Source organism: Typha latifolia, chromosome 7 (assembly GCF_019914945.1).
Source record: "Typha latifolia isolate L0001 chromosome 7, TyphaL0001v2, whole genome shotgun sequence".
In the NCBI taxonomy this organism is placed as follows: domain Eukaryota; kingdom Viridiplantae; phylum Streptophyta; class Magnoliopsida; order Poales; family Typhaceae; genus Typha; species Typha latifolia.
The window spans coordinates 1,474,262-1,575,699 of NC_133092.1; the positions used below are offsets into that span (position 1 = coordinate 1,474,262).

A 101,438-nucleotide genomic window follows, 5' to 3' on the forward strand; every position below is an offset into this window, starting at 1 on the left:
AGCTGACAAATAATATATATATATATATATATATATATATATACTTGTACCATTGGTGAGTGGACCACGGAGCTAGCATTAATATGAGTGTATAGATCTATCATCTATTCATCTCTCCTCCTGAGAGTGGGATCGACTCTTTTTTAGGACCATCTTTGGTGGGTCAATGGAATTGACTGCTTGCATAGTTTCAGGGGAGTAATACTCTTATATCATAGGGTGTCAAATGAATAATTTCCTTTACCCTGCAATGTGATAGGCTGCTTGGGTAGGCATGCTACAATTATAGGGGGATTTATCAATGATTTTTAAATAACCATGATTAGTTATATGCAACTAACATAATATTTTCATGGAAATTATGATATTTTAAAAATAGTGATAAATTATGATATTTTGAAAGTTTTTTTGGTAGTTATGTAATTATTTTTCTTCTTTCTAATATAAGAGCCCACCTGCTAATAATGTTATTTTTGCTGTGTTGTAATTTTTCCCCAGGTAGAATAGCTATTTAATTAAAAGAAAAAAATATCTCTCACCTACAAGCTTTTGCTAAAATAAATAAAATAAAATAAAAATCTGCAATTCCATAGTGACAAATTGAATATTTATCTAGTAAAGTCAACTGCTTCGTCCACAATAAATAATATAATTACACATAAAAATTGCATGGCCAATGATGTAATTTTCCTCCCTCTCTCTAAAAAAAAGAAAAAAAAAACCAAATATCCTGCATAGACGCTTATAATAATAAGTTAATAATAACTTAAAACTTTTATATGAAATTCGTCATGGTGCACGTCTAAGGCAATAAATGTGGCACTTTGCCTACTATAACATCAAGTCATAGAGCAGTAGTAGTTGGAGAAATTTATTCGTACTCAACTTAGATAATAATCACAAAAAAATTTTAGCCCTCACCCACCCTCCAAAATTCCTCCACTTTGCGATCTCTTTCTGTAGAACAATTAATAATTAAACCCCACCCATTAACTCCGGCCAATCAGTGTATTTGGTCACCATTTTCTGAGTTATGACCCTAAATTTTGTCTTTATTAAAAGAAACGCCCTTATTAGTGTCTTTTCCGGTTTCTTTTGCAAATAAATAACTAAAGTATAGCCGTGTTTATAAAAGCTAATTTTTTCGACATAGATAACTTGGCTGCCTCCTTTTCCAAGTATAGGGATTTTTTTAATATAAAAAATCACTTATATTATGAACTAGGGATAATTTTATTTTGATCCCCGAACTGTCTTTAAATTATTATTATTTTTCGCATATACTCTTTGAATTATTTTATTAATTATATACACTTTCTAAATTAAAAAAATATTTATATATACGTTCTTAAATTAAGAAGAAATATAATTATACTGACATTGAAATAAACTATTTATAATTCGAATTCTATCTTAGTGGCCTTTCTAGAAAAAGTCCATGTCTTTATAAAAAATTAAATAACAACTTATTGTTACCATGATAACACATTGCTATTGCGTTGCAAAAATTAGATAACCGGTGAGATGGTATTTCATAATAAGGCTAAATGTAGGAGGTCATTTGAAAAACTAGGGTAGGCTAAGGATTAAGAGATCTATAATTAATGTGAGGGCATTTTAGTCATATTGTAATTTTCCCAGCAGCGGGGCAAACACCGTTACCGTTATCTTTCTTATGTGATGTGATGATGCTTTCTCGGAGGAAACTGGCGATGCCTTGTGAACACGGCAAGGTGTGACGCACGCCGAGCCGAAAGCCAGGAGAGTGTGGTGCCATCGACTTCGAGCTCGGAGGTTGCGAAGTCGGCGTCGTTTTACTGCGGTACGGTCGCCTCCGCCGAATCCTTATAGAGAGGCGCCTCCGCCATGAGCGCTCGAAACCGAGCTCCCGTCATCTTCGGATCTTGAGTGGAGTCCGGTACTTGGCTGTGCGCCAGAAGAAGGGGAGAGGTGCTGAGTGAAGAACAGGACGATGCCTCTGGTTCGGTTCGAGGTGAGGAACGAGTACGGATTGGGAGATCCGGAGTTGTACAGAGGAGCGGCGAAGAGGGAGGACTCGAAGGCGGTTCTCGATGGGGTCGCGGTCGCGGGGCTCGTGGGGATCTTGCGGCAATTGGGGGATCTCGCCGAGTACTGTCTCTTGGCTTTTCTCGTTTCTTTTTTGGTGACGCGATGGGGTTTTGGTGTCTGGATTGATGGTTACGATTTCCGGTGCTTGAAATTTGAGTTTAATTTGAGCTCTAGATGAGATTTAGTGTTTGGCTCTTTTAGATGGTAGGATTCTTTGCATTCTTAAGCCTACTCTTACTGTATTTAGTACCAGATTGACTTCTTCTTGGGATGGGTAGGAGTTGCCTCTGTGACTTCTTTGCACTCAATTGCGTGTGGTACTGCAACTGGGATTAGGTTCTAAGTTTTTCCTCAAGGTTGCTCTTTTAAAAAAAAAAAAAAAAATTCTTTATGGTAGATTCGAGTTCTTAATAAGATTTTACCTTTTGATTCTTTTAGGTGGTAACTTTTAACTTGCATTACATATAAGGTATATGATACTTAATGAAGAACACAACTAATTTTTACAAGTTGAAAGTATTCTCGGCAAAGTTTGGAGGCTTCATGTTAAAATTCCGATTGCATTGCATACAAATTTAAGTTTACTCGACCACTCATATTAAAATTCAATTTGCTTGCTGTTGATGGTCTGTTGATCTGTCTGATCTTGTGAATTGTGTAGTTGATCATGTCTGTACTGAGACAAACTTTTGCAATGCCACAGGTTTGCTGCAGATATCTTTCATGACCTGCATGAACAAGTGACAGAAACAGCTGCAAGGGGCTGTAAAGTGCTGAATCGAGTGCAAAACATTGAAACAGCACTTCCATCTTTGGAGAAGGCCGTTCAGGGACAGACAGCCCACATACATTTTGCATATGTAGCAGGTATTAAGATACCTATAGAAATTTTGTCATGTATGATGGCAAAATGGGTATTAACTAATATGCACCTTTGGTTTGTTCTTCCAATGATCCTTCTGGCTGAACTTGTCATCCATATCCTTGTTCCATCTTGGTAGGAAATGGTTAAAATCTGTCTTGTAAAATAATTGGAGATACATTGGCTCGAGGAATTCTACAACTATGACTATTTCCTGCATCATGTAACATTTGATGCATCACTAAAAAAATATAGATTATGAAATAGGGTGTCTAGATGAAGACAGGAATGGTAATCTTATGACACATATAAGCCAAAGAAACAAAATAGACAGATTCATATGTCGTCGTGCTATTTCACTGACATAGGGATGTTAAATAAGACAAACCGTGGTTTATGGCTGCTAGGTTCTTTCATTTGTTAGTGCAGAACATTGGTGAGGTTTGTTTAATTTCTTGATATACAATCTCAAATTCAGGTTGTGACTGGCATACCCATATTCGGATGAAGCAAAGCCACCTATTATCGAGTGATTTGCCACGCTTTATGATGGACTCATATGAAGAATGCCGTGATCCGCCGCGTCTGTACTTGCTTGACAAGTAAGCTTTGCATGATTGCATATACATATTACAGACCTCCATATGCATATCTGTGTACTAAATCTGGTCTCACTTTCCAGATTTGACAGTGCTGGTGCTGGAGCTTGTTTGAAGAGATATTCAGATCCATCGTACTTCAAGACTGCGTGGAATATGGAAAAAAAGGAAAAAGCTGAGAATATACACAGAGAATATAAAGCTCCGAAAATCAAGGTACTCAGTGCTTTTGTTTTCATATATCAAATAAAAGTCCTTCTCTAATTTTCATTTTTATTGTACCCTTGGAATTGCTTATATAATATAAAATATGGCAACCCCTAGTCCCAGATATTCTAATATTTTCCTATAATATTTTAGTAAGTACGCCAGTATAACATTATTAATTAAGAGTAACATTTGTTCCTGGAATTAAAATTCCAGTTCTTCCGGGTTATAAAACCAATCAAATATCTTAAATAGTACTCAATAAATTCAATCCTTTTATGGTGGTGTGCAATTGCCTGTGAGATGACATGCTACAGTGACAGCGCACAAGTTTGATGATGCTCAACTGATGGAAGTGGCAGTTTACAAGTACCAATCTGTGCATAGTCATTTTGTTGCTCTCTTTAACTGCCACATCATATTCTTTTTATGTGGCTCTCCAACTTGCAAGAAAGTGAAAATCCCTTTGAACTTGTGGCTGTGCCCATGTTTGGGCATATTTCATATTTGTTCACTAGTAAATTAGTCAACAAACTAAGGCAGTTTTTGCTTAGCGTATAAGCCTCCATTATTTGCGAATTAACTTCCCCTTATTTATAAATAGCATCCAATCACCACTCTCTCTTTAGAAATGTGCTTAAGTATGATTAACGTGCATAACATGAAGTTGTGCACATTTTTCTATCTCAAGTGAGGGAGTGATAAAATTATCACACTTCTTTCCTTATCAAAATGTGTATAAACTCCTTATTTGCATTTTTAGCTTATACACTAATGAAACACTGCCTCAATTTTGTATACTTCCTTTCAATGCTCTTAAAGAATCTTTCCGTCCTCAATTATCTTAATTGAAGTGGTGTTAGCCACTTAGAACAAAGTTTTTCCTATGGGAAAAAACTGTTCAATATTTGATGCTTCTGTTATATGTAGTCCGGAACTTCAAGTATGAACTTTTGATTTCTTAGACACGTCATTTCCTGATGCTTAAGAGTCTGCATTCACAATAGAACCTGACTATCTTTCTTAATATATAACTTACACAGAGAAAAGTATCACGGTTTAGGAATGGTGAATTTCAACGTGGACTAAGTCCATCCCAGCAGGATAGCAGGTACATCTAATTTTTTACTAAAGGAATTTGATTTATTCAATATGTTTTTCTTATCTTAGACTGTAGGTAGAATCTCAAATCTATGTCAAACAACTTTGCTAGCAGAACACGGTTTGCATCTCCAAGCACAAATGGACAGACCTCAGATAACAGATCTACACCTGATATGAAATACAATCCTGACCTTTCTAGTAGATCCACTTCTTTTGGTTCGAAGACCAGGTTGAGCTTTGTTGGAAATGTTTTAGAATCAAACCCTTCAGTGATGCCTGATGAGATAGATTATGATAAAATATCTGATGCTAACCTAAATAATAAACATAGCGATGCCTCTACATCCATTCTACATGACGAAGTAAATGGTAATGGTTCAACAGATGATTCTCAACATGATTCCTTGGTCGAACAAAGTGTTCCCAGATCACCTTCTTCTACCTGGGATGAAAAAACTGAGATAGTTAGGCCTACAAGTCCCATCTCTTGTGATGACATAATTATGGACAGGGTTAGGGAGTCGGAGTCTCTGCATATGAGCTTTGAACAGCCGTGCAGAGACCATGTCAAAATTGAAAACTTGGGAGAACAAGGGATCATATGTGATATTGCTAAAGTGCCAGTATCATCATCTGTTCCAACTAACTTTGATGAAGTCACCAGTGGGGCAGAGAACTATATGGATGCACTGAATACACTGGAATCCGAAACAGAAACAGAGGCTGAGTGCCAAACAAAAAGGGAGGTGAATGCACCTCCTAATTGCGATTCTCAGGTATTTAAATCTGGAGATAGAACACAGTCCCTTGCTGCTCAAAATGGTGAAATATCTTCTGCTGAGGCTCTTAGTACATCTCATGGTTCCATGGACCAACATGAGTCCCAAAATTTATCAAATATGGTCACTTCAGATAGTTCAGTACATATGCTCTTGCCTCAGGTTAGTGACTTATCTCCAAACCTAGGGTGTTCTGTTGTCAATGATACTCCTACAAATAATGGCCATGATGCTGGTAGACAGACTGTCTGTGAAATAAGTGGTTGTGATTTGTCTTCTGAGTCTAGCATTTCTAGTGAGCAGACAAGTTTTGCCAATGAAACAGTGTCAAAGACATGGATAGCTCAGTGTTCTCCTACTTCTGTTACTTCTGGTGCATCTTCCACCAAACTTTGGACAAATGCTTGTCTTTTTGGACTTGAACCTTCGAAACCTCCGGAAGGTGCCCTGAATGTTGTGAGGGAGGAAACTGTATCTGCTTCTAAAGATCCTGTCTGTGATATTTCAAGCAACAAGTTGTGTGTTAGATTGCACAATAGTGCTGTTGCAGTCAAATCAGATGCAATGAATACACTAGATGGGAGTGTGTCCAATAATTCCGACTTTGTGGGGAGAATGGATGGAGAACATATTAATTCCACAAATGAGAGCAGTTTAATTTGTGATCAATTGTTTGTCAGAACATCTATTGCAGTTCAACCAAATGATCCTTCCAACTGCATTCCAAGTTTTGAGGACAATCAACATGGTGATAAGTCTGATAAGCTGAATTCCCCTAGTGAACTTCATGAAATTCAAGACAACCCCACAAATGGCATTCATGCTTACTCTAGTGGAACTGACCTGGCAAGAAAATGCAATGTATCTGCAGTGGCTGATTCACCAGTGGCTTATAGTATTGAGCCAAAATATTATGATCCATTCAACAGCACAATGAACATCTCATCCAGCTTTTCCGGTCTTGCTCATAGATTGCTTGCTAATACTATTCAAAGAAAAGGTTCTCTTACTTATCCTGATGACTCCGCAGCATCTGGAGCAGTGAATTCTGATCCTAGAAAACCTGAGGGATCTTCCCTTCTAAGTAATAACAATATAATGCCAAATGGAGTTGTCCCTCAAGCATCTTCTCTTCTAGATAAAATGCCAAATGGAGTTGTCCCTCAGGCATCTCATCAAGCCAAAGAAAAGGTTGCACATGGATCAACCAAAATGTCAAGCTCCTCTGGTCCTCATCATTCTGGGCAATCTTCCCCGCCACTTGAACATATGAAAATCTCCTTCCATCCTATGAATGGTTCTGGGATCTCCAAACTAAAGTTGGAATTTTCTAATAGCAATCTCCATGAAAATGTTGATGATTTGATGTTTCCGACATTTCAGTTGCTTCCAGGATCTGATTTTCATTTGGCAGATAGTGGATCTGAATCAGATGATGACACTTTCTGTAGATCGTGTCCATACTCTTCAGAGGATCTTCTCAGTCCTCATTCGTATTCAAATTCTGAGCTGTGGGAGCAAGAAGATGTAATTGGATATAAGGAGCATGAGTTATATGATGATTCACACAAGATTCCATCTTTACCATCCATTTCTTGTTATGCGGGGCTTGAGCAGATGAATCTCACCAGCATAGGTAGAACCTGTGCATTAACAACAATGAATGCTGAGAATGGGAGAGTATCTCTTGAATCTCTTCCTGCTATGGACCTTCCTGGTCTTGACTCCATCACATCTTTGAACAGTCAACAAAGTGAATTTTCTGATTCCCTGATACAAAATCAAGTAAGTTTGACATCGGAAAATCAAAACGAGATGCCGCCCCCACCCCCTCTCCCTCCAATGCAATGGAGGATGACAAAGTCATCAGTTGGTGAGAAAAAGAATGCTAAAGTTGATGACATGTGTAACCAGTTGGATGGTCTACAACCAAATTTTACTTCTACGCAGCAGCAAGTTGCAGCAACGGCAACACCTTTCTCTGGGTCATTGCCACTACAACAGCTCAGAAAGATGGTATAGTACAATTTTCTGTTCAACACTTTGCTAAAAGTTTTCAATTAAGAGAATGTGAAATTTAGTAGATTAGCTCTTCTAATACACATTTATACCTTTTTTGTGTAGCTCGATTCAGAGAAGCCAAATGATAAGATAAAACCAGATCATTCACCGAAGATGAAAATAATGCAGGAAATGCTTTGTCAAATCAGGAATAAGGTAGTCTTCATTTTAAAGATAGTAGTGCTTTCCTTCTGTCCTGTTTTATTTATTAGCTTCCATGAGTTTCTTGTTGTAAGTTTTCCAAGAAGAATACCATTATTTTGACATAAAAACAAGAAAATGGGCAAGCAGTTGCACATTGAGTATCATCATCTGCATCTTGGATGAGGTTAAAGCTTCAAAAATAATGTCATGGAAGAAGTAAGCATCTTTCAATCTTGTCTTTTAGTGTCATATAATTACTGAAAGAATGTAGTGGCATATAAATGGAAAGGTTTGAGAGGGATATTTGTAAAATAACACTTAGAAGATAATGGTTCTTTAAAAGCTAATGATGTGAGATATCTTCTTTAGTTATTGGAGAACTTAGACAACGAATAATATAGGATGATCTCTATCTAGGGCTAATAACTTGATCTGATTTATTTATTTTAATGGTAACTATAATAGAGAAAAATTATGCATGTTATTGTGTTACACCACAGCCATTGATCAGGACTGCCAATCATGTTGATGGTTTATCTTATCCTACTATTTTGGTTATATGTGATGTTTAAAAAATATTGATGTTTCTAATTATTATATTTGATCAATGCCTGCAGCAGGATAAACAGAAGATTAATGGGCACGAGAAGAATGATACATTGATTCCTAAGGAATTAGATGAAAGGGAGGAGTTGCTCCATCAAATCAGAAATAAGGTATCTCAATTAAATAATTGGAGTAGCTTCTTTATAAAGAGGCAAGAAATGAACGTGAACTGCAATTCCCTTTTTCTTTTTTTCCAAATATCATTTGTATTGTATGTGATTCTTCTGCTAAGTTGTGGGATAGGAGTTGAAATAGGCGAGGTCTGGCAATTTACTGCCCTTTAGGTCAGATTAACATTCAGCATGCAACTCTGGTTAGAAAAATTATTTGGCAAAACTGCTTTTGGATTTTGTAGCTTTTCCTTTCCTTTTATGAGAAAAGTGTAGTAGACCCAGCTATTTATTATTAGGAGCATGACAAAGTGTTTTTGGATTTCATCATAGCTACTTTTGTCTTATTAAAAGAGTTGTTCTATTTAGTTACTATACAAAAAGGTTGTTATTCAACATGTTGCTATCCTGTAGACATTCAACCTGAGACGTACCACCACATCGAAGCCAAGTTTGACAACTGAGAATGCCACCAATGGTAGTGTTGTTGCAATCCTGGAGAAAGCAAATGCAATCCGCCAGGTCACAGTCATCTCAATTTTTCCTTTTCTTTTCTCATTTTTCTTTCTTTTTGATAAAGCAATGTTTTCATTCTTTTCATAATCTCTTTCATCTTTTCTTTTTCAGGCGTTTGTGGGTAGTGATGAGGGCGGCGATGATGATAGTTGGAGCGATATGTGACATCTCAACAAACAGAGATGCATATATATTTCTTCTATATATTCAGCTTAGTGCAAGCTGAAATGTAAAATAGCATCCGTTCCTTTAATGTAATTATATTTTGATGGCCTTTCTTAGTTCTTTTTGTTTATTTCTATAATTATTCTTATGTTAGATACATATGGTTGTGAAGACATAGGGTTCATCTTTGTGTATAAATCTGTTTTCATCATTAAATAGTGACAATGGCAGATGAAATAGGTTCGGTAAGTTGCTTTTCTGATGAGTTATAAAGAGAAGAAAATCATTTTCAATCTTTTGGATGATAACAGATGTTTTAACCCTTCCCCTACACTTCTTTTTTTTCCCTTCTGAAACCGCCCTCTACACTGGCATTTAGAGATTGCCATTGTCTAGATGTAAAAGATCTATTAAGCCAACTATTCGATAGAGTGGTTTTTATGTTTACTTTGTAAGTTTGTGGTGATTAATTCTTAAATCCTCCCTGCTTTTTGGACATCTTGGAAAATATTAATTTTTAAATTGATTATGCTAAACGATCCAGGGAGCATTATTATCTCATCTATTTTATTGCAGAAAGCATTAATGAATTACCATCTAGTACCTATTTTATTCTCAAATGGGTGTCTATTGGGGGTGAATGGCATAACAAATTTTCTAATTGGGTGAGTGCAGCATCATTTGCTATATCTGATCCTGGAAAATTCTATTTAATCAAAGAAGTGGACTTCAAATAAAAATAATCTACTTTCTCATGTTGCAGCAGAATTTCTCAGTGACCTCTTCAATAGATCACACAGCTTCACACTACCACTTACACTTATCTAAAGGCAGCGAGCTCCTAATTTCAAAGGGGGGGTCTCACTTAGTAATTTCCCATAGTTTTCAGAGGAGGAGGGGGCCTTATATCAAAATTAGCACTAAATTTTTAATATCCACTGTCTATAGAAGAGTGTTGGAATATGCATCAATAAAATATCCTCCCCTCTCTTCATCTTGTTTCTCCTAGTGCAGACTTGGACCTTCTCGCCCTAAGTTGGCCAAATTTATCAAGCTCGATCCACTAGTGTGCATGACAAGGGCCTGAGAGAAGTGCTAACTTCCACTCTATTGTTCTGTTTTTGGCTTTTAACCATCTGTTTTGAAGCATTAATTAAGTTTTTAAAATCTTCTCTCCGGTTCTGTTCAATATACTTGCAGTGTTGAAGTACAACTACTAATAATTCGATCAATTGGATTTGCGATGGTAAGTTACAAAGAATGCTATGAGCTATCTTGAGCACAAGAAGGATCTCCTTTTACACAGTCAACCTGGTAAACTTGGCCCAGGAGGTGCAAGTTGCTACCTTAGGAGTAACAACAAGCCTACAAGAGGACATCTTTCATCTTTCCTTTTCGTTTATAGTTTTTGGATTATTACACGTAGTAGCACGTTTGATATTATTGGATTTTATTATGTATGGAGTTCCTATACATTAACTTTATAGATGGGTCATATTCTATCTTTTTTCTCATGAAAGAATTTTCCTATATATATATATATATATATTAAAGAAAATTCGTAGATGCAAAAAATTGTTAAGGTTTAAAGGTACAATTTGAACCCAGAAGTGAATTAGTTCATTGTTCATGGATATGATTTTGAATAACTAAACTGGCTATCAAATTATAGTGTTATTATATCTAGTTGTAAACAAACTCTGATCAAGAGGTTCAAAAGACATCATTCTAGACAACCAATATTAGGCATACGTAGATAGATAAGTCAACATTATACTTTGCCTCTCAAACAAGCTTAAAGGCATTCCAAATTCACCATATATCACGTGCATAGCGCGTGGAAAGAGTAAAAGAAGCCCCCATTGCATCAAAAGCGAGCGATCTCGAGCGAGAGAGAGAGAGAGAGAGAGAGATCAATAGAAATAGGTTATGGCTCTCTCGGTGGCTCGCCATCGCCGTCCGGCTACGTCGGAGACGGATCGGGACTCGTCTCCGGATCCGTACTCGAAGGAGCGCAAAGAGGGGAGGAGGGAGGGGGAAGGGGAAGGCGAAGGGCGAAGGATGGGGTGGGTGCTTCCGATGATATTTCTTGGGATGCTTCGGCACATGAGCGCCACCTCGAACATCCTCCACGACTGCGACGAGGTCTTCAACTACTGGGAGCCCCTTCACTACCTCCTCTACAAGTCTGGGTTCCAGACCTGGGAGTACAGGTTAGCTCTCAACCCTTAATTTCTCAGAATTGTAGATTTTCCTTTTATCACTCTGGCATAGCGTTTGAATTGGTTATAGTTCGGTTGTGTTGTTGAAGTTGTGATCTTGGCTTCTTGTGATTTTAGTGGTGGTAGTAGCAAATTTGCCAAAGGTGGGTTTGCTGCGAATTTTATTTTGAGTGATGGATTTAGTGTATTTTATTTGAAAGGAGATGAAAAAAAAACTAGCAAGCTTGTAATATGGAATTACATCCTGCATTGGACCTGCATTTGGAGCAACAGTTGTTTCAAATGACTCTACATTTTGTTCTCGTAAGAAGAACGATACAAATCCAACTTCGACTTGGACTTCATCATAGCTAGTGCAATAAAAGAGGATGCTCTAAATTAAAGCGGCTAGCAATGAGGAATGGTAGCTCAAACTGACCTGCCACTTTGTTTGCCCTTTGTCTTGCTGGATATGTACAATGAAATTATTCAAAGGTGCAAATTACATATATATATACACTCCGGTAAGATTTGTGTAAAAGATATTTTTTTCTTTTTGAAAAGAAACCATTCTGCAAAAGATATCGGACATGACATGATCTAGAGGTGATCAATGAACAATGAAAGGTATTTCACAACATAATTTAGAAATTGATTCAAAGACAGATTTTGATGGCCATGCAAGATAAAAGTTGACTGCAGATGATAATGCTTTGATTTACAGTACGTCGGCAGATGCTTGACATTCCATATTTAAGTATGAGTTATCCTAGTCACTTATGTTGTTGTTTTCAAGCAATGTGATGTCATGCATATCATTGTTTCAAAAAAAATTCACCTTAATGCCTAAGCTCCCATCTTAGTTAGAATATAAGTAGGCTCCACTTAAGTGCCACCTAGGTGACCGCCTTAGCATCTCATATCATAATTTAGTATATAGATAGACTATGAAATTCAAAATCATTATACATGTTGAATGAATTAATGGATTTTAATAGTTTACTATTGTTCTTAACAAGACTGCATTAATATATTATTTAGATTGTATAAATTAATTTTAGCTTCTTTTCTAATTATTATATCTTTTGTTTGTTTACTTTTAAACAGTCTTGAACTCTGGGCGCTACATGGTCCCTTGTCTGACCGTCTACAACTTGCACAGCTTTTTAAAAACTTGATACATGTTCAGCACCATGCTTACACTATTTACTTATGCTGCCTTGGCTTTTTATGATGTGTTTCCTTCAACACAGTTCTGAAATCTAAAGCATTGCATATTACTTTACTGGTTAAGTGGTGCAATATAAGCATGGCATTCACTACTTTATTTAAGGAAAAGTTGAATTTGACTCTATCTGCTTATAATTCGTCAAATGGTACTTATGTTTTGTACTTCTTTGCAGCTCTGAGTTTGCTCTCAGATCATATTTATACATTTTCATTCATGCGCTGGCAGCTGGACCTGCTTCTTTAATCTTCAGTGAGGAAAAGGTTTGCTATTTTTCTCCTTGCTTAATTTTTGACTCTTACAGGATAATTCCCATTTTCTTTTCTATCAATTATTAATCTGTCTTGTGATTTTGTATCTAAGGTTCAAGTGTTCTACTCAGTGAGACTCTTTCTTGGTCTTATCTCAACTATTACGGAGACAATTCTGGTGATTGCCCTCTCGAGGAGATATGGGAAGAGGCTTGGTTATTATAGTCTTGCAATGTTGTGCTTAACAAGTGGTTGTTTCTTCGCAAGTACAAGTAAATTTCTTGTCCTTTAATTCAACTTAGTACTTCATTATTATGTTTTGAGTCTTTCGACGACATCATTTTGGTGCTTAACCAATAGGGCTGTGGTGCAGCAACAGTTATCTCCATTCTTTTATTAAGGCTTCAATGATCTGAACTTCTTTGTTCTTATCAGGTTTCCTGCCAAGTACCTTTTCCATGTATGCTGTCACTCTTTCCTCAGCATTATTCCTTCTCGAGAAATATGCTTTTGCAGTTGCTATTGCAGCTGCTGGGGTTATCCTTGGTTGGCCTTTCTCTATTTTGGTGGTTCTTCCAGTCACAGTTTACTCGTTAATTAGGGGGCCATTTAAAAAAGTATTTTTATCTGGGCTCCTTACATCTTTGAGCCTTCTTGTAAGTCATGCTTGTAAACATCATGTTATTATTTTGTGTAGTGATTTATTCCTTTCTCACACAATTAATGATTACAATCATTTTTTTGTGCAGGCTTTCTCTGTACTTGCTGATTATCACTGCTATGGCAGATGGACTTCCTCAGTGTTCAATCTGCTAAAGTACAATGTACTTGGAGGTGGTGAGAGTCACTTATATGGAACTGAAGGACTCCTCTTTTATTTGAGGAACGGATTCAACAACTTCAACTTTTGCTTCATTCTTGCTTTACTCTTTGTGGGAATACTACCAATTGCGAGGAAGAAATATGCACCTGATCTGCTAATTGTTATCTCGCCAGTTTATATATGGTTGGCTTTCATGTCTTTACAGGCCCACAAAGAAGAAAGGTTACTTTTTCCTTAACCTGAACATCAAACATAATTATTGTAGATAATTCTTATCTTCACAGGCTTTCTTACATTTATTTCTGATTTTCACTAATTTGAAGCTCTGCTTCTCTATCAATTATTGGAAATGGTATATATTGCATGGGTCCAAGAAGCTTAACAATCTGGAACCTGCGGTTGGGTTGAACTGTTCTCTCCTTAAATGCTCAATTTATTTATGAACAAAAAGGAGATAACAAAGATAGAACGTCAATTTAATAGTAGTTTTCCAAATAGGCTTATCTTTGCTTGATGCAACTTTAGATATTAGATAAGTAAGAAGATACAAATAAGGTAGCCACCGAGGTGATGATATACTCATCATGCAGCTTCTCAAAAGATTCCTTCAATGTGCTTCTATATGCATCAGGAGGTATAGAACTATAGATACTTAGAGGAACCTCACTACAGGTCCTCAAGCTTGCCACCCCCTACCACTCTGCATAGCATCAAACAACTTGAAAGATGCAGAAGTTACTCACCGTGCACTGTTCTCTTCTTTGTCTTGTATTTATGTAGCCGCCTCAGCATAATTTTTCTTTTCTGTGTGTGAACAAAGAGGGGATAGTGGAATTTCACATGTCAATCAAACATGATATCGCTTGAGATCATTTAGGATATTAGATTTTGTGCCAAGAGAGAATAAAGTAACTTGTGAGGTGCTTATCATTGTTGCTAAGATGAGTTAAAGTTGCTTCAGGGCATATCGCTGGTTCCATTTCGCTTGTTATTTGTTAAACTGCGCCTATCCTAGGTGTTATATAGGCTGGAGATGCATACTTGTTCTTCCTGTTCACTTTGTATGTGAAACTGAACATATGGGAGCTGCGGCGAGTAATTCTTTTATGCGCTTGCTTATCAATAGTATTTTTATGTTTAGTATGAGGAGTGTCTTGTGTTGAAATGTATCAACTTTCATTCTCTCATCTTGCAATTTTTGTTAGCCTGCTTATGTAAAACTACTGTAAGGTATGAATTCAGTTTGCACGTATTTCAATGATCTCTTTTGCTATTGCAGGTTTCTCTATCCAATTTACCCACTTATATGTGTTGCAGCTACAGCTGTCATAGATAGTTTTCCAGACTTTTTCCGTGACAAGTATGCCGTTGAAGATGGAATACTTGTAAAGGTAAAGTTAAGGTGCTGACATCCTTCCCTTTTATTTTTCTAAAATAAGTACGGCATAATATCATTTGTCTTATGTTTTGTTGTGAAAACAGATCGCAAAAGGACTTAGACCTTTGTTTCTTGGCCTTATATTATGTGCCTCGCACAGCCGGACATTCTCCATTATAAATGGATACTCTGCTCCAATGCAGATCTATAAGCATTTAGAACATCATGAAGATGCTGGAACTGGTAAGAATTTTGTCAACATTTTAGGTAACAAAAATATTTGAACATGTACCAGAGATTATTATGTGTGGCTCCTATACATCAAATTTCCATTAAAATAGCCATGAACTTTTACTCAAATTATAAATCAGTGCAAAAATGTCTAACCATTTTCTCCTAAATCATGTATTGCTCTGAAAATGGATTAAATCTAAGATAGTTTTGTTCTAAACTTTTCCTTGGCAAATGTCAGAAGAAATTGATACTCATCTTCAAATACTTGGAATTATTGATAGCCTTTTCTTTTATTATAGGATCTATTCTATGTGTTGGAAGTGAGTGGCATCGCTACCCTTCATCTTTCTTCATACCCTCCTATGTTAGTGAAGTTCGATGGGTGGATGATGGATTTCGAGGGCTTCTTCCATTTCCTTTTAATGCAACACTGGGAGGCACCACAGCTGCCCCACCTTATTTCAACAATAAGAACAAGGCATCTGAGGAGCAATTTGTAATCTCTTTAACCATCTGCTAACCGTGATATTTTCTCTCTCTGCATTCTTTGATTTAAGAAGTCATTTATCAACTGTTTTTGCAGCTTAGAGACATCAAAGCCTGTACCTTGTTTGTAGAACTCAATCTGAAACGGCCGCATCCTGCTCGTGGGACTGATTTAACAAAGTGGGAGGTACACTTATTTTTATTCTCCATGGATTATTCATGTCATTTCTATTAGCTTTTTTTTTTTTTTTTCATTACAGCAGCTTCCCTAATGTATAACACTATCCATGTTCTCATGCCCTGACTGAATAAATATTTTCAGACCCTGGCAGCTCTTCCTTTCCTGGATCGAGAACTATCACCCGCAACTTACCGTTCTTTCTTCATCCCTTACAAATGGCAAGAAAAGAATGTCTTTGGCTTATACAAATTGTTGAGGCAGTTGCCGAGTAGTGATTGAGAACCCTAGGAGTCATGCAGATCTTCGATGACAACAGCTTATATATCTAACTGCATAGATCGCTGATCTTTTGTACTTGAGAGTTTCACTGGAGTTCCTTCTATTTAAGGTTGTAGTTGTTCAGGTTGTAGCTCATGCCTGAACCTGTTTTTGATCTCTAGAACTGGAAAAGGAAACAACTGTATGTTTTCTTTCTAAGAGTTGCGACAAATGCATTGCAAAGAAGTGGAACTTTAAAATGAGTGAATCTTGACTTAATTAGACACACTCAATTGATGTGCTGTGAGCAGTATCCTGTATCAAACACGCAATCTATGACCCATCTTAATTCTATATACATTATACAAGCCTAAATAATATACTATCTTGACTGGACAGTGTGGTTATCTTTCAACTTAACCACTTCTAATCAACGCTTATGCGATAAGAATCACCTATTAATCTATTCTATTGCCCATCTCATCTATCGTGATGCATGCCGATGTAACTCTCCAACAGCTCTATTGGCTTACCAAATGTCCACGTCACTCTCCCTTCCAAGTGGAAGGCTTCCTTCGTAGTTGGGCAAAGACGGGGTTAGTGTGTTACGACCACATGGACTTCTCTCACAATACCAATAATTTCTTACCAGGTATTATTGTTGCTCATTTTGTCGCTGTCTCATTGGCTCTATCCAGCGTTTTGGAGATGTATACCTTCTGCGTTTTCGTCTTAATTGTTTTTTTTTGGAAGAAATAGGCAGCAAAAATCAAGGAGCCTGAACGACGTGGCACTATCCCGTTGGTTCGAACATCGCTTTTTCTGGAAAAATGGCTGAAAGCTACTAAAAAGGTCGGTCTACTTGACTACGTTTTAATATTCAAAACTGACTTATATTACGTACCCTACCGCGAATACCTACTCCATTTTATATCCCACAAAATCTTATATAAAACCTGTGCAGTGCTAGCAAACGCTTTTAGACATCAACAGGGGAGTTAAAGACCAAAACCAAGCAAAAGCCAAGATGCCGGTTAGCCTCTTTTATTCTCTAGCCCTTTGCTTTCTTCTATCTCTTAAGATTGGCTTTGTCACTAGTTAACCCGTTTCGATCGACATAGTTATCCAGATTTTTACGAAAAATTTATTTAACTTGGCGTACAGATTGTGGAGATGCTGGTGAGCATCGACTGCTCTGGATGTGAGAGCAAAGTAAGAAAAGCCCTTCTCAAGCTTGAAGGTAGAAAGTTTATTCTTAACTAGCACTATATAACACGTTCCCTCATAGAGTAAGATGAAAGTACTTTTGCATGAGATCTCTATCTTTAAAAGATAATATAAAACAGAGCATAGAGTTGGTGAGAGTCTAGTATGGTGCACTGTAGGTGTGCAGGACGTGGACATAGACATGGCGAAGCAGAAGGTGACGGTCACCGGATGGATGAGCCAGGAGAAGGCTCTGAAGACGGTGAGGAAGACGAATAAGAGGGCAGTGTACTGGCCGTGGCCGTTCAACCCGGAGTACCACACATACACCCAGGAGTACTACCAGCAACACCAGCCCACTCCGGCCCATCGCTTCATCTTCAACGCCAAAGCCGCCAACTCCTACAACTATCGCAAGCATGGCTACGACGACCCTAACTTGCATGGATACTACCACGGGCCGGCTTACAACCACATCGTCGACGACAAAGCCCGCGCTATATTTAGCGACGACAACCCGAATGCTTGTTCGATTATGTGAAGATACACTTATGTGTGTACGTATGTATATATATATAGTTTCCCTTTTACTGGCAAAAGGATTCTAGCTGTAGAAATGCTTTCTCCTCCTCCATATTGTAAATGTAAAATAAGTAAAAGGACTTCTTCTGTAGTTTGTGTTGCATGTACCTCCACTCTTTCAAGTTTAGGATCTTTTGACGAAGTCAATCGCTCAGTGGCTGAGTCAAACGCCATAGTGGATTCGTAAATATCTGATTCAACCAATCCGGGATGGCCACCTACCCCGAAGGCCCGAAACGTTGAGACGCACTCACGTGCCGCTTCACTCAAAGTTAAAAAGTTAAAACCCGAAGCGATGCGACCTCTCCGGCTCTCCCACTACGTTTTCTAATCCACTCCCTCTGCGCACCAATACTTCTCTCTCTTACAGCCTCTCTTCACTTTTCTTCTCTGTTTGAGATTGAGATGAGTCTTCCCTCCATGGAGAACTCCGGGTACCCCACGCGCAGCCGCAGGCACCATCGGCGCCGACTTCCCCCTTCCCCCTCCCCTTCCCAATCCGAAGACGCTGCCGACAACGGCCAAAGGTACCAAGAACTCACCTCGCTCTCCTCCAACGCGGAGCCCAATTACGGCGACGCATCCCTCCCCTCCCAATCCTTCTCCCCCTCTTTCTACCCTTCCAACTCATCCCACCTCTCCTCCACCCCGCCCCTCATCCCTCCCACCTATGTCAACGTGGCACCTCTCCCCGTTTTCCGCGGCGACGCCGGCGAGTGCCCGGTCGCCCACCTCGCCCGCTTCGACCGTGTGTGCCGTGCCAACAATGCGGCGGACCCCGGCGTCGCCGCTCGCATCTTTCCCGCGTCTCTAGACGATGATGCCGCGCTATGGTACTTTTAACACTCTTCCTAAGACCCAAAACTTTAATTAATTCTGTTTGATTTGTATCTATATCTCCTATGAGTAAATAATGTTTAACTGAAACAATTTCATACATATGTAAATGCATATATTAATTTCATGTTAAATAATACCGTATTAATACTTATTCTAACAGGTATGACCTCACCGTCGAGCCCCTTGGCCCCTCCCTCGCTTGGCCCGACGTCCGCTTCTCCTTCCTCTGTGCATTCCGCCGCCCCGACTTCGCTGATCGCGCCCGGTCCGAGCTCATGTCCCTCTCCCAGGGCGACGCCGAGACAGTAAACCGCTACCACCTCCGCATGCAGTGGGTCTTGAAGAGGTGGCCGGAGCACGGGATACCCGACGGCCTACTAAAAGGGATATTTATCGACGGATTGAGAGAAGACTTCCAGGACTGGGTCATACCGCAGCAGCCGCAGACGTTGGCGGACGCGGTGAGACTGGCGACGAGCTGGGAGCAGGCGGAGGGCGCGCGCGACGCGAGGAGGAGAGGGAAGGAAGCGAGGTGTGCGTTTTGCGGCGCAGGAGGGCACGTGGAAGGTGCGTGCGATGTGAGGAGGAGGATGAAGGATTTGTGGGCGAGGAGTAGTAGGGAGGGAGTAGGAGGAGGGAGGGCGGCGGCGGTGTTGACGCCGTCGGGGAGTTTGGTTAGGAGGGAGGAGGATCAGGAGGAGAAGGATCAGGGAAGTGCGGGGAGAATTTTGGGGAGTTTTAGGAGAAAGGGGCAGTGCCAGTGTTGGAAGCACCAGTGCTGGAAGAAGCTGGAGAGGAGTACTAGCAGTGCCACCGGGGTTTTGGATGGTAATCAAGGGGATTGCTGCAATTAAGAGAGATAGAGAAATCTCCTACTTTGTGTTGTTTTATGATGTGATCCAAATCCAACAGTTATATTCTCTTCTTATATTCAATTCTTGATTTTCTTTTTCAAAGTAAGATATTATTTTTCTGTTGAAAAATTAATCAGACAATAACTACATTAGATTCTCAGTTTAAACACTATTATCTCAATAAATACAGTATTTTCAGGGGGAAAATACATCCTTCTCTTATAATTTTAAACTTTATGTAATTTTCTGACTAACATTAATTTTAATGTAAAAATATTAATTCTTTTGTTTTTCAACAGAAAATTAGAAATAATTTATTTGTAAAATTATATATATATATATATATTTCTTTTCTTATTTTGTCTAAAGTTGCAAAAAGGAACACACTATGGAAATCAACATCTCACCTATGATTGCTCCACCACACCCACCAAAATTTATTTGGGTCCACGGCTCTATGCCCACCTCATTTCCAACTCGGCTATAATTGTATACGTGATCCTCCTAGTCTAACATCCAACGGTTCAAACTCCCCTCCACCGACTCGTCTCAAATCTGACCGTAGCTGTCATATCATACAAATAGTAGAGTCTGCCACTGCCGGCCCCTTTTTTTCTATTTTCCCCGTTCTTCCCCTTTCTTATCACTCCTGCTGCAAAAGCTGACCCAAGCCAAATCGATCGAGAGGAAGAAATAAAGAAGAAGGCGATCGGATCCGATCTTTCATGGCGTCGGAGTCGCGCGAGAGCTTCGTCTACATCGCCAAGCTCGCCGAGCAGGCCGAACGCTACGACGGTAGGGTTTCGATCCCCAGATCTCCTTGGATTAGGGCTAGAGTTAGGGTTTTGAGCTCGATTCTTTCGATCCGCAGAGATGGTGGAGGCCATGAAGAAGGTGGCAAAGCTCGACGTGGAACTTACGGTGGAGGAGAGGAATCTGCTCTCGGTGGGGTACAAGAACGTTATCGGGGCGAGGAGGGCGTCGTGGAGGATCCTCTCCTCGATCGAGCAGAAGGAGGAGTCGAAGGGGAACGAGCAGCACGTGAAGCGGCTCCGGGAGTACCGGCACAAGGTGGAGACGGAGCTCTCTAACATCTGCAACGATATCATGCAAGTGATTGATGAGCACCTCATCCCCTCTGCCGCGGCCGGGGAGTCTTCGGTGTTCTATTACAAGATGTGAGCTGGATCTGACGTCTTTTGTTGTAAATTTGGTGGATCTTTGGGGTTTTTAATGATTTTGAGTTCTGTTCCTTGATTTTGTTCAGGAAGGGAGATTATTATCGTTACCTGGCGGAGTTCAAGACTGGGAATGAGAGGAAAGAGGTCGCAGAGCAGTCGCTTAAAGCGTATGAGGTATGTGCTGTGATTTTTCATAGGATATCTGTTTGGGTGGCTAGTGCTCATGCTGATTGTAGTTTTCCCTGTTCAAGACTTTGTTATAGTACTTCTCGACTGCATTTCTTGTTAAGCCTATATTCAAAATTGCTGGCTTGTACGGTATCGGATTGATGCTTTTATGAAACTGTCGCGATATTTTTTGCTGAGAAAATTACAGTTTCGTCCACTTTAATTATTGTTATTATTATTATTTGATCTAGGAATGCTGAAATGGTTTTATTGAAGTACTAATTCTGAGATATAACGCTTCCAATTTAATAAGATTATGTAAGCCATTTGCTTGTAATAGTCTCTAACTTTGTGGTAGTTGAAGAACTTTTTCTACAGACGACATTGTATCCTTTAATGAAATAGAGAAATTGTCTAATAGTTTTATGACGGACCTTACACACTACTTTAATTGTTAATGGCTTAATGCTTCCAATATTCCCACCCGCTCATGGTCTTTTTCCAGTATTAAATATTAAATGGTTTCTTTAATCATCTGAAACATGTTTTCTAAAGTCCTCATCTAGTCTCAATTTTCTAATATACTGCATCACTGAAATGCCATTCCATCAAGATCTTGGAACAATTTGGATAATAATAGTCTGATTGAGTGATCTCTGTTTCGGAGCTTCTTATTAGGTTCCCTTTGGTTGCGTCAGTAGCAATGTGAGTCCCAGCATTTATTCAGCTATCTCATGTTGTTGGTTCTAAGAGAACCTAACACATTTCCGTTTTTATTTCAATTATTCCATTGTGTTTTCTTGAAGAAATGCACTTCCTAGTTGTCATTTGGTAATTGCATTTCTGTCCTCGAACATTGAATTGATTTACTTTCCTATATAGCAAATACGCTCTACAGCTAACACTTAGAGAATAGCTTTTACATTTAACCATTCCTGTTCCTTTTATTTTAATGTGTTGACCTGTTTGCAGACTGCTTCCAGCACCGCAGAGGCAGATCTCTCTCCCACACACCCAATAAGGCTGGGTTTGGCATTGAATTTCTCTGTCTTCTACTACGAAATTATGAATTCGCCTGAAAGGTATAGTATATCAACCATAATGAATGACATGTTCTTTATCTCAATGTTACTAATCTAACTTGAATCGCAGAGCCTGTCACCTTGCCAAGCAAGCTTTTGATGAAGCGATTTCTGAGCTTGATACACTGAGTGAAGAATCTTACAAAGATAGTACATTGATCATGCAACTCTTGAGGGATAACCTCACCTTATGGACCTCTGACATCCCTGAGGATGGAGGTAATAGTAATTTTAATGTGGGGTTGGGTGTTCATGTCTTAATGAGTGGTGGCCCAACATTAAGCAAAAAAACGTTATCATACTTCTGTATTTTATAAGATGTGTAACAGTTCTTTTTTCATTTAAGCTGCATGCGGATAACTTCACTTTTGCTATGCTTATGATATGTTCTCTGATGAACCTTTTTTTTGGTTATATTGCCTGGATTGTTTTTGATACAGATTGTTGACCTTCTTCCATTTCAATATTAAATGGACTGTTCTGACCTAGTAAGCAAATAGGTTCAACAATTTATCTTGGTACATGTCAGATGCTAAATTTTCTAGTAATCTACTATCTACTCAAAAAATATCCAATTTTGGCTGATCTCTAATCAGAGGAACTTCTCTATGGATCTATATTATAGTATTAATATCTCCTCCATTTTCACATAACACTAATGTCTCAATTTTTACATATTTGTGTTTCCTTTTATGTAGCTTATCAGTAAAGCATTGGAGATAAAGTTTGATCACCTTTTTTACTTGTAGACTCCTTGAATAAGCTGTTTCACATATGTAGTAGTAAGCTTAGTTAGGATTTAAGTACAAACGAAACAAAATGCAAGCAGCAATCTGTTGTCCTGTGATATGGTGTTAATGACTAGTGAGGCCACATCAGCTAACTATTGGCATTCCATTGTGATTGATTTCTTTATCCCTTTATTTCTTTCGGCTTTTAGCTCCTTAGTTACTCAATTCAGTTATGAAAGATTAAATTTCTTCTAAATCTAACAATCTTACTATCCGAGAGTAATACTTATTTAGTGGTTTTGTATTCTTTATCCAGATAATAGATCTTTATTGCATACAGCTAATTATTTTGAGAAGTCTTTAATATTTTTTATACTCTACTGTTTTATCTGCCAATAAGGAATTTTCATTTATTGATGTCCATGCAGCAATTGCTTTTTCTTTTGTTGTTTTGTCTTGTACTATTTTCTATCTTTGGAAAACTCTTCCCACTATTGAGGTCTGTATGTTTAAAGAATTTAAAAGGATGTCGTTATATTTAGCTCTTTATATATCTGGAGCGGTCAGTTTGAAGTTGTTTCATTGAATTTGCTGAAATCATTATATTTTGTGGATTTACAGTTTTATTGTTTGTATTCATTGGCTCCGCTTATCTAGTGCATAGGCAGTTCGGCGAGATTTGTCACAGCAAGTTAACTTTCCTATTATACATAATGCTTTATTCATCAGTACCACATGAGGTTCTGTATTATAGATTGTCATGATTTACTCATTATTGTGATATTCTCCTGAAATGTTGTTTCTTTTCTTAACATTGCAGAGGATATTCGTGAGAGCACCGGAAAGACTGGCGCAGGTGAAGATGCAGAGGTGATCTGCTATTCTGCTTCAACTTTTTTGCATGTTTTTCAATGCCACCTTGTTTTTTTTCTACTCTCTCTTGTTTAGCTGGTGCCTGATATGTCCTTTTATTTTATTTTTTGCAGTGATTGAAGCTGCTGTGAAGCCTGCATGGAAGGTTGAGGAAGCTGGGGTGGTTCAAGTTGGCCTTTATCTTCGGGTTGCTTCAATTTTTTTTCTTTTCCTTTTTCTGTTTTCTAGCGTTTGTTCAAATGGTTCTAGTACTCAGTTTTACAGCGAACTTGTAATCCCTTTTCAGGTTAGTTCGAAATCATCTGCTGCATTTGCACTTCAGCTCTTTCCATCCCATGTTGTCATTGTCTTAGTTATAGTATTGACGTCATAGCTTGGAAGCTTTTGTAAGTGTTTTAAAATTTATCATGAATTGGTGAAGCCACTACGGTTCCCTCTTGTTTTGTGGATCGTTAATTATACTTTAGCTGGCCATCGTTTTGTCTGCTTGGTTGAAATTATGGAATTTTTAATTATGTATGCGTTGGTCTTCCTTTTCCTTTTGTGGTTAATTGTCTCAAGAAGACTTGCTCGGATTTGAATGAATTTTGTGATTCTGGTGTTATAGCATCCATGCTTCTGATTTAATCGGCCTCTGGTCGAAATCCTGTTTTCTTGGTTTGTTTTAAGAGAAGAATTGGTTTGCCTGTACGCCATCTGTAGGTATATATTAAAATTGTCTGACAGAGTATGTGCAGCTTGTTCCAAATTCAGGCATCTAAGATTATTAGTTGCAAAATTTTCATCTTGCTCATTAATTGTCATTCCCAAAAAAGGATTAGCTGAGATTACTAAAAAAAGAGTAGGTTTACTACTCTTGAAATATCAAATATGGATAACATAGAAAAGTGGCAAATAGATGTCATATACCCAAGGACAAAAGACAACCGAGGGGCCAAGTTGCAATTGGCCCACAAAATCTGGTAAGATTAGGCCGGATCATGTCAAATTATCAACTGCTCTCCGACTAATAGTTAATTAATAAAAATTATTCCTTAATAAATAAACACAACTCCGAAGTAAAAAAGAAATGGTCATGTCTCTGCCTCTCTGCCGAAGTACTCACGAAGACAGAGTCGCTTCATCTGCCCTGCTCTCATCCTGTGCAGGGGAAGAAAAGTATGAGAGCGTTGTGATCTTCTCGGCATCGGCTAAGAAGTAATTGCTGATGTTGGTTTCTCTTCCTCTTGCGGGTACTCCTTGCATTGGAACTCTTTCCACAATTTGCTTCCGAAGTATGTCATGAAGCCTCCCAAAGAGCTTCTGCTTCACTGTCTCAAATGCCCTGTCGAGGTTCTCAATCTGTGGACAAACAAATTATCTTTGCCATCAGCATGAAGATTGAAGACAAGTGTCAATGAGGCAAAGAATATATCAAGCAAAATGAAAGAAAAAAAAGAAGAAAAAGGGATCTTGTCAATAATTGTTTTAAGTCCAGATTTGATATTTTCCTAATCAAGGTGTCAACCGAGGAAACCCAGAGAAAGGAATAATTCCATGTGCAGAGTCTATTAAGTATTAACCATGTGAAGCATAATCTTCCTGAAATATGGACAGCTCTGCCACCAATTATTTTAGTCAGAGTGAGTTTTCCGACGAGCTATGGTACTTGGAAAGGCACAGTAAATAAAGCTTTAAAACTATCACACCTCCTCACACGCGATGGATACCAACAAATAAACGTTAATGTATGTGAACTTGCCTGTTCTGAGGCGTTCACGTTGTACATGAAGAGTCCATAGTATAGATCAAAGCTATCGCTTATGGTATTCTCTGTCTGTAGACCAGATATCGAATGAAATGAAGTCAGAAGTGCTAATATATATAATGTCTAAGTAAAACTTCATGCCATTAAGTTGTCAATCCCATTACCAGCTTTAGAAGGGTCTCGTATCCTCTGGTGTTAATTGGAGTAGACTCCAACTCTAAATGAGATAAAATCCTGCACAATTAAGCGTAATAGTTAAGCATTATTACAGAAGCATCGCATTTGGTAGCACTTGCCTTTAATTTCCATCTAATTACCTCCCAATGGTGTGGGTAATAAATTGGCTACCAGCAGCATGGCGATCATGCTCCTCGCAGCTCATCTCCACCATTCTGCAACCCTGGAAAATTAAAATTATTTAATTAGAGGGTGGAGATAAATTAAAGCCACTCTTTCTTTTACCAAGTTGCATTCTTGCAAGATATAAACTAACAAACCTCACGCTCAAAAATGCTCAAGAACTGGGCACATCTCCTGGCTTGCATGCCATCATTAGAGACTCGAACTTTGTCGTAAACAAATGGCAGCTCGTTCCAGCCATGCTTCCCACTCTCGGGTCCGAACATTGGGTGCGTGCAAACTACCCCAAATCCTGATGGAAGAACCTGAACATCCGATTACAAGCTTAGAACATTGATGACATAAAAAAGAAGAAGAAGAAGAAGAAGAAGAAGAAGAAGGAGCTCACTAAATGAGGTTATCACCTCAAGGAGAAGATTTCTCGGGAACTGCTTCACGGACAAAACGTCAGCAAAAATAGTGTCAGGTTTCAGCTTGTGGAGAGGGACTGCACGAAGGACGCTTTCAGTCGACAAAATTGAACTGCACACTAAGACAACATCCGGTTGCTCTTCGCACATAGCATCCATACTCCTACACCCAAATGGACAACCAAAGTTAGCATATATATTAATTAGATACTATCAAAACTGTAGCTAGCTACTTATCATTGTCGACTCACTGGAAGAACTGGATGCCATGTTGGTTGCAGTACTCGGAGTAGTCCGATCTAGACGTTGCTAGAACAATGTGGCCTTGCCTTTTGATCCCGCGGGCTATGAACTGCCCGAAGTTGCCGAACCCGATGATCGCGATCTTTATCGGAGATTCTTCGAGCTCATTTGGCGGCTCGCGGGCCGCATTAGGGCGACCGGCGGCCACGGCGCGCAATGGCGGCCGCGTGGGAGAGCTATGACTTAGTTTGGTAGATCTTGTGTGTCTCATGGGCACGGAATTGAATAGGTTTTTAGTGGGGAGAGCAGTAATCTTCGGCCTAGTAGCTATGTGCATGGTATCCTTAGAATGGACGAGATTATGGATTGAAGAAGAGGCCATTTCCTAATTGGTTTAGGTTTGTTAAGTGCCAAGTTAGCTTGCACAAAGTTTGGGTTGTGATATGGAGTTGCCTCAATTTGTGGCAAAAGATTTATAGGAAGGAAACGGAAGGTACGTGGTGATTAATTATGCAACTCGTGTTTCATATGCTTACCTTTCCGAGGACGTGGAAATCATCTCCATGAACATGCATGAATAATATTGAACTTTAGGTAAATTGATTGATATTTAACGAACGAATAATAGATTATATTCTGAGTAAATTGCTCCACAAGATTTATTAACATACGTTAACAAGTAACATATACTTTATTATTATTTTTATATCTATTCTACTAGAGTTTAGAGAGTAAGCAAACTAGGCAAAACAAAACTAATCACTCGAGATTCAACTGGGTCGGATCATCTGCGTCGCATTACAATTCAGCACACTTTACCATTGAGATAAAACCTCTGGTAGTTGTTGGCCATTTTAATTGGCCCAGACTTAAAGGAGTACTATTTATTTTTCTTTTGCGTCGATGGTACAACTCCATTATTGGTGGGCATTTTGCACGTTGTCGATTTTCTACGATTTTTACTATTCTTCGTTGGTTTTGCAAGTGAGGGCCGGAGACGAAGCTTACTGCAAAGATCTGCTCCTCTTTTCATGATTCACGAGGGCCGCATGTTCTATTCTTTTTATAGGAACCAAATAACTTTTTAAAGAAATTTGCAAATAACACCCTTGTGGGCTGTTTTTTTTTTTGCTGTCGGGATTAAAAATGTATGAAATATAAGTCTTCTCTTATTTGACTTCACCCACAGAGAGAAGTAAGCACATGAATAAACCTGTGATTCGTCGGTGCTGACGTGCTGGACCACATTATTGGGTGGCATCTTTGCGGAATATTCTAACGTAGTAAGTCAAAAATAAAATCCAAATTTTGTGTTTACGTGAACTTACTACTATAAAATGTGAGTGTGGATGTTATAAAATTTTTTTTTTTTACAGGAAGAAATTCTTACTTAAATTTATTATGTAGTCTTAATATAAATATTGAATTGATGTATTTTTATCTGGTTCTAAAATACTGAATTGATCAGTGTTTTATGTATATAAATCTCTTTAACTTAGTCTTTCTGCAGTTAAAAAATAAAAACGGTAATCGATTCATCATTTTTATTAGGGCGATAGTGAATTAGATTTTCTTTACTAATAAATTTAAGTTCCAGTCTCTTTCGACTAAAAAAAAGATATATAAAATTATTCTAGTTTGGTCATCTCTATCTCCACGTCCTTTCATTTTAATCAATTTTGTCTCAATATGTTTTTCCCTTCTCCCAAAGAACACAAAATATTGATTTTTCTCCTCTGGCAATTGGCAACCCCATCTCATATGGTGTATCAAAATGCCCTAATGCCTAAAGATTAAGATTCCTGTCTGCCAAATTACGGGGTGTCATACTAAATATAAATATTTTTAAGAACTAACTACGTTCTATCTTATTTCACCTGAGAATATGCCCACAATCTGTAGATGAGCCTTTTCGTGAAACACAACGCCATCTAAGTTGTCAGATCGATAGCTTTTAGCTTGATGCACATCTCTCATTTAATTCTAATCGTCCAAGACGTGTCCACCTGCACCGAACCCACCTAATTATTTGGAGTCTTTTGACCAAACTAATACTGTTCGAATTATTTTTTTACCCAAATAAATTATCCTTTAAATTTATTACTAAGTGAAGTCTAATTCACCGTAGTCATAATAAAAACACTGAACTTATTAGTATTTTATGTATACAAATATTTTTAACTTAATCTTTTAACAGTTAAAAAAAAATAATAAAGACGTTAAACTGATCAGCATTTTAGCTAAGGTTATAGTGAATTAAACTCTGTTTGATAATAAGTTTAAATAACCATCTATTTTAATAAAAATAAAATAAAATAGATATTATTTGGTCAAAAACTCTAAAAACTAATGGCGTGTCTCTAAGTTGGTGGTCAAATGGCCTGTGTAAACTCTAGAGCGTAATCATTGTATAAGAAAGGTATTCCATCTTATAGCAAAGTTTTTTTTCCCAGGAATAATGGGCAACGGGTGGTTATGAGGTCAAAAAGAGAGAAATTACAAAGTTAAAGATTACTGAGAGAAAAAAGAAAGAAAAAGAAATAAAAATAAAAGGAGGGATAATAGGACTCTCACTTGTCGAGATGAGAGCTTTAATTTGAGCTTTAATTTTTTTTTTTTTCCTAACCTTCTGATACGTCTTGACTTCTATGCAGAGTTAAAGACTTCATTATATAATGATCGTTAATTAAAAAAGTTGGCAATTTTGTTGTTGTTGAAGTCTATTATATTGCAGACTAACCATGAACTACAACATTAAAGAGATTTAAACGGTAGATCGTATACAGAGAGAAACAAATACAATCATGTGTTGAGACACCAAGTCAGTTTGCTTAGTCGTCCAATCAAAAGTTCAGTTAAAGGTAATGACATAAACTGTCAGATAAATAAGAAAAGCCACAGAGTGTTACTGTTGGCTACCAAGGTTGTTTCATAGTTCCGTCTCCATCCAAAGGGAAGAAATAAAAAACAACGAGAAGGGTTCTCATTTAAAGATTAAAGCCTGCTGAAATGTGTCAAGTTGGGTTTTAGAAAATTCTCTCTGCTGGTAAAGAAGTCATGCAAAATGCATAATGATTTACCAGCCATCTGGAAGATGTCTCGGATGCACTTTTACCATAAGGGCAGTTTAGTTGAACCAGAGTCAGTGAGATGTTGCTCGAGGAAACCGTGGTCTCACCGGAGTCTTTGAAGGACTCACCCTGAACAAGCCACAAAGGCATTATTAGCATTATAAGCATTATAGAGATTGTCACGATTTCACATGCATTGAGGAACAAAAGATAGAGGGCATGCCTGACAGGAAGACCAGCCAAAAACATGCCGCTACAATTCAGAGCAACGATAGCACTTTCTGCCTGTCATTTTTCATAGATAAAAAGAAAAAGGAAAGTGAAAATCTGCAAATGATGCATGACACAAAGTAAGATACAAGTAGAATCTTAAAAATGAACCTTCCAGTTCAGTCCATGAGTATCAACTTTGATGAAGTTGCAAGAGTGGAAGGGAATTAAATGTTATGGACCAAGGTTTCCAATATAGTTCATGAATATAATCACGATGATCAACTTTAATGAAGTTGCAACAGTGGCAAGAAATTGAATGTCAAAGATGACTAAAGACACAAGCCATATGCATATATATATATATATATATATATATATATATATATATATATATATATATATATATAATTGTAGGAGCATCTTGTTGCCCCTATGCCAAATTCTAGGAGCTACTTAATTGTGTAGGTGGATTGATCAAATATCTTCATAGTTAAGCTCAAACTACAGCAACTGGGTTTCAACTCTTATGCACTTCTAGTACTCGAGAAAAGATGAATTGCTAGCAAAAGAGCTTAAATATATCAAGGGAAACAATGATAGCTGGAACTGCAAAGGACCTCCCCAATATGGTACAGACATCGCAAAGAGAATTTAGATGAGAACTCATGAACTATAATGGTCCTGTTGGAAGGACATGCACAATTCAGAAGGTGGACCTTTGAGGATTCATAATGAAGAAAAACATTCTGCATAACAATGACAAATATGAGGAGACAAGCTTTGGATATGCCAAAAGTATAAAATGTCTTATGAACATGACAGAGGCAAAGTGGTCCCTAGTAGGACACAAACTGGCCTTTTGCTGGGCATCAAGGACTACGGCTAGAAATACCCTGTACAAAACCTGTTATATTAGATGACTAAGGAGTTTTCGAATGTAGCACCACAAAAAAATATGGCAATATATTCAAACCCAAGGTGACAAGAAAGAGATGACCTTTGAGGATTCATAATGAAGAAAAATATTCTGCATAACAATGACAAATATGAGGACGCAAGCTTTGGATATGCCAAAAGTATAAAATGTCTTATGAACATGACAGAGGCAAAGTGATCCCTAGTAGGACACAAACTAGCCTTTTGCCGGGCATCAAGGACTACAGCTAGAAATACTCTGTACAAGCCTGTTATATTAGATGACTAAGGAACTTTCGAATGTAGCACCACAAAAAAGTACGGCAATATATTCAAACCCAAGGTGACAAGAAAGAGATGACTATTTTACACTTGTAGGTTACATGCAGATTATCTCATAGCAGTATTCTAGTAAGGATGCAGTAGCTGTCTACCAATCTGCGAACAACTTTTCATGCTTACAGAAATTTACCTTTAGATTTCTAAAGGACTTCAAATCTGAATGCAGGGAGAAAGAAAGGAAATCTTCACAATGCAAGTGCAATGATACTATTAACTGAAACTCTTGCCATGGAATGCAGGCAGCTGTTGATATGCATGATGATTTTTTATTGCTTGCGGCTTGTGCATGTAGAAAGGTTAACATGGTGGCAGATCAGCACTGCCACTGTGATGGCTACTGTCTGTCATGGTTCTTATTGACTTGAGAGCTGCTCCTTATGTACATACATCTCTTAGGTACCTTTTCAGAGTGAACATTGTAGTATATAATACTGTGCAAGATGTAGGATGAAATTACTTATAATTGCTTGACCTAGTGAAAAACTGACCATCTCTGTTAGATCATAAATGAATGGAGTAAGCGGGAAATTTCGGGTACCTACTAAATATGCTAAAAGGTATGAACTTGCTCTGGAAGTTCCTATTTAATGGTATCAAGCAATGGAACATGATAAAATAGATATCCAAGAATTCTGCAGCATCTCCTTTTGACCCAATGAAATGATTGAAATAATTTAGCAAATGCACAAGGGAAAAACCTTCATACAAATTACATCAAAAAATACATACAACTGGAGAGACATTGAAGAAGCTTAAAGACAATCACTAACTGAAAAAAGGAAATTTAAAAAAAATGGCAGAAAGTATAAGCAAAGAGATCTGCAGAGCTAGGAGGAGATAAAGAAATGAATGTTGGGATTATGATGCAGAGAAAAATAAAATTCTCTAATAAAACAACCATAAGCTATTAACTACCAATAAACAGCTGAAAAATTAAGATCATAGTTTAATCTCTGAAATTTAACCATGGAAACAGCAAGTCATTAATGCTCACTTGAACAAACTCAACGAAGGCAATGCGTGTGGAGTGCACACTATCACCTAGAAGCCTCAAACGAGACACCTGAAATAGAAATTTTACTTGATATTGAAGAAACCAAAGAAGAGTAATATATCTTACACAATATGTTGAAAAGTAATCGAATGAAGTAGTTGTCTGACCTCACCACAGAGTGTTTCAAAGAAATTCTTCACATCTGTTTGAGTAACCTAGACAAGCAGGTAAAGGATGTCAGAGTATCACCAACCACTTAATCACCAGGTAATGAAACATCACCTGATCTATTCAAGTTTATTAGAAATGAAACTATAATTGCAGGAAATAGAACTTGCCCAGGTAAAGTAAAAATATAAGCTAGTTACATGCGAAAAATAAATATTATGTGCAATTTTCAGATTACAGACAGTAAAATAGTGCAGAATATAGCTACCTTCTTATCTATGTTTGTACAATAAACCGTCCTTACAACCATTTCCTTTTCGTTCTCTGACTGTATCAAGTTGCAACAGTTAGAAATATAGAAATCAAAATGTATTAGTTGAATAAAAAAGCAGCAATAGCACAAACAATAAGATGTAAACTAAAAAAAGGATAAGTATGGTTGTGTTATTCCAACTGACCCGTGGAAGGAACTTAGGATTCACAGGCAAGATTGCAGTCTTTGAGGGCAAGACTCTAACAGGATAGAAGCCAAGCATGGTGCCACCAAGATTTAGTGCTGCCCTTGCGCCATCTATTAGGAAAATAAACCACAAATTTATGGTTTAGAAGATACATGAAAACCCCAAATTCTGCATATCTATTAATACGGCTACAAAACTTACCTTCATCAGAAAACTCAATAAATGCAAACCGTAGAACTGAGTGAGGATCACCACAAACCCGACAATCTACAACCTTTAGGGGGAAAAAAGAGGGAAATAATGTCAAACAAGAATGGTTAATTAGCTCTTTAAAATTAAATTGATTAAAGTTGGTAGGTCAATCAACATTTTCATCTCTAACAATAACACGAATTATGTCAACACAAGCTTCAACTAACAACAGTAACTAATATACTCGGAAACACTAGGCCCCTCTAACCAATATTGGACGTCACTCTTGCATTGACAGATGTCTAAAACTCCAAAAGTATCGCTTTGCTTATAGAGTTCAATGAACCCAAAAAAGTCAAGTTTGGTGATTTTTGTTTCAATAGTTCCACTTAAATGCTCTTGTATATTTTGGACATAGTCTAATTTTAAATATCTAGGCTTACTCTGTAAAATGCTGGATAGAAGTCTAATCTGCGTATGAACAAGAACCAAACAGAGGCAAAGCTCCAAAAAGCTCTAATTCAATAAGCAAATACGACAAAAACCTAAAAGTACAGAACAATTACTATCCTCTGCATTCGGATTCACTGTCTCATCCTCAACATAAGAGGTGTGGCACGTTCCAACAAAAGATAGGAACAAGGGGAATCCCCAATAAACATTGATTAAATTATGCGCTATACCTGAAATTTGGCGAACGTTTACGGAGACACTTGTCAGTGACGATCCAAGAGAAGATTACATCTAGAAAGTAAAAAAGGTGAATGATCTTTTACATAATGAATGCTTTTTTATTCATGGCAAGCTTATAAAAACAATTTAGATCTTACAAGAATGAACTATACCAACTGAAACTAAACTAATAACCATATAAATTATATTGCTAAGAAAGGCAAAAACAGTCAGACCATTAGTCCATCCTATTATCATTAATTCAAGATAGATGCATTATATAGAATATACCAAATATAATATCTGAGTTGCAATGTAAGAAACTTACTTGCCCACAGGTAGCAAATATCTCAGCAAGCTTCTCTTCAGTCACCTGATATTTATTGATCAATGGATTAGAGAAGCACACTTTGTGAACAAATAATCTGAACAGCGTAGAGCAAACTTTGTAAACTCATGTAGGAAAGTATAGATTCAAGACAGCAACAGAAAGATAAGCAGACAATTGAAAAGAAATTTTCTTATCAGTAGAGTAGGCTCACATGCTGATCAATGTCAGAAACATATACAGTCCGCCGAATGCTATCTTCCCTCTCAGCTCTTCGAGCTCTCTCATTTATCCTCCTCTTTCCCTGGTTGTAACCATTCCTCCTCTGCACAACAAATCCAGCATGCATGATCTTAGCCATCAATAACACACAATAGATTAAACTCTTAAAAGAAACTTGGACAACAAATTTAATGAGAACACGAAGGATCACAATTCCTATTGATATGATCTGAACATCTAAAACAAGGGAAAAATAAAAATAAAAATCAAATTTTGAACCCATCAATACAAAAAGAAAAGAAGAAGAGGACAATTACTCTGCGATTCTGCTGACTGTTCGTCGATCCGTCGCTGCTGGAATCTCTATTACCAACATCACCAATTTGATAACTATTGTTGTAATCAGTCGACGCCACAAAGATGGGCGCATCAGCCGAGAGCCCTCCATTTGGCTTCTTGGTTGGGTAGAACTCCTTCGCCGATGGATTCAGCTTAGAAAGCAAGTCCACCAGCTTCCTCACGTCGCGATGGTACTCCGCTTCCTTGGCCGCCGCCGCCGCCTCGTTCTGGCGGTGGATGAACTGGTCCTCCGATCCGATCGCGTTCTCCGCCACCGCAGCCATTTCCCTTTGCGGAAACAAGAAACCCAAGACCGAATTCTCACCAAATTTCACCGAATTCGATCGGAAACGAGCTAAAGATGGCAAATTTAGCAGTGCACGATTCCTCCCTGCATCACTCTCCCACTCAATCGTCTCTTTCTCTATCTTCTAAGGGCTAATTTTAGAAGGAGAATGGGGAGGAGATGGGAATTTGAGAGAGAGAGAGAGAGAGAGAGAGGGAGAGAAAAAGGCGTGATGAACCGAAAAAGGAGAAGGGATTCGATCGCTATCGGCGTGTTGGTTATAAATAGCAAGGCATTTTTACAAGTTGCTGCCTTTAATTTAGTTTTCTAAGAAGAAAAAAAAAACTCGGGATTCTTTTTTATTTCTTATCCTCCCTCCTCCTTTAGCTTTATTTGTTGAAGAGCGAGCAGGAGAAATGCGGAACAACGGAAGAAAAGTAATGGGCAGAGCGAGAGGGATGGATTTTAGAATAAACATAAATATTTTTTGTGCAAAATAAAAGAAAAAAAAATACCCTTGGGGAAAGGTTGAAAATGTTTCCTAAAGTTATGATTACTAAACTAAAAAGTTTGTGCGTGAGTTGAAAAAAGTTGGGTTGGATCGTGTCAAAGGCTCTTCCAATGATTTCCGCTTTTATTCTTATCATCACTAATTTCTATACAATATATATATATATATATATATATTTCATTTATGCATGATGAAATCGTAATTACCAGATCAATTTGGGTATAATTTGAGAAAATTTCCAAAGTAGGACGAGTTAGGAGAGGTGGGCCACGCGGAGGTAAAGGTAGTTGCTACGTTACAATTCATTATTTTTTTGGGAACACATGGATGAATTGAACGTTGAAACGGACGGCTAACATTAAGCTTCGCGAATCACGTCAACAACTTTGATCGACGGCCGTCATGCAATCGTTTTGGAAAGGGTGGACGAAGAGAAGCGTGGGAGGTGGGCTTTAGATTTCAAAGTCGCATTCGTTTACTCGTTCAAAGTTTGTTCCTAAGATTGCCTGCCTCATGGCTGCCGTTTGAAAGGCTAGGCTAAATTTGCATTAGAAATATTCCATCGAATTCTTACGAAAGCGATCCATATTTTTGTAGCGTTGATCGTTTTTTTTTTCTCTCTCTCTCTCTCTCTCTTCAATTTTGACGTCAGATGAGGTGTTTCTTGCAAAAAGAGACAAAAGAGGCCCCATACATAAAAAAAAGAAGTGAAAACTTGAGGGGCCATTTTGAAAATTCCTCTCTGTGAATTGTGCAGTCCAAGGAAAAGCACTTGTTGGAGTCTGGGGGGAGATAGAGCTCATCCAGACAGTAAATGGTATCAGTTTCCATGGAAGATTCCTTATCTGACTGTTAGCATAAAAGTGAATAGCATTAATTGCATGGAAAAGAAGTGAAGCTTCTCTTCTACAAGAATAAGAGTGTCACTGCTGTAGATTAAACATCTGATAAGTATAAACATATATAACAAAACATTGAACGAGATTAGAGAGGAAGCTTAGAGTTATTGACCAAAATAGCTCTCTTTCGTATTATCTAACTACTGTAGCCCTAGGTAAAATCCTGAAAAGTTCAGCTTACCTTTAAAGAAAAATGTCTGAAAAGTTTGTTTCATAAAATGCTCAACACTTCAGCGTTTAATGTTTAAAAAAATATTGAAAAGATGAATGTTTTATATGAAAGAATAGGAACAAAATTTTAAGTAAATTAGGAGGAGCTACAATCTTTTTTTTTATGATTCTGAGTGCAGTTAGCTTTGAAAAATTATTTTATTATTTCAATTTATAGAATTCTTCTATATCTTCGCAACAATAAATTTTATAACTAAAATGAATAGTTGAACACAAAATTATGACATTATAAATTTTTTCTTTATATTTATATTTTTATCTTTCTTATTTAGTATTTTTAATAATAAAATGCTTAGTTTTTTTAGTGTTTTATGTATTATTTTTTTCTAATAAAATATTAAAATGTTCAACTTTTTTCCTTCCAAGTAAAACGTTTATCGAGGTAGATTAGGACAGGTAAAATGCTTCTCAGTTTAACGTTTTATTTAAAATTATAGTTAAATATATCTACTTTAATACTAAGTTTGCGGTGTAAATTATTTTAGTAAAAAAAATTAAAACGGTCTAGTTTGATAAAAAAAAACGCGGAAAACTTAGTACAAAAGGCTCGGTGTAATGATGACAAATAAAATTTCCATCAGCCAGTACTACTTATAATTGCAGACTAAAGTTAGAATATGACGAGCATAAAGTTTGAGAGGAAACTATCACAACCACAGGGAGCAAGATGAAAGTTAGAAAGTACCATAATTCTCTCAACCACTTCTGAGGTACACTTATGGAGGAAAGGAAGATCCAATGCCTCAATGAAGGGTCCTAGAGTTTCTACCAAGATTAAAGTGGTTATGGGTATCAAACAATCCTTGGAGTGCAGATGAAAAAAGAATTCAACCATATGAGCATTATGATATTAAGATTTACTGTGCTGCAGAACTACTAAAAGAATGATTAATAATAGACTATCAGGTCTGCCACTTTCTCCTATCAACCACATGATTAGTTTTCCACAAACATTGTATGTCATGAACAAATGCATTTAATATAACTTGACATCACATTATATTCATTATGTCAATGCACTTTTGCCCCCAATCCCAACCACAAAACCTACTCAATTGGCAAGTTCTTTATCTTCCAATAGTTGGAAACTATAATATAACAAGCCTTCAAAAGGAATCCAAATACAACCAACCCCATTTCTTATACTCCACACAATCTCGTTGGAATCTATATACCAAACTTATGTTCCCTCTCCTTGCCTTGCCATTGATTAGCCCATGTTTGCAAACTGTTTATTTTATACAAGCTAAGCTCCTGGAGTCCTCTTGCTATACCTTCCAACAACTCACCACACTCAAATGCCTTGAAGCTTCTCCTGCAACTTTCACCTTTTGGTATCGTCAGTGAAGCTCTTGATTGGTGTCTTCCTATTCCAGATGAAGTCCCTTGGACACAAAAGTCTTCTTTATGGGAGCCACACAGTACAAGTTTTGTTCTATTTTAAGGAATTTGAAAATAAAATACTGAAAGTCCATTGGATCGAATTTCTCATCTTCTTGAAACAATCACGAGAAGTGTTTATTATGATGTTGATGATCATATTTTTAAATGAGAATTGCCTGAAAATTTGTTAAAACAAAAATACCGGTCCTCTATAAACTCTACAAACTGTATAAAAAGAAAGGTCCAAGATATATTCTAAATACTAATAGATGCTTGATTGATTGAAGAGTGGATAATTGAGAATAAATAATGCAAAAAGATAACACAGATGAGAATAGAGACATATCATGATATGTTAGTTACTTATGTAAAAAAATATAGACTTGGAGCCATAAAGCAATGAGGAATTTGTTCTCTTGAAATCAAGTGTAAAGAGAACTGATTTTGGTTTTGCATATCTGCATTATTTGCAACTCCTTTTGTCCTGTTTGTCGCTTTTTGACCACTGAAAACTTTTAGTAATGTGAATCCATTGTATATGATGCAGGCCATCACAATCTTTAATAAGGATATCAGCATATTTTATGCATTAAATATTAACCAGTGAAAGATATCTATTATGTCCCTGCCATGAGGGGGGCCATCAATGATCTTTTCTTTTTTTGAGAAAAGAGGGGAACCATTAATGCTGAAGATAAGTTTGAGATTAAGAAATTAAGAGAGTAAAGATGAAGATGGATCCCCCCCCAAAAAAAAAAAAGGAAAGAGAGAAGAAGAAAATAAAATAAAAGAAAATGCAAAAAGGAGTCCCTGGTAAATGTGATCTTTAAAACTTTCTTATCTACTATCCAGAGATAGAATCACAGATTCGCCTTTAGTGTGGCTTGCTAACACATTTTCATAAATCACCAAAATGATAGAATAAAAAGGTATATTTAGGGAATAAATAGAGAATAACACAAGAATCTCAGGTTAGCTCAGCTGTCATTTCCTATACATGTTTAGACTATTCAGTTCGTCTTTGTCAATAATTAAGGCTCAGTTAGGACGAAAGAAACAGGACAGAGAAAAAGAGAGATAATATAGTTTCTTGTTTATATTCTTCTGAGCAGCATTAGTATCTTGTCAGGAAAAGAAGAAAAAAAATGGAAAACCCCAATTCTTAGTCTCAAAGGGACGGATTATTAGTCTACATGGATTATCTAATTCCGTTTTAGTAGTTTAGAGTTCAGAGTTTTTAATATTTGCATGACTTCCTATCTTTCTTATGATCTTAAACAATTTTCCATAATTATTAAAAGTGACCCAGTAAGCTCACTAGAAAAGCTGGTCAAGTATAACAACACTAACACAAAAATTATCAGATCTATCAAGATAAAGATATAATTTGCAAAATTAACGGCTCTTTGATGTAGCATACTGGAAATACAACAACCTAATAACATAATTTTATTTCTTCAGAGTTTTGAAAAAGCAAAGCATATTGTTTTCTTTTTAAAAAAAAATTCTTTTAAGAAAACTCTCTTAGTTTTCCTTCAAATGAGTTCCTCCTATAGGATGTTCCTCTGATATAATAGTAAGTTATAAATCTAGGAGATTTACATGAAATATCTTTAATTGGTTTATCATGAATACATACTTATCACCCATGAGACAGTTTAGACATCTGTGGACCAATAATAAAGGGAAAAGTAAGAAGAAAAGAGGAATTTCTTTGTATTTGTGAGAGTGGCACCATGACAAATGGATAAAGACAAGTAAGACATGATTTGACCTTAGATTTGAGAGGATGGTGCTGAATAGGTTTGTGAAGTCTTTACTCTGACAAACTAAAATAGGAGGGCCCAATTCACTATCTTGCTGAAATAGGAGAGCCTATCAGAAAGTTGCTAGTGTGGTACAGAGGTAAGCACTGCATACCAGTTTACCACACCTTGACAGGACAATGAAGTAATCAAAAGTTGACATCATGGATACAGCGTAAGCACTTCATACAGTCCAAGAAACGAAACCTATATCTTGAGTACCATAAAAATTCTACTCTATTTTCCAAGAACTGAAGGCAGGACAAGAACAAATCATGAGTTCACCAAAATGGTCTTGGGTGGATTCCATAAAACCTGCTTCAGAAAATGCGAATGTCAATCTATATGCATTTGTTACCAAATGCTCTTTTCAGGTGTTCTATTTACTCTAAGAGGAAGCATGATAACGAGTATCAATTCCCTGTGGAAGCCAACAACCCATTATAGAATGACAAGCAAAAGTAGGATTGTTATCATGGTCCAAGACTTTACCTTCACGACTCATTATGACTACTTGGCTAAGGTAGTTACTGTGATAGAGTTAAAGGTTGAGAAAATTTGCTGAAACTGTTGCCAGTTGATCTCCTTACGAAAGTTGAGAAATTTTTGACGAGTCATAGATAGTATGACACAAAAGCAGATGCACTCATACAATAATCACCTGATAATTAATCCAGCCCCTAGCCCTTTGCCTAATTGGATGATACAATTGGCCAAATAGACCAAAGGGTTTTAAAGAAGCAAATATTTACAGTGAGTAATCAGTAGTAGCCGCAAACATGAATCACATGAATTATGCTGATTGAAGGTGAAATGCTTTAACAACAATACCGTGTTACTCTTATCACTGGTACTCAGGGTTGAACGCAAGGGCCTCCTGGTAGATTAACTCTTTCATCTGCTCTTCTGAGAGAGCGTGCTGCTCAAAGTCAAAGCTGAAAGGCATCATGCAGACTGGTTCGTCATCCATGTCATGCAGTGATGCCAGGTATGGGTGTGCCAGGGCATCTTCAACTGCAAGAAAATGATGAGGGAATTTAGAGAACGTGAAAGCTATAACAGGAGAGTCGTAAGCAGGAAGACTGCATGCAAGATGCCGAGAAGACAATAGATCTATAATACACTGTCATGAACAGCATTCAAGTCTTACAATATGTAAATTAAGGGTGAGAGAGAGAGAGAGAGAGAGAGAGAGAGAGAGAGAGAGAGAGAGAGAGAGAGAGAGAGAGCCTCTCCAACCTATGTGGTCTTGGCTCAAAGTTATACCCTAGACTGGGATCTCAGCTAATCACATCAGTACAATAACAGGCATATGATATCAGAATAAACGCACCAGTTATTCTCAGTCTGGGATCAAATGTTAACATCTTCTCTACAAGATCAATAGCCACAGGGTGAACATGAGGAAACTTCTCAGGGAAGGACTGTCGTGCATGACGAGGAAGCTGGCGAATATATCTTCTTGCATTTTCATTTACAAAATCCAGATCAGCCTCATTTGGAGTGCCAACAAGCTGTATGGTAAAGCATAAATATCAAGGCTAAGACTGAATTAGCAGTCACATAATTATAACATATTATTGCATGACCAATAGTTGCAGTGGATTGTATTCTGCAACCAAATTAATTAATGTGCGATTGATATCAACTCATGATAGAATAATTGCATTAAATGTGCCATGGACATCAATTCATGATACAGTGCTTGCATTTGATGCTTGCAAATAATTGTATTAGGAGGCATGTAATATAGAATTATTATGATTCCAGGTCCTAAAAACTTGAAACCTCAAAGCTTTGTTCTATTTGAGTATCATCAAGAGGCCTTTCAAGAATCCAAAATTGTTGATGGCTTGATTCTCATTTGAAATCTGAAACTAGATATCAGAAAACAGAGAAAATTGTAGAAAAAAGGGGCTATCACCTCCATTAATAGACGTAGCTGATGCACATGGTCTTTTCCTGGAAATAAAGGCTTTCGATCCATCAGTTCCATAAAAATGCAGCCAACAGACCACACATCAATTGCCGCATTATATTCTGAAGAATTCAACAATAGTTCTGGCGCTCGATACCATCTTGTTACGACATATTCTGTCATGAAATCAGTTTCTGAGGTCGTACGAGCAAGCCCAAAGTCACAGATTTTTAAATCACAGTTAGCATTTAATAGAAGATTGCTTGGTTTCAAATCTCTGTGAAGGACATTTGCTGAATGTATATATTTTAATCCACGAAGGATCTGATAAAGGAAATACTGCAAAAAGAAAATATTAAAAGTGAATGAATAAGTACCTTCAAATTTATAACAAAAGAATTGGATACATGTATATGTACTAGAGGACAAGGCATTTACATAATGCAATAACAAACTTTCATACTCAAAATTTTACTGATCAAAAGTTTTGGCCATGAGAATGCTGGTCATGCTGACTATATACACAATAAAACAACTTGAAAGATACACCAGTCATTATCCTCGTTCAGAATCAGAAATTAACTTTCCAATATAAACATCTTCAAGTAAATTGGATACAATAAAGTTGCAGTTTACTCATATTAATGGAACCTGATGAGGCATAACATTTACTACAAACTCTTTCATGTGCCAAGAAAAACAAATACAGCTATGGATGATTCTTAAAAATCACAGCTGATCAGGACAAATGCTGATTCTACCTCTTCAGAGGACCAAGGACCCTGTGGTTTGTTCCAGTAGTATGCAACTTAACAAGTTCAACATAAAGCAACCTGGACAAGAACTGATGAGTTCACTGTCATCTCAATGTAAAGGTGTCCATAGGGACACAAAAGGAGCAAGCAGTATATTGCAAAAAATAGATTAGCTGACTTTGCTAGTTTAACTTTCACATGGTTCCCAATTCCAAATTTCCTACTATATGATCTTCTGAAGTTCTGTTCTAAATCAAGCTGGCCATTGACCTGCCTCACATGAAGCACCATAACTAGTTGATAATTAATATGCATTGGATACTGATTCAAGCCTTGATCAAAGCATCCACTAAAGCACTGTTAGTACTATTATAAATATAATTATCAATATAAGAAAATAATCTCATGGAGATCACTCTTCATTGCAATAGAATACAACTGAAGACCATAAATGGAAAGAAACGAGGTTGTGGTCTATATATATATGAAGGAATAGTGCTCAAGTACCATATTTTAATATATGTAGTTATGTACATACAGTGAAGACTGAAGAGTTGCATAAATCTCCAAGAGTGCATAAACTAATTAATAAAGAATACTCTTAATGTAGACAATGTTTGAACATAATGACCTGACAGTGTTCCTCAGATAAAGCTTGGTTTGAACGAATAATCTGATGGAGATCGGTGTCCAATAATTCATATGCAATATAGACATCATTAAATGCTTCCCGTATTGGAGGTGGTATTATGTCTCTAATTGCAACAACCTGCAATGCAGACACGTACAGACAGATCAGAAACCTAGATTTAGAATATCATCGTCTTGCATGAGACGTATGCACAAAGGTTGTTTATTTCACATAAAGGGAGAAGAAAAATAAAACCCAGCAAACATGTTAACAAATGTCATTACCACTGTTTATAACACAAAAAGAAAGAGTCTCCATTACCTCTCAGATTCTTGGAATGTACATCAGAACTATTAGGGAAGTACAGCTTTTACACCTCTTGGTTGGCAGTGCCTTTCAAAGTATTCCAGGATGAAATTATAAATGAGTGTGGATAATTTCTTCTGTGAGCAATACATTTCCTCTAGAATTACACCCTGTTTGGAAACCTCATGTCCTAGAGTTGATTGAAACTGAAATTCTAGTATTAGCAAATCTCTTGTTTGAAATGTCTTATGTCACAAAACTGAAATGAGTTGGAATTCTAGTTTTAACGCCTTGAAAAGCTTCTATCTTGTGTAAGAATTGTACTAATTTCCTGTTACCCATCTATCTCTATCTCACCCTTTCTCATGTCGAGAGTTTTTTCCTTGCCGCCAACATATTTCCTCCCCTCTCCTAGCCCAAGTGGCTAGGGGAGGGGAGTGGCTTCTCTCTTCCCCTTCGTTTCCTTTCCCTTTTATCTTCTTCTTTCAACTTACTACTATCTTTTCTCCATCTCCACCTTCTTTATCTATCTCGACTTCACTTCCATCATATGTTCCGTTCTCTCCTCCTCCTCACCCAACTTCGCTCACTCCACCGTGCTCCCCGCCCTCATCGCGCATACCAAGCCACCCTCACTGCTCCTTCCTCACCACCCTCACCGCATCAACTGCATCAACCTCCCTCCCTCTGGTGATAAGATGTTGGAGGTGGTTTTAGTCGCCGTCAGGGCACTATTTTCTTTTGCTTGTCTTCTCTTTAGTTTTCTGCAGGGGCCAAAGTTTCATGACGATCGTGATGAAGCTACAGTTAGTTGGCCATTGTGGTGTTATTTCATTTAAATCTTGTATGACCTTTGTGCTTGATGCGTAGTTCTTGACTTCTTTCTTGTTGTGCCAATAGTAGGGTTGTTTCAATATATCTCCCTTTCATCAGTGTAGCAAGCTCATAAGATCTGATTGGAATTAATGGATGTCTATGTACGGGTTTTTCATTAAAAAAAAGTACAAAGGTAATCCAAATATGCAATCTTTCCCCAATTGAAACACTGTATCTTAAGTGACTCCCGCAAATCTTCTCAATCATAACTAACGGACTATTATTAGATCACCACGAGTTACAATTGCCGTAAGAAACGCTCAGGATTCTACAAGGCTCTTCCTTCCACGATTAAGACCTCTAACACCGAACACTCATTTAAACGTGAGAGAGAACAAACTCACTAACATTTTCGTGATCCATGTGGCGAAGAATCTTTATCTCGCGCAGCGTCCTCTTCGCGTCAATCTTGTTATCGAAAGCATTCGCAATCTTCTTGATCGCCACCTGCTCCCCCGTCTCCGAATTCGACGCCGAGCTAAATCCACATCCAAAGAGAGCTTAGAGAGACGTATCCGAGACAGAAAGAAATAGATCAGAGAGAGAGAGAGAGAGAGTATACCAGACGATGCCATATGCGCCCTTTCCGATGGGCATAACAGGGGGGTTATACTTGCAGGTGATCTCAAATATGTTACCAAATATATTATACTGTATGAATCGCCCCCCGTGGCTAAGCGTCGCTTGTATGTTCTCCATCCCCGGCAACGGCGCGGCCTGCTGCTGGGGCGGATGCGCCGCCGCCTCCGCCATGTCGGTGTCGGACGGCTGCGCTCCGGCGTCCATATCCCTTTCGGATCTTTGAAAGGATTGGGGAAGAAAGCGAAAACCCTAGGAGATGGAAAGAGCGGAAGGCCGGCAGCGCGAGGAATCGAGGATTCGATGGTTTGCTCTTCTTTGCTCACCAATCCTGTAGAAACTAATATTAGAGATGTGACGTTATAATTATTGGAACCATATCTATTTGCTCCTCGTATATTATGAGACGCCCCCTTTCTCCAACAATAATGGACCAAAAAAATATACATACACAATGATGAGGTTCTAAAAGTGAATAATTTTTCTTTTCTTTCTGCTCTCCCACTCATTTTCTTTTGTCACCGTTCACTTATTAGTTATTCTTCTTCTTCTTCTTTTGCATTTCACCACCTACAATTTAACTTATTAACAAAGAAAATAAAATTTGCACGCATGGATGATACTGACGCATCGTACAGTAGGTATGTAGACTGGGATATATATATATATATATATATACATACGTTTTTTTCACGTGTATAATTACGAAGGCTGTAGACTGGGATGAGATGGAGGTTGGTGAAGAGGAGGAGGGAAAGAGAGATGAAGAGGTTTGGGGAAAAGAAAAGCTGACAGGGTGACAGCTAATAAAGCAAGTCCTTTTGTCCACTTAATCGAGTCAATAGATGGGTTCGTTTTTTGTTAGAGTAATTTGATGTACATCAGGATTCTCTGATGGTGAGAGCGTCCTGCTCTGTTCTTCTGTGCAAATAAATTACATCTATTATCCCAAGGTTTCATTAATAAAAATAATAGCGATAGAAACAAAATGAGATATATAATATTAATTTAGGATAGCAGGTCTCAAATATGAAAAATCCCAAACATATTGGCCCTACATGGGCAGTTGAAGACTTTTTATAATGTTTACTTCAACTGCTACACATGATGTGCAGCGAGTTTTAAGCTGAATGGTTGGAGCCAACTATAGAATGCCCGTTAGCATCTCTATATGGGTAGCAACAAAAGAAAATACTGCCTAACTCTTGAAGTGGTTAATTACATTTTAATCATTTAAGTATCACTCTTTGTATTATTTTCACTCCCTAAAGAAAAAAAAAACGGTAGAATATTGATGAGGTTTAATGATACATATAAATAGTCTACAAGATGTATCTGCCTATTTATTTTTTCTTAAAATAAATAGGCAGATAATTGTGGGGACAACCATTGTTTTATTGAACATCTTGTTCCATGTCTTTTCACTATTTTTCTCTCACAAAAGGAGTAAAACTTTTTCATTACTACTATCACATAACCCCACGGATTAATGCGATCTGTTGTATGGTATAGAAATTAGAAATACAATCCAAGTAAAAGTTAGGCATTTGCTAAAAGAGCACGTTTTTCTTGGTATTTATTCTGCTACAATGAACCGCCTACTTTTCACAACAAATACAAAAGAGCGAAAAAAATCCACGGGAAGACACCACTGGATGCCAACCCTCCTAAGAGTGAGCTTCCAAAGTCTAGGAGACTGTGGAAATAAGTGAACCAGACGCAGACAAGGAAAAGCTGGCAAACTAGCAAAATATCTGCAAAAGATTTACAAATTGTGTTCACCAAGGATCGAGATTTGCAACAGTAATAGGATCGCCATAGAAGCACTCAATTTTGTCAGAGTATGATGAAGTAAAGATACAAAAGGACAGACAAAGAGTTATATACGTCTTTAGACTCTTTGGAGTGGAAACTAAAAAAGTTTGAAAAGTACAATCATGCTACTTGTAAAATTAATCATGCTTTTGCCTGGCTAACTAGTAGGCATTCCATAGCATATGAGTTTCGTTGAGAAATTGGTTAACCCAACACGAGCCTCTTCAGTTGGAAGAGCAAAAAACTACCCCATTTTTCACTGGATGAATATGTTCCACCTACCTGCATGGAGAAAGGCACGTTTCATATATTAAGTCACAAAAGTGAGACAGGAGGTAAGGCACCAAAGAGTAAGTCAGTTGTCAACGTGACCCAAATTTAGAGTGAGATCGACATAATACACGGGCAATTAAATGGTTATATGTTCCTGCCAGCATACTAAATTAAAATTTAAACATGCAAACGATAGCAGGAAAAATTGTCTCAAGTATTATAATAAACTTTTCCTGCATGCAAAACAACATATGAGAGACCCTTTAACGGCATGGGCAATTCCAACTTTTTTTGATACTATACCACTGTGGCATAGCGCATTAGCTGCCAAATGGGATGCTAATTCAATATTTCTGTTGCCAATCTTCAGTCATGGATTAGGATGAAATATAATTCAAAATGAAAATTCAAAGATTAATGAACCATGAAGAATAATAGAAACAATTAAAACAAATATGCACCTAAAGCATGAAATGTTCAAAAATGAGGGGGGACTGTGGTGTTGAAAAACTAGATGAGTGGAATGTGGTCTGCATGAACTCAATGAAGCTGTTGATTCACTGAGGAAGCAAGAAATAAAACAACATTGTGAGGATCATCATTTACCTTATTAAATTAACAGGCTAATGAATAACAGAATCAGCTGACAGTTCAAATGAAAATTCAGAGTGATAAACCGGGAAACAAATATGCACTTAAATCATGAATTTCACAAATGAGGGTACTAGGTATTGAATAAGTAGATGAGTGCCATATAGTCTGCATGAACTCAATGAAGCTGTTGATTCAGTGAGTATGCAAGAAATAAACAATAGGAGGATCATCACTTACATGATCAAGTGTAACAGGCTAACGAATAACAGAATCAACTGACAGAAGTTCCCTGAACGCCACATTGCAGATAGTGCATGAACGAAAGATGTGATCCTCTGCAAAATAGGTTTAGGCCAGATGATGCGTGAAATAAGCCGCTAGAGAAATGATGTATACTGCTTGTAAGACTCCATCAGTCCATTACAGATGCAAGTGAGATTCCAGATGTCTACTGTTATTCAGAACTTCCTGAAAAAACAACATTTTTTCTGCAAAATAATTTACCTATTTTGAATTATCTATATTACTGAAGGTGCAGAGGGATATCCCTCTTCTGATCCAAACTGAAATGGTTTATCATTCTCAGAACAACTGTCTGAAGGGATGTTAAACTTTCCGTGAAACACTTTTGTTGACTGTGGTGGCTTTCCTCTAGAAAAAGTTAATGTTCTGTCATTAAAGTTATTGCTTCTGGAAATCCCTCCACCCGAAATTACAGGAAGGGAGCTTCCCAAAAACTCATATGGAGCAATAGACCCTGCAACTAGGAAACACAAAAGGTATCATTATGCTTGATTTCAATGCCTACTTTCTGCATCAAGCATGACTTATTAAATCATTGCTTATTATGTACAGCTACAGAAACAGCTGACCAGAATTTGTTAAGTCTGCAGATGACCCCTGCTGTTCAATTGCACGTTTAGGAAAGCCGGGAGAAGGCCTCAGTTGGGGAGTATTTCTGGATTGTGGAAGCATCACTACCCTTGAAAAAGAAGCTGCCAGAGCAACATTCAAAAAGGAAAGCTATCATTTTGTCATCTAAATAACAGGGAAGAAAGAATTTGCTTAGGTTGCTGATAGGATCTTGGAAGAATAAGCACATCAGAGGATTCAATGAACCTCAAAAAGAAAAAAAATTTAAAATAAAAGAGAGAGAATCAAAGAAAACAGATTCAAATTATGCCACAAACTTAATCCAAGTGTCAACCAGTGAATAATAGTATAGCTGAAAAATTCTTTGGGATCCTTCCTTTCTTCAAACGGAAGGAACAGAGATAGAATCAAATCGATTCCTGAAATGCCTTTTTGGATCTTCCTCAATGTCCCGGCTATTCACGGAACGTGAGAAGCAATCATCTGCTTCCAGAAGAAATCAAAAGTTGCTTCTTGTGGACTAAAAATGTAACATAAGCATAGAATAATGAAAACAGTGATGTGCTCAAATATTTATGCAGTTTATATATTCAGTTGACTGCAAGCTGAACAATATAACAGCAATATGTGGCCACAAGCTTCAGAGAAGGTTTAAATCTGATATATAGTATAAAGACCTCTACAAGTGATTCCAGTATTTCTTGAAACTTAGGCTTTCAGCATCATGATAACCTTTGTTGGTCATTTTTATGCATAGGGTATGGAGCAATAAATGAAGAATTGGCTACATGTTTTAGTGTTAACCACTTTTGGCCTTGATTACAAACTTATTCTACAACAATTAGCCATTTATCATCATCAAGTACGGAAATTTTTCCTATTTTCTCAAAGTCAAGTTCAATTCAAGCCCTTTATCATGTAACTGCTTCTTATGTTAGTCTGGATTATCAACGTTGCAGCCTTTACATATTCAAAATCACACCAAGTTACACCTTGAAGTACTAAAATTGAGTAAAGAAGGAATTTTCGGAATGAAAAACAACAGAGCATTATCTCCCCATTGTTTGAGGTTGGCAGCTATCTTCTCATCAATAGCTCTACCTTGGGTAACATAGACTCAGATAAAGAGAAGACTGAAATAATCTAGAAAGCAACAGAAGAGCATTAGGGAACAGAAAAGATGGAACTTGAATCTCAAAGAAAAACTCAATAAAAAATCAACCAGCCATTGACCTTCAGTGAATAAAATAATTAGAAAACCAAGTTAAATAGAAGAAAAGGATGGGGCCAGAATATTTGGAAAATCAGTACTGTAAATTAAAGTTCCACTCATGTGCAACACAGCAATAGAAAGACCATTTGCGGTTGAGAATCTAGAAATGTTTAAATCATAAGCTGATAAGCCTCTAAGAGGTGTGGTCATGTAGATAATATTTTTAATTCAATGTTCTCTAGCTTGCAAGATTTTTCATGAGATCTAAAACATTAGAAACTCAGGCATTCCAGTTTGAACTTTGAAGATGTGGGTGCACTAGTATTTTGCAGCATCAAAAGATCACATACTTCTAGGTAGTTATTTTCATTATTTAGCATTGAACAGTTTTCCTAGGCCATGATTGATCAGTTAAACAATAGACAAGAGATATTCAGAAATGAGATACCTGACAACACACTATCTTCTCTTCTTGAATCTGCATGCTGTTTGATCGATATACTGTTGATATCTCCTGAATCTACATTAGTTTCATCAAGAATAACAGCATCTTGAACATATTTCTCCAGTGAAATATTTTCATCAGTAAAATGATCCATGTCTTGACAGGCTTCTGTCATACAAAATGGGTCATTGTGGAATATTCCTTGTTCACCTTTACAAGGTTCAACACAAACAGATGAATATGATGAAAACTTGCTAATGCTGCGGGCTGTGGCAGTGCTACATGCATTAGAAGTATATGTGACTTTGGAGTTCCAATTGTCATAGCAGAAAAGAGTTCTTTTGCCATTAAACTTAGATGAATTGATCAATTTTGAATCTAAACAGTCATCAGACCAATCATCAGAGAGTGGCATATTTGAAGCTGATGTAGCACGGGGTAATTGATTCACTGTTGCAGCTTTCAGGTTTGATGAGGGCTGTGTGGAGATCATGCAATACTCTTCCGCAGAAATGTAAGTATCAGTAATGCTGTCCCAAGACTCAGACTCCTGATTGGTTCTGTTAGTAATAGAATTCAAAATAACAGCAGAAGGGACACTACTTTTGACTCTTGTATGATGAATGGAATCACTAAGATAAAGAGAAGAAACTTGCTGAATAAATTCATCAGATCTAGAACAGTCCAATGGATGTGTGGTCCCCCATACTGTAGCACCCTGATGAATAAGAGAAGATGATCTGCTTGTCATATTATTTTGCACTGTTTCTTTCTTAGTTTTCTCCAGACACTCAGAGAACCAATTGGTTTCACTATCTGACCTAACAGCATAAGAATCTGAAATGCAGGATGGAGCTGGTTCTACTGTTAAGCACTGAATTGGAATAGTTGGTGACGGAACAGATACTTGTTGATTGAACTTATCAGAACCAGAAGAATAAAGAAATTCTACCATTCTGTCAGCCAAATCATCAATATACGTAAGATAAGATAATTCACTGGCTGGATTGTTTACCACCACGTCATCTCCAAAGCATGCATTTAAATCTGGCACAGTTCTTTCTGAAAGGCCATCTTCACTGCGTGATTCTGGTAACAAAATACCCTCCGGAAGGTCTTTTGAAGGCCTCATTGTATCTCCTGATACCAGAGCTTGCTTGATAATGGGAGCTGCCTGCCCTGGTTGCACTGATGTTTGACCTCCAATAACAGTAGAAGACAATGAATAATTACTTGGCATGCTAGAATTGTAAATTGGTCCCGTGGTAACTGCACTAGCATCAAATGATGACCAGCCAGAGCTAAGGGTTGGATCCCTGATCCTAGAAAAGCAACAATTAAAGACATATATGATGTACAACAATTTCAAGGACATTAGCAAACAGAATATTTACCATGAAGCTGCTACAGACTGGGGAGCAGACTTCTTAGCATCACCATTTTGCAGTACTTTGCCACTAGATCTAGAACCCTTTATGACCAGAACAATCACATGCATTTATTGGTAAAATGAAAATTAAATTGCAGAAACGTATCAGAAGTGCTATGTACTGCAAGATTCCTATATTGCTCTTCCACAAACAAACACAACTAGAAATATAGAAAAGATCATGGCACCATGCACTTCAATCGCATTCAATACAAGTAGAATTTCTTACATGATCTAATGATTGGAGAGATGTGCCCTTAGTAATAGAACTACTTCCACAGCAGTCGCTAATTGGAATTGGAGGAGGTAAAGTACTTCCTGAGCGTTGTCGATAACTATTTGAAGCAGTTCCTGAAGATTGCTGAACCTTACTGTTTTTAAGGTGGAGACTGGAGAGTTAGTAACTTTCAGGTCATATTGTTTATTCAGCATGCTAATGTGACTCCACAAACACAACAAGAGTATCACAATAAAGAAAAACCAAATATTCTGAACAGCACATTCGTTTGTGAAATTATAAATAATGATCAGAGCAATGACAATTTAACCCATTTACAGTTGTCCTAGATTGCCCTGACTAGAGATGTGCGGAGAAACAAACAAATAAACTCATATTGCAAAGTTAAGTCATAGCTTCAAATTCAAAAAAACATTCAGATTTATATCCTAAAATCACTAATCATACCATGCATCTCTTACAGTAAACAGTGACCAAATATCCTACAGTTTCGGATGATTGTGCAAAACAAAGAAAGTTACGATACCTTGCGGACACTACAGCAACCTCATGCCTTGTGTATATATCTTCTTGTTTGACTAGACTATGTACATATAAACAGTTCGCATTTCTACATGGCTGGACCCAAAAGATTAGCAGGTGAAAAATGAACAGATAATCTTGGTCAAGTACTGTATAGAAAGGATGGGCGGACACAAGGCCTGACGAAGGTAGCACTCACCTTGTTGCTTAACAATGCACGACAGTACCTTGTAGTACCAAAGGAAGCTCTACAAGAAAAATATAAAAGGAAGTAAAGGAAATGAAATGCCCAAAAGAGAAAGGAAGAAAGATAAGGTTATAACTTACTTCAAAGGTCTACCACATAAAATGTAACCATTTATTGCTTGAATGCACCTAAGAGCTTCCACCTCCTTAGAAAACGTAACATATCTGGAATGGCCATGCAACAGTATTTTAAGAAGATAAATGAGAACATTAAAGAACCATAATATGCATGAATGTGAACTAAGATACATTAACATCAACCCACCACCTCAATTGAGTCCAATGGCAGTTGTCGTCTATATTATGATAATGGACAACTAAAGTTGTAATATATGTTGTTAGAAAAGGGTGACCAAAGAGTGATCAAGAAAGAGCTTGTATGGCCATTATAAGAAAATTTAATGGTTCCAACAGGGATTACAAGAAAAGGATAAAGGTGCCTTTTCGAATTTATACAAGTTCAGACTCAATGCTTGTGGTCAGCAATATAGAAGGCTATACATAACGACATGCAAACCCCTGCTCATTTAAGAATTAAATACATACACACAACATGAGTCCGGAAAATGCTGATTGGCTCCAACTTTGCCGATAAGAACCTTCACAATTTTGCCATACTGTCCCAGATATTCTTTCTTCTTAAGTATCTGCGTAAAGAATAACAGATTATTAATATCTGTATCTAATATTACTTTATCATGAAAATTGAAAACTGTAAATGATTATTTCTACTGTATGCAGCATGGCACATTGATAGCTCCTCAAGAAAATACCGTGAAGGTGTGAACTTCATAATAAAGGAAATAACTGGCAGGTGAATATGTGAATAAAGAATAAAACAGTCACAATTATAGGGTGAGATTTTACCTCTTCATCAGCTATATTAACAGGTATACCAACAATATATACAAGATCCCGCCGAATAACACGAACAGTACTAAGATCTTTCTGTACATCCACCAATCTCAATGTTTCTTTTTGCAATTTATGCTTCTTTGAATTTAGTTGTCCCACCCTGCTCAAAAAGAATTTATAATTAACTAGAAGCATAGACTTCTCTGCAAAAAAGAAGCTAGACTAAAATAGCTAAATTATCAATGATTTGCTGAGACAGAACTTCTACCGCAAACATTAAAAGAAGAAATAATAGATCTCAATAAAAGCTGCACATGCCTCTCAATGCTGATTGCTTTCCCCAATATCCTGTCCTTGTCATAGGGAGCACGGCATGCAGGACACAACCCGTCTTTGTCATCCTTCTCAGCCATAGTCATTATATTATGCCAACACCAAACGCATATCTACCAGGTAATTTAGAAGCAAAATGCTATAAGATGACAGAAAACACAAAGCCTTCAAGTATACTTAACGACCAGCATACATATCACTTCTAAATGTTCTAACAAGTAACAACAAATTGTCATGTGTTTTCCCTTGACTCTTGCAGTTGGAATTTGAAAATGGGAGCAAATCTACAAAAAAAAAGGTAACAATACGATTCATACTAAAGTTCTACGAGGGTTTTTGAACATGAAAAATGAGGATCAAATTACAGAAACAGGTACAAAGGACGCTGTCCAGTAAAAACTGATGCAGTCTAGCATATGAAATAATTGTAATGTCTAGTCAGAAAGGCATGATGACCTGCTTTGTCACTCTTTTACTACTGACATGGTGCTCTCTCTCTCTCCCTCTGTGTGTGTAGCTATACTGATGAATACACAGACACATACACAGATACAGGCGTGTGCAAATGTACATTTAGTTATTTTCAGTTTTTCACACAAACAGATATATGAATGTATAATTTATATACACATTGTACGTACATGTGCAAAAAAAGACATGTGAATACTCTTGTAGATAAATACTAACTTTTAGATTAGGAAAGTACTAGTTCATTCTACAAGTGATAAGTTACAAAAAAAAAGTTTGTACAGAAACCAGATTCATAAACAGAAGTAAAAATATTAACCAAATAAAGCAAATGATTCAGTAATTGATTAACAGAAAACTTGATATTTCAGTGAAGTGCAAACTACTTTCAAGTTACATTAAAAAGATTCTTTAAACCTCATATCTACATTGACAAGGCTTCAGCTGCTGATCTGTCTGATCCATCACCTCCATGCAAAGTGGGCACTTTTCCTTCCCTTGGTTACTCATGGTACTTCTAGCCAAAAATTTTAAAGACAAATAACATGATCAAAAGTTAGAACAAGACAAAGCACCTCTTCTGAGCTCCTAATCTCCTATAGGTAGACGACTTGACTGATCTAAGGAATCATGCAAAATAATCTATATAGAAAGATGGCACATAATAAAGTACCACATGCTTGTACAACATTCAACCTTGTACTTCCATTTTATTTTTTTGAAATAACTAATCTTCATCCTGTAAATGAACCTCGCTAAGTAAATTAGGAAAAGAAATTTTAAATTCTTTATATAAAGGATCATGAATAGATGATAATTGTGACATTAATAAAGATCATTAAAACTTTAGAAGGGTCGTGCACAATTAGGTAAGGAATGTCTATTAAGTATAAATATAAAAGTTGGAGAGCAGTTATAATAATGCCAAGCAATGACCTCAACCCAAAGAAGTAATCACTTAAAAGTTAAATCATCAATATGGAACTCGTATTATAATCTCAATATCCCAGTTGATAGTTATATTTTAAAAAGCTCAAATAATCATTTTAGATCTATATTTTGCATAAAGATGAATAAAGTGGGCCATCTTTCATAGCCATGAGAAGAATAATCAATTGAATTGCTAGTTTGCTGCTAGTCATTGGACAAACAATAGGAGGTCCACAAAATGTTCTTTTTTAGATACCTTGATGGCCTAATGTAATGGTGCTAGCAACCTGCCATATTTGAAGCTTCATATGCTGCCAATTTAGAAGGACCTAATATATGTAGTGGTACATTGAGAGTGAGTTACTTGTACTATCCTTTACATTCAAAATTACCAAGAGAAGACTTCCTCACTTAATCCATCCAAGATCAGAAGACGAACTGGGGACCATATATGAAGAACTATGCCTCATAATCAGGGACTCCAGGAAGTGTCATGGAAAATAATGTAAGCTTAAGTACTTCAAGATTGTTAAGTTGGCTTATTGGGAAAATCATTAAGAAGCATTGGGTTTAGCAGGTGACAATTCTACAAGATTTTCTTTTTATTCTTTTTTTCTGCATCTCAAACCATTTACAAGTTACACAGCAACTCTTCTTTTCATTTTTCCAACACAATTTTATTTCTCCAAAGCTTTCTCTCACTTTACAACCTTGGAAAAAGCATTACCACAAAAACAAATCGAGAAATAATGAGGAAATCAAAAATCCAAATCCAAATCCGGGATCTTCTAGAAAGCAAGATCTAACATCAATCCAGATAATTGTGTCGCTGAGTCCTGTTTTAGATGCTACATGATCTCCACCAGACCACCGCTAAATTTTCTATCTTTGGTGCTTTCACCAAATCAGCTGTTTCCAATATCCCACTTCTTTAGTCTGTCTCACGACAACAGGGTAAACGGTATACCTTATCCATTACGCCGTACCCTCTTCTTGCCTGCCTTCCACTAACAAAGCCCTAGTGGTAGGGATTCCCTTCGGCCATCAGAAAACAAGGAAACTAATACTAAAGGCACTCAAGAAGCCGACATAAAGCCTTAAATAACGTTATTCTGCCCCTTACTATACTCCAACCGCCTAAACACCAACGCCATTTTCACTACTCTGCAGAAATCGACCAAACATCCAATTCATTCGCCCAGAGAAGAGAAAAAAACCCACATTACGCCAAAGAAATCCTAAAAACAACTCAAAAGGTCGATAAGACACAAAGTAAAGCACTCGAACGACAAATCGAGAAGCTAAAGCAAGGTCTCTTGGGCTCACCTGAGAGTATACCTCGAAACCTAACCAGCACGAAAACGAAACCCCAAGGAGGAGGAGAAGTCTCCTTCCTTTCTCGTCTCCGGAGATGTTATTAAAGCCTAAACAGAGAGGCACTTGGCTTTCACTAGCAGCAGAGGGAGTGGTGGGTTGTCAAAAAGCACTGGCTTTACGGGGACGAGGCAGGCGGCAGCCTTCCATTTTGGCACCTGGGGGATTTCGTATTTATAGAAAGTGGCGACCCCCTCATTTCTTTCGCATTGGGTTCTCGTACGCCAAGTGGGCCCGTCGGTTTCCTTGTTTTTTCAAGTTCTTTTCATTTTACACCCCATATTATGTACTTATTTTATTTTACGCCCCATATCTTCTCTCTTTCTAATTCAACCCTTGTTTTTTATTAGATCTTTACTAAGGCGCAGGGATTGAATTAAAAATACTTAAAAGACAAGGAGACGACCGCAACGAACATGTTATACAGACTACAGAGCGGGAAATGAATCCGACCGATAAATTAATTGCAGCGCTGTACTGCTAAGCGCGGGAAACGAGTACAGAGAAGGTATCGGGGAAACGCCTTTATCCTGAACCTTCGATTCCGTACGGTATATGACTTAGGCAAGTACTAATAAATGTGCATCCACGTCGGGAAACGTGGTGGAAACGACTTTTATTAGGTTTTGACTTTTGAGAGAGATAAAAATAGTCAATACCAATCCTATGAAACAATTCGCTAGATTGCCATTAAGATTATTGAGGCATTTGGCACCTAACAATGGTTACAATAATATAGCACTTATAATCACAATAACATTAGGATGTCTAAATTTTGTTAACTTAGCATACCTAATTTCGTATGCAATTGATGGGCAATTAATTAATTAATTAATTAATCTGAATTACTTAGAACCAATTGGGAACAAAGTCTCCACTCGAGTTCAGAAGAGAAGCCGAGTCACGACTTAATCAACTACGGCCTCACCGAGTCAGTGAATTTGGTTACGTGGAGAGTGACTTAAGGTCACCTCATCCTCTCGCCAATTAATTAATTCTAGTTACTAACTTGGAAACTACATCGAGCACGAGGACGCTACGGAATCAACGGTCACGATGGTAGAGGAATGGAAATCAACGGCCCCGCCCACAGTATGTGATGACGTTATTAATGTACTTGGAAAGGAAGTACTTCTACATAAATTAATTTTTATAGTTCTTTTATACAGGATGAGAAGAAGTACGAAGATATATGATAACCTCATAAATTTATTCTGCGCATTTTATTATTCACCATTTGGGCAGTTGTTGGTAGGTAAACGGAGAAGAAATATCCAAACCACCAAAGTTTCGATCGGAAGGGGAAGAAACGAGAGGAGTATAGGATTGCTCCGCTCTATTACCGATCGTCTTCCCTCCTCCGTGCTGCGATTTGATGGCGAAGGAGGCGATTCAGGTTGTCGTGATCCGGACCGGTTCTTCTCGCGGGTTGAAGGTTTAGAGTTGGTCTTTGATTTGCTTTGTTGGTGTTTATTTTTTTCGTTTGTTTGGACGGTGGTTTGTCTATTGAGATGAGGTTTTGGAAGAATTGAAGGCCAAGGAAGGAGAAAGAAAGCAATCTTTTGCTCTCTTTTTTTCTCTCGTTTCTCGTATTTTTCGGATAATTATAGTCTTCATGGGAAATAAAGTAGGTAAGGGGAGGCAAATGGTGGATGAGAAGTATACGAGGCCGCAAGGTCTCTACCAGCATCTTAACATCGACGAGAAGAAATTGAGAAAGCTCGTCCTTTATTCCAAGATAGCGCCATGCTATCCAGGGAAAGATGATTGTGCTCCGGATCTGGAGGAGTGTCCCATCTGCTTTCTGGTATAACCTCTTCGGCAAGATTTTTTTTTTTCATATTGTTTTCATCCTAAAATATACGTTCCTACTCTTTATTGATTTTTGCAGCATAAAGATGCGTAAATCCCTGTGACTAGAATTCGCTTATGTAATTTTTTGTAGTATTATCCGAGTCTTAATCGGTCAGTATGTTGCTCGAAAAGCATATGCACAGGTACATATGAATATTTTGATGTCAGCAACTTTATACATATGGATGATTCGTGTAATTTAGTTTCTCCGGCTTATGATTTCTGCAGAGTGTTTTCTTCAGGTGAAACTGCCTCAATCGACTCGCTCTGCAAAGTATCCTTTTTCTCGTGTTCATTGTTTTGTTGTTAACTCCGATCATGGAAAGGAATTCTTACTTAATTTATAAGATGCCCATTCTGTAAAACTACAAATTTTTCTGTGGAATATCGTGGTGTGAAGACAAAAGAGGAAAAGGGAATGGAACAACTTGTAAGTTTTGCAGAATTTATTTGTTTCTCTTATGGGAATTTATTGTTGCTTAATTCTGGGACCAAAACTTGATTGTTTAACTAGAAGTTCCTGTCTACGTGCAGGAGGAGCAGAGATTTATAGAAGCACAGATAAGGATGCAGCAGCAAGAGCTTCAAGATGAAGCAAAAAAGATGAAGAACAAAGAAGGTAAAAGTTCATCAAGAAGAAAACTATCTCTTTGCATTGTAATAGCTCGTTTTCAGGACTTCTGTGTATCTTGTTTAGCTTAACTTTTTCGAAGCTTTAGCATTGGTTACTTGGGACCAGATTCAATTGGGTGATGTTGCATTTTACTTGACAGTGCCATCTCAAGGATACACAACACAAGGCAATCAGTTCGTTGCATGCCAGCCCTTGTGCCCTGTGCCAGAAAGCACATATCCTTCACCCTCTAGGCTGAGTTGGTTAGTGGTGGTTAATTTCCATAAACTTTTAACCTTCTGTTCTTCAAACTTTTATTAGTAAAATTCCTATTGCACTGTGACAATGTTGTAAGTTGTAATGTTGCCCAGTAACAACAATGATTCTTTTGGTATGACATTTCATTACCCATGCATAAACCTTTCAACACCTTATTCTTCTTATGTTCAAACATTTCCTTGCAAAGGCACATGCCCTTGTTGGTACGCAACCGATATACCAATGCATACCGCTGGCACAGCCTCATCCTGATGCCAAATGGACTTCTCTTACAATATATTATAGTTACATTATATAGTTTTTTCATCCTTGATTTAAGCCTAATCAATAATATTCTTTGTTTGCTATAAAATTTTCTCATAAACTTTGATTGCATAATGGAATCCGGAAATCTGATATTAAAAGTCAAGAATATGTGACATAACATGTAATTACATGATCCGGAAAAGATACATGTTGATGTCCTAAATTACGACTGGATGATCAGGAACTACTAAAATGATATTATATCAGAAGGACAAAGTCTCCACATCAAATGGTCATGGGCAACTAAAGTTTTTAATTGACTACAATGGTTTATGTCGCTATTATGAATCTATGACACATTTGCTCTTGGAATGAATGAGGCTTTAAATCTCGGTGGTTTTACTAATGCCTCACATTTCTGTCATATTGTGCAACATTGTGATGTGTATGAACAATATGATGTACTGAATTGATAAAGGTTGGGTTGATATGGTTTAGGAGAATTATGTTGTGGATTAGCATGCCAAGTAATGCAAAGATGAGGAACATTTTTTTTTTCTGCTACCATGTAAAATCCTACGCTTCTGCTAAAGTATCTCAGATATTCAATATCATACTACCAGTTTAATATCCGGTTCTTGCATGTGCCTATGTCTCCATCTTCCTGTAGCTGTATACTTATTTTCCTACTGGATTCAAAACATGTATTTATATCATTGGCATGTTATGGACCAACAGGTTTGAATTTTATCAAACTTGAAACGCAGGGATGATAATTTCGATCCAGATCTGGAAGACATGATGGTTAGGAAAGCAATCTGGCTTTCTATGCAGGTGATGCGAGTAAAACTTTCTCACCTAATATTTTAGGAGTTTTAAGCTGATGTTGACTTGAAATATTATTCTGCAAATTAATCTGCAAGTGTTACCAACTAAAGCCCCTTTATAGATGGTGATAAATAGTTGACCGACAGTGCTTTCATTCTTCTGATGAATAAAGGGCGGGTTGATAGAGAAGTGTCTTGACAATGTCCTGAATCTCAGATGGAATATTATTGAGTCATTTAGCTGGAACATCGTGCCTTTTTTATTAAGTCTGTGTCAAACAGCTGGGTACGAATTATTCTTAGAGATCGCTTAAGATATGCAACAAATTTAACTTGGTTTTAAGATATACACCATGAGAATGTTATCATAAGTCGACTTTTCTTTCTGGAAATTGGTATCAGGGGACTAAAAAGCTCTGGAATTTTATTTGTGCAACTTGGGATGAGAACAACATATTTAATAACCAGACACAAGGTTTTACTTATCATGTAGTTTGTAGAATATAAGGCATCTATTTTAGCGCAATTGATTGTCACTAGGTAACGATGATATTGCAAAGATTGCTTTGATATTTTCTTATGCCAGGTGAGTCATATCTCTGATCAAACATATATCATTGAGCAGGACAAAGAAGCTCTACGAAATCCATGCTACGAGAACAATGTTTTGCCATTGCCACCCTCCGAACACCACAATTTTCATGCAGTTACTCCTGCAGAATTATCTTCTGCTGGGTTTGCTTGTGGAGTTGAAGCTTTAGCTGCGCATCAGCACATGAACAGGGAACGTTCTGCCACCAATGGCAGTAATTCTTCGGCTTATAGCATGCTCAGACAGTCCGACAGCTTATCTCATCGAGATTTAAACATGACAGAGCATTTTTCACCAAAAAGCTGGGTTGAGGTATCACCGAGCAGTAGAAGTGAAATGACAGGAGTCGGGACAAGCTATGCAGACTCAAACACCACGGTAGATGCTTCTGCAGACTACTTTCTTCCTGAGAGCTTCGAAGAGCAAATGATGCTGGCCATGGCTATTTCACTAGCAGAAGCTCCGAGCTAGGACAAGCCCTCCTGGGCTAACATCACTGTTAGTGATAGATTCCCTGGTTGCAAGAATTTCCATTTATTTTTTTTCTTTCCTTTTCCTTGTACAGCTGTTATTCCTATAGTTATTTCTTGGTCGGTTGTTTTACCATACATGTAATGTAAGCAAGAATATGGAAAAATAGGGGGAAAAAATTGTGGATATGAAATTGATTGGCCAGGTTAATACAGTTGAGATGTTGATAGATGAAGAAAATGTGTGTGGTTTTTTCTATTATAAATGTAAAGTTCTCACACTATCCCGAATAAGGAAGGGCAGCATCATAAACGCTCATTATTTAGAAGAATTAATTTATATATTCAACTTATGTATTGGGGCTACCATTTATATTTAGTCTATGATTAATCTACGGACTCTTATCAACTAAAAAAAATTGAAACAACATATACACTTGGAGTTGTACATGCATTTATATCCCAGTTCTTTAAATTGTAAGGTAAAGTGCAAAAAAGAAATGAGGCGACAAAGCCAAGTTATTCCAAAATTTAGCATTAAGTTTCAGAGCCAAATTGCTATGGCCAAACCACGTCTTTAGTTAAAAAGACCTAAAACTTTTTCCTGAGGTCAGATAGTCAACCAGACTGGTTGACCAAAGCCCTCCACTGAGGTCAAAATATGCTTGATATGTAATCCGGCCCAGGTGAGTTGGATGAATTGATCATTAGTTGGGGTCCAATGACCAGCTTTAGATCTAATTGAGAGAGTTAGTATTCATCCTTCCTTGCAGCTAAGTGGTTGGATACATGTGGAGTCATGGACTTGGGATTCGAGTAGCTAGAAGATTTTCAAATTTTACAAGCTTATAAACTTAAAAATTACAGAGGGAGGAAAATAAGAAATGAGAGCTTTTAGGAGGGGGAATTATAGGACTCCCATTTTCGCCATAGACCAGCTAATTCTAGCTGGAAGCCGATCGGAATGAGAGCTTTAAAGTTAAAAGAAACTGGAAGTTAAAAAGAGTTGAGGAAAGAAAAGTATCTTTGCTTTTTATGCAAGCGAAGAATTGAATGAGGGGGAAACCAATTATACCTTCTCATAAATGTATCATCAGATCCACATGGTGTAAAAGGGTACATTAATGACTCAAGTCAACGAAATATTACTCTCGAAAGGCTTTCATTAGTGTCTTCTGTGGATGCATTTCTTTTGTTTTGTTTTTCTTCTCATGATCATAAATTGGGTCTTTATCTACTATCTAAAGTTTGTTAAGATTTATGTCAAAATTATGCTCCCTTAGATTATAACTCCAAATATACAAGCAGTACCTGTGTAGAAGAGGAGAGTACTCACACACCAATTAATTCTCTCCTACTACTTACAACTTACTTTAGCCAGCACAAAGATCAGACCATATTTAATGATGTTCTCTGAGATCACTCTGCAAACCTAACTTTATGAACTGTCGAGAAATTGATGAACTCTTTCTTTCCTCCATTATTGACATGGCCCTTAAGATTGTATTCTCTTTGGGTACATCTCACAGCCTGGTTTATGCTCCTGCCATCAACAAAGAGGGGTTCAGGTTCAGATCCTCAGAACAACATATCCTCCTCCCCACTCCCCACCTTAATCCTTCCGTGTTCCTTCCTGCCAGTTGAACGAAGCCCACACCATTCAAAGCACAAAATCTCAGCAGGCAATGCCATGCCTTAGAATTTATTTTGATGCAGATAATTAATGTAAAATTGTAAGGTCCCATATAATGTCCGGCCGACGTGCCAAAGGGGAGCAAAGGCGACCCCCACCACCCACCCTAAATACTTCAGAAACAGACGCCACGTTTTTCCCTTCTAGAAGTTCACTTTGATTGTCTGAGAATATACTCGAGATTATATCCTCGTGTGTATGAGTCACCATCAATCAATTGGATAGCGATTGTTAAAGTGAGCTCCAGTGAGCTGAGCTTAGAATATTATAAAGAAATTTTTTAGAAGAAGAAGAAGAAGAAGATTTAATTCGAGCTTAAACCGAGTTGGAACCGAGTTTAATCGTTTTGATGGTTCCTAGGGATGGTGAGAGAGATTCTATGGTACAAAACTTTATACCTTTTGCTAATACTCTGCTCCTCCTTTGACCCACAGCCAGCTGGTTATTAGGTTGGGGTCCCACACCTCCCCCCAACTTCCCACACGCTATTCCTCCCCCCTGCCAGGCCCCACCCAGCCTTCTCTCTTTTCTCTGCATGGCTATTTGTTTTGGGACGCACCGCATCCATCATCTTTTATTGCAATCTTTATGGAAGGCTGAGCTAGTACTACTATGCCATATCTAAAAAGGCATCCCTTTCTTTATTATATGTCCTATGGTCTCAATCTTCATGAAGGACCTTAGATTCTTTTCTCTTCCTTTTTTTTAATATTTGTTTGAAAAAGTAATTATGTTATAAAAAAAAAAAGCATAAAAATATCTCTTTTAGGTATTCAGACAGATACCAGGTCATCCCTATATTGAAATATCAATCATATCACCTCGCATGTAATAGACTCCACCCAATTAGAAATAAAACTCAGAACTCTGCTCTTGTTACTAGCTCGGTTAGTCTTCCTAAAATTTGAAGGAAAGAAAATTAAAGAAAAAAAAAATTAATAAATGAAAAATATCTAAAATAATGTGGCGCCATCTCAATGAGGGCAATTGCTTTGAAGACAAAAATTTTGGTAAGATTGAGGGAGTCGAACTTGAGTTGAGTAAGGAAACTTGATAGTTTTTTGCTTCAACATGCAATGCAATGCAATGGGTCACATGGCAAGGAGCACTAGTACCCAGCAAGAAAGGGATACCATCACGGCTCCCTAGTAATAAATCTCGACCAAGCCCTAGAGTTGGGTGAACCAAAAGTGCCATCAGTATTGATAAGGATGGACCCCGGTGGCGGACTTGCCAAGGAGTAAAAGGAGCGCAATAACTAAGGGTTTGCAAGAAATGATTCGTTCATTACTGATGATATAACGAATAGCCAACCTAATGGAATAAAGAGAGTCAAAAAGATGCTTAAAGATGACCGACTTGTTAGCCCGCGTTTGAAGGGGTTATCAAATGTTAGGAGATATATACTGAGCTTGTATAAGCTTAACCTAAACAATACGAGGCCTATTAAGAAAGCCAAAAACTCTAGGCTCGACAAGTCCCTAAGACTGTAGATACCGAGATCACTCACCTTCAAAGGAAGTTGGCACTTTTCTCACTTAATAAAATGAAGTCCACACTCGGACTCCCCACCACCCTATAAGGCTGCTCTAACACACACATCTACTCGGTCAGTCACATATAGAGGAACGGAGAACGGGAGTATTGCTCATGGAAAACAATCCGGAGAGCGAGAACAGTGGACTTTAATAAGAGTGATTCTAACCGTGACAGAGGGTGGACTTTTCTTTTCTTTTCCTTTTATAATATTCTCTTTTCTCTTTCTTGCAGTGGTCCAATGTTACAGTATCAAAAATAATGGCCACTTTATTTAATTTTTCCTCCACTCTTGGATGAGGACATGGCCACATGACCTAAAGCCAGAGGGGCTTTTTAACTATGTTTGTATGCAGGCAATAGATAAATAGTGTTAATAGTGATAGGCTCTGCACATGAACCTCAAAAGAATCGAAAGTGCTTTTAGAAATGTACTGTGAAAAGGATTGAAGTTCTAAAATATATTAAAACTTAGATATTTGTGCACCACAGTAGCCTGTAGATACTATTAGAATCAGCTATTTATTCACTTTGAGAGAGAGAGAGAGAGAGAGTACAAGTGCTCAATAGAGCAATCGAATATTGTCAATCTATTCACCATGAGAAGAAGCTCACACCACTCACAACCTCAGCAGTCCTGTATCGCTGTATGAGAAGACGCAACAAAGGAGAGGAGGGAGTAAAAAGGAAAAACACTAGAAAAGGGGGAGGAGGAGGATAAAAGAACCTTTTTGTTTCCTTTTCGGGTAACTATGGCTAACACCAAGGCAGTGGTCACCTTTCCGAAGACAACCTTTTTGACCATCTTTGGCCCAAATTAGGAAATCCAAAGTCGTCAAAATGTCAGCAATGACCCTCCCTCCTACTTCTCAAATTGCCCCAGCCTGTTGTCAGCCAGCCTTGTTTTGTAAGCACTCCTCTTGTACTCGCACCATGTGAACTCCCTGTACAAGCTCTGCTCTCCTTCCTCCATCAACAGTGGCAAAGGTGCCAACTTTTCCCTTGGAGGTGGTCCTCCAAAGTAGATCATGGAGACCCTGGAGCTAATGCTGTTGGCCAACACCCTATGCTTCACGCTCCTGAATCTCCCATTTGTCAGAACCTGAGGCCAACACCAACACCATTGGATTTGTCAAGATCTATGCATGCAACAATTGGAAGGAGGAGGAGAAGAATAAAGAAATAGCCACACACACACACACACACACACACAAATGCCGTCTTTTTCATTTCACACCTGCAAGGAGTCACCAACATTGACGTAGAAGGAGTTTTGATCAGGAGGAACAGAGACCCAGCTCCCATCTCTCAAGGAGATCTCTAAACCTGAGGTGTTGTTGGATCTTAGAAGGGATATTATTTGTGGGTCAGTGTGCTCCCCAAAGCCAGTGAGGCTACAGTTGAGCCCTTGAAGGTGTGGGCATGGTGGGTAGTGATTGAGCCTTAACACACTGTCACTCTCCTCATCCATCACAAGCTTGCTGAGTAGATTTCTTGGTTGGATATTTAACCCTTCTGCGAGCAATTCTAATACCTCACAAGCAAGTTTTCTTACACCCATGATGTACTCATTCAAAGCAGAGCTGCAAACAAAACCCATCAAAGGAGAAGAGAAGTTATTAAAGAAAAAGTATGATTTGAAAGAAACCAAGTATACCAACTTGATATTTCTTACCAAAACGAGCTTGCTGAAGGCTCTTTCAGATAGGATAGTGAGGTCTGAGACATGGGCTTGGAGGTGACCTCCAAGAGGAGGTACTCCAGCCAGCCCAGATCACCATTACATCCAATCCTCTTACTCCCATACCCGAGAGGGCTTCCGGATCCCAAGAACTCCTTCTCCACTTGTGGCAATGTGAAGAACCTCATTGCCTCGGCTTCCAACTTAGCCATGAGGTCCATTGCGATGCCATGATTGGTCACCTTGAAGAACCCAACCTCCTCGCAAGCCCTTACGAGAAGGGTCTTGGAGCTGGGCTCTGAGAGGTCTATCACCGGGATACCAGAGAAGAAGGTGCCAGGTTTGTGCGCTATTGGGAGAGAGATTTGCTCAAGCTCTCCCTTTGCTAATACCACCATCGCTTTAGAGCTAAGGAAACAGAGCAAAAACAGAGGAAAGGTGTAATGAGCAAGCTTGAAGTCGCTTAAGAGACTCAAAGCGGTGCAGTTTTTTGTAATATCTAAATAGAACAGAACCGACCTTGCTATGGGGATAGCGAGACAAGGGGAGAGAGAGAGAGAGAGAGGAGGGGTTTTAGACTTCGAACTTTGAATTAGGGAATATGTGACTCCTCTTTATATAGAACTCAAAAGCTAGAAGGCTAGAATCCACCTGGAGGGGTAAACAGTAAGAGAGAGAGAGAGAGAGAGAGAGAGAGAGAGAGAGAGAGAGAGAGAGAGAGAGAGAGAGAGAGAGAGAGAGAGAGAGGAAGACAATAACAAAATGAACTCTTCTTTTCTAATGGTGGAAACTATGTGATGCTAATAGTCTCTAACGAGAGTGGTAAGTTCGTGTCACCTTGGAAATAAAGCTAAGGTGGTCATTAATTTATCCCACTTCCTCTTCCCATATCTCGCACTATCATTTCATGATCACTTCATTAAATTGAGAGGAATGTTCTACGAAGTGGAGGCAAACTGGAATCGATCTGTGATTTCAATTTTTTTCTTTTTTCCTTCTTTCCTTTTTTTATCTTCCCTTCCCCCCTCTCTCTTTTGGCATTAAAGTGGGATGGAGACTGCCCAGTGCTTACACCTCCTAGCTTTTTATTTTGTCTTGATGATGGAGAATGAATGCCTTTCAATAGATTATTGAGCTTCTATATCATTTCGAATATTTTGGATATTTTTGCTTCACATATTTATTGGGCCACTGCTCCTTTATTATCTCTTTCTTTTCTTTCTTAAGGTGGCCTAACGACGATATCGACGCGAACTGATGATCTCCTTTAATATATTGTGAAAAGCTAGTGTTGGTGAAAGACTAAACTTCTTACTCATACTAGACTATGGTTTTCTATATAATATATATATATATATATATGTATATGAATGTATGTACGTATGTATGTATAGGGAAGATAGTGCACCTGGCAAGGGTGAGGTAATTAAAGGTGGCGCATCACATCATGCAGCCCCCACGATGTAACAGAATTCCTGTTGAAATATCATCAGCCATCACTCATTTTGAGTGCATTGCATCTGTTCTTCGGACCCCCTTTCGTCCCTGAACAAAAGACTGTCACAATTAGATTCCCCCCTTATCTAAAATTACAGTATACATATCTATAGTCTATGAACATTCTTTGTTCCACGGGAGAAATTCATTCATCAAATTGCTGCAGCTACGGTTGGCTATCTGTCGATCAGGCAGAGGCTTGTTGTTTAGTTTGGTTGTACTGGAGAGATAAAGAAAGTACTTAGTCTTAGTGAAATAAGATTTGACGCCACTCTTAGAATTGACCTTAAAGCTTGTGCTATTAGATGAAAACTCAAGTCTTTATATAAATTCTTTTGCTTTTTTTTTCCTCCTTTTACTCAATAATTTTTCTCTCCACGTGCGAATCCAACATCACCAACTCTCTCAAACCTAATCTACTGTTCTTAACTAAGTCTTGTATTCAATTTCTCTTTCGGTCACCTACCGGTCTATCTCTTGCTCTTCATGGGTTATCATAAACTCACTCATTTGATCTTCACATATTAATTCTATGCACATTTGTTTTAAATAAGGACTAAAATTTAACCAAGTTTGCACACTAATTTTAAGTGTCCGAACCCAACCCAAGACCTTAGCACCATCCGTTGAACTATGTCACCACTACTGTGTAACTATGACCCATCTATAGGAGACAGCATGTTCATTAAATTTAGTTGCATCGAATCACTTTGAATAGCCTAGGATTGTCGAACAAATAAAAGAGTCCTAGTCTAAGTAAAACAGAGTTTGATGTAAATTTTAGAACCCAATTTAACCTCAGAATTTATCTATCTCTTCTAAAGATCGTGATTCTTAATGAAACAGAGAGCGAGAGAGAAGGTTTCTGCTAAATACCAAAAAAAGTGTTAGATAGATCTATCTCTTGTGTGTTAACCTTGTGGCAAATTTAAAGGAGATTGGTGGATAGGGTAAGGCTGAGCTAGCTGACAGATATGTATATATTTATAGAGGTAGGCTTAGGTGGAAGCCAGTACAGCTACAGCGATGACACGTGACTAATTGCCATCTCAGTCCTTTCCTCTGCTTTTGTATTAATCCCATGTTGCTTCCTTATCTCAAAAATCATCCTCGACCTTGCACATCATTCATTCTTCAGGAAAATGATGCAATTCCACTGCTACTCTTCTGCGTGATCTTGTAGAACAGTTTGCCGACGCATCATCTCAGCCACCAAAGCAAAGCAACGCAACAACACATAAGAGACTAAGTTAGGGACACTAAGTGGTTCCTGCTCTTAAAATGAATCGAGCTCTAAATCAGTTAATAGTTTGATAAGTTGAGATTGGAAGTAGTTAAGTTGCTATAAGCTTAATCTGTAGCAATTTTGATATTGTAAACACATGATTACAGTAAATATTACTTACTATGTTATCAATTAATTCTTATATCTTGACAGTTGGATCGTGTTTTATTGAGGTTTAAAATTGCGTATCGATATCTGGCTTATAAGGAGAAGTCGACCCTCTCTAATTAACAAGGAGACGACGGGAGAGAGGAAAACACTTTGGAGAAGGGGACGGGGAACGCCGCTATAGGAAAAGTCCCTGCGGTCATCCGACGGTCCTCTTTGATCCGCCCATGTCGACGGGAGCATCGCGATTCGTGTCGCCTCAAGCCGCTTTTCCCAACCCGAGAGCGGAACCTAGTCTTCGGGACCACCTCACACGCTTAGCTCCACGTCGCCGCTCCTCGCTCGAGGTGCCACGTGGTCTCCCATCCGCGCCAATCCCGACCCATACGGCCCGTCCCCCCCATCCGCCTCCCTCACATGCCACCGTTGCCGGGTTGACGTGGCCGCTTGCTAGGCCCTCCTCTTTGTTGTCGGCGGAGGGCGTGACGTGGTTCGCTGGTTGCCTCGTACGGCTGTCGGCATGTTATTGGCCCAGCAGAGGAGACCGTTAGAGTATAGTTTCCCGCCATTTCTTTTTTTTTTTTTCCTTTTCTTTTCTTTTTTCCTTTTTTCCTCCTCTCTCTCTCTCTCTCTCTCTCTCTCTCTCTCTCTCTCTCTCTCTCTCTCTCTCTCTTGCTCGGGTTTGTATCAGAACGTGGTAGTAATGAAAGTGGAGTTGGTGCTGTACCCACTTGGGAAGAGAAAGAGATGTTATGGGTTTGTTGGTCCAAAGTAGAAAGCTAGAGACCCCATGCTTCTCTGTTGGACAAGTGTCCAGCATAACAAGCCCCTAGAAATTTTTCTTTGAGAAAGTTAATTTTAAACAATTCATCCATCAATGAGATTAACCATAAATCATCATTTCTCATAGATGACACCTCACCTACTGTCTCCAAAGGTGATGATTTTAAGCATTGTAAGGCTGCGGCGGCCCAGTGGTGGCTCATCTACAATTCCTACATTTTCTATTATAAGACAAAGGCTGCTGTGGATAGACTCTGTGCTATTCCTTATGAATTCAATCTCTTCAGCCATGCTTGCTTGGACGAGAGAACTGTAGGTTATTCTGCCTAATGGTGGTGGGCTTTTTTGAGCCACGTTGCTTTTTGTTGTTCTCTTTTACTTGACAATAGTGTGATTGGTGCCAATTCTGGAACGATGAATGAATCAAATCTATGAGGGTACTTAACTTTCTGAGACTTGATAATTATCTTCATATTATATATATATATATATATTTTTTTTTTTTTAAAACATAGACATTGCAGTGCAAGTTATTGGGCCTTTCTCAAAGTATTTCTAGATGCCTCGCTTCACAGCCCAATATCTATTTAGAATTTCTGGTACTGACCTATAAAGATGAAAAGGGTTTTTTTTTTTTCATGTATACCCCTCTAAAGCTTCTTATTTCTAGTGTACCCTTCAAACCCCATGGCTTTTTTGTGCTGCTATTCACATCTATAAATCAAAATCTTATTGTAATTTAGCAAACAAAAAGACATAGACACCTTTAGTTTAAAGAAATGCATGTAAACAAAGAAGGGTAGTCCTGTTATTCACATGAATACATAATCCACAAATAATATCTGACTACCAGTACTACCACAGTATTATTACTCAACTCTCCCAACAAACATTATACATTCAACAAATAATTGCTATGCGTATATCCTATAACACCAGGGGAATGGTATCTCTAAGCTCTCAATGAGCAAACAAAGCAAAGGAAGAGAAGATAGATGCCAAGAGAACAACGCAAACTCCTGGAAGAGTAGATATGGATCCACTATCCATCGAAGGTGATGGGCTCGGAGCTTCTTGTGCACTAACAACAGCTAAAAGTAGCAAGAAAAGCATCAGAGTAACCTTCGTTGGAAGCTGGAGAGAAGCCATTTTTTTTTTCTTTTCTTTTTTCCTTCTCACAGAAAGGTATGAAGAACGAGATGCTATGTTGCTATGCGAGAATCCAAAGGCTCGGGTTATTTATAGACGAAGGCTATAAATTTAGAGACGTGAATCCAAAGGAAAGTTGGAAGTGGTAAAATTTAGGCCGAACTAGCCGTTATGAAAGCTGCCCGAACGTTTGAAATTTAGCCGTTAAACGTGTACACGTGCGCGGGCGGCTCGGGAACTGAAGGCCACGTCGGCGTAGAACTTAAAGACTTTTCGTTTTCCCAAGTCCACCAATGACTGCTGGTCGACTATTTAGCGTGTACGTCTCTCCTAAAGAAGATCTGATTTATAGATTGTTTAGCACTTAACTTATGGTGAAAAATATTAACACTAATGATGGTAGGGATAATTTAGTCATTTAATAGTTTGTTTATGGCAAAAAAAAAAAATAGTAGCGCTAATTATGGTAGAGATAGTTTGATTATTTATACCGTTAGTTTTGATGAAAAATCTAATATTTATATTTTTGTCTTAATCACATAGGTTAAGTATTTAATTTTAAAATGCATATACATAAGTTAAATTTGAGTCAAATTATAGAAACAAAATATAATACTAAAAAGATAGTATTGTAATATAGAAAACAAGGTTAGCCAGACATGGGCTATAAAAACTCCAGTGAAAAATATATAATTAGACAAATATTATAACTTCCCACGCTATAAAAGGCTAGGCTGAGACTAGCAGGCCCAAATATTATTTTGGGCCGGACTTGGCCTCTTTTGATGATAGAAGTAAGCCCTTTTTTTTTTCGGTATTATGACCTTGGCATTAAAAATAAATAAAGTACATGGACACAAAACACTTCAAATTCCTACCATTGCCTTGTCCATATCTCCTCCACTCATTTCCTTCTCTGCTTGCAGCTCTTCAGCCTTATCATACTGTCCATAGCCATGAGCCATGTCATAAGTTGCGTGCACTCCAAAGAAAAAGTAGTAGACGAGCATTATCCCACTGCAGATCCCAAACCTAATGAACGCCTGAGACCCCAAAGAGCCCATGAGAAATAAATTAGTTGCAATCGACAAAGAAGGCAGCCATGGCACTAATGGCACTCCCCAAATCTTTGGCGTCCTGCACTGAGGCACAAACAATTGAATCCCAAGTGTCCCACCTATCCACATTGGTACTGTTATCAAGTACCCAATCCACCCATGGGGCCTTAATCCCCAATAAGCCGAGGTCCCCATGGATGCAGCGATTATAACCAACAAGCAAATGACCAACTTTGTTAGCTGCAGACGAGTAGAAACACCTCTCAAGTAGTATCTCCTCACAAGGAGTGCAGTGGCCATCATCATAAAGATGAATAATGTACTCACAGATAGCAAGCTTGCCAACACATCTAGACTGGAGAACAGAGCAATGCAAGCACTTGAGATTGTGATTAGGAGAGTGGCATAGATGGGTGTCCCAGTGTTGGGGTGGACTAAAGCAAACAAGGGTGGGATTATATGGCTTCTAGCTATGTGAGTAGTGTATCTTCCCTGGCCTAATGCACCCACTAAGAGTACAGTAGTCATGCCCTTGAGAGCACCAAGTGCAACCAAATACTGCGCCCACTTCATCCCGACACTGCGAAATGCCACCGAGTATGCTGCATTTGGGTCGATCTCAGTGTACTTCTGCATCATGCTAAGTGCCAGGGCCATGAGGCAATAGATAACTGTGATAATTGACATGGATCCAAGTAGGCCTAATGGTATGTCTCTCGAAGGATTTCTAGTTTCTTCTGCCATTGTTGCTATGTTATCAAATCCACCATAGGCGAAGTATACAATTGCAGCAGCTTTAAACACCCCTTGCACACCAAATGGGAGGAAGGGGGTTAAATTACTAGTCCTGGCATGAGCAAAACCGGCCACTATGACAAAGACTATGACTAAGGAGTGGACTGCAGATGCTATCCAATTGAAGTAAGAAGTCCTCTTTGTGCTAATCATGGCAATGGTGGAAGTGATCACAATGATTACTACAGCAATTGGGTCTAAGAGATTGAAGTCCTTCGAAAGATTAGTGTGGATTCTCAGTGAGTTTGGAGGAAGGTTTAAAAATGTGGATAAGTATGAAGTCCAAGCTCTTCCAACGGCCGCAGTGCCGATTATGCTCTCAAGTATCAAGTTTGCTCCAGCTATGAATGCAGCGAAGTCTCCTAATTCCACTCTTAGATAAGCAAACGATCCACCTGCAACTGGAATTTCCACAGCAAACTCAGTGTAGCAGAAAACAGATAGCATAGCAGAGATACCCGACGCCACGTAGGACAGGACTATCGCCGGGCCGGCGTGTTCATGTGCTTCTTGGCCGGTTAGGACGAAGATGCCGGCGCCGATCACCGAACCGAAACCGAACCATGTGAGGTCCCACCAATTGAGGCAGCGTTTCATCTCATTCTCGCTTTGTTTTCGGATTTTTCCGAGCTCGGTAACGTCGTCGGATCGCCCTACAAGGCGGTCCTTAAACCGGTGGTGCGTCTGCCGGAGCGCAGACCTGTAAGTAGCCCAGCTTTCAAAGGACTTCTCAGGGAAGAAGTCCTCCTTGCTCCATCTCCAGTAGCTTCTTGTTTGGAATTCATCAGTTGCCGGTCCTTCCATTGATGCAATGATATCTTACACTACTTCTTGCGCGCGTCTCAATATATAAGCATGTAGATTGAGAAGATAAGAAGGTAATCAATTGGGAGGTCGTTATGAACTGTGGAGCTACAGTTGGTCCCACAGTGCTGGTGGGAAATTTGGCCCATGCTCTTAACTGATGGAGGCATGCATTGGAATCTACGACTTAAGAGTACCAAATGGTTTCAATATTCTAATTTCCAAGTGAAAACTTTTTGTTTGTTGCTCATCAATCTTTCCTCTTGTTAAAACAAAACGCAACCTTCAATTGAATGCCCAGAATCTTGACGACTTGCAGACGTCGAGACAAAAGTGTCTGCTTCCATGTCCTTCTCCATCCAATATCTTTTTCTCTAATGCGATGTCACGCATGATAGGCAGAAAGATTGCAATTATTGATCCATTGCCAAACGCCATAAGATTTAATTGTTGCTATCCTTGATTACTAATACCAATGATGTCAAGTCATCAGCAAAAGAACAAAGAAGCTTAATAGAGAAAAAGCTTGCATGTGCACAATCCTTTTCTTCATTTCGTTCTCTTGGGGGAAAACAACAATCGACTTGCATAAGACTATTCAAAAGTACTCCCAAGTTGGTGCCTATCGTTCTCTCATCTAGGGATTGGCAAATTATTGGAAGTTCTATCCTATATTCCCTGATTCATAGTTGAATGAATCAGTTCGCGTTCACACGGAGATGATCCTTAACTGGAGTGAGCCTTAGTCCAGTGAAAGCTAAGTGTCCGAAGATGTGAGTAGAGAAGAATCAAATAGACGACAACAAGCACAGGACGAGCCAAACTCAAGTTCGATGTAATAGTAGACGTATAACAGGATTGATAGCATCTACCAGGAGGGCAGGAACGATGATGCTTCACATCCAACTCCCTCAGCCATCCCCAACTCGCCGTGCCTTCCAAGGTCCCCTTCTTCCCAATGGAACCAAATCCCACGGATTCAAACAACTCCACAGAACCTCCTCTACTTCCTCTCAGAGCACCATCCAGCTCAAAACCAACAGCCAAAGCAGTAGCTCTCACTCGCTTCCGTCCTCCCAACGTAAAACCAAGTCCTGGGACTCAAGAATCCATCTCCAATTTGGTAGAAGGAACTATCGAGATTGCATCACCTCGTACTACCAAATGGTCGATGATGGCGTCTTCCCTAGCCATCCGACCTTCTCGCTCGTCCTCAAAGCTTGCTCCTTTCTGAATGATATCAGAGCCCTCAGGCTTCTGCACAATGACGCGTTGCGCTTTGGGCTAGACTCCGTTCCCTCCGTAGCAGCTGCTATTCTTGATGGGTACGTCAAATGTGGATCCCCTGAGTTGGCCAGCCAGTTGTTCGACAGAATGCCCCATAGAGATGTCATTTCTTGGATCATTGTCATTTCAGCTAGTTATAAGAGTGGCAATTTTGGTAAAGCGATCAATTATTTTAGAGAGATGGTGGAAGGTGTAGCTCCGGATGAGGTTGCTTTAGTTAGCATATTGTCAGTGGCGACACAATTGACATGGCTACCTTATGGACTTGAGGTTCATGGCTATTTGACAAGGAGGTGCTTCAGATCAGGAGAAGCTTTAATTTCTTCTCTTGTAAAGATGTATGCCAAGCTTGGCAGAATACACTATGCTGTCCGAATTGTGAGTAAAACCAAGGAGAATAGTGCGATAGCATGGACTACACTAATGATGGGATACATGAATTCAAACAACATGTATGGTGCCTTGTATATATTCCAGCGGATGATAAGTTTGGGAATTGAACCTACTGAGAGGACCATCAGTTGTGCTCTAAGGGCTGCTTCCCATCTGGGTTTAATTCGCCTGGGGATTCAGATACATGGATACATATTAAAGGGGCCGTTTGAATTAGACAACCACACACTGAGCAGTTTGATTGACATGTACAGTATTTGTGGGATGCCCACCCAATTGTGTAGGAAGATATTTGATCAAATGAAGGAAAAAGATGTGGTTTCATGGACCACCATGATAATGGCCTATAACCGATGGGAAGATGGACATGCCTCCCTTCAACTATTTGATGAAATGCAAACTTCTGGTGTTTCTCCTGATTCTGTTGCATTTACAGCAGTTCTCTCGGCATGCAGATCATCTGGTATGCTACATGAAGGCCTTAGGTTGTTTAACTCTATGATTGTAGATTATGGAATAAATCCAACAGAAGAGCATTTTGCTTGTCTGAGAAACTTGATTGCCAAGGATGGAAGATTAAAAGAAGCATATGAAGCTATTGAAAGTATGGCTATCAAAGATCAGAGGGACATTTGGCAAGCTTTCCTAGGAGCTTGCAGGGTTCATGGAAATGAGAATTTTAGTGAAATTGCTGCAAGTAAGATGTTGAAGATTGATCAAAGTGAGAGCTCAGCAAAGGGACTCTCTGGTTCAATGATGAACACTTCATGACTAAATGATAGGAGGTATGTACAATAGTACAATGCTTCTCCTGTACTTCTTTTTTTCCTCTTTCCTTTTGTGCATATCTTAGATGATGATTCCAGTCAAGTGAAGAATGAACCTTTTTTCCCTAACTTTGAGTAAGAAGCTTCCCTTCGTGGCTTCTTCTTCTCATGGAAATGCCACTCTTTGAAGAAGTTTCCAAATTCACTATTTTGGTAGAAGCTGACATCTCAGGCCCTTCGAGATTCTCTAATAACTATTTGAATTTTGGGGAGTGCCATTTCCTGAAGAGACTCAAAAGCGACAATTTCATTGTGTTTGTCATCAAATATAAGACCTCCAGTGATCCATATTATTCTCTCCTAAATATTTTTAGTGGTATAATGCTCCTACGTTCCTCTGCTTCAATAAGTTAGTTCTCTGACCTCCAAAATGCTGTCTCATCCATAGCTCTATGTACTTCCGGAGGACCTAGCTATTGGTTGTGTTTGCTGAGCTCCTCCAATGTCATATTCGTGCATCTCCGTAGCATTAATTAGAAACTTATTTGCCTACTGTTCGATTAGCTTACTTGTTACATTAGAGGTGATCGAGTGGCCTGGCCCGGTCCGCCCGATACCATAGCAGCCCAGCATACAACAGCGAACAGTTTCTATAATTTTAAACTAAACATTTTTTTTATCATTTTTAAAATAAAATTTTATTTAAAAAATAACTATTCTTATATTTACTTATATTATATATATATAATATATAAAAATAATGTTTTATTTTTTATAAAATTACTGTGAATACTATTTGATTTATATAAAATAAATTAATGAAATAGATATCAAAGTTAAATTAGTAATTGAGTTAGCATGTCACATAAGATGTAAGTTTGACAAATAATATTTATATATTTTAAAATAAAATAATTATAATATTTAATTATTATTTTAAAATAAAGAGTTATATTTCAGAATATAAAAAAATTATTCCTTAAACGAAGGAGGGCTTAAAGTGACATTGATTGACTTCCTAGTTGTTGAACCAATGAATATCTTTTTAATAAATAAATAAGGTAAATACTTTAATACACCTTTAAAAATTATAATCTTAATCCAACGGCTATAATAGCCCGTTTTCATACCCGGTACCGTTTCTCGGTACCAGTTTTAAAATCACATTAGGTAAGAAAAAGAGTATATTAGTTAAGAAGATTAATTACGTGTGCCTAACTTCCCAATTTTCTTGTTATACCCTTTAAGATCTTAACCATTAGATATTCATCAAAGTGATTGATAAACAATTAACGGAAGAAGCGCTCTACACGTTTTTTTTCTTCCGTTAAGATTTCTCTCTTAAATATAATTATGCCTTAATTATAGGAGATATTATTTAATATTAAATAATTTAAATTTTATTATTTGGAGATAAACTTCAATTTAAATATAATTCTCTATCTCTATCTATTAAAATTTAATTTAAATCAATCTTAAACTAATGGGAGATATATGTAAATAATCAAAAATAATCAAAAAGATAAAATGTAATTAAATTTTTATCAAGTTAATTATAAAAGACAACAATACCCTTATTTTAATATATATACATTACTCTCAGTTAATGATATATATGTCTTTTACTTAATAAAATATTAAGATAATATAATTGTTAAAAAGTAATGTGCAAGATTATATATCTAAAAAAAAATTACCTGCTGAACCGGTAATATCTTTCATTCCTATTATACCCTTAAAGATCTTAACCGTTAGATCTTCATCAAATTGATTGACAAAGAATTAATTCTATTGCATGGAAGAAATCCTCTTATTTCTAAAGTAAACAGGGCAAATCGTTTATCTAGGGACTCTAGCAGTAAACTCTGCTAGGGTTCCATTCCTTCTCCTATCTCCCTCCCAATCGTTGTTAGCCTTTCCCCTCTCTCCTCCTTTTGCCATTTTGCTTAGAGGAGGAAGAGCTTCTTTCCTAGCTAGGGAGTCGATGGAAAAGGGAGAAGAGAGAAAGGATGAAAAAAAAAGGGAGACAAATATGGCGACAGTAGCAGCAGCAATTGAGAAAAATGGGGAGTCAGTAGAGAAAGAAAAGAGGAAAATATTTAGAGAAAAATTTTCTCCTCTCCACTGAGCCAAAGTGGGTAGAGAGAGAAGGGGGGAGAATATCACCCTACGGCAGGGGAGCCTCTCAAGTAGAGAGGGGACTTTTTTTTCTTTTTTTTAATAAACCCTACATGATTCTATACTATTGAATAAGTAAACTCAACAGTTTGGCGAGTTCTCTTAAGGGCATGCAGGGTTCATGGAAATGTCTGAGTGACGGTCGGTCAACAAGGGGGTTTTCTGGTTGACTAAATAATAGGAGGTAAGTAAAATAGTAGCATGCTTCTCCAGTACTTCTCTTTTTTCCTCTTTTCTTTTGTGAAGAATAAACCTTCTTCCACCAACTTTTGAGTAAGAAGCTTCCCTTCACCTCGTCATGGAAATGCCAGTCTTTGAAGAAGTCTCCATATCCATTATCTTGATAGACTCTGCCCCCGTTTCTCGAGAAGAGTCAGAAGCGGCAATTTCATTGTGTTTGTCATCAAATATAAGCCCTCCAGTAATCCACAATATTCCCTTTCAAATATGTTTTAATAGTATAATGCTCCCTACATTCCCCTGCTTCAATAAGTTGGCTCTCTGACCTCCAGAATAAGTTCTCTGTCTCATCCATAGCTCTATGCACTTCTAAATACAACAGGACCTACCCAAACATTGGTTATATGTTTGCTGTCCTCCTCCTCCTCCTCCTCCTCCTCCGGTGTTATATTTGTGCATCTCCACAGAATTAATTAGAAAAATATTTGCCTAATGGCATTTGGAAAGTTCAATCCAACAGTTGCATGAGCTTCTTTGTTTACAGACTATGGTAGGTTAACGGAAATCGATAGCAGCGAAGCGTACAAAAGGATGTCTATACGTCATCAACTACGAAGACAGTTCTGACTTGTTCACTCCATTTTCTCAACAAAAATAAGGGAAAAAAAATCTTTTGAATCATTCTTTGTAGGCCAGTCAATAATTCGATGGGGTTGTTGAATACAAAGAAATCGGGAAGCGTCACTCTTTTGACTTCGTACCACGCATGAAGATTTGCAATCACGTTAACTTGATCGTAAGACGAAATGCAGACTTATCCGAAGCCAAACTAGGTGGCAGATTGATTGGTTATTCATAATAGGGATGGATTTTTGTGGGGCCTTCTTAGCCCCTTTTCTTAATGGATTTTTTTTCTAAGTATAAGGCTCCAGTTGCTTAAGACCGAATAAGTGTGCTATTTTCGTTTTGTTTAAAAAATTTATATCATACTCAGAATAAGGTATTTTTATTTTAGATTTCAGTTGGGATAAAATTTTAAATTAAGTCACCCACTTATTTCAGAACACAAATAAATAATTTACCATCTACAATACTAAATAAACCACAATGTAATATATATTAATAATATATTTTAATATGAGATGCTCATTTATAAGACCATTTATCATAATGCTTCTATTACGTGAATATTTATTTACTTTAAACTAAGAAAAAAAACTCTTTTTATTTTAATTCTAATTGTTTTCTTATTCTGCGACCAAATGTCCACGTTGCTAAGTTGTAATGCTCGGTCTATCTACTTTACCGACACCACCAGGCACCAACCAAGCGGTGTATTTGTAATTGTATTAGATTATTCTGTACATCTAAAGACAAATAAATGCCTTTAAGAATACGACAGCTTCTTGATCGCGGTGTATTCACCATGGATGGGCTCCCGGAAACTACGGACGAAGAGAGAAAGAAAGAAAAAGGGCAAAACGAACAGTTATTAATATTTTATATAAAGCGATTAGGAGAAGCAAGGATAGGGAAGCAAAGAGGGTAGCTAGTAAACGAAAAAGAGAGTAGTGAAATGCCTTCTTGCCCCATGGTTCGCTTCGTCTCCACATCCACCGTCAAACCCACACCTCTTCCTCGAAGCATCTGCCATTTATCGCTATGGGATCTCTCCATGCTCTCGGCGCAGTACATTCAAAAGGGCCTCCTATTTGCCAACCTTCCTCCCTCTCTCTCGGTCAACCAAATTGTCGAGCACCTCAAGGCCTCCCTGTCCACCGCGCTGCTTCACTTCTACCCCCTCGCCGGTCGCCTCGCGACGCAGGAACACCGCGATGCTGATGGAAACGTCACGAGCTTATCCGTCTCCGTGGATTGCAACGGCGAGGGCGCCGAGTTTATCCACGCTGCGGCAGATAATGTCACGGTGGCCGACGTGCTATCCCCGTCCGCCGACGTCCCATCATTTGTCCAGCAGTTCTTCGCGATGGACTTGGCCGTCAACCACGACGGACACGTCAAACCCCTCGTTGTCGTCCAGGTCACCGAGCTCGTCGACGGGGTCTTCGTGGGCTGCTCCATGAATCACGTGCTCGTCGACGGCACGTCCTACTGGCATTTCTTCCAATCTTGGGCGGAGATTTCCCGCACCAAATTCACCTCGGAACTCACGCTTTCGCGTCCTCCGGTGCTCGACCGATGGTTCATCGAGGGCTACGGTTCTCCGCCAATCAAGCTCCCGTTCCAAAATCCGAGCCAGTTCATCTATAGATATACACCACCCCTGTTACGAGAGAGGATGTTCCACCTCTCGCAAGAAACTCTCGCAAAGCTTAAAGCGAAAGCCAGCCAAGAAATCCAAGACATCGAAAACATTACCATCTCCAGCTTCCAAGCAATGAGCTCCCTGATGTGGCGCAGCATCACCCGGGCCCGCCGCCTGCCTCCGGAGCAGAGCACTACTTGCCGCCTCGCCATCGAGAACCGCCCGAGGCTTCGTCCGCCCCTCTCGCCCAACTACTTCGGCGCTTCCAACTACGCCATCAGCGCGACGGTGACGGCAGCGGAGTTGCTCGCTCACGGGCTCGGGTGGTCTGCCAGGCTGATCAACAAAGCAGTGGCGGAGCACACGGACGAGGAGATCAGAAACAAGGTGAAGAAATGGATGGAGAATCCAATGGTGTACAAGTTGACTATGTTCGACAGCTGCGGCGTCATGTTTGGGAGTTCCCCGCGGTTCGACATGTACGGGTGCGAGTTCGGGTGGGGGAAGGCGGTGGCGGCGAGGAGCGGGATCGCGCATAAGTTCGATGGGAAGGTGTCGCTCTATCCGGGGTGGGAGGGAGGGGGGAGCATGGATTTGGAGGTATGTTTGTCTCCAGAGAACATGAGGAGGCTCGAGGAGGATGAGGAGTTCATCACCGCCGTTTCTCCGCCGCCAGTGGAGTTAGAAGTACTGTTACGGAAATAATAATGGATAACGATTGACGGAATAATGAGTACTAGCTTTTCTTTTTTTAGAAAAAAAAAATGCAATAAGTACTTCTTGTTGAGCTTTCGTGTTTCGTGTGGACTAAATGGTAAAATGAATTGCTATCCTTCTGCTGTATTGAAGTAAGAGGGTTCTTTTCATTTTGGTACCTATCTATAAAGACAATGCCCAATTTTGTTTGATATCATATTCCTTTTAGTATCTCTTTTACAAGCCTAAAAATTATGAGGCCTGTCTATTTATCAAGGAATTGTGCGTTGTTCGTATGACTTTGGTGGCTAAGAGAGCCTTAGAGATGCTTAAAGGCTATGATAGGATTTGGGCTCGACTGATTCATGCCAAATATGGGTCCATTCAACCCTTGTCTATCAGATGGCACACCAATATCTCTCGGAGTTCGAAACTCGTCACGAAGACTATGCACCATATTAGAGAAGGGTTTATAAAAATTATTAATGATAGCCGCTTAACTAACATTTGGATCGACCCTTGGGTGGGCACCCTCCTTCTATCTAAGTGGCCTTTCTTCATTAAAATGGACCTGGTTAACAAGGTCCATAAGGTCCCTGATCTGATCTAGGACAAATGTTGGGATGCGGATTTAGTTGCCGATCTGTTCAGTTTTCTATTATGCGAGAGAGTGTTTGCCTTGTACCTTCTTCCTATGAAGGAAAGGATAATTGGGTCTGACGGCTAAATCCCTCAAGCTTGGGGGCTCAAGTCTATGACTACCTTAGGAACCATGAACCTTAGAATTACAACACTTGGAAAGGTTGGAAGGAAGCTGAAAATCCCCTCTAAATCAAGATCTTTATCTCAAAGCTCATGTGGAATAGGCTCCCCCATCGGTCTCGCCCTTCTGAGAATCTATGGACCACCTCTTCTTTGCTGACTCCTCTGCTCGGGACCTTTCTCGAATCATTCCTAAGCTGAGAGAGCATTGCTTACTAATAATTAAGCAACGTTGCACATAATTGGTCTCTGTTTCTTTCCTTTATCGCTGTGAAATAGTGGCATGGGAGAGATATCTAGCCTTAACATTTAAATACCCTGAAAACACTAAGCCTCAGATCACCATCTCCCTAGTCTCGCTTCTCATTTGAAAGGAACCCCCCTTCCTCCTCCCTTGAGGGTTCCTCAAGCTTAATACTGATGAGTCTTTTCGGATCCCAACCAACTTGGTTGTGCCGAATTCAAGATGTATACTCTATGCCCCAATGGATTCCTCGATTTTGGCTGATAGTAGACATGGTATTTATAATTCCATGTTGACCGCATAGGCTAGGCATTTTACACTGCTTTCCACGAACTTCATTTCAAGGGTTTTACCGACCCTGAGATCGAGCTAGATTCCCTTCTTATCAATATCTAAGAAGATAAATTCAGCTCGTTAGACAGTGGCTTCTATCATCGATAATTGCTTAATTTTTATGTCCTTATATTCAGTTAATTAATTAAATCAACAATGTCTACAGTTAGGCTAGAAAAGTCAGTTGACTAGTTAGCAAATTGGAGTAGAAACATAGGATTTGGTTGCATTTGGGAAGGCTCACTTTATGATCACTTGTGTATCCTTATAGCTGCTGATGTGAGTGGCTCTTATTTTCTCTCATTTATATTTTATATTGACAAGAGCAGATAGGCCAAGCACAATGGCCAGTACTTTATCGTCCATTGTGATGCCTATTTTTTGCTCATCTTGAAATATAGTACTATTGCTACATAAACTCTCTAATATAGTGGGTGGCCGTAAAGAGGATCCGACCTACGAGAAGAGTTTCATAGCACTCATACTTTGCTACTGAATAATAGCGTGTAATCTCATTGAAGATTTACATGATCCTTTCTATGTCAAGAGGGTCGTCTACTATCACTGGATCACACTTTTATTACTTATTATTGATGTTTTTTTTCCTAAATTTCAATCTCCAATTGTGTTAGCAAAACCTTACTGCTGAGCTTGTAAGTTTCTATCAAAAATTTCTGTGCATAAACATCAGTAAGTTCATGAAATCAAGCAAACAATGAGAAGACACTACCAAAGCTTTGGCCAAAGAATCAATTTAACAAAAAGAATGATCAGAATCTTCTCTAGGTTCTTATGTCACATGAAGAATTCTAAACAATTGCTCAAAGAATAATCTATCATTTAATAGGATTCTCACACCAGAAAGGCTGTAACTTTCCTCTTCTATGCTCTACCTTATCCAATAAACCTCCCCGAGATATATTATGTGCACAGATGTATGTAGATTGTTAATATAATGGTGATTAAGATCTCATCTGGATAGATAAATCCTTATTCATTGGATTCCCCCCACATCTTCAAAAGATAGCCTTCACATTTACTCCCAGTAATATCTCGTGAAGAAGCCATCTTGGTTACAACCTGCCCACCTCCTTCGTGTTTAATATTATGCCTGTATTCCACTGCTACGTGCTCGAAGACCTCGACCTCAAACATATTAATCTTTAGTTTGGGGCTCATCAGATCTCTCACATAGGCAAAAGCCAGCTGATCTCGAGGATTAAATGCCTCTAATTCGTTGAATAGAAGGCAGGAGAAGAGGTTGCTTGCAAGTCCATGCTTTCTTATAATTAGTGCAGTATCTGGAACGTCTGCATCATGTCATAAGACAACGAACATGGTTAATTTAGTTTCACAATATTGAAGCCATGTCAAAATGCTTATGTTCTTATATGCAAATAAGAACACAAGAATAAGGCACCTGTAGGATATGGAAGCTTGCTTGGTGACCATGGCTGCAAGCCATTCTCGCAATAAGTCTCCATTTGTAGCCTTAGAGACTCAACATCTCCCCATTTCTTCCACCTCGCCGTCGCCATTGCCTCTTCCATTGTGTGCACATTAAATGGATGTTTGGAGATAGCCATGCCTGCGTCCTTTGAGATCAAAAGTGAATGAACTAGGAGTAATGGGTCTACTGTAAGCTGCATCTTGGCATCCAACCATATGCTAAACTTGGAATTTGGGAAGAGCCTATGGGTTAGATGCTTCGGTATCACCCCATTCATCGCAGGGTTTTCGTAAGGCAATTCGCGGCTTGGAACCCTCACAATTCTCCATGCTCCAATCTTATTGACCTCTTTTTCTCCATCAGATAAGATATTGTGGAAGGTAAGAGTTCTAAGTGTAGGCTCATCTATGAACATGAAGAAGCAAACAGCTTCCAACGTCTGAGCTCCTAAGCCTTTCGGCTGCCGGATTTTATCGTGGTCGCCAAAGATTGCAGATGCCACAACCACCCCGTTGCACTTCTCCATAGCCAATCTGTCTGCGTTCATAACCACTAATTACGTGAGGAAGGTAATCAAACGTAGCAACGTAAACTTTAGGGAAAGGAATGTTCTTTAATCATTACATATGAAATACGTAATGAGGCTTGCAAACTAAGCAATGTAATTGAAAAAGTAACCAAACTTATTTCATAAAGTTGCAAGGGCCAAAAAAGTTCTTCATAGAATTAATTGGATCTTTTCTCAAAATCTATTTATTGGCCAACTCGATTTTGATCTGACATAAATGGATGAAAAATAATAATAATAATAAATTTTTCGTGTAAGATTGAACGAACCATATTCGCGTATGGGGAATTCTTTGAAGAATCCGCAAGGAATTGCCACCCGATCATCACTATGATTAAAGAAATATTTCCTCCTCAGGGTAGAGAAATTCCCGGCAAAACTATTTCCCCTACCCCTCTGGTATCTCAAAACAGGGGAAGACGAAGAAGAAGCCAACGATAGATTGCTGATGAGATCGCGAATTTCCTCAAAGGCCACCCTGTATTCTGATCCAAGGAACAAAACCCATCGATCAAAATCAAAACTTTGGATTAAAAGAATCAAAAATCTTGAGAATTCACCTGAGAATAGAACAGGGGAGGTGCATTTGGAGCGGGCGGTAGGAAGGGCGTACTTGTGTTCCCCATAGGAGGAAGGATAGGAGAAGAGCTTGGATTTAGGTGTAGGAGGTGGGGAACGGAAGAGGCATCCCGTTTGGGAGAAGGAGACGTAGAGGGAGAGGGGGAGAGTGGTGAGGAGATAGAGAAGGGAAAGGCAGAGGACTTTGGATTGGAAGATGAGCGGAGTTCTCGCAGTTACCCACCCCATATGGAGGTGGAATTAATAAAAGACGCCAATATGACTTTATTAGTTATACGTCTCTCTTCTCTCTCTCTCTCTCTCTCTCTCTCTCTCTCTCTCTCTCTCTCTCTCTCTCTCTCTCTCTCTCTCTCTCTCTCTCTCTCTCTCTCTCTCTCTCTCTCTCTCCTTTGTAGATCAAAGTGGGAGGCAAATGAGACCCAAAACAAATCCTACTTTAAACTCCTATCATAAATAGCTACCAAAGAGAGGTAAAAAATTATAGTTTGAAATATTTGCATACTTAAACCATATAATACCCCTTAAACTATCCCATTCTTGTTTAATACCTCATAATTTATTTTTCGTGGCTCATTGACCGCCTCGTAAAACCTTATAAATATTATTCTATTAGTTATTAATATGAATTCTAGATTTAAAAAATATTTTATTATCAATTCTATGTTCTCTAGACAGAAAATATTTAAAAGTCTAAGTATAATTAATAACGCCTGTAATTATAGTTCTCTTACATAACTACATATTTAATCAACATCATGTATTCTCTTATATAATTGTAGTTTGGCCTTTGACAAATAACCTTCAATTAAAATAAATAAAAGTCTAAATTGTATGGCATTTGATCCATAATGGAATCTCCCGAACGTGCTCTCATTCTCTTGGCATTTCCACCTTTAAGAGCTTAGCCTACTAAGGATTTAAAAAAGAAATCCGAAGTTGTAACTCACCAGTTAACTTATATTAGTCAATGCCAAAGGCTCGTGTGAAGAAGGATGGGACTGTGTTTAGTAGATTTTTCCGAGCGTGATATTGAGTTTGACTTAGTTATCTAATATATAAATATTATAGGCTTGTATTACTGGCTAGCCTATAATTAGATTGCAAGTTTAGTATCTATTTAAAAAATATTAAAGAAATAGCAATTGAAGGCCTGTGGGCCTGACCCAAACCTTGGCCTTCTTAGGGCCCGACTTTGGCCCAACTCAACTGCCCTCCTAAGCCTTTGCTAGGAGGATAACACAATAACATAGTTGCCACTTAAAACTCTTAGAATTGTACATTCTTTTTGTTTTTCAAATAAAAAGCTTTCCACCACCTTTGTGAGCTAATTTTCAGCGTGATTTGCTTCTCTAAATATAATTTTGATAATTACGAGTTAGGTAAATAATATACTTATACATTCTTCAACATATTATAATTGCTACCAAAATTATTATACTCTTTTAAAAATATTATTTTTGTTTGTTAAATTTAATTAATCATGATTGCAATATTAATTAGATTCAAAAATATAAAAATTTTCCTTCGCCCAATATTTTTTTTACAATAGAAAATATCTTTTTTTATACTAGACAAAAATTATTGATACATAATCTACATTCTAAACTTAAAAAGAGAGAGTGTTTGCTAACTCTAATAATAATATGTTAGGAATTTTCTATTAAAATCTAACCATAACACAATTCTTAAAAAGCAAAAAAAAATATTTTAATGACAATTTAAATATTTAAAAAAAAATTATGATAATTATGATAATGTGAAAGTTTTTAGTGGCAATTACGTGAAAACCTACTTGCTTTCATTAGTCGGTCAAAAGATATGATAGTAGAGTCGCCTCCAAGAAACCAAAGCGTTTGGGCCACACCCCACGAAACGAGGATATCTAAAAACGTTCCTTTTTAAAGGTAAAATAAAGAAAAGAAAAGGAGATATATTTCAAGAGAAACCTTTTAACTACGACCCCACCAAAATGTAATCAATCACTCACACACAACATAACCATAAATAATAATATATGATTTAGACCATAGAAATCCACTTTAGATTAATTAAGAGTTCTTTTGGTAGCCAAGTTCATGAGTCCTGAAGATATTAAAGAAGATATATTTTTTTTTCCAAAGCTTAGAAAGAAAGGATCCTCCTCTATCTATTTTGACTTCCTTTTGCTTTCAAAGCCCAGTCAAATATCTCTCTCTATCTCTCCATCCCTCTCTGGGGCAATATATTAATAATAACATACATGATAGCCTCTTGGGATCCACTTTGCATCTCTCTCTCTCTCTCCCTCCCTCCCATCTCTTTCTTCTCCAGTGATTGCACCCAAAACAAATGCATCTCCATACCTCACGCTTCAACTCATGGGTTCCAGCCATGCCTCCTTCTTATGGGCTTCCTTCTCCTTCCTTATTCTCCTCCTCTCTCTCCTCCTCTCATCCGTCCCTTCTCTATCCCTCTCCAATCCTATAAGCCAACCACAGCCCAATGCTTCTCTCCAAGTCTTCCACGTAAAGAAGCAGAGGACTCACACTTCCGTAAATGGTTTTGTCACGAATGGTAAGAAGAGGAGGAAGAGGAGGAGGAGGAAGAGAGGCAGTCACTTCGGAGCGGCGACCTTCGCGCCGATGCTGCCGAGAGGACTCGTGCCGCCGTCGGATTCATCTTGGTGCCATAACGATGCTCCAAAGTACTCCATCGACTTCTTCTGCGGGGATTACTCAGCTTCGAAGCCTTGAAGAAAGATTAGTTCTTGGGTGTTGGCGTTCTCTTTGTCCCCCTCTGTTCTTGGCACTTGTCTCTACTTCAAATGGGTAGTACTGGAATCTTGTAGTCATACGTTCTTGTTGTTTAAGGGATTAGGATTGATTAAAGTGTAAAAAAGCGCCATTTATTTGAAGGTGAAAGATTAGCACACAGAGTGGAGAAGATTAGGATGTGGGATTGCGTACTTTTGGGAAGAGTTTATGGTTTCAAGGGGGCTAATTAGTGCGAGTTTGTAACATTCGCTTCCCGTAGCGTATACTCCATGCAGGCTAAAAGAAATGGCATCACTCTCGAGACGCTTTTGATTGGTAATCGAGTTAAGTATCTCTATCTTCGCATTGCATTAATTGGAGAAAATTTCCATGGACCAATGTGCTCAAAATGCACGTAGCACAAGGTTATAATTGCAAAAAGAGAAGAGGATTGCAAGGATACTTCAGACATGCTTCTTTATCTTTGTCATATTTTGTACAACATTCGCTAATTAGTATCATTCCCACGTTTATTACCCACTTAATATCCGTATCCGTACTAATACAGGATGTAAATATTGATTTTACTACTATCCGAGCCCATTTCCAAACCTTAAATTGAAGAAAAAAGAGAGCATTAATTGAAGACGAAAGAGAAATTAAGAGATTAGATACTATAGAATAAATGCTAAATATTGAAGACAAACCATTATGAGTTCATAGTAGATTACTCGGCAATGAAACAGAGCCAAAAACAAAAACGAAAACTCCTTGGCAAAGATTATTCATATTCATTACCAAACACACTCTTGCGTATCATAAACTCAAGTCTCCTGGTAATTATTCCATTACTTTGAAAACACAGCTACCACAGTACTCTCTTCTTCCACTTTTGCACAAAGTACCTCCCTCAATCTACATATCATTACTATCCTGCACATCAAACAACATCCATATCTCATTCACTCTGCCACTGTACTCAAATGGCGAATTATACTGTGCAACAGTATAAGCCGACGTCGGATCGGCTTTCCGGCCCTTCTCGACGGCGGAAGCCCAATTGGAGCCTTCAAGACTGGCGTACAGAGCTGCTGCCTCCTCTCCAATGCTAGCATCAGACACAAAGCCTCCGAATTGCCTAATAGCTGCATATTTGGCACCCCATTTCTGTAGATGGAGGTCCTTCGCAGGAGGAGGGTTTGCTTGGTTCTTCTTCGGTACGTAGAAGCTTACGACGAAGGATGAGACGCAGAAGGGGCCATCACTGGGTGCCACTTGAGTGATCACTGGAGCAGTCATCTCTATGGTTGCTCCATACTCATTCTTTCCTTGGATGTAGTCAAATAGCCTGTTACATAAGAATTACGTAGAATATCATCATTCATTTAGTTTAGCATAATTTAATTGACACGAAAGAGAAGTGAAAAACAGATCATATGAATGAAGCTAGGATCAACTTAAAACTAGTGTTACTTGAGGGTGTGAAATGAAAAAATATACATTTATAACAGAAATGCGTAAGGTTCAGGTTCTTACTGCAAAAATCCCGCGCGAGTGGCGTCGACGAAGGAGATGTCTTCGATGGGCGAAGTCGACATCCACGCCGTCGAATTGTAACGGCGGATCTCGAACCCGTTCCCTTTGTCGACCACATCATAGGTCGGGCACTCGATGCGGTCGCACGAGGGAGGGAAGTCCCCGCGATCACCGGCCGAAGCCGTAGAGAGCGCACATGTGGAGATGAGGAGGAGGAAGAGGAGGGTAGAGTAGCGCGAGGTGAGGAGAATACCGGTGGCCATGGACGCAAACCCGAAGCTTATCTCGCGTTGGACTCGGGATAGAGAAGGAAATGGGCGGCGTAACTTTATACCCGGGGCGGATAAAGTGCGAGTTGAGCCTGTGTGGCTATGCAATGGCAATGTGCCTGCCATGGACTGGATAGCACTTTCTGCTGGTTCAAATGTAGGAGTTCCCTTCATTTCGTATACTTGGCGGGTATCGATTGGATATCAATGCCATCCAAACCATGACTGTTGGAAATGCTTGCATTCGGGGTTGCAATTGATCGGTGTTCAGATTATAACAAGATAGGCTGCGGTTGGAACGCTTCCACGTCGCCCTAGATTTATCCAGGATAAATGTAGCATATATATATATATATATTGGTTATTGGGTGGACGTTTTCCTACCGTTGATGGTTTCTTGGAGTACCCTTAGTTTTATTTGAGGAATAAATATATGCCTTCTTCTTTTACCTATTATTCTCTAACAAACGTATATATAATACTAAAAGATAAGGTCTATTACACTAACTATTACAGAAAATAAAAGTCGACTAGAGAATTATATTCGCATTGTGCCATGTGATTGAAGAATGTGTAACCCGTGACCGTAACCCAAAGGGGGAAAAGAAAAGGACAGAAAGACAAAAGAGGAACTGCATAGAGAGGTTGCGTTGGATAACTACATAGATAATTATCACAGATAGTCGCAAAGGTGATGAGGAGTCGTATAATTTTAGAGAAACTATATATATAATTGTCAGCACTCTCCATGCATCACTCTAGCCAGTTAGGTGACATTGATTGATGCTCAGTTTTCTTATTTTTTTGAATGATCCAATAGCACTTAGATCCAGATATTTATTCCCTCTATTCAAGTATATAATTATTTAATACTAAACCCCGTTATAAAGTTTTCATACAATTAATTGTAGTAGTTGTTCAGTAAGATTTGTGCTAGCACCATTAAATGTCATTCTAGTTAGAAGTCTCTATATACTTTAAAGTGGGCATGTGTGTAGGTGGTGCAGATGCTATAACCGTAAGCTGGTGCTACATCTCAGGGCATCTTAAATGGTTATGCCATTAAATAACTCTTTTGGTGCTTAGAAATCTAGCAGTGCTCCCAAACTAAGTAAAAAAATATACTTCTGATTAATGTTCTCAAAATCTAACGGACATTAAAGGTCACTATTATTATTATTATTATTATTAGGAGCTAGCCTCGAATGATAGAAACATGATTCCAAGTGAAGAGAACAAGACAGGATATATATCAGAAGATTGATACTAAATACTCAATACTTCAACACCGAATCCATTGAAGTGTCATCCATTACTTTCCCTCTTCTTCCTTCTTCCCCTCCTCTTCTTCGAAGGCTTGCACGGGATACGACCTCCCGATCCCCGCCGAGGTCTTAAAGGTAATTTTCTTATGCTCCGGGTCGTCGATGGACATATCGGAGAGCGAAACCCAGATAAGTATCTCCTTACTCTTAACCCCGGTCATCCGCTTCATCCTCCGGTCCTCCACGAACGCCGTCACCTCCGTCGCGTACGACACCGTCTTCCCGATGCTCTTGAAGTTATGCGTCGTGCTCTTCTTCTGCTTCAGCCACACGAACCCCGTCTCCTTGTTGCGTCCCACCTCCTCGAGATCCGTGAGGGGAAGCAAGCCACTGGGGAGGTGCAACTCCTGGAGGAGCTCCAGAGACTTCTTCTTACACAGCTCCTCACCGGTGTAGACCTCGGCGCCCTCGCGTTGGGTTGCGATAGCTTGGGTAGCCATGGGTGATTATCTGGATTGACTTCGTTAGGGTTAGAGTTTAGAGAGGGGTGGAGGTGGATGAGGAATTGGGGGTATTCGGGTGGGGGGTTGGGATTTTATAGGAGAATTGGAGAAGGTAGAAAGGGGTATTTTGGGGATTGAGGCAAGTTGATGGGGGCGATCAGGGGATAGACGGGACGGGTGGGTCGTTGGGATTGAGCTTTTAATGGGGAAGGCGAGGGGATCTGGTGGGGAATTTAATGAGGCTTTTAATTTTGAGCCTCACCGCGATGGAGAACAGCGCTGAGGGCATCATCTATGGTCACGAGTCTCGCGTTCGTTTGACGCGAATGAAACGATCCTAATCATAAACCGGTTTCGAAGTTATTCGCATGCACTTCCGATTAATTTGATTAAAGTTGGCTAAAACTAGTTTTAAAAGGTGCGTTTGATATTGGTATTCCTACGGCTTAGTTAGTTACTAGCACTTATACATCTTTTAATAGTGACAATTGGGCATTTGGGCTGTAATTTAGAGCTAGACATAGTCCAGCCAAGCTTGACTTTATTATGCGAGATTATTGTACCTTATACATATAATATAATAATTAGAGTTATTATATCTATTGGATCTTAGATCTAACAAATACTAATAAATACTATACTCTTTAAAATTTATAAATCACTATCACTCCAAATCGTTTCTTTAATAAAAGAAAAGCTAGTTGAGAACAAAGAAAATAAGAGAGAGGCGAGGAAGACTCACCACCATTATTTATGAGAAGGGCACAATGCCAAGCTGCTCCGTAAATTAGTTACGATGCGATACATAAACAGCTAGACTTTTCCCAAGGGAGGCCTAGAGTATTAATTAATATTTTGTACCAATTTAATCTATAAATTAGATATAGATTTAATTTTCTTTAGTTCTTTAAGATCTCTCGAAATAGTTCTACAAATATTCATCTGGACTTCTTCCTCCTCACTCGAGAATATATTAAATCGATCGACAATATGGTATCGTACTGAGTCCGACATGGCTTTTATTGACATAGGGTAGGTACTATGTAGGATTGTAGGTGCATATGAACCTAAATTGTTTTAATTCGTTCTTATTTTGTCATACTCTTTATTGCTTTAAACTTGATATACTACTACCGTAATATAAATCATGCGGACAAGAAACGTAATATGGTTCAGGCGCAGGGAAAATTTTATCCGTACGATTTTGAGTGCAATTAGAACTCCAACCGCTACGTCAATCCCGTACCGTTGTTTGGTCCCACTTCACTGGCCGCTTAATAATGGCCATGCGACAGAGTTAGGAGCTCTTCAACCCCGCATGTGCAGTGTAGGACCGAACGGGAGCAAGGTTACTGGTCATTAAGCCAATCTCACTCTGCCACGCTCTCCAGTTTCACGAAGTTTCTACGTCAGGGATGCAGAGGATCTCGTTAGGCCAAAAGGGCTTTTTTTTTCTTGTGCAAATTGTTTAATTATCCGTGGCTTACTTTGACCTTAGTAGTTCAGCTCAATTCTTTTAGTGTTGGTTTGAAGCGATGGCTCAATAATGCAGTGGCTCAAAGCAATGGTTCAGTGGCAATTATCTATGAGCCATAGCTTAGCGGCATAATGACTTAAAGCTTAGACTAGATGACTTATTTTGTATGTTAGCTAAAAATTTAGTGGAGTCTAAATGACTTTACTACATCAAGAAAAAATTAGTTTTTCTTATCAAGCCTATGTTTATTGTTTAGGCTTTTTGATGACTAAAAAAAAAATTACTACGTTTAGATTAGCACCCTTCAAAAAAAGATAAAGAAATTGAGTTTCATAGGGAGAAAAGTTGTGAGTCTTTATATAGAAACTTAGTTCGTTAATACCTTGAATTATCGAGAGTATTCATACGGTCTATATGTTTACCGCGAAGTTAGAAGCACCCAATTAGATAATTCTCCAATTATTATAGAAAGTTAAGCTATTAGAAAATATTAATTATTATATTTTATATTTTGAAAGAGAGACTGAGAGCAACGTATATCTAACAGGGAAGAAACAAAACCCCATATGTCTTCGCTATTATTAGGCACGGTTCTCAAGAAGGATTGTCGTCCACCTTATCATGTCACATCGAGTTGGTTATCTATACGATGTCATAACTTTTCTGGCTGATCTATCTTCACCTTATAAGATTTTATTATGGTGTGATTAAAAAGTAGTTTCTTTTCCAAATTTCTACGAGATAGACACTTAACAACATCCATTAATTTAAAGACAGTGGCAGGAAGAGATAACTATATTTCCTCATCAATGTCCACCCTCGATGTCTCTATCTTTTGAGTCTAACAAAATACAACCACATAGTCAGGTGTTTATGTTGAGAAATATTGTGGCGTTGATTTAATCAAGCTGTTTGCATTCATTTTTTCTATTAGTTTTACTGCAACCAATTTACCAACATTTCTTGCTGTCAATATTTAAATAAACGATACAAAGTTCTATATTCAGGGTGAAGAATTTACTGTGAATTTATATTCATATCAAACTTTTTGTAAATATTTTGAGAATAGTGAAATAAAAAACGATGTAATTTGCTTTGATAATCTGGAGACTTAGTTTGGTCCTAATTTTATAGGAAACCAGCATTTCGTTTTGTCTGATGTTCTATTTTGGAGCTTTATTTTGCTTCTATGGTTAATTTAATGAAACGATTTAGTTATATTATATTTATTTAGAACTTTTTAAGGGCTTAATGACCACGTCGAACACTCAAGCCAAGGACAGAGATCCTATGCATATATGTATGAAAGTTAGTAACTGATGATTACTGTACAATGAAGTATGGAATGCTTTTATGGTGGTTTCGACTTGTTGGATTTCTTATATATGAAGCAGAAGCCCAATATATTATTAACTTTTATCTGGTATATTGCAAGTTTGCAACTCCAATCACTATAGTCCGAATGGATCAATGACCAAGGAGCCTTCAGAGCTTCATGAAATAATAAGTGACCACTCATAATGGTAGTTCATTATTTTGATATAAGAGAAGGATGTCGAAGAGCATGATATTTAGAGTATCATATTAGCATGTATTATTTATGAGTTTGGGTTGGCCCCAATCTCACCTCCCCTCTATCTCCATTTCTATCTCACCTGCTGGATGAAATATAAGTTAATGTTTGAGTTGGCAGAAAGAAGAAAGATAGTCCAGAGTTTACTTTGGAGGAGGAAGGAGGGTAAGGTAAGGGTAGGGATTAAGGCTACGGAGGAGGAAGATAAAGAGTATTTTGGTCATTAAAAAAAATATTATAAGAGTTTTTTTAACCAATTATATATTAAGAGTATTACTATCGTAAAATGAACTAATTCGTGGATGAGAAAAATAAAAATAAGACAATATATATAACAAAAGGGCCAAATTGATATACTCGATTAGTTTAGCGAGTTTGATTGTCGTGTTTCCTTTTTCTTCTTTTATATGTCACTTTGATATTAGACCACAATTCAAAGTGCTTAAGTAAGTATCATTAAATATAGATTTAATTAGTAGAATAATATTTTAAAAAATGAATAATGATTTCGATGGTAATATTTTTCTTTTTAAAAAGTGATAATTATGTAAAAAATTCTAAAAACTAACTATAATGATAATTATGAAGATATTAAAATATTTTTAGCGGTAATTGTGATATTTTAATGACCGTAATGATTATGACATTTTGAAAAAAACCAGCGGTAATTACGTTAAAAACCCCATCATATATTTATTAAAGAAGTGTGCGATATGGAAACAAAAGAGGGGGCTTCCGTTATAATATGATTGAAAGTTAGGGTGTAATGTGTAATTTACTCCAGAAGAAAATGTGTAATTTTCAACTGTTAGTGGGCTTAGTGGAGTTGGGGTTAGGCCGGGTAAAGCCCGCCCGGCTTATAGAGTTTCATCAAACTTATTGTTTGTTGTTGGAATTTAACCCAAAATACTAAAGGAGCGCGTTTGTGTTGCGCACCGTTCGCGACTCGCGTCTCTTTTCTTCGGGTTGACTCGAGTTCCCGATCCCGACCCTCTTCGCTCGCCAACCAGAACCCACCACCTTCATTCCTCGTCTTTCTTCCCTCTCTTCGATTTAGCTTTTGCTCCAAATCTCGCGGCGGGAGCGACAGAAGCGAGCGATTATGTCCAAATCGTTGCCTTATTCGATGCGAGATGTCGACTACGACAACGCCAAGTTCCGCCATCGATCCCGATTCAAGGTTTCCCCTCTTCCCTCTTCCATTCTCCTTTCCCGATCTGATGCGATTCGACGAACTTATTGAAATTTCACCGCAAGAGCGTTGAATTCGTAACTCGGATCCGATACGGATGCCGATCTGAATCTAAGTTCGTATTTCTGTGCCTTGATTGAAATATAGCTGTTATTTGGTTTAATATCTATTCTCTCCCGGATTCTTGGTCAAATTCCATAGCATCCATCTCGAGACAAGCATTTTGTGCTGCAACTTAGTGAGTAAAAAATCGTGCTTCTTTAGGAGATACGATATATGCATGTATTGCTTTGGAAAGTTAGCCTGCATCCAGTTCATAAGTCTTTCAGTGACCAAGAATGCTTGCCTGTGATTAGCGCTGGCATTCTATTCCTTCAACTTCTCTTCTAGACACTAACACGTTTCATTGATTACTACTAAATATCAGATGTAATTGGCAATTGTTATAACTCACATTATGGATCACCTCTGAACTTATCTTTTTGTTGTTTCTTGTAGGTGATTACTCAGGCTTTAACTACTAGTAGCGTCAGATCAGACTGTGCAAAGTGTAGCCTAGGAAAATTCTTGGTGCTATTACTGGTTTGTGGTTTGATATATTTAATTGTCCCTCATAGAGATTCCAACAGTTCTGTGCCTAGTGGACTTCAGAATGATCTTGCAATTGGAGAAGACAAAAATGTTCAGAGAGATGCTAATAAATTTGGAAGATTTTGGAGGAAGCCACCAAGGCTCCCTCCGCAACTTCCTCCAGCCAAAGTGCATAATAGTAGTTCTAACCTTAATAATGAAAAGTCATCTCCGAAGTCTGAATGGAATTCCAGGCAACAGAAAGTCAAAGAAGCATTCATCCATGCTTGGTCTGGCTATAGAAACTATGCAATGGGCTATGATGAACTTATGCCCGTGAGCCAAAGAGGTACTGATGGTTTAGGAGGTCTAGGTGCTACTGTCATAGATTCCTTAGATACAGCTATAATAATGGGTGCCAATGATGTTGTCTCTGAGGCAGGAATGTGGATAGAGAAGAACCTAATGACAAGAATAAGTGAGAAAGGGCAGGTCAATTTATTTGAAACTACCATACGTGTTTTAGGAGGGCTTCTTAGTGCTTATCATTTAAGTGGTGGTGAACATGGAGTTAAAGGAGATAGTGGAATACCTGTGCTCTCTAAAGGAACTAAACCTGAGGTCCTCTTAGAAATTGCGAAGAACTTGGCTGACAGATTATTATCAGCTTTTACTTCAAGTCCTACAGCTATACCTTTCAGCGATGTTATTCTCCGTGATCGTTCTGCACATCCTGCTCCTGATGGATTAAGCAGTACTTCAGAGGTTTCAACCTTGCAACTGGAGTTCAACTACCTGAGTCAAATATCTGGTGATCCTAAGTACCATTTAGAGGCAATGAAGGTGCTGGAACACATACAAAAACTTCCCAAAGTGGAAGGACTGGTGCCTATCTACATCAGGTATGTAGGGGGTCTAGTAAGAGTTCTTGTGATCTCTATTTTCATGAACTTGATTCTCTTATTCCGCTGCATGGCGGCATTCATGCTTTAATTATTGATGATCACTTTTCTTATTTCCGTTTGAAATGTTTATGTTAAGTGTGTCATATGTCTGGTTTTATCATGAATAGGTAATGTTGGTCAGCGTGGCAGGACATGTAGACCATGCTGACTGATGTTGCATATGTGCTTGTGCTCATGAGTGGCAAATAAATTTGTGTCTAAGTATAAATTTTTGAAGTACATTATAATGAACTCAAGTACCTCAATTGTTATCATAAGTTCACAGAAAAGAGGAACAATTATCTTAATTGCGGGGAAACCAGATTAAAACGAGATTAGTGTGAAAAATATGTGGGAACCAGAATAAGCAGCAGCTCCATTTCATGAATATCCTCCCATAAAGTTTGCCTTTGTAGGCCTCTATGTATGACATAGAGCCTTCACATATCCTTAATTGTCAAGACCCGTATGATTTCCAACAGATCAATGTACATTACTGCTCTCTTTTTTGGGTTTTGTATCTATGAGTACTAATGTTGCACATGAAATTGCAGAACTTTTTGTACTTTCTTATGTTTTGGTTTCTGTATATATTTTTTATTCTGCAAGGGAATTTTCTGTTTTTAGACATCTTCCTTTTTCATATTTTGAAATTGTTGATAAACACTCACTTTTTCTTCTCCTGGTGAACACAGTCCAAGCTCTGGTCAATTTAGTGGAGAGAACATTCGGCTGGGATCTCGTGGTGACAGCTATTATGAGTACCTAGTAAAAATTTGGATTCAGAGGAAGGATAGTCGAAATAGTCATATGAAGTATCTACATGAAATGTATACAGAAGCAATGAGAGGGGTCAGACACCTTCTTGTTCGGAAATCTATACCTAAAGGGTTGGTTTTTGTTGGGGAGCTTCCTTATGGATCCAAAGGCGCCTTCAGCCCCAAAATGGATCATCTGGTATTAACACAATTAGCATACTGGTGTTTCTTCTGATTTGATGAGAAACTAATATATCTTCATTCAAATGATAAGATCTTGTGATTTTGTGATCCTTCTACTTTCTAGCAGGTAGATCATTGTGGGATTGTTAAGTTTTGATATAGTAAATGGAATTATGAAGCTATGCTTGTGCTTTAATATTATAAAATCCTCTTTGGAGAGAGAGATATACTTGCCTTGATATTAGGAGCTCCATAATTATTATTAACAATGAGTTTTTATAAGGAATTTTCCAGAGAAACTGTACGCTAGACGTGTTTCCGTATTTTACCGGATGAATTAGAGCCTTATGCCCATGCTTTGCTTGGTGGGTTGCTGAAAAGCTGCTTTTGACACTGTCAGAAGACCTTTGAGGAATTACATTTCAAATGCTCTTGTATTTTGCGTTCTTTTAGCAAAAGCATCAGCATTACGTAGACCAATTTACTAAGATTTTTCAGCAGTTAAATAAGTTAGTCAGTTGTAGTTTGACTTTGACTTATAGATCATTCGGCAATAGCTGTCAGGCTGTTTCATCATTGGGAAAAAAATGTTGTTCCTTATGCTGTGACTCACTATTACTATGGACGACTACTTGTATCTTCAGAACATTTCAAATCATCAAGTTATGTCAAATCAAATATTTTAGTCCAACTTTACATCCATCATTTATCAGAACAATTATTATCATTTACCTGATTAATCAAGTAATTGCATACTCTCTATGATCACATATATGCCTTTCAGATTTTAAAATAAAGCTAATTTTCTCATTTTTCAGGTGTGTTTCCTTCCAGGTACCCTTGCTCTCGGTGCTACTAAGGGTATCACAAAGAAGAAAGCAACTGAAAATAACTTGCTAACGACAGAAGACTTAGAAAATCTGAAACTTGCAGAAGATCTGGCAAAGACTTGCTTTGAAATGTATTCTGTAACTTCTACTGGACTTGCTCCTGAAATCGCTTATTTCCACATTGAGGTAAGCTAACTAGCTGATCATTGGTTGTTTAAAATGAATTCTTAATTTTTTTTCTTGCAGCATATACTTTTGCATTTTTCATATTACCAATGAAAAGTTGGCTATTTATTTTTTAATCAGGGTGATTCTGAAGGGGGGCCTGATGGTGGGAACAAAAGCTCTGAGTATGTAAAGGACATAATAATTAAGCACAATGATCGGCACAATCTCTTGCGCCCAGAAACTGTGGAATCGTTTTTTGTTTTGTATCGCATCACAGAGGATCCAAAGTATGCTCTCTCTCTCTCTCTCATGCGTCTTACATGTTTTCAACTTTTATTTTTGAATATGTACAGGTACCGTGAATGGGGTTGGCAAATTTTTGAGGCCTTTGAGAAGTATACGAAGGTGGATTCTGGAGGTTATACTTCACTGGATGATGTTACCACAATACCCCCTTACAAAAGAGATAAGATGGAGACTTTCTTCCTGGGGGAGACATTGAAGTATTTATATTTATTGTTTGGAGAAAATAATATACTTCCTCTGGATAAATTTGTATTCAATACAGAGGCACATCCTTTTCCCATAAACTGATCGACAGGCTAGGTTTATCCTGCAATCTTCGGCAATGCAAGCTCGAGGGAACTTCACAATGTTGGGATGTGAAGAAACTCAAGTACTCCTCGTGGCAATGCCAAAAAGGACGACACCCTTTTAGGTGCCAGATCGACATGTACTTCTGGGCATGAATAGATTTTGAGATGGTTTTTCTAGCAAATTCCCTTGCACTGTGATGCTGAGAAGCATGCGTGAAGAAGAGGTTTTATGCAGAGTTATTAGTTCTTTTCCCTCTCTGTATTCAAATAGAAGTCAGGATAGCTTACATTCTTGATGTTTTCTTGAACTTCCTGAACTTCGTTTGTAAAATCTAATACATCATTACATTCAATCAATGCACAAATAGCTGCGAGGGCTCTCAAGTTGCAGTGTCTTCTACTTAATTGGGTTTCTCCATCTATTGTTTGGTAAAAGGAAAGGCCAGAATAAATGCTCAGAGATGCCGTGCCATTTTGCTTTTAAGAATATATTTGGAACTAAAGTTAGCATAATTCTTTCCCTAGATTGTTTTCTAAGAAGAAGCTTCCATAAATTTTCATCTTCCTAGTCCAGAATAGTAGACTTATTAGTCTAATGGTTCCTTACACCAAGCTTTTCGGTGATCAAATGAAGAAACATTTGCAACTATACTATTCTTACATGGATTTTCTATTACTTCTTTCACTGATTCCCTAGAAGTATTTTCCTTTTGCAAATACTAAAATTAACATAGAAGATACAGATAATCATGCTGCACAGGAGTGAGAAATCTGTTCTAGCTTGCCATCGTAGCTTTTTAGTGGGTGGAAAAGCTTTCTAGTCATTCTTTCTAGATATATAGACATTTAGGTTTTATTAAGTTTTAACTAATATAGACTTCAAATTATGTGAGTCATCGAACAATTGCTTCGAATTAAATATAACTGAGATCTATTCCAGGTCGCCGCTCCACCGAGTAGCTCCTTTAAACTAACTGCACCATTGAGTCATCAATAAAATTGTCAGCTACAATTTGATAACCAACTATATTACTATTTGGTTGTTACGTTGCCTTTTTTTTTTTTTTTTAATGAAATGAATGCACAGGGTTGGCCTTCTAGAAAAACAACATCACGTGACCACTTTGCTATGTCCTTGTCTGACGTGTTCTTCCTCACACAAATCTATTTGCACTGTCGCAAATATTCGCTGTTTTGGTTCTTCTCCTTGGCATCCAAATTTCACAGCTAGATGAGCTACTTAATCGTAATGTTGATTCCATAAAGGCAATTTTATGTATCATACGGTAATTCATTGTTTTAATTTAAGATTTAAATAAAAATACCTGCCTACGTGTCTTCTCAAAAGAGTAATCTAGAGAAACTTTTTTGCAATTTATTTACATTTAATTTTTTTAATTTAATATATACAATAATATTTTACATATTTTATTATAATGTGTGGCTGAGGCATTGCTTTCGTAGTTATTACCACTGATATCAAATTGTTCACTGGATCTGATGTACTACTAATATATTGCAATTTGATAATGACTGCATGCCAAACAATTTCTATTTGCAGGCTTCCCTCCAGCTCGAAGGAAGAAGCTCTCACGCTGCTTGCAGTACAGTAGTCGTACGTTTT

At 38.2% G+C, this 101,438-nt stretch overlaps 18 protein-coding genes across 28 annotated transcripts; 9 read left to right on the plus strand and 9 right to left on the minus strand.

The window, feature by feature from the left end:
* The first annotated feature begins 1,654 nt into the window (after positions 1–1,654).
* Positions 1,655–9,516, plus strand: LOC140792009 (SCAR-like protein 2). Of its 3 annotated transcripts, none has more exons than XM_073142775.1 (10): positions 1,655–2,130; positions 2,774–2,937; positions 3,411–3,534; positions 3,615–3,747; positions 4,782–4,849; positions 4,952–7,637; positions 7,746–7,838; positions 8,444–8,542; positions 8,957–9,064; positions 9,170–9,516. In XM_073142775.1, exons 1-10 carry the CDS (start codon positions 1,973–1,975, stop codon positions 9,221–9,223), a joined length of 3,687 nt encoding a protein of 1,228 aa, XP_072998876.1. In that variant the 5' UTR covers positions 1,655–1,972; the 3' UTR covers positions 9,224–9,516. The 3 variants fall into 3 exon arrangements, with proteins under 3 accessions (XP_072998876.1, XP_072998878.1, XP_072998877.1); XM_073142777.1 differs by having other exon boundaries at positions 8,447–8,542; XM_073142776.1 differs by having other exon boundaries at positions 4,955–7,637.
* Positions 9,517–11,026: 1,510 nt separating this feature from the next.
* LOC140792356 (alpha-1,2-mannosyltransferase ALG9) lies at positions 11,027–16,542 on the plus strand. The gene is made up of 10 exons (XM_073143307.1): positions 11,027–11,436; positions 12,828–12,915; positions 13,016–13,175; positions 13,339–13,559; positions 13,653–13,948; positions 15,006–15,117; positions 15,209–15,347; positions 15,638–15,834; positions 15,922–16,011; positions 16,147–16,542. Exons 1-10 carry the CDS (start codon positions 11,153–11,155, stop codon positions 16,282–16,284), a joined length of 1,725 nt encoding a protein of 574 aa, XP_072999408.1. The 5' UTR covers positions 11,027–11,152; the 3' UTR covers positions 16,285–16,542.
* A 441-nt stretch (positions 16,543–16,983) lies between these two features.
* Positions 16,984–19,826, plus strand: LOC140792357 (uncharacterized). Its single transcript, XM_073143309.1, has 5 exons — positions 16,984–17,115; positions 17,228–17,296; positions 17,428–17,503; positions 17,649–18,884; positions 19,052–19,826. Exons 4-5 carry the CDS (start codon positions 18,457–18,459, stop codon positions 19,743–19,745), a joined length of 1,122 nt encoding a protein of 373 aa, XP_072999410.1. The 5' UTR covers positions 16,984–17,115; positions 17,228–17,296; positions 17,428–17,503; positions 17,649–18,456; the 3' UTR covers positions 19,746–19,826.
* LOC140792127 (heavy metal-associated isoprenylated plant protein 29-like) lies at positions 17,291–18,010 on the plus strand. Its single transcript, XM_073142967.1, has 3 exons — positions 17,291–17,296; positions 17,428–17,503; positions 17,610–18,010. The coding sequence occupies exons 1-3, from the start codon at positions 17,291–17,293 to the stop codon at positions 18,008–18,010; spliced, it is 483 nt and encodes a 160-aa protein (XP_072999068.1).
* A 518-nt stretch (positions 19,827–20,344) lies between the features above and the next one.
* Positions 20,345–24,299, plus strand: LOC140791728 (14-3-3-like protein D). Of its 2 annotated transcripts, XR_012109620.1 has the most exons (8): positions 20,371–20,540; positions 20,617–20,923; positions 21,013–21,100; positions 22,067–22,176; positions 22,247–22,395; positions 23,728–23,777; positions 23,894–23,967; positions 24,067–24,299. XR_012109620.1 is itself a non-coding variant. In XM_073142368.1 (7 exons), exons 1-7 carry the CDS (start codon positions 20,471–20,473, stop codon positions 23,894–23,896), a joined length of 777 nt encoding a protein of 258 aa, XP_072998469.1. In that variant the 5' UTR covers positions 20,345–20,470; the 3' UTR covers positions 23,897–24,299. The 2 variants fall into 2 exon arrangements, 1 of the variants encoding a protein (XP_072998469.1); XM_073142368.1 differs by having other exon boundaries at positions 20,345–20,540; positions 23,894–24,299.
* Positions 24,300–24,706: 407 nt separating this feature from the next.
* On the minus strand, positions 24,707–26,927 carry LOC140791729 (arogenate dehydrogenase 2, chloroplastic-like). Its single transcript, XM_073142369.1, has 7 exons — positions 26,549–26,927; positions 26,292–26,460; positions 26,025–26,192; positions 25,845–25,927; positions 25,692–25,761; positions 25,522–25,596; positions 24,707–25,121 (listed from the first exon to the last, which is right to left on the minus strand). The coding sequence occupies exons 1-7, from the start codon at positions 26,920–26,922 to the stop codon at positions 24,882–24,884; spliced, it is 1,179 nt and encodes a 392-aa protein (XP_072998470.1). The 5' UTR covers positions 26,923–26,927; the 3' UTR covers positions 24,707–24,881.
* Positions 26,928–29,294: 2,367 nt separating this feature from the next.
* LOC140792513 (polyadenylate-binding protein-interacting protein 9-like) lies at positions 29,295–35,194 on the minus strand. The gene is made up of 10 exons (XM_073143562.1): positions 34,436–35,194; positions 34,111–34,221; positions 33,897–33,941; positions 32,906–32,978; positions 32,702–32,814; positions 32,512–32,571; positions 32,243–32,290; positions 32,076–32,144; positions 29,835–29,896; positions 29,295–29,740 (listed from the first exon to the last, which is right to left on the minus strand). Exons 1-10 carry the CDS (start codon positions 34,739–34,741, stop codon positions 29,683–29,685), a joined length of 945 nt encoding a protein of 314 aa, XP_072999663.1. The 5' UTR covers positions 34,742–35,194; the 3' UTR covers positions 29,295–29,682.
* A 4,935-nt stretch (positions 35,195–40,129) lies between these two features.
* LOC140792316 (mitogen-activated protein kinase 1) lies at positions 40,130–45,035 on the minus strand. Its single transcript, XM_073143236.1, has 6 exons — positions 44,621–45,035; positions 44,407–44,536; positions 42,877–43,014; positions 41,497–41,829; positions 40,906–41,086; positions 40,130–40,586 (listed from the first exon to the last, which is right to left on the minus strand). Exons 1-6 carry the CDS (start codon positions 44,842–44,844, stop codon positions 40,417–40,419), a joined length of 1,176 nt encoding a protein of 391 aa, XP_072999337.1. The 5' UTR covers positions 44,845–45,035; the 3' UTR covers positions 40,130–40,416.
* A 1,326-nt stretch (positions 45,036–46,361) lies between these two features.
* Positions 46,362–56,395, minus strand: LOC140793001 (uncharacterized). Of its 8 annotated transcripts, none has more exons than XM_073144302.1 (15): positions 56,198–56,394; positions 54,359–54,455; positions 53,459–53,586; positions 53,153–53,300; positions 52,832–52,932; positions 52,367–52,450; positions 52,239–52,287; positions 52,044–52,135; positions 51,509–51,650; positions 51,245–51,321; positions 49,854–51,172; positions 48,192–48,314; positions 47,824–48,082; positions 47,557–47,654; positions 46,362–46,734 (listed from the first exon to the last, which is right to left on the minus strand). In XM_073144302.1, the coding sequence occupies exons 2-13, from the start codon at positions 54,449–54,451 to the stop codon at positions 47,838–47,840; spliced, it is 2,601 nt and encodes an 866-aa protein (XP_073000403.1). In that variant the 5' UTR covers positions 54,452–54,455; positions 56,198–56,394; the 3' UTR covers positions 46,362–46,734; positions 47,557–47,654; positions 47,824–47,837. The 8 variants fall into 8 exon arrangements, with proteins under 8 accessions (XP_073000403.1, XP_073000406.1, XP_073000407.1 ...); XM_073144305.1 differs by having other exon boundaries at positions 47,824–48,076; positions 56,198–56,393; XM_073144306.1 differs by having other exon boundaries at positions 47,557–48,082; positions 49,854–51,166; positions 56,198–56,395.
* Positions 56,396–57,435: 1,040 nt separating this feature from the next.
* On the plus strand, positions 57,436–61,367 carry LOC140792882 (E3 ubiquitin-protein ligase GW2-like). The gene is made up of 8 exons (XM_073144108.1): positions 57,436–58,052; positions 58,191–58,242; positions 58,328–58,373; positions 58,448–58,529; positions 58,634–58,718; positions 58,873–58,975; positions 60,005–60,071; positions 60,690–61,367. The coding sequence occupies exons 1-8, from the start codon at positions 57,861–57,863 to the stop codon at positions 61,125–61,127; spliced, it is 1,065 nt and encodes a 354-aa protein (XP_073000209.1). The 5' UTR covers positions 57,436–57,860; the 3' UTR covers positions 61,128–61,367.
* Positions 61,368–64,858: 3,491 nt separating this feature from the next.
* On the minus strand, positions 64,859–66,688 carry LOC140791706 (gibberellin 2-beta-dioxygenase 3-like). Its single transcript, XM_073142328.1, has 4 exons — positions 66,556–66,688; positions 66,031–66,444; positions 65,593–65,938; positions 64,859–65,457 (listed from the first exon to the last, which is right to left on the minus strand). The coding sequence occupies exons 2-4, from the start codon at positions 66,432–66,434 to the stop codon at positions 65,218–65,220; spliced, it is 990 nt and encodes a 329-aa protein (XP_072998429.1). The 5' UTR covers positions 66,435–66,444; positions 66,556–66,688; the 3' UTR covers positions 64,859–65,217.
* A 4,764-nt stretch (positions 66,689–71,452) lies between these two features.
* LOC140792763 (cationic amino acid transporter 5) lies at positions 71,453–73,620 on the minus strand. Its single transcript, XM_073143950.1, has one exon. The coding sequence runs from the start codon at positions 73,513–73,515 to the stop codon at positions 71,725–71,727; it is 1,791 nt and encodes a 596-aa protein (XP_073000051.1). The 5' UTR covers positions 73,516–73,620; the 3' UTR covers positions 71,453–71,724.
* A 783-nt stretch (positions 73,621–74,403) lies between these two features.
* On the plus strand, positions 74,404–75,966 carry LOC140792128 (putative pentatricopeptide repeat-containing protein At3g23330). The gene has a single exon (XM_073142968.1). The coding sequence runs from the start codon at positions 74,404–74,406 to the stop codon at positions 75,964–75,966; it is 1,563 nt and encodes a 520-aa protein (XP_072999069.1).
* Positions 75,967–79,665: 3,699 nt separating this feature from the next.
* On the plus strand, positions 79,666–81,494 carry LOC140791652 (protein ENHANCED PSEUDOMONAS SUSCEPTIBILITY 1-like). The gene has a single exon (XM_073142259.1). It carries the CDS (start codon positions 79,897–79,899, stop codon positions 81,289–81,291), a length of 1,395 nt encoding a protein of 464 aa, XP_072998360.1. The 5' UTR covers positions 79,666–79,896; the 3' UTR covers positions 81,292–81,494.
* Positions 81,495–83,374: 1,880 nt separating this feature from the next.
* Positions 83,375–85,471, minus strand: LOC140792415 (alkaline ceramidase TOD1). Its single transcript, XM_073143410.1, has 4 exons — positions 85,200–85,471; positions 84,909–85,124; positions 84,042–84,608; positions 83,375–83,931 (listed from the first exon to the last, which is right to left on the minus strand). Exons 1-4 carry the CDS (start codon positions 85,444–85,446, stop codon positions 83,612–83,614), a joined length of 1,350 nt encoding a protein of 449 aa, XP_072999511.1. The 5' UTR covers positions 85,447–85,471; the 3' UTR covers positions 83,375–83,611.
* Positions 85,472–88,721: 3,250 nt separating this feature from the next.
* LOC140792096 (uncharacterized) lies at positions 88,722–90,140 on the minus strand. Its single transcript, XM_073142926.1, has 2 exons — positions 89,487–90,140; positions 88,722–89,298 (listed from the first exon to the last, which is right to left on the minus strand). Exons 1-2 carry the CDS (start codon positions 89,927–89,929, stop codon positions 88,866–88,868), a joined length of 876 nt encoding a protein of 291 aa, XP_072999027.1. The 5' UTR covers positions 89,930–90,140; the 3' UTR covers positions 88,722–88,865.
* A 723-nt stretch (positions 90,141–90,863) lies between these two features.
* Positions 90,864–91,608, minus strand: LOC140792097 (uncharacterized). Its single transcript, XM_073142927.1, has one exon. The coding sequence runs from the start codon at positions 91,518–91,520 to the stop codon at positions 91,068–91,070; it is 453 nt and encodes a 150-aa protein (XP_072999028.1). The 5' UTR covers positions 91,521–91,608; the 3' UTR covers positions 90,864–91,067.
* A 3,837-nt stretch (positions 91,609–95,445) lies between these two features.
* On the plus strand, positions 95,446–100,219 carry LOC140792971 (mannosyl-oligosaccharide 1,2-alpha-mannosidase MNS3). The gene is made up of 6 exons (XM_073144247.1): positions 95,446–95,753; positions 96,264–97,237; positions 97,975–98,236; positions 99,039–99,236; positions 99,357–99,505; positions 99,572–100,219. Exons 1-6 carry the CDS (start codon positions 95,676–95,678, stop codon positions 99,810–99,812), a joined length of 1,902 nt encoding a protein of 633 aa, XP_073000348.1. The 5' UTR covers positions 95,446–95,675; the 3' UTR covers positions 99,813–100,219.
* The last annotated feature ends 1,219 nt before the right edge of the window (positions 100,220–101,438 follow it).

Excerpts from the sequence above, each read along its gene's own strand:
- LOC140792009 (XM_073142775.1), top strand. The coding sequence starts at position 1,973 with ATGCCTCTGGTTCGGTTCGAGGTGAGGAACGAGTACGGATTGGGAGAT. Across the intron at positions 3,748-4,781 it reads ATAAAGCTCCGAAAATCAAG|AGAAAAGTATCACGGTTTAG; the intron begins GTACTCAGTGCT and ends TAACTTACACAG. Across the intron at positions 8,543-8,956 it reads TCCATCAAATCAGAAATAAG|ACATTCAACCTGAGACGTAC; the intron begins GTATCTCAATTA and ends GCTATCCTGTAG.
- LOC140792356 (XM_073143307.1), top strand. The coding sequence starts at position 11,153 with ATGGCTCTCTCGGTGGCTCGCCATCGCCGTCCGGCTACGTCGGAGACG. Across the intron at positions 12,916-13,015 it reads TAATCTTCAGTGAGGAAAAG|GTTCAAGTGTTCTACTCAGT; the intron begins GTTTGCTATTTT and ends TTTGTATCTAAG. Across the intron at positions 13,560-13,652 it reads TTACATCTTTGAGCCTTCTT|GCTTTCTCTGTACTTGCTGA; the intron begins GTAAGTCATGCT and ends TTTTTTGTGCAG.
- LOC140792127 (XM_073142967.1), top strand. Across the intron at positions 17,504-17,609 it reads AGCCCTTCTCAAGCTTGAAG|AGCATAGAGTTGGTGAGAGT; the intron begins GTAGAAAGTTTA and ends AATATAAAACAG.
- LOC140792357 (XM_073143309.1), top strand. The coding sequence starts at position 18,457 with ATGAGTCTTCCCTCCATGGAGAACTCCGGGTACCCCACGCGCAGCCGC. Across the intron at positions 18,885-19,051 it reads GACGATGATGCCGCGCTATG|GTATGACCTCACCGTCGAGC; the intron begins GTACTTTTAACA and ends TTATTCTAACAG.
- LOC140791728 (XM_073142368.1), top strand. The coding sequence starts at position 20,471 with ATGGCGTCGGAGTCGCGCGAGAGCTTCGTCTACATCGCCAAGCTCGCC. Across the intron at positions 20,541-20,616 it reads GCAGGCCGAACGCTACGACG|AGATGGTGGAGGCCATGAAG; the intron begins GTAGGGTTTCGA and ends TTCGATCCGCAG. Across the intron at positions 20,924-21,012 it reads TCGGTGTTCTATTACAAGAT|GAAGGGAGATTATTATCGTT; the intron begins GTGAGCTGGATC and ends GATTTTGTTCAG.
- LOC140791729 (XM_073142369.1), bottom strand. The coding sequence starts at position 26,922 with ATGGCCTCTTCTTCAATCCATAATCTCGTCCATTCTAAGGATACCATG. Across the intron at positions 26,193-26,291 it reads CGAGAAATCTTCTCCTTGAG|GTTCTTCCATCAGGATTTGG; the intron begins GTGATAACCTCA and ends TCGGATGTTCAG. Across the intron at positions 25,762-25,844 it reads ATTACCCACACCATTGGGAG|GATTTTATCTCATTTAGAGT; the intron begins GTAATTAGATGG and ends TTAATTGTGCAG.
- LOC140792513 (XM_073143562.1), bottom strand. The coding sequence starts at position 34,741 with ATGGCTGCGGTGGCGGAGAACGCGATCGGATCGGAGGACCAGTTCATC. Across the intron at positions 32,572-32,701 it reads ATCCTAAGTTCCTTCCACGG|TCAGAGAACGAAAAGGAAAT; the intron begins GTCAGTTGGAAT and ends AACTTGATACAG. Across the intron at positions 29,897-32,075 it reads CCTTCGTTGAGTTTGTTCAA|GCAGAAAGTGCTATCGTTGC; the intron begins GTGAGCATTAAT and ends GAAAAATGACAG.
- LOC140792316 (XM_073143236.1), bottom strand. The coding sequence starts at position 44,844 with ATGGACGCCGGAGCGCAGCCGTCCGACACCGACATGGCGGAGGCGGCG. Across the intron at positions 43,015-44,406 it reads GCCACATGGATCACGAAAAT|GTTGTTGCAATTAGAGACAT; the intron begins GTTAGTGAGTTT and ends TCTGCATTGCAG. Across the intron at positions 41,087-41,496 it reads AGCTACGTCTATTAATGGAG|CTTGTTGGCACTCCAAATGA; the intron begins GTGATAGCCCCT and ends TTTACCATACAG.
- LOC140793001 (XM_073144304.1), bottom strand. The coding sequence starts at position 54,451 with ATGAGTAACCAAGGGAAGGAAAAGTGCCCACTTTGCATGGAGGTGATG. Across the intron at positions 51,322-51,508 it reads CTCTCCAATCATTAGATCAT|GGTTCTAGATCTAGTGGCAA; the intron begins GTAAGAAATTCT and ends CTGGTCATAAAG. Across the intron at positions 48,083-48,191 it reads TGCAGACTTAACAAATTCTG|TTGCAGGGTCTATTGCTCCA; the intron begins GTCAGCTGTTTC and ends TGTGTTTCCTAG.
- LOC140792882 (XM_073144108.1), top strand. The coding sequence starts at position 57,861 with ATGGGAAATAAAGTAGGTAAGGGGAGGCAAATGGTGGATGAGAAGTAT. Across the intron at positions 58,243-58,327 it reads CTCGAAAAGCATATGCACAG|AGTGTTTTCTTCAGGTGAAA; the intron begins GTACATATGAAT and ends TGATTTCTGCAG. Across the intron at positions 58,530-58,633 it reads AAAAGGGAATGGAACAACTT|GAGGAGCAGAGATTTATAGA; the intron begins GTAAGTTTTGCA and ends GTCTACGTGCAG.
- LOC140791706 (XM_073142328.1), bottom strand. The coding sequence starts at position 66,434 with ATGGTGGTATTAGCAAAGGGAGAGCTTGAGCAAATCTCTCTCCCAATA. Across the intron at positions 65,939-66,030 it reads CCTTCAGCAAGCTCGTTTTG|CTCTGCTTTGAATGAGTACA; the intron begins GTAAGAAATATC and ends TTTTGTTTGCAG. Across the intron at positions 65,458-65,592 it reads ATGTTGGTGACTCCTTGCAG|GTTCTGACAAATGGGAGATT; the intron begins GTGTGAAATGAA and ends TGTTGGCCTCAG.
- LOC140792763 (XM_073143950.1), bottom strand. The coding sequence starts at position 73,515 with ATGGAAGGACCGGCAACTGATGAATTCCAAACAAGAAGCTACTGGAGA.
- LOC140792128 (XM_073142968.1), top strand. The coding sequence starts at position 74,404 with ATGATGCTTCACATCCAACTCCCTCAGCCATCCCCAACTCGCCGTGCC.
- LOC140791652 (XM_073142259.1), top strand. The coding sequence starts at position 79,897 with ATGCCTTCTTGCCCCATGGTTCGCTTCGTCTCCACATCCACCGTCAAA.
- LOC140792415 (XM_073143410.1), bottom strand. The coding sequence starts at position 85,446 with ATGGGGTGGGTAACTGCGAGAACTCCGCTCATCTTCCAATCCAAAGTC. Across the intron at positions 84,609-84,908 it reads ATTCCCCATACGCGAATATG|ACAGATTGGCTATGGAGAAG; the intron begins GTTCGTTCAATC and ends TTATGAACGCAG. Across the intron at positions 83,932-84,041 it reads CAAGCTTCCATATCCTACAG|ACGTTCCAGATACTGCACTA; the intron begins GTGCCTTATTCT and ends GACATGATGCAG.
- LOC140792096 (XM_073142926.1), bottom strand. The coding sequence starts at position 89,929 with ATGAAGGGAACTCCTACATTTGAACCAGCAGAAAGTGCTATCCAGTCC. Across the intron at positions 89,299-89,486 it reads ACTCGCGCGGGATTTTTGCA|GCTATTTGACTACATCCAAG; the intron begins GTAAGAACCTGA and ends CTTATGTAACAG.
- LOC140792097 (XM_073142927.1), bottom strand. The coding sequence starts at position 91,520 with ATGGCTACCCAAGCTATCGCAACCCAACGCGAGGGCGCCGAGGTCTAC.
- LOC140792971 (XM_073144247.1), top strand. The coding sequence starts at position 95,676 with ATGTCCAAATCGTTGCCTTATTCGATGCGAGATGTCGACTACGACAAC. Across the intron at positions 98,237-99,038 it reads GCCCCAAAATGGATCATCTG|GTGTGTTTCCTTCCAGGTAC; the intron begins GTATTAACACAA and ends CTCATTTTTCAG. Across the intron at positions 99,237-99,356 it reads TCGCTTATTTCCACATTGAG|GGTGATTCTGAAGGGGGGCC; the intron begins GTAAGCTAACTA and ends TTTTTTAATCAG.